General features: G+C 39.4%; 2 protein-coding genes across 3 annotated transcripts; both read left to right on the forward strand.

The window, feature by feature from the left end:
• Positions 1-27,876: 27,876 nt before the first annotated feature.
• PROM1 (prominin 1) lies at positions 27,877-87,603 on the forward strand. 2 transcript variants are annotated; one of them, XM_056490657.1, is made up of 27 exons: positions 27,877-28,028; positions 33,518-33,931; positions 49,700-49,758; positions 52,630-52,656; positions 54,154-54,359; positions 60,680-60,800; positions 63,431-63,494; positions 65,791-65,880; positions 67,140-67,357; positions 67,654-67,728; positions 67,849-67,912; positions 69,668-69,827; positions 71,770-71,922; positions 72,773-72,896; positions 73,315-73,418; positions 73,753-73,837; positions 75,041-75,187; positions 75,429-75,500; positions 77,863-77,955; positions 79,020-79,073; positions 80,486-80,566; positions 80,655-80,723; positions 81,260-81,352; positions 82,541-82,656; positions 83,749-83,817; positions 85,862-85,902; positions 86,130-87,603. In XM_056490657.1, exons 2-26 carry the CDS (start codon positions 33,712-33,714, stop codon positions 85,878-85,880), a joined length of 2,583 nt encoding a protein of 860 aa, XP_056346632.1. In that variant the 5' UTR covers positions 27,877-28,028; positions 33,518-33,711; the 3' UTR covers positions 85,881-85,902; positions 86,130-87,603. The 2 variants fall into 2 exon arrangements, with proteins under 2 accessions (XP_056346632.1, XP_056346633.1); XM_056490658.1 differs by lacking the exon at positions 83,749-83,817.
• Positions 87,604-90,059: 2,456 nt separating this feature from the next.
• FGFBP2 (fibroblast growth factor binding protein 2) lies at positions 90,060-90,660 on the forward strand. Its single transcript, XM_056490318.1, has one exon. The coding sequence runs from the start codon at positions 90,070-90,072 to the stop codon at positions 90,658-90,660; it is 591 nt and encodes a 196-aa protein (XP_056346293.1). The 5' UTR covers positions 90,060-90,069.
• Positions 90,661-103,529: the final 12,869 nt, after the last annotated feature.

Raw genomic sequence — 103,529 nt, forward strand, 5'->3', positions numbered from 1 at the left:
AGCTCTGATTGTTCTCACCTCTTTGTTCATGATTTATAGGGATTCCTTGGATATCTAGCAGTGTATCTTTAGGGAAAAGTCACAGCTGCTTCTCTGGCCTTGGGTGGTCCCCTCAGAACTCCAGAGGTGGCTGAGGGGGAACAAACCACTAAACAAGAAAAAACATCAACACTAAGTTTCTCATCCATAGACACAGCTGTTCATCTGGGTTTTCTTGAAAAGCTCCTATTTTAAAGTGATACATATAAGAACGTGAGAGGTTAAGTAGGGAATAAATTAAGTTCTTGAATTGATAAATCACTCCAAAAATAAAATCTAGGCAAGCAGTGATATTTCAGCTAAAGTCACAGTTGCCAAATTAATTCCAAAAGCACACATTGAGTACAGTGTATATTTATAATTAGTATTATTCATTATGGGAGCATTAAGAAACAACTGGTTTTGACAGGATTATTTAATTAATCTTTTGAAGCCTTTCTGATGTTCATCAGCCAAGCAGAATTTCCCCTCAAGCATAGTAGTTTTACAATCATAAGCACACTGTTAATTTACTCTCCTCTTAATTTAAAGTGAGTTTGTGGAAATGTTTCAACTTTGTCTTAATTGTTTGTGGTGCAAAATTTTGTGTAGTCTAATAATTTGTTCTGAAGTGTGTTTCTGTGACTCAGCATAATTGATGAGGTCACTGTTGTTGTTAAAGCCAGTATTTGCCCAGTTGTGGCTGCTGTGGCAGCTCAGCTGTTGGGCTGGAGATGTGAATGTTCTCGGTGGTGGTGAGCAAGGATGGATACAACTTAATTATAGCACAAATGTAATCAGACTCTGTGAAGCTCCTGAAACACTACAACTTTTAGTATTATAAAGTGGGCTCCTCCATTGTGAGTAAACTAGGAGTTTACCAATTCAGTCTTGGGGAGTTATAGCTTTAGAATGCTCTTCACAATTTGCTAAACAAAATTTGCTTTTGAAACTTCTTCAAAGTGCTCTTTCTTGTAAATTTGGACTGTCTTATTTTGCTGACTGCAGGGAACAAATAGCTTTGTGTAAATACTGAGCTGTCAGGGAGAGCTGCAGTTGGGACCACCTTTATCTCGGAAGTTTTTCTGTATAGCATGGTATAAAATGTTTAGACTGTAAAGGCTGTCAGAAAACATTTGATGTATCATTTCTGTAAGTCTTTTTCATAGTAACTTTCATCAACCATACCTATCAAACCTGAGTCTAGTTAGGCTTTTTTTAGGACTTCAGTATACCCTGATTTAGAAAAACACTGCCAGCAGAGTTGTAAAAGATCATAAATATGTAGAGAATATTTATTAGTAAGCTCACAGTTATAATAACAGAAAAATCCAAAATGGAAATAGATTTTTTAAAAAATTCTCAATTTTGACCAAAACACTTATCATATTTGTGATGAAATAAACTCAGATTTTAAAATGTGCCCTTGTAACTCTGCTGCCCACCTGTGCCTCACAGCTGCAGCTTTAGGCTGTGTAGGCTGTCATTGCTTCCATCCATCACCACTGCCTAGGAGAGTGATGCTATCAAGCAGAGCTGAGGTTCATTCTCAGCTGGAGGCAGTTCTGTCTGACAGATGAACTGTGAGGAAGTATTGAGCACCGGGGGGAGAGGGAGAGAGAGGATTCAATTTTTGTGTGTATGAAGATGTGGGTTGCAGCAGCACTCCCTGGGCTTCTAATTTTTTTAGGCTGACTTGTGCAGTTCTAATACAAGCTTTGCTGCATAAATCCTGTATTGCATAGGCAAACATGTTGCAAGCATTATATGTTGTGTTTACTGCTTCCACATTTTCATATCAGAAGTTACTAATCTTGGATTGGTGGTATGAGAGCTATGTTACAAGACTATATATTTTTAATAGGGCTATTTTTGGTGTTCAAGGAAGTCTCAGGTTTTGTGTTGTTTTTTCTTCCCATCCATGTTCAGTTTGTTGGATAAGAGCAGTAAAATCTTTATTGACTTTTCAGTATCAGGAGTATGTCTCTGTGATGCCCAGTCCTGACAGGTACTTAGATCACAGAGTCATTGAATGGTTTGGGTTGGAAGGGACCTTAAATTTCATCTAATTCCAACCCCACTGCCATGGGCAGGGACACCTTTCACTAGACCAGATTGCTCAGAACCACATCCAACCTGGCCTTGAACTGCCAGGGATGGGGCAGCCACAGCTCATGACATCCTGTTCCAGTGTCCCACCAGCCTCACAGTAAAGAATTTCTTCCTAATGTCTAATCTGAACTTACTTCCAGTTTGAAGCCATTCCCCCTTGTCTATTACTACATGCCCTTGTAAAAAGTTTCTCCATTTTTAGGTTCCCTGTCTGCTGTCCCTGAAAATACATTAAGTATCAAGGTAGCTCTGTAATCACTTGTTTGATGCTGACAGTTTAAAATAAGTGGAATTGTGGATTCTTAGGAAGTGATGCATTTGATGTACTGAGAAGTGTGAAATGAAACTTAAAATCCAGCATTGGACAGCGTATTCTTAGGATTGATACACTAAATCATCACAAGAAGGTGCGTGAGTTGATGCTTCCAAGTACAATCCTGGTGACAGCTCTGACTGTCAGACCAAAATTTTCCTGCAGTTTTGATTTGAACTTGACACTGCTGTTAAAGGCATCAATACAGCCACCAGCCAAGGCAGCAGGAGCTGTGATAAGTGAGTCTTTTCTGGGAACAATTCCTGAAGTATCACATGTATCTAACCTGGAAGCTATGGGTCATTTTTTTCAGATTGATCCTTTCTGCCCTTGGGACTCTCTCAAGGGGTAGGTGCAATGAAAATGAAGCTGCGGTGAAGCTCAGCACTAACCACTGATGGGAGACAATGTCCCTAATGCAATAGCGGAGGACCCACCTGTTGGGCTGATCAAAAGATCTGTGTGTCTTTAGTCCTTTAAAATTACTTTGACACTGGAGCAGAGTGAATCCTGCTGCATCTGAGGTAATGCTTTATGGTGCCTGTTCAGCCATTCACTGACCACGATCTATTTGGCTTCCATGTGGGAATGAATAAATTCTCCAGCCAGTTTTTGTGCTAGACTCTCATTTCTCAAAAGCAAGGACCAAAGCCCCAGTAGTGATTCTTTGCATAGATATTCTGCTAATGGCATTGGAGTAACTTTGTGGAATTGATTTACCTGCCTTGTAGAAGGCAAAGGAGGCATTGGAATCATCCTAGATCAGCTCCAGCCCTTCCACTGCTAGGCCTTTCTACACTTGGGCCAGTCACAGCTTGTAAAGCATCAGGGAGACAGTCCAGTGCACTAGGCTAGAGCAACTGGAGTGTTATGGAAAGCCAGTGTCAAAATTTGGATCTTTCTGGTTCTATTCTGCTGCTATTCCCCCTTGTTGAGTTGGTGCTTGTCACATAGTCCAGCAGCAGTGGCTGGGTTCCCTGTCACGAGAGCAGCTTGGTGCCAGAGCTGTTTGTCCTCTGCACTGTTCAGCTGGTGTCTGCTTGCTTTGTCCCAGTGCTTGCTGCTGCACTCACTTCCTTTTCCTGTTTTTTTAATCTTGTTAATCAATCCTGTTTCACAGTATCAGAAGCTGGATAGAGCTACTGATTCTAGCTCAGGTTCTGTCCAATGCAGTGTCCAATCCTGGTGTTAACATCTTTCTCAGTCACAAGTGATAGATTCCACAATCTTCTTTAATAGTAAATATGTACACTGCAAATGCTGGTATTACCTTCTTTCTATCGGTTTTAAGTCTTCCTTACTGAAATTTAATCCTTTCTACTTTTTGTGATCTGTGTCATGGAGAATAGATTTCGCCTCTCCCTCTGTTTTCTTCTTACATCCTTGCCAGCTGAGACTTTTGTGTTTCCCTTCAGGCTCCTGCTAAACCCCCACAATGAGTTTAGCTTCTGTTTGTGTGGAGAGTGTGTCCCATGCTCATTCTGAGCACAGAGCTCCAGCTGACACCTTCCAACCCAGCTGAGCTGAACCTGAGGATTACATCAGCTTTTAGCTGCCATATCCTGGTATGGAATTTACCTCTTAAAAACAGGATGCCACTTCTGACCCAGGAGAGTTCAAATATGCTGCAGAAACTATATGCTTCCAATGGAACTGCCTGATTATTCCCAAACCTGCACTTGTACTGTAGTACACTGCTGCCAAAATATAAAATCCTGTATTAGAACTGCTTTGGTTCCATTTTTTTGCCATCTGTTTCTGTGGTTAGTCAAGTTTGTTTTGAACTCCTGTTGTGTAGTGTATCCACAGCCTGCACTTCACCTTTCTCTGGCATCTGCCCAATATTACATCAAAAACACTGATGGCAATGGACTATGAAGAGACCCCTGCAAAATCTAACTGCTGTGTGAGGATGAAATAGTGATAAACATTTCCCAAGCAGGATTTCCCAAGAAGCTTTGTCAACTGCTCCAAGCAATTTTAATCTCTACTATCTTTCTTTAGTTCGGGAATATCACATGAAAAAGTAACAAAAGCCTCATAAATTCAACATATGTGATTATCTGCTGCTTCTCACCTTATGGTGTGCTGTGTTTTTGAAGGGAAATGCACTGGTTTGAAATGATCTGACAAATTTATGCTGGCTTTCATTCATCATCACATTACTCTTCAAATGCTGAAGATCTGATTATGTGCCCAGAAAAACTGTGGAAGACTGCAGTTGGTTTGATTCATCATTTCCTTTTTCCCTTTTCCAGAGATTGCTCTTTTAAATCACAAGAAATCTGCTAGCGACTTTGTTAGCCACTTTTCAGAGTTTTCTGGTTTGGTGCCAAGGATAAGACCTAAGCTGAGTGAAAAATCCCACATACCTCCATACTGACATGTCAGGATCTCCAGGAGTTTGCTGGTGGCATATTTGGTAGGGAGAGTGGTGGGTTTGTACTGCTGTGTTTTGTCTTAGTGTGATGTGTCTTTGAAGAAGGGTGATGTGAATAAAGTAAGAAGCTCTCATGATGTGCAAAGCCCTACTCATGTGCCTTCAATCACCTCTAGGGGTAAAAGGTGAAAAGTGCTAAGCTGTCACCACAATTGATGTTTACCAAAGGCCCTTTAGCAGGAATAGAGAAGATATGAGATAAATCTCTGAAGCATTTTGTTATGTCCTAGGCACCCAGTGATGAGAAACAAGAAAGCAAAGTCCTGTCAAAGTCAGCCACCATGACCCTCAAACACAGGGTGAGGGCTCTGGCTCTCTCTGTCCTGGTCCTTTCCTGTCTCAGGGAGATGGAGTGGTGTACAGCCCAGGCAGTATCCACCTGAAATATTCAGTGGAGGCATATTCCTACCTGTCCTTCCCTCAGATTTACAGTAACTACCTGATTTTTTCTGGTCCTTAGGCTTTAGTTGAGATTGAGAGCTGTTACTGCTTACCAATGGGCTCCTGTTTTTCTTTTCCTCCCAAATTTGACTTAAAGCCTCCCCATCCTGGAAAGCTGACAGACAAAGAAGCTTCCCTTGTCAAGAGGGTTCCCATCTTCCTCAGCAGCTCATGCAATGCTATCCCATGGCTGAGGGTGACAAAGCCACCTTGGAAACATCACCTGCCTGCTTCCCTCCAGAAAGCTTTTGGCTCCACCTGACCCTAGAGCAGAAGGCTTAGGATTCACAAGTCTAGAACATCATCTCTACTATTGTCTCCTGATCTTTCTAATTACCCTAGTGGATTGGCCAGGGTCCCTTTCTGTGTGACTCTTGGCTTTCTTTGTGCTGCTTGCATCCAGAGAACACATCTCCTGGGCAGGAGCCCTTCCATCTACCAGTTCCTGCTGCTTTTTCATTGCAGTGATGACTGTAATTTGGTTTTTTGGCAAGACATTTGTTCTTTTCTACAACAAAGAATGAATCCTTACTTGCTGGCAGGACACTGGAGCACCATAATAAACCATCTTTATTCTGGTGCTACCTGCTAAGAGGAGAAGCAGAGGAAGCCTGTGATACATTCATTTCCTTTTTCTTTACCCTAGCAGGTAGAGTAAGTAACAAATCACCTTCTTCTTAAATATATTTTTAGTGGAAGACTCTTATCATAATTCTTCTTGATTACCTCTTTTCCTAGGCTAAAGTAGCTTAGGGTTCTCCTTCTAGACTATCCCTAATTTTTCTGCATTGGTCCCAAGACTGGAGGCCATCCTTCTGTCAAGGCTTCATAAAAACCTTCTGTTGGAACAAAACCAACAGTGTGATTCTTCCTTTCCATGTTATGCTCCTATTGAAGTACCTTATAGTTGATAAAGCAAATCTGTCATTAAGTTGTCTCTTTCAGCATAAAGTTGGATGTTTCTCATGTAGCAGCAGGGCCAAATTGCACCAAGGCTGAGCTGGACTTTAAAAAGATATAGATTTTAATTAATTTTATTTAAGCACCTGAATACTTTTATGAAACTGATTTCTTGCATATTCTGTTGAGATTGGCACTTCTCATTATTAATAGCCATAAATATGGATTAATGGTTTGGCTTTGGGACCCTGACACCTTGATTACAGAAAATCAAACCACTTTATTTCAAGACCTGAAGCAGGCAATTGAGATGCAATATCAGCTCCACTTAGAATGTCACTAACATGAAATCCTCAGTGTAGTGTTGTGAAAGGGAGATGAAAGCTGCAAGCTTTGCCCAGTTTCCTTTGCACTTCAATAATCTTTACATTTACACTTCCAGCGAGGTGTCAAAGATTTGGATGTTATATTTTTGGATGAGAATTGAAATAACATACTTGAGGCAGTTAAGTCCTTGAGTGTGAATTCTCAGTGCAATACCAGCAGACCACAAAGAATCAGAGACATACTTCACCCTGACACGTTTTCTGTGCAATTAATGTATTTTTATACAGTGCTAATTTAGTATAAAGATCCCAATCTTGTCTTTAAAATCTAACAGCAAAAAACCTAAAGACAAATACTTGTTTAAAAAATAAACAAACTCCACAAAAACAAAAAACCAAGGAAATTAAAACAAGCAAACAAAACCCCACAAACAGCAAAAGCCAAAACAAACCCAAAACCTCACAAAACCCCACAAAATCCATCCCACACTATTGCTATCAGGCAAATGGAAACAATTTCCAAGGCACTGCAGCTTATAGAAATCTTCAAAATTATGTGGGGCAGCTCCTCAATTGCAGCTGATTTTTCCTAATTAAAACAAATTCAATTAGTAATTTCTAGGCTGTAACCTGAAAGCACCACTGTAGCTCTCCCTTCAATGCAGTAACATTTAAATATACCTTCAATTTTAAGTAATTAATTAGGGAATACACTATAGATCATCCTGGGGCACTCCTCTAGCAAACAACTGGCACTACTTAAAAGTTTGTGTCTGCTTGAAAGTGATACACTTATAAAAACCTACACCCCAAATTCTACAGTAGCTTTCACCTAAGCCACAGTCCTTTCTGCTTTTTGCAATGTGAAATAAATCCCTGTGCAAATGTAATATCATGCTTCCACATTGCAGTCAATAATCTCAAAACCAACAAATCTCAATTAAGCCTCACAGCACACGTTCTCTCACAGTGGGACACAGAAGACTATTTCTGCTGAAGAAATCCATGAAATGAAGCACAGGGAGCCTAGCTCACTGACCCAAAATCTGTCTCAGGGTGAGGAACAAGGCCAGAAGGACCTGTAGTGCTGTCCATCTAAAGAACAGCACTTGCCTGAAGCAAAGAAACTCTTTTACTTACTTTAGATTTACTCATTGTCTTGGGCTTCACCAAGGGAATGTGCAAGGCAATTTCAAGACCCGGTTTCAGGATTATCCATTCTCTGAGATAAAATTCAGGGCAGGTGCACCCCGGTCTGAGGCACCATGACTGATACATACTGTGAGATTTGAGTAACAAAAAGCTTTGAGTGCCACTTTCTTTTCTTGGACCTCCAGGACATCTTTTTTATTAGTGGTAATTGCTTGGAGGCTTTTGTTTGTAACCCTGAGAACTGGAGACTTTTTCTCTAAAATAAATACATAAATTGCAGGTTGCTGTACAATCAGATGACCCCAGGAGCTGCAGCCTTAGGTAATACAGCAAGCAAAAGTGAGAGACTGCAGTGCAAAAACTCTGATTGCCACCTAAACTAAACACTTTCTCCCAGGGTGAAATGCTCCTTTAGTGCCGAGAACACACAGAAGAAATTTTGCATCATATTATCATATAATTATATGGGCTTATTAAGAGCAATCATGGTAAGAGCTGGACAAGTCTGAATTCCCATGTCTGTAATGAGCACATCACTGAGTTGCCTTGGCTGTGCACAGCTTTCTTTCAAGGCAGCAATTAGAGCAGACCTGATTGTAGCAGGGTGAGCTGACACACGGCTTGCAGAACAATTTACTTTGACTGAACTGCTGTCACAAGTTGTTGAGTTTACAGACACATGCAATTCTCTAGAGCTAATAACAATCTGATAACACAGAGAACATTTTTTCTCTTTCCTTCTTTAATGCATATCTGAGAATTCAGAAAGCTAAGTTTATAGAATAATCCTCCTCTGTCCTGATCTTATGATTTCTCTGTGTCTTTGAATGGTACAAGTAGAAGTGAGAAGTCAGGTCTGCTCCAGGTCTGATGTACAATTAGACCAAATTTAGTATGGCAATATTAAAATGATTGTACCATTTTGGTGAGGTAAAATACACATTAATCATACCTACCAGTTAAGTTCTGACTGGCAGCTCCTCTGTCCATCTGCTGGGTGTCATTGGCTGTAGTAGAAAGCAAACAGTAAAATTCAGGTTGGGTAACTACAGAAGAGCATCTTTTCCTCTATTTTCATCTCATCTGAGCAACATTCTCCAAAACACATCAATGTGTATTTCTGTGACATCCTAGAAAAGGTTCTTTAAAATGAATGAAATTCAGCACTGGTCACTTGGGGATGAGTGCTGAAGGCATTTCCCTCTCCTGCAGGAGCATTTGTTATCTGGTGACTGCAACTGTTCTGAGTTTAGGCCAGCCACTACAGTGCTGCAGTTTCAGGGCAGCTGCTGTTGGGAATGGCCATAGCTGTGTGAACACTTGAGGACAGTAAATGATGATCTGAAAACTTGACTTGGGTGAGTACCATTTGCTTCTAGCAGTATTCACCTGCAGAAGTTGAATGGGAGCATGAAAACATAACAGCACAGCAATTCTCTTGTGCTAAAGAAGGCAGCTTTTATCTGTTCAGATATTTTGATAGACCAATTCTCTTCAATAAACTCTGAATAAGTTGTAGTTCAAATTTATTTGTTTTCAAGAAAATCACAAAATGCAAATCAAATGCTTCTGTCTCAAAATCCAAACATAACACATTTCTAGCTGATCAAAGATGTACTAACACTGTTTGAAACAAATGCTGGTTTTCACATATTCCTCAATGCAAACATTAAACATTCCCTTAATTTCAGAGAGCTTTATTAGGAGGCTTTCTTAGAAGAGTCAGAAAGAAATACAATGCTCATTTTTATTTTCTTGTTCATGGTAATGCAAAGACAAGCTCTAAAGCAACACAGATTGTTGTGCAGATTGTTGTAACTCTAGGAATTTCTTAACATCTTCACAGGCTTCCCTCTGGATTGCTGCACAACTGATCCAAGACAGAGAAGGATCAGAAAGGTGTTTCACACTGTTTTAACTGCAGGAGGATGGAATATGGATACATCTTTAACAGGATGCTGGCAAAGACTGGCACTGTTTAGCAGAGCCTGAAAAGGACCAAACATCCTTTCTAACATCTATCTCCTCAGCCCTACAGCCAGCACTGAGTCCTGTCTTTAAAGACTTCCTTAAGGGTTCTGCCATGTGTGCTTCTGCAGCTGTACCCATGGCAGACCCCACTGGCCCCCTCTGAATTCTCCTTTCTTTTCTTGTGCTCATACCTGCACTACTCAAGCAATACCCAAGTGAGCTTTGTGGCTGAGCCTTGTACTTAATAAGATCCAAAGCTTTCCTCCTGAAAACACGAAGTGGTGGGTTAGGAGCAGCACTCCCTGGGTGAGTGACCTCCCTTTCCACTGAGAATCTCCCAGGGCAGATGGTGCTGCCCTTCCCCCTCACCTGGTGGGAGACAGAAGGCAGAGATTACAGGGCAGGATAAGAACAATTTACTGGAAAGGACAATGAGGGAAGGAAACGAAAGTAACAGCAACAGTATTAATTAAGTATAACAGGTATAAGATAAAGAAACGATTTGCACAGGAAAACCATGGCAAAGGATGAACCAGCTCTTCCCACCACACCATTTTCCCTGCCCTGAAGGGGTGAGTTCATCCCTCACTCTGCACCTTTCAGAGATGTGAGATGGCACCAAATCAGCCACTGTAAAAAATGAACCCTGCCCTGGCCAAAACAGGGCCACACATCCACTGCACCACAGCAGTCCTCTTCCCTTGCTGGGCATGGTTTCAGTGAGGAGTGTCCTGGCAGCTGATGGGAAGGGATGAGTTTGAGTTGGACTGCCACCACTAGCTGTGGGGATTCACACACATTCTCCTCCCTAAACTCTGACCCTCTTTTTAACATCCAGCCCCTCCTCCCAGTTTGTTTATTTCCTTCTACAAGGCTCTTCTAACACCTGAATAATCTCATTTAACCTAAGTGTCCTATTTAACCTGCTGGTTCCCACTGAGGTTAACAGAAGAACCATGTGGAAGAGTGAGGTCATCAGAGACCAGGACAGTGCCCTGGCACACCAAACAGCAGCTGCTTTCCCAAAACGACCCTGTTTCACTAGCAGCAGTGAAAACATGGAGATAAATGCACTTTGGATTAGTGTACAAACTGGGTTTTCAACAATTTCTCATTTCAAAAGTCAGGACCACTTTTTCCAGAACATCTGGCATTGATACTAATCAGTTCTCTATCTTTGATCCAAATTTTTTTACTGCTTTACTACTATCTCTTGCACAATTAATGCAAGTTGTTTGTGCCCTTTATGGCCACCATATGTTGGCAGCTGAGCTCTGGAGGCAGACCCAGAGCTGCACAAGCTGCTGCAGTGTTTGAGGGGAGCTGCTGAGCTCTGCCAGGGGAGGTTCCTCTGCACCCACCCTGCTGCACTTGCAGCTGTCTGTTTCCCAGATTCAGTAACAGTCCTGAAAGCTCCAATGATCAGGGAAGACACTTGCACAAACACAAGCAAGAGATTTCCTATAATCCCCACGGATTGTCAACAATGAGAGACTGAGCTGGAATTTGATATCTGTAAAAGACTCCAGTGAGAAATTTTCCAGGTTTATGTGCTGCTCTGTTCAGCAGTTGTTTGATGCCCAACTCAGAAATAAAAAACACTATTGTCACCAGAAATTCTCTTGATGAATATCTGAAAAATACTTCTAGTAGGATCACAATTTCCTCTGATGTCTCTATTAAAAAATAAATAAAATAAGGCAAGTTGCTTAGAAAACAAATTGAACTTTTTCTATACTTTTTGACAAGAAGCCCAGTCAATTCCCAATGTTTATGTAAGTATTCTATCCTGAAAGAAACAGTCTTTGCATCTGGGATATATAATTTCCTGTCAGGTAACTTGTTTTCAAGCTGCAGTTACAGGTGTTTTCAGTGCAGGTGACTTCTGTCCAGGTGATTTCAGTGTAACTCTGCACAGCCACAAGTGTCTGAATCAGAGTCTTGGATCCCTTCATGTAACAGGGACTGTAGTTCTACACAAATGAAGGCAGCACTAGCTCTGGCTGTCTAAGATGCTTGACAATGCTTGGAGCATTTGGCTTGCATTTTTTGGATATCACACATCCCTTCTTCCTTTGGATCTTCTTAATGACAAACACTGGCAAATAAAGGGCAGCCCCTGCTTCATTCTTTTATAGAGGTGTCCATACTTCTGCTTGGGCTATTAGCATCAGTAATTGGGAGTTCTTGTCTCATTGTATGAAAAAAAACCCCAAAAACATGATGTAGAACATAATTGTGTGAATATAAATGGTTGAACAAAAATATCTCTGCTTTTTTGCAACTAGAAATTGAAAGAACTGTTTGATGGGTTTGGGATTTTTTTAATGAGTTCAGAGTGTCTGTTACTCCAAAACAGAGGAGGGAGAGTGTCTGCCTTTAAGCTTCCTGTCCTGATGGTGAGCACGATGAACACTGAAAAACAAGACAATTGCAGCATGAACCAGTTGTCAGCTTGAGGATGGGCTTTTCCTTTTTTCAATCTTTCTCCAAACAGATAATGGGAGAAGTTTCAGCATTGTCATTTCTTGGGGAAGAAGCAGTTCTTCCTGCTCAGGAAAAAATCTAAGGAATTGCATGAGTGACACTTATTCTCGTTTTTGTTTGGTTTTTTTCCTCTTTTAAGCATTGTTATTTCTGTGTCTTTAAGCAGCTTTGCACTGTGGATCACATCAATTTTGAAACCTAGAGACTGAGTTTTGTATGAATACCAGTTAGAGAACCTTATCAGCAAGATTCAAATCCCCTTAGTATTACATTTTGCATAAAGTATTCAGAATGAATTACATATATTTGTATGGCAAAGGAGGTATAAATTGGTAAATAGGAAAAAAGATATATGGGAAAGCATAGCCTGAAGTGTGTATCTGAGATTTGGGAAGTTATGCATAATGAATAGGTAAGGATGCTGTTGAATTTGGATAGTTTCTGTAGGTGGGTGATGGAAATTGCACAGCACTGATGTGTAAATAATGCACAATCACTTAGTAACCCTGATCTGTTACTTATGAAACCGAGGAGAATGTGCCAGGAAGAGCCTGACAATGATGCTCAAAATCAGCATGAACATGTGCAGCTCCCAGCAGCCCTTACAAAGGCAAATGACAATTTGGGAATGGTGTTTTGATGATTCCTTCACCTCTCCTGCCCTCACTCACCACAAAGGGCTTTTTGCAACTCTGTGAATGAGGGCTTCCATTGCAGGATGTTCAAATACTGAACTTTTCAGTTGCTGGAGGGAAAATTCACCTAAAATGTGTGTCCTCTCTATGTGCAACTGAAAACAAGTATACGCACAATATAATTTATTTATAAAATCTCAGAAATGGGCATGTGCTGCTGCAGATGAATCTAAAAGAACAGCTGGCTCAAGTTAGATGCAGTGGATTGAAATACTAATTAATGTTTTTCTAAAGGCTGCATCTCAAACTGCAATTCACCCCAGGACTAGGGAAAGAAAAGATATTCACAGCAAGAGGCTGAGAATTGCCAGTGTTTATATGCTATTGAAACTTCACTCAAGAGCAGCACAAATTTACCCTGAGCTCTTCCTCTGCTCCCACACCCCTAAATGGCTCTTTGCAATAGACCACAGTGTTTGTATTTGGAGCAAAACAATTGTAAATACAGAAGCCAGTAAGCAACTAGTGTTTTCTATATCCTGACATTTTATCTACTGCCTCTCTGCTCTGGCAATTGCCATGGTGCTGGCAGTGGAGGCACCCCCAGGAAACTGCACAGCAGGGGCATTAAAAATTGTGTTGTCCCCAAAATGGGCCAGGTGCTGGGGAGTCCTTCAGACCCTCTTGTTTTGGTAAGTAAAAGTAACCAGATCTTTTGAAATCTGGAGAAAATAAATCCTCTACATATTTTTCCAATTACAGAGGACAAGAAATCCCCTTCACCTTCTCTTTGCTTTCCCCAGATTAACTGGAGAGGACTAAGTTGAAGGTCTGGGTCTTTCTCCAGTTGGCAGCAGTGTTTTGGTCTTTATTTCAGCCCCCAACCTCTGAGGCACCAGGACTCCTGCTGTTCTGGCAAGTCGCTCCAAAATAAATTCATGCTGCTGCTTTGGTAGCTGCCCATTGGGTTTTTATTGCTTCACTGGTGAAATGTTCCTTCTTGCTTGGGAATGGAGCTTCAACAGTCTCTCTCCTAGTTTGTTAGCAAGACCAAAGGAAGGTCTTTCCACAGTACAGAATTCAGAGCTTTGTCCCTGTCTGACATGCTGTCTAGAAAAATCAATAAAGGAATCAAATCTTCCAGGAAACATCTTAAATATTTGTGATATTTCTGCTTGAAGGTGGAGTATGTTTGTCTCAGAATATGGAAAACTAACTCCTGTCCAGTGCATTCAGAATGGATAAATAAGTTTTCATGCATAATTTTAATGGCAAAAATACCTTTCCATGAGTGACAGAATGAAGATAAATGCATTTAATATGAAATCCTTGTTTATATATGGACTTATAGGCTATATTTCTCATACACTGTGGTGTGATTTCCAAAGCATTTTTAAGGGTTTAATAGCTCCAGTTCTGCTCAAAAGAGAATTCACCAGACCATGTGGAAACCCTCCCCTTCCTTTAAGTGGTTTAATACATGAGCAAAAGAAGCAGCTGCTGAAGGCAGGAGCCTGATAGGGACAGCAAAAACCCCACAAGAGGCATTCACTGCCTCCTTTGCCTACAAGAAGAGTACTTGCTGCTGGCAGTGAGGGCTTTGGCTGCCATCCTCCAGTGGAGCTGTATCAGGAGATGTGCACTGCAAGAAAACACAAGTTCAGCTCTTTCTGCTCCATCAAGAAGAGCTGCTCCAGTCTTGTCCTGTCCTGACCCATGTAACATTGAACCTCTGAGGAGGATGAGTCTGTGTTTATAACAGGACACTCTGATCTCAGCTGAGCTTCTCTGGTGTGGTGGGGAAAGAAAATAAAAGCATGAAAAAGGGGCTAAAATACATTTGGAGTCTTCTGCCCTGATGTCAGTCACAGTTGCCATGCTGAAGGCAGCCTTTTTCTCAATCAAAACACAACAAAAGGGAACAATTCTCAATGTTGGCACTGTAATTTCATTTCTAATGGGTATTCTACTCTCTGAAGCAAAAGCCCAGCACTGCCAGAGGGCTCTTGAATGGTTTTGACTAATATAAACAAGTATTCAGATGTGATTCTTCCTTTGCAAGCTGATCCCATAGTGTGTTTACTTTAGCCATTCTCTTCTGGGGGTAGCTGGATGACACACTTCCAGCATAAGAATCACTAAACTAGATTTAGTCATGCATACTTGAGTCAGTCTTGTGTTACTTAATTTAGCACAGGCCATTAAATATTTTTACCTCTGTATTAGGGTCAGGATAGGAGAACTAATCAAGAGAGATTCACAGAGGCTTTATGTGTCATACAAAGTACTCAGGCTAATCTGCCACACTCAAACTTACTCCTCACCACACGTGAGTGAGGGAAAAACACACATAGGTCACACATTTCATGTACTCACATGTGAGTTTGCTAAGATGTGTGCACATGTGCAAGGGAAACATCAAACATTAAAACCATCCTCATTTCAAAGCAAAGCTTTTCAAGGTGAGGATAAAGATGCTCACAGTGGCAGCCAGAGCAGAGGCACAAAATCCCCAGCCTGGTCTGACCTGAAGATGTTTTGTTGATGCACCATGGAAGTGGCACAAAATACTGCTTAGTTCAGCATTGCTACCTTGGAGCAGGAAATGCTTGTTGGGGTTTCAAAGCACATGGTTTATTAATGTATTAAGAGACAGTTACATTGGTGCAAACATCCTCACTACACAGAGGCCCTAAGTAAAAAGACACATTTGGCACAATCATTTTGGAAATCTTAATCTATTTATCCTCTTTAGTATTCATCTTGTTAAACATGTACAGCACTAGATAAATTGGTGCTACTTAAATATTTATCAAATGTCTCCCTGCATGTTTAAATAGCAAGCAGGCAGCCAGTCATAAACACCAACTTTTTATCATTCCTCCAGGATCATCTGCATTTCTCCTGTGCCCCTGAAAGGCTCAGCATCCCAGTCAGCCCAGTGCAGACAGGGAGAAGCTGGGCAGGGTCTGGCAGGCTGTGCCAGGGGTGTGGGAGCAGAGCCCAGAGCCCAGAGCCCCAGTGCTGGCACAGCAGAGCAATCCCTGCTGGGGTGCAGGGCTGCAGCTGTCCCAGCCTCCTGCCTGGTTACCCAGGGCTGTGGGGGCACCAGGCAGGCATCTCAACAACAAGGTTTGTTTACCCCCAGGATCCCAAATCTCACTCTGGCTTCAAGCTGTTGTATTATCTCAACTTTTTCCTGCAAATAAGCTTTAAAAATCTAGTTTGCATCACTATCAGGGAGCTTAAAAGCAGAATGGAAAGAAGAGAACTATTTTAATATAAATTACAAAATCATAGCAACAACTGTGATCACAATCTCCTGGCACCCTATTTTACTAGTGACTGGTACATTTCAGCAGTGCTGATGTTTGTGCCAGATGCACACAAGGAATTGCAACTAGAATTTGCTTCCAGCCACGTTTCACACAGTGCCAGCCAAGCACAAACATGCATCCCACTGCTGGGTGCTAGAAGGAGAAATGGAAGCAAAGGGTCCTGAGCAGACCTGGCTTCTGACACCAACACTGGCATCCTACAGGCTCACTGGGCTCAGCACAGTTTGTTTGTTTTTGCATCAGTGATGGCAGGGCCAGGGCACAGCCATGGACATCCTGCAATAGCATCTTCCCCTGAGGAGCCATGCTCTTCACAACCATCTTTGCTTCACCTTTTACAGACAAGGAAATCAGGGCTATAATAACTTTCTGCCATTTGTATTAAAAGTTGGGGACAAATGAACCAACAAAATCAGACTTCTCTGACTCCTAGTTTTGTGCTATTCTCACAAAACCATGTTTAACCCTGCTCCACGTGCAACCAAGAATACTGATGGTGCATTATTCTTTTAGGATGCTCAGTATCAATAGTGACAATATTTGAAGTTGTTTCAAGTAGTTTTTGGGGGCCCAATTCTGTGCTTTCCAAAACTTTTCTTAATGATAAAGCAGTGAAGAATGTCCTTATAAAATATGTAACTGATGCGAATTTGAGAGACAACAGCAAGCATTTTGGAATCAGAATTATTCAAAATAAGTCTTTAGAAACTGGGAAAGTTCTAAATCAAAGGTATGAAATTAAATAAAGCAAAATGAAAAGGAGGAAAAAAAAATCAAACACACACCCCAAAACCCCTAACCCTGAAAATAGATGCCTTATCAGCAGTACTGCATAAGAGATTCTGTATATTGCAGGAACCAACACACACACTGAGTATGTGCCTACAAGAAGACAGATTCATCAGTGCATGGAGAAAAGGCTTATTATGATGTGGGATGTTGTTAGTTCTTAGGAAAGGAGAACTCAGCTGGAGTAGCATGCTTAAACAGGGGAACTATATGTTTTAAAGGACACATGAAAATTGGAGAGAGGTCACAAGACAGAAATGACAATTTGACTCTAAGGATAGCTTTGGAAAACTGGGCTTTGATCCAGAAACCAGAAGACCAGGGAAAGGACAGGATAACATGTTCCAGTGTATGTTTCAGTATTCCAAACACTGTTACAAAAACGACAATCAATTATTCCCCATGTCCACTGAGGGAAGGATGAGAAGAAATTAACCTCATTTTCAGGTTTAATATAAAGAATATTTAGGTAAAATATTAGGAAAATCTTCTTAATAAGAGCATAATTAAGTGTTGGACCAGACTGCCTGAGGGACAGGGTCTGAGGCACTGCCTTCAAGGGAGGTGCTAGAGCACAAGTTGGACAAGTGACTCAGGATGTTCTGGGGAGACTTTGCAGCTGGGAGGGGGAACTGGGGACCCTTCCCACTCTGTCTCTCTACACATGTGATATATCTCTGTGAGATCCACTGACCCAATGAAATGTAATATTCTTGACACTACTATCTCTCTTAATAGTCATCTGGTCTTCATAGCAGCTTCTGGAGCAAAAGAGAGAGGCTATAAATTTGCTCCAACTGATTAAACAACTCAGTTGATAAGACTGAATAAAAGTACTCCAGAGAAATTATTTTGGTCACAAATAAGTTCAAAATTACTTCACACTATGATCAAAGCACTGCTAAATCTGTGCTAAACCTCTTCCTGCCCACCATGAAGAACTGACACTCTGCAGATTTGAAATACAGCAACTGAGGCAGCCTGGATACAAAGGTTAACCTAGACAGATTAATATGAGCTTGTATAAAGCTCTTAATGCTATTCCAAATGCTAATAGTGACTGACATTATAGGGTTTCCTGGAACTGATTTAGAAAGACAAGAATTGTTTGCAGTAAAAGTCTGTTTATCTAACAAGAAGAGCAGGAATTTCTTAATTTTTTAATCCAGCAATTTAACCAATTATTATCTCATTTAACAGAAAAATAATTTCTAAACATGGCATTTATCTGCTGATTTCCCAAGACACTGTACTGTACCACACACTGCTCTTCAAACAGGGCTCCAGAAGCACTGCTGAAATATCTGTTGGCAGAAAGCTGTGAAAAAAGACAAGTTTTATTTTAACTGTTTTGCCAGTCACTAGAGTGAACTGCAGCAAGTGCAGTGTTTTCCTCAAGGTGAGAAGGAGTGGGACAGACAGATTCCTAGTGAGGGGCTGTACATCCTCAATGTCCATCCCATGTCTGCTGCTCCAAGCCCTGGGATGGACAGCTCCTGGTTAAGCAGTAAATGATCCTCAGTGCTCTTCAGCACACAGGTGCTCTATGCAGTTGCTTTTGAAGCCTTTTAGCCATGCACATTTCTCCTTTTTATTTCAGCCAAACACATAATTTTCCCGTTTTTTTTTTTTTTTTTTTTTTTTTTTTTTTTTTTTTTTTTTTTCTTTTTAGTGAAATAACAAATGTGAGGCTATTGTGAATTTGGCAGAGGCATAAGAGGAATTTTGAGAACCTCAGGGAGCTGAGCCATTTCACTGAGAGTAATCTTAGCTCACAAATAGAACAGCAGTCCCTGGTAGTATTGCAAATCCTGCTTCAGCAGCAAAAATATCATAGATTTTTTTTCCCCTCTTAAAGAAAAAGACTAAATAATATAGCTTGAAGGAGACAAAATAATATACTTTAAATCTTTAAGTGCCCCTGCCAAGAACTTTAGACCAGATGATCCTTGAGGTTCTTTCCAATCTGGTATTCTAGGATTCTGTGATTTAAGCTTCTAGTTATAAAATACTATCTCCCCTCCTCCATCACAGTAGAACCTCAATGTTAAAAAAGAAATTGAGCTTCTCAGTAAAAATCAAAAGACAAGAGACTTACAGAAAATAAATATCAAAATGGCTATAATATAAACTAACTTAGGCTGGAAATTCAACTGGAAGAATTTTTCAAGTGTATGTAGTATTCTGTGTCATTAAGTACAAACTAATAACGTTTGATATATACCAGAATTCAAATCTGGCCAACAGCTAAACACACATTTATCTCCTCTTGTTGAGTGCAGTATAAACTGTATTCATTCCCATCCAAGGGAATGTTTCTCAATATTTCTGGGAATTTTCATAGATTCATATAGGCAGGAAATGTTTTTGATGTAATCTCTCTGCTTTTTCTTTGGCAACCCCTGGGCAGAATTACTATGCAGACTTTTTATAACATTTTTCTGGGTTTGCTCTGTGTATTGAGATATTCTGCAATCTACTTAAATCCAATTACAAAACCACTGCACTGTGCATGTTTCATAATATGAAACAGCTGCTAAGGAAAGCTCAAAATACATCTCATGTGCACTTTTTAATTATATGCCTTTACTGTACCAACTCTCAGCTCATACAGAATATATAAACTAATATATTTTACTGCAGTGAATTGTGGATTACTTTTTATAGGATGATTGCTTCTACAACTACAGCACAAATTGGGAATTTATTTATTTCCATACTACAAATAGCAGAGGGTAAAAACTACAAAGCTGAAAAAGCAAATATTCAAGCCTGTACAGAGGCAAATGCTAGGATGAGCAAGCTGCAACAGAAACAGAGAAAGCTCAGCCAAAACATGGTGAAAATTACTATTATTTGGACTGTGCCTCTAATTCCCTTGTAAGGCCTTTCTGTGGCTGCCTCATCAAATGGGCAGAATGAAATGCAGAGGAATTTAATGAAGTGTCCTTTTAGCAAGAGAAATGGGAACAGGAGTTTGCAATCTAAGCTCTAAGCTATTAGACCTCAGATCTTCAAATATCTGTAATTCAATGTCCAGGGAATTAAGGAGCAGAAAGACTGCCACAGTATGAATGAGTGTCAGATTTATAGATAAAGCATTAGAATAATAAATAATGGCTTCCAGTTTTGTCAAAAGGTCTTTTCTACCTCAGCAGCTATGGAGGATTTGCAGGCTTCATATGCTGAAGGGAATACTGCTACTTTCTAGTTGGAATTGGCACCAAGATCCCAATCTTTTATCTGTCATGTCCACCTTGGACCACTGCCTGTTCCAAGAACAAACTCTCTTTTCAAAAATTTGTTTAATTATTTAATATTTTTTTTTTCCTTAATCTATTATTAAGAAAAAAGAAGAGAAAAGCGTAGAAGTTCTACCTGGCAAGATTCAAGAATAGTGCTACACGATCATAATATCTTCAGTTTGTCAAAGGAAATAAAATAATAAAATAAAATAGTCTCATAAAGGTCAAATGGCACCAAAGAGTGTTGGACCAAGATGCAGAGGTCAGACTTGAAGACTTACTATCACCCCTGAGTGGTACCACACCCAGTTCTCTGGTATTGCTTGGCACTGTGGACCCATTACACTGGTCACCACTATTGTGAGGCTCTTCAAAGGAGAGAAAAAGAAACTGGAAATTTTAACTAGTCTGCTGGGGTGAAGGCTAAAATTTTAGTCTTTAATGATGACAGAAGATGTCCATTCAGACATTTTACACTACACCAAAGTCTGCTCTCATGCCAGGTACCCAGGTACCTCTTCCCAGGAGTGTGCCATACCTGCTAGCTTAATATTGAAACTAGTATAAGTCTTCCTGGATTTGTGTATGTTGTGCATATGAATCACATGAACAGTAATCAGAACTGGCCTCTCTGGCTAAAATATATATATATATATATATATAAATCAAAGAGTTTATGAAACAACACCAGACCTTTCCTTTCTTCACAGGATGCAGTACAGACCAAAGAGTGCAGGACTTGCTACAGTCCCTTTCATGAAAGCAGGTGATGAACAAACCTGATGAAAGTTAGTCTTTGCTTTGCTCAGATCATGTGTGCAATGTCTCTGTTTTCTACTCCCAGACCAGAGGGTGCAGACTACAGGGTGAGCTCACGTGAGTGACCTGCACCCCAGACTTCACTATTCCTTGAACTGTACCAGTCTGGAGACCCATGTGGGCTCATGGAGCCAGAGACTGGCCACTTGAGGAAGATGAACCAAGCACAAGAGGGTGGATGCACCTGCTGCACCCACAGCTCGACTGTGAGCTCCAGCAGGAGGGGAGCTGCAGCCTGCAGCAGGGCAGAGCAAGAGGCATTCTGTGGCTCCTGCAGCAGGGGCTGTGCTACCTCAACTCAGGCTACGTTTTAAGATAACAGATTAAAGCAGCAAACCTCAGGTGTCCTCCAACATACATGTTCTCTGTTCTCAAAGGCTTAACGTTGCCATGAAATACTTACAAAATGAAAATAATTTGATACTCTGACATGCAAGAAGACAAAGAAACAGGAATAAAGGTCAGCTTTTCTTTTTTATATATTGAATGCTTCAACAGTAGAAATACTTCACAATTTCTTGCTCTCTTATAGCTTAGCAGCAGGAAGGTAAAATACAGGAAATTATAAATTAATGAGAATATTAGATAAATAAAGAGCCAATCTTCACAAAATTCTGAAAATACTTTCTTTGGGAAAAAAAATCATTACATTACAGGAAAAAAAAGTCATTTTTCTTGGATCATGTTATCATCAGGGCTGCAGCCTTTTGCTCAGCCATAATGAATGGTTTTATATCAAACTTAGGAAGTCTGAGGAGGGAGCTGGAGCTGTGAGGTGGCAAAGGGGAGAGGCTGCACTCCTGTTTTGTGTGATAACAGCTTGTGGGTAGTAGGCTGCTATCCCAACTGCTCAGTGGAGACTGGGAGCTTGGGAGGCAGACAGAAATGTTGGGGAATTTTTAAATGTGAAGCTGAATACACGGAGAGGGAGGGAAAAGTTCATCACCCAGACCATAAAACCTGGACAATGCTAAAAATTGCTGTCTACTCACACTGTAAGAACCTTAGAGATCAGGTGTTCAGCTCAACTCTGTGAAGGGCTTATAGCACCCAGGCCTTTACTACCCTGCTAAAAAACTTACAGCTGAGCTCTGGTCTGTATTAGATAAATTGTTATACCTCATATAGTTCATTTGAGGAGACTTGCACGAGGTGTAAAGTTAATAATAGAAACTGGAGCGAAGGGGCCCTGTCAGGTTAATCCTGCACGTGTGTTGTTTATGAGCTCCCTACAAGATGTTTTAGGGGGTGGTGCCATTCTCCCTGAAAACAAAATGAACAGATGACTTCCTTTCCTGTGTTTTGTCGTGCTACAGATTATTTAATACTGATATTAAAAATAACCTTCTTCCAATCTTCTTTACTCATGTCAGACAGCATTTACTACAGAGCAAGCAGACAAAAGAAGGTCACTGCAGCAGCTAAGCTCCTGAGGTAGGATTACATTTTGTGGAAAGCATGGGATAGCCACCCTGTGCTAAGGGGGCTTCTGCTTGTCAGAGAGTCACAAACAGAGATGAAAACCAATCTTCTTTTTTCCTGAAAAGTGACTATCCAGATCAATGACTTTGCTTCTGTGATAGTGCTCACGTATGTACGTGGTTTGGCTGATTACATATTTTTGTAGTGTTCTGTTCTTACTGACATACAGTTACTTTTATTGGATTCATAGTTTGTGTAAACTGTGTATTACAGCCTTGCCTCTGCCCAAGCCGTCCATCATAGGTCCTAGCTTTCAGAAGAAATCTATAAATGCATTCATTAAAAAAACCCAAAATAAGTTATCCACAAGAGAGAAGAAGAATCTATCAGTTCTAATCTCCAGGTGTCCATGACAGTAGCCTGAGGTGAGGCCACTGTCTAGGCTAGTGCTGTCCCACATGCAGCTGCTGGCCACTTGCCTCATCTGCATAGATGAATTCATTAGCCAGGACTGAACTTTGTGCCTGTGGGACCCAGCCCAGCTGAAGCCTGTATGTCCCCCACAAAATATCAGTATGTCACAAGAAGGAACTATACTGGTAGCCAGTGCTTAACTGGTCACAAGCAAGGAATTATCAGTATTGAGAACAGACAGTCCCATGTCCCATGGCAGTACCCTGATTTCTGAAGAGGAAGGCACCAAACTGTGTGTTCAAGTTTAGTAAACAGGAGCATCCTTATTTAAAATCTCTTTATCAGCTGAAATTACCCATGTGGAGGAGGTTTCCAGGACTTCATCTGAAAGTGTTCACTCAAAGCCATAAGTTGCTTTTCAACAAACTGAAATGCCCGTGCTGATAAGGCCATGTCCTTATCAAACAACTCATTACATCCAGTTCCTACAGAAAGAACCTTGGAGATGCTGACTGGGACTCTTTTGTCACTTGAGAAGTGCTGGAGATGGAACCAAAATCTGGAGTGGTAGTTGGACATTGCACCCCAACCTGTTATCAAACAGCATCAGAACCAAGTCAGGAACTTGAAAATAATCTGAAAATGCAGAGGAGAAGAGCATGGAATAAAGCTGCAGAAAATCTTGACTTGTTAGAGCCAAAGACATTTTGATTTTCTTTTGGGTTACTAATTTTGTTCTAGTGTCAAAATTTTTGTTTCATTTTTGTTTCAAGCATTCCTGACTTTGTAGTTTATCAGAATGCCAAGAGTCAAAGCTTGCAAGCAGAAAGAAAACATAGAAATGATGGAAAAACAGAGTGAGTAGGGGGTGGGGGGGGGGGCTCACAAAAGAAGATACAAGCTCCTACTACATGCATCATGTAATCCCTGTCATTTTGTATCTTTGTTTAGCTGTGAAATTGGTTATAGCAACTACTACTGGTTTGTTTCCTCAGATGAAAAACAACGAATGTCATTTTTAAGTTCCCTGACGAGTTGACATGCAGATTTATCAGTCTCAAGAAAGGGGCACAACAGAGTGTAATGGCAAGACATATAGCTGACAAAACATCAACTCTCTGAAGGCATCCCAAAGTGATATAAATCTTCCATTCAAATGAAGGCAATCCTTACTGAAATCATACCCTAAACTGGCATGAATCAAAGGTCTACAATGCAATGTCACATTGTTTTCTAAGCTTGAAAATTAATGTGAGTAGAATTGTCCATTTAATTCTTTTATTTTTCCTTGGGAGTAAGAAATTAGAACAAATACATGTTAGAGGATAGCAAACAGCAATTGTACTGTTTCCCACCATTTTTATGGATTCCAATAATTCTTTCAAATTTTGCATGTTTTGTGTCAAATACAGCAACATGCTCCTCCTGCTTGCTCTAACTCCAGTTCTCTACTCTCACAGAGCCTGCAGAGCCTGGGTTAGCCTGGCTCCAGCCTCAAAGAGTTCACAGCTTTGAGTTGGGTTGTGAACTCATACAGCCTGTAATCCTTTAAGCCTTGCATCCCACAGAAGAATTAAGGATGAGGAAGGCTGCAGCTGTGGATGTCAGAGAGGGGAGAAAGGGTGATGATGGGGAGCTGAGCAGAAGGAGGGCATGGGCTTTGCAGGTAGCTGGTGAGTGCTGCTGGGCAGAATTGGCTGCCTGGGAGGGCTGGCAGAACCCAAAGGGTTAAGCCATGCTTGAAGGGAAGGGTGGTATTGAGTGGCAGGAGAAAGGGCAGAGCTAGGCAGGGTGCACAGGGCAGAGGACAGGGAAGGACTCAGGGGCTGTAACTCACAGAAAGCAGAGCAAAGGGGGCAGGCATAGGGCTAAAGGGTAGAGCTGGCAAGAGGGATAAGTAGACTGGTTTGATTTTGGGATGCTGGCAGAATGCTGGATACTGTCACTCTGACATGTTATTGGCAAAAGGTGTACGTAAATCACTCTTCTCCACAGCCCTGGTGCAGGGAAGGCATGCTGCTCCTCTCCCACACTTCCATGCACCCTTCTCTCCCTAAACAAATATCCAGAGAAAGACTAAACATAGCACAAGAGGTTTTCTACCTTGTCCTTTTCCTTTTTGGGAGGTGGAAAGTTTGGAGTTATGATTTTTAGTCTCTTCAGGGAATACTTTTACCTAGCTTGACTCCAACTAATGAAAAAGGCTATTTATCTAATAGACCTTTAATCACAAGCTCTACTTAAACATCAATTACATGATACAACCATTATAGTTAAGCTCTAAATCTCATGTATCTTCCTGTTATCTGAGGATTTTCCTCTGAGACAACAGAGATGATTGATATGCAGCCAGATTTTCAAATGCTCACCACAGAGTATGGGTCAGGTTTTTTTGTCCAGCTGTTACCATTTTGGATGCTTATACAGCAGATTTTGGGATGCCTTATCACCTACTGTGCTGTGGTTTGAAAGAATGCTTCCTCATTTATGTGAGCAATTAGGGTTCAGCTGCCTTGGGAACCTGACCACAGCTCTGAGTGCTGACATAATTTAAAAATGTTGGCCATAAAGAACAGAGCTAGAAGGCATCCTGATTAAATTTAGCCCGATTGCCCTAATAAGGCACAAAGGACCACAAATAGAAGATGATGCATTCCCTCAAAGACAGGTTTTCTTGATATCTCTGGGCTTGCTACGACTCCAGGCTGTTTTTACACATTGTGCCTCTACTGTGACTGCTCCACATGCAGGCACACCACAGACCAGCACGTCCTTCGCCGTGCCCACAGGAGTGTGCAGCTCAGCCAGCCCAGGCATGGCTGTGATTTGGATGGCAGGGACACAAGGGGGAAAGGGCTGCAAACTGCTGCAGTATTTCCCACTACACAGTTGTCTGCATCTACCTGACATGCAGTTAGCAGGGAAGAAACATCAAGGAAAGGTCACCAGCTGCTCAGAGCAGTTTCAGGTCACACACATGCTCGGGGGTGCCAGCAGTGTAACGGGAGGCAGCTGAAGCAGTCATGCTTCCATTTACCATCTCACAGTGACAAGCTCTGACACCTTAACTAGGTGCTACTCAGACAACACATTTTCAGTACCCAATACATTATAAATTATCTTAACTCAGTCACTTCCAGACACCTTTAGGCAAGTCCTTTATTTCAGGCTAGATCCAAACAGTACAGAGAAACTCAGATATGACTGGAAAGCTTTCTTATATTGATAGGAACATCCATGAAAATAAACAGGAGATCTGTCATACATGGATAATACTAATCATAAAATAGGTGTTGGCTTAGTCTGCTAAAGAAATGTCTCAATTAGTAGTGTTGATCTTGATTCACGTTCAGTTTTTGTCTGAAAGCTAATATCTTTTTCCTGTTACTCTAGGTTCATGTCCTTGTTATGCAAACTACAAACATTTCTAATCCAGAAGTACTGTGGTAGCCCACCATAAATAGGCTAGAAAATAAGGTAGAAAACCTATAACTTGTATAAATTAGTAACCCAAGAGAAAATCTAAATGTCTTTGCCTCCAGCAAGTCAAGATTTTCTGCAGCCTCACTCCATGTTCTTCTCTGCATTCTCACATTCTCTTTGAGTTCCTACAGACTATTCCATCCTTGCAGATATCTATCACTGTAGCCATATGTCTTCACTCTGCATTTTAAAATCAGTCAGTGCATCACTGAGGTCAGAAGGACTTGGCCTTTCTGAATTCTTCCCTGAATGGAAGTAAGGGAATCAAACTCACCATATTGTCTCAATAACAGTGTTGGGCACTCACAACCCATTATCTGGAAGGAATATTTTCTTGTATTTAGAAAAACTTCCATCCAAAGCTTAAGACAGGAACTGTAATTCTCTTTGTCATATTATCCGACTAATTTAACACATTTGTCAGTCTGTCAAGGTGTTCTGTTTTCCCCAAGGCTACTCTGTTGTTCCTCTGACACCTGCTTAGGGTGCCTATGACAACTGTAACAAGAACTTGGACAAGAGGCTTTCTCTGTGCTCTGTACAATCCATTTTCGGTTGTGCCTTTATATATCCTCCTGCTGAACAAGCTAAGATTAGCTCTGGTCAGGATAATTGTTCCATGAGCAGGCAGTGTAGCAACTTGTTCTTTGATGTACATTGCTGGCAAATGCCCTGAGCTGAAATACAGGTAGATTTCAGCAGCACCAAACACCACTTATGGGAAAACTATTCGATGTTTAGCCTGGCTTAAATTGGCAATGCAGGGTTGTGCCATAGCTGTGGCCTTGATTTGTTTATGCCTGCAAAAAGGCAAAACCCAGAAACTGCCTTCTCCAACAGTTTTTTTTACTGATTTCCAAGGAACCAACATAACCTTGGATGTCCAGCATAAATTCTTGCTTTGTCTTGCAATGCATTTGTGATGCTGAATAACAGAAGGTGTAGTAACAGAGGCAAGAATCATGCTCATATTTTATTACTGCAAGAGAGGAACCACATTAATACACCGAAATTGCAAATAAAAATCAAAAGCACAAAAAAATCTGCACAAGGCAGAGGAAAGCACAACACCCTTTGAAAGTGTATTTGCAACCTGTAAGAAAAACACTTCTCATTTTACCAGTAATCACTGGCCTTCGGGAACAGAGAACACTTAAGAACACAGATAACAGCCCCAAAGGAAATGCTAAACCCATCAGGAAATAAGGACACCTCTCGAGAGGAGTAAAACAAGATTTTTTTTCGAAAGCTAATGGGTAAGTCATCTTGATGTGAAAAGCAAACAGCAAACCCGCCTGGCCTCGAAGCAACGCGCAGAGGCAATGGCCAAGGGGGATGGCAGGGCCGTGTCCGGGGTGTTCCCGGCTCTGCCCCGCGCCGGCCGCGGTGCAACAGGTCACGGATGGCTGCTGAGAGGGATGCGGGGTCCGCCCGACCCGCCCGGCTGCGTTAGACCGCCGTGGCTCCCAGCCTAGCTCCAGCGCCGCTCGCCCAGCGCGGCCCGCCGGGGTTAAACCCCTCACGCTCCTCCTCTTCCTCCGCTCACCATCCCGGCCCGGCGGGGTGGTCCTGCAGCCCCGGCCCGGGGCAGAGCCCGCCCTCCATAATCCGTGCGCGGGCGGCACCGCCGCCACGGCTGCTGCGGCGCTCTGAGGCGGAGCGGAGCGGGCTGTGCTGTGCTGGCCGTGCCCCGCCGCCTCCGGCTCGCTGCCCCGCTCGACCGGTGAGTGCTGCGGGCGGGGCTGCGTGAGGAGGGTCCCGGGCAGCCCCGGCGGGGCCGTGAGGGGCAGCAGGCGGGGAAGAGGCTCCTCCGCCTTCTCCCGCTGCGGGCGGGAGGTGCTGGCCGGGAGAGCGCGGCCCCTTCCCTGGCGGGAGGAGAGCGTCGGCGGGCGGGGGAGCTCCGTGGGAAGCCGGGTGAGAGCGGGCGGGGGAATGGCCGTCGAGGGAGGCGGCTGCCCGCGGGAATAGGATCCCAGGGGGCTCGGCTGGGAGAGCGACCTGTGGGAGCGGCGGGATGGAGGCGCCCCGAGAGGAGAGCTCGGGGTGAGGCGGGGGCAGGGGAGCGGGATGGCGGGCGGGTCGGTGCTGCGGGGGCAGGGGAGCGGGATGGCGGGTCGGTGCTGCGGGGGCAGGGGAGCGGGATGGCGGGAGAGACGGGCTGCGGAGACAGGGGAGCGGGATGGCGGGAGAGACGGGCTGCGGAGACAGGGGAGCGGGATAGCGGGCGGGTCGGTGCTGCGGGGACAGGGGAGCAGGATGGCGGGAGAGACGGGCTGCGGGCGCTGGGGAGCGGGATGGCGGGAGAGACGGGCTGCGGCACGGCGGCGGGATGCGGCCGGTCCGCGGGGAGCCAGGGCGGGTCCGCCCGCCGAGCAGAGCGGGGCGGCGGGCGCGGGGTGCGCGTTCCCTCCCCGGGGGTCGTGTGTGGCGGCGGTGGCGGCGGAGGGATCGGGGACAGCTGTGAGCAGATGAACAGAGAGGAGCGGCGGGAGCAGGGCGGGCAGAGCCCCGGAGATCTCCGGGTAGAGGGGAAGGCGCTCCACGGGGAGGAGGAGGAAGAGGGCGGCCGCTGAGGGCACCTGCCCGGGGCGGGGAGGCGGGCGGTGGGGCTGCTCGGAGCCGTCTCGGGAGCCGGACGGGGACGGGGCTGTGCTGTCCTCGAAATCGGCTCGTCAGGGGCAGGGAGGGGCGGCAGGGCGGCGACCCGCAGGCTGGGCTGTGCGCTGGGTGTGAGCGCGGAGAGGCCCGTGCGCTGCCGCGGGCTCCGGCTCCACGGCAGCGCTGCGGCGGTGCCGCCGCCCCGCAGGAGCTCCTGAGGCGGTGCTGCCCGCGCCGGCTGCTCGCTGCGCACCTGGGCAGAGCGCGCCAGCCCGCCCCGCTGGCCAGACGCTTCCCGCAGCAGAGGTGAGCTCTGCGCCGAGCCGGGGACATCATCCGAGAGCTGCGGAGAAGGGGCAGTTGTGGTAGTAAACATGGGCTGTGTCTTCCGCACACAGATGCGGAGGAGCCGCTGGAGAAACTAGCACATCGGTCGGTATTGCAGCAGAGGCAGAGCTGCGGTACCCGCGCTCCTCTGCAGCTTGCGGATGAGGACTAGGCAGCCTGTTAGAGGAGGAGGTCTCTACAGTTAAGTACTTGCAAAGAAGGTGAAGGAAAGGCTGCTAGTGGAAAACATGTGCATCGTGTTGTGGTACCTTGGTGTTGGGACGTGTACACAGCGCTTATCAGTCCACATTTGCCAAAAACTGCCTGTTTATGGGCTGGACTTACTGTGTTTTACAGTGTTCTATGTGATGCTGAAAAGTAATTTAATAAAGAATGCACTTTGAATACTGGGGTAAATGCACCACTTAGGATCAAGTTAAATAAATTATTTTGTTCGGTTAGTAAAAATGTGCTTTAAGTATTTAGGCAATCAGCTGAAAATCAGACCTGCTTATACTTGAGGGAAGGTATCTCACCTGGAATTTTTACAGGTGTGCTTCTGCTTGCAAATGGCTGTGACTTCTAAAACAGAAGAATTTTTTAATGTTGCTTTTTTTTTTTTTTTTTTTAGTTAATTAATTTTGAAATTAATAAGAAGCTGCTCAAAGCAAATTGGATTCTGAATATTCAGTTTTTCCTGCCCTGAGCACTTACTCAATTTGAACATACAGCAGACAAGTCAGATGGGTACCAAAGCTGCCTTTTGTGGAAGATGCTATTTGTTTAGTTTTTCTCAGTGCTGCCAAGCTCTGTTCTGCAGTCCCTAGTGTTTATTAGGTTTATCTGCTTCTTAATCCTCCTATGGCAACAGGTTGTAATTGTTGGTAGTCCTAGGCAGATTTTGCCTGCCAGAATCTAACTTGGCTTGCTGTGTTGGGTCTCCTGAATGGGAAGGTGGTGGTTTAGGTTTGGTTTGTTAGGGTTTTTTTTTATGCATGCTTAGGAGTTTCAGTCTGCCTTGTTACTGTGTTTTGTGGCTGTTTTAATTTCACTTCTGGTGGCTGCTGGTGTGGATTTTGGCACCGGGATTTTGGCCTTGGATTTTCAAATGTGCAATTGAAAAAATGTAACAAATGTACTCAGAACCTTTGTGTGGGCTTTCTATGGAGTAGCACATCTACCATCATCCCATCCCATGCTGGTTCACTGCCAGCAGACAGCACCCCCATTGAACTTCAGCAGTCTAGCCCCTAGTTGATTGAATTTCAGTTCACGGGGTTAATCGTGGTTGCATCACTGCACTGCAGTGTTGTATTTGCATGGATTGCAGTGTTAAACAGAAGGAGGCCAGTCCCATTGGAACAAAGAGCTGGACAGCATGCTGCCTCTGAGCTCTGTTATTCAGAGTTGATGTATCATGGAAGTTGCTGAACTAAAGCATCTAGCTTTGTCTCCTCTTCCCTTGTTAAACTCACAGCAGAGGTTGGTTTTGGAAAATATTTTTAATAACAGATAGGATAAGATATATCTGAGATGATAAAGCTGCTGCATATTTGGGTGATGCTGTTCTCCACAGGTAGTGTTTAAAAGCCCAGGAGTTATGCTTAGTGACTTGTACGTATAGAATATTAGTTTCAGCAGCAGAATAAAATGCAAAAGCTTGAGTCTTTTCCAAATGGACATTTGCAAACCATACATAATAATGAAAATCTTTAGTTTATTTTAACTTGTTAAGTACTTCATAGGGTATATAGTAATAGAATGGGTAGCTTATCTGATAATTGCTGTAAGCATTTCAGTGTTTCACACAGCTTCTTTTCATTCACTGTTTACTTGAACTTGGAGAGAGTTGTACTGGCAGTTCCTGTAACTCATTGACTGCAGTGATGCCACACTGTGTGTAAGGAAATGAGATGCCCACATGCTGCAGTGAAGATTAGCATAAACTGCTATTTAGTTCTCTTTATTTGTGTCGTTCCTGTGTCTGTCATTTTTGAAGTTCTCAGAATTACAGATTTCAGGGATAGATTTTTCCTCTTTAATGCTGTTTGTCTAGTGTATTTAACTACTAATAAGCTCCTAGCTAAGTTTCTTTTAGATGTCAAGAAAGGGAGAACTTCTGGGAGCTTTATACATCCGAGTTATTTTTAGGTAGGTTGAATACATATTAGGCACTCAGAGGCATCTCAAGTTACAGGCTTAATAGTATTTCTGCAAGTTCCTGATTATTATTAACGTAACCTTGAAAATATTAGTGTTTTATAGTAGTATAGAGAGGAACTGGTGTTGGTCTGGAGGAATTGCCCAGTATATATTGTACATACCATGTTTACTGTGATATACTTGCCAGCAAAGGAAGAGGAAAAGAGTAAGGTCATAATTCTGGAGATTTGTTGATTTGCAGGAAACTCACCCAAATTTTATAAAAGCTTGACTGAAAACTGTATAGAATTGGAGACTTACATTTTTCTGTTTAGCAAAATATTGTTAGTTTTCACGGTACAGGGAGTATAAAAAATTAAAGAAGGAAAATAAACTTTCGGATTTTGACTTTTTTTTTTTCTTTCATTAATCTTTAACAGACCATTATTTTCCAGGCAGGAAAATCCTCATATTATGTGTTCTAAATTACTGTGTGCTTGTGTTGAGCATGTTTCAGGGTGGTTGCTAACATAGTCTTTTTGAATAAGGGTTGGATAATTGTGCTAATCTTAGCATTATTACTGTTCATTCTTCTTGGTTTTCATAAGCCATGAGAAGGAAAGATAGGTTTGAGTGTTCCCTCTTAACTCATGGTAAACAAAACTGTCTCTTGGTCTTTAACCTGATCTTGTATTCCTTTATTCCGTGTTTTTCTTGATCTATCCTTTGGGTGCAGCACAGACTACTAAATGCAATGCATTTTTGACTTCTTGCAAAGTACTGGCTTCCAGAAAGGTAGCTGGTGCTTTACCAGAGACTGTAAAGCATGGGAGAGATTTAAGTCTCACCTTACTACAGGTTTTGAGTCTTCTGTCTTCAGCATCTCTGTGACCTGGAAGTACCTTGGAAATCAAGGTGTTGGTGCAGCATTGGGCTGACTGAAGCTGCCAGGTGTTTGTGTTGTTTTGCTGTCGATTCTGCCGGTGAATGGTCTGAGTCCCAAGGTGGAGACTGAAGGCATTTCTCCTGTGAAAGGAGCAGCAGAGGCCCAGCTGTGCTTGGGGAAGGCAGTTGGTGCTGGTGCTTTCCAGTTGGAAGTGATGTCCTGTCATGAGCAGTGTGCTCCCACACAGCCCTGCCAGCAGCACTCTGGGGTCTCCCCAAAGGCATCCCAAAGAGAAGCCAGCCTGATGGGTGGGAAAGTTACTCATCAAGTATGTGCAGCTTCCAGAATCAGAGAAGGGCAGCAGCTTCTCTCTTGCCTTTTATTTGGTTGGTTTTGGTCTGTTTCCTCAGAGACATGCTGAAGTGAAGGAGTCTTACCTGGCTTCTTGCAGGTCAAGACATGGTCAGTTGCTTTGTTGGAAACCCAGGAGTGTTTCTGCTTACATTTCTCAAGTAGTAGGAGATTAGACTGCTGTAATTTTGTAGATGCAGAATGTTCTTAAACATGTAAACCCATCCAAAGTCGTCTTAATGACACTCAGCTTTAGCAAGCTGTAAATAAAAATTGTTGACTTCTCCAATTCCTAAGGAGAGCCTTAAGATAGCTTGAATTAATAGAAAGTAATTGCTGACACCCATTGTCATCTGTCAAGAGGGTGATATTTGTTGGGTTTTTGTTGCTTTTTTTTTTTTTTTTTTTTTTTTTTTTGGTAATACGTAATATTTTTCCTCAATCTTGAAAGACAGTTAAGAGCATCTAGGATTGAAGGTTTTGTTAAAATGTGTGAATTAAAGAAGTACTGGATATGACTTGTAATAAGTGTTGTCAACTACAGAACCATCAGGTGGTAATTAACTGCATTATGTAATTGTGACATGACATATTGTACTTAGTTAGAAGCACAATTCATACAGTGCTCCTTTAGTTTTGTTTCCCTTGGAACTGTACCAATGTTCTGCTTTGTTTTTGAAAACTCACTGACCTGGAACTGTGCATAATGCTTTTTCCACCTCTTCGAGTACAGTGTATGGAGTATAACATATTATTCACAAACCTCAGTATTTTTTTCTTCGGTGTCCTATCAGGCTCACTTTTGCAACTGTTATGATATGTTCAATTTCCACAGAAGACTGAAGATTGTCTTGCACTTTCCTATTTGCTTGCATACACCTTAATGAGCTGTTTCTTCTTTTTGACAGAGATGGTGCGCTGAGTCATTTTCAAGAGAGGCTGCTGTACTACTCTGAAGTAAAAATACATTAAAGAATTGAAGGTGTGAGGGTGCACCAGCATTGTCCTGGCTAGAAAGCCACCCCTCAAGTGAATGTATTGAAGATTTCTAGACTTGGTCGGACAGATATCTCTACCTCCAGTTTTATGAATACTGCTCGCCATGGCTGTGGAACTCTGTTTGCTGCTGCTGCTGTTTTGTGGAAGTACTATTTCAGAGGTACAGCCTATATACAAACCACCTCCTGGAACTTTGGATTTTGGATTTGTACCAGCCAAGACGTATGATACAGGTGCATACCATGAACCTGGGGCAATAGGAATTTTGTTTAAAATAGTACATGCATTTCTGTACTTGGTGCAGCCAAATACTTTCCCTCAAGGTAAGCAGATAAGCTACTTTTGTTTAAAATACAGATTTGTTACTGATTTGTTCACCCTATGGTAGATACCAGGGCCATAATCAGAAAGTAAATATATGAGGGGCTTTTTAAGTAGCATGTGTTGTGGTTTGGAAATCTATAAAGTTCTGCATAAAAGAATACTTTTCTGCTAAGCACAATGGGGAGGAGGTTGTTAATGGAAATGAAATGCTGGTGACATTTCACTGAACTTTGCTTACATATCTCAGAGCTGTCACTGATAGATTTGAGGCTTGTTTTTTAACTGAAACAGTATGAGATAGAAGTAGAAGATAAGCTGCTTTGTATTTAACATGAAATCCATAAGAGACAGCTGAATTTTGCCTATTGTGATAAGTGGTCATAATGTGATGTGTCAGGTGGTTATAATATAAGATTTAGGCCTGAAAATTTGAAATAAATTTTATTTGTTTCCATATATGTGCATCCATGGTCCAGTTTTATGTAAGAGCAGTTCCATTATATAGCCATTTGTAGCTTCTCGTTCCTTTAAAAGCTGCCAGGTTAAAACTGCACTTGTTTTAATGAGACACTTTTTTTCCCATTTGTTTCCTACCCAGCTGTCCCTTCTAAAGGAAAACTTAAGATGTTGGAGACGTGTGTGCAATCTTATTGAGGTTGCATTGATTAAAACATGCTTTTGGAAATTGTGTTTTTGTGGATGTGGTAGTTTTATCAACTTTTCAACATGTTTTTTGTTTCATTTCTCTCTTAAAAGTGATAATGTGTTTGTATAATACTGGCATTTAAAATTATGTCAAAGTGAACCTTTAAGGCATTGGTTTGTAACTGATTCCTTCCAATTTATACATTTAAACTTTTAGTAATATAAAGCCATAAATTCTTTAGTGTAATTGGTCACATACATGTATGATATCTGTGAACTACTGTTTGCTTGGATTTTTGACGTTTCTTTATGGATCTCTGACATAACTGTAGAAGAGTGAGCTCAGCTGAACTTGAATGAATAAATTAAATGAAGGCAAGTATTCAGAGTCCCAGGGCTTAACCAACAGAATAATACCCTGGCCTGTTTTCCTGCAGGATGTGTCTTTTGAGCAGGTCTTACTCAAGGCGTAAGAAGGGCTGTTGCATGAAGGTGACAGTAATCTCACCTTTGGGAGGCACTGTTTCCAGATACCTCTGCTTCTTCTGCCTCTTTCCTTCTGTTAAATATGCAGGTGAACTATTTGTGTCTGTGTGAGACCTGATGGTGAGGAGTGCCATCTGCATTCAGCACCTAGAAACAGGCCTCCACTCTGCCTAAAGCCCTGCTTGAATATTTTGTTCTCTTATGATTGTGGAAACTTGATTTCACGGAGATGTTTACTGTGTTTTTGTGTTACCAAGAATTTGGTCTGTGATCTTGTATGTCAAAATTGATATCCTGCGTCCTAAGCATGTGAATAATTAGTGAGTATAGACAGTATGTCAAGATTATTGTCCAGTGGGGCTGCTCATAATAAGTTCTGCATTAAGTTGGTATTGTGAACTCCAGCATTAAAGAAGTAAAGAAGAATTTGTTCTTATCTTGTAAGCTTTGAACATCTCATACTTCCCCTTACTTTCTTGAAGATACTTTTTGCCAAATCAGTTATTTTCAGAGCTTTGCCTTTGTTATTTGCATTAAGTGAAGTCATGTTCCCATGGCCCCACATACTTCACTGCAAAACACGGATTTGATGGATCATGTCGGTTTGAGTCATACCATTTAATTGGCTAATCCCCATAATCTCTTTTGCCATATGCTGTTCTATTTTCACATTCAATTTATTAATGGTGCAGTTACATATTTAAAATTATTGTTTTGTTTTGTTTGGGTTTTTTAAATTCTGGCTTGAAATAGAGTTAATTCTGATTCAGGGATGAAAATAAATAAACACAATGACAAATGTGCAGAGAAGTCAAGCCTTTTGATGTTTCTGTTTCAGACTTCATCATTCTGATGGGACTGGTGCTTCAGAACAGTTAGCTCCAGGTTGATGCTCCAATATATTTTGTATAACCACAACATAGAGAAGTATCATTTGTGTGTAAGCCTTGACAGCAATCACTTAGAACTTTGATTTTAGCAGTCCTATATTTTTTCCTAATACTTGGAAGCACTCAATGTTCAGTTTTCCTATCTATTAGGAAATCTATTATCATTATATATTATTTTCTGGGAGGAAAAGTGATAGGAGTGTCTAATTGCATGTAGATACTCCTGCCTTTTCAAATCATCTTCTAATACTGCTCTAATGGGGCTGAATATTTTACAGGATAACATTCACACTCCTTCAGTCTGAAGTATGCCTTTATGCTTTTATGTGTTATACTATATAAATATATATTTTATATTTATACATATACTATATGCGTTTATGCTTTATACTGCTCTGATAAGATATGAAGTGCAAGAGAGTCATTAGGAAATGATTCATTAGGAAATTCTTAATTGCTGCTAAGACTCAACAGTTGAAATGGATCACTTAAAAAAATCAGTCAAGAAATATTTTGTGAGATGGTTTTCTTTTAAGTTACATCTAGATAAGTAATTATTTATTCCCTTCTAAATTTGTTCATGCCTTCAAGTTTGTGGAAGTACAACTTTTAAATTTAGATTTAATAAGTGAGGTATTAATCAGATTAAATATAGTTCTCATATAAAGTACAGTAACAGAACCATGGCAAGGAACTGTAACGCCTTTAAGATTTATTTAAATTGCTGAATCTTTAAGATCAGCACTGTGCTCTTTGGATACAGCAAGAAACTAACTCAAAAGAAGTGAATTAGGATATCTGATTGCAGTGCTTCAGTGAATCTAAATAGATTCTGCTTTCAACTCCACCAGTCAAATATTTTTGTGTGCTCATTACCAGATGATGTACTGCTGTAAACGGGAATGAGTTTATTTAACTGTAAGCTGTTATTAGGGAAGCAGCCTCCACTGTGAGTTAATGGTACACTGGAATGGGAAGGACTGGTCACTGGTTTGCTACCTGAGGCTCAGCAGGTCACTTTAATCTCAGCATGCCTTTGTTCCTCCGTGGTAATGATTGTGCTGCTATGCCTTGAAGGCTGTTTAGAATGGAGGTATCATTTTCCTTGTTGTTAATAACAGCATTTAAAATAAAGAGATGATAATAGGAAAATTACAAGTTGCTTCTATCACTTAGCTAAGAAAGAGGATGTCTAACAAAACGAATAATCAGTTTTTCTTACTTAAAATTTTTCATAACCTGTAGCATTGATTTATTGATAAAGTTGTCACTTCATGGTTGTGACATGGTGCATGTCATCTGTTGTGTTGGAAACCTTCAGATATGAACTTGGTATGGACAGGGCATGGTCAGTATGATGCTGTGGCTGCTATGAATTATCATAGTTTTGTCTTGGTTCCCATGGAAACAGTTGTTAGATGCAATAAGAGAATATTAATCTGAGATTCCAGTTGCCAGCAGGATGTTCCCAACAAATCTTTGGCTTCACAACTTGTGTCTTATTATTAAAATATGAAGCCTTCACAAAGGAAATAAGCTGGCAATAAAGCTCCTGCTCCTGTTTTTAGGTGAAATAAGGAAAAGACTTACAAGCCTGTTTACCTTATGCTACTGTAGCTGAACGTACTGCAGAACAATTCTACCAGTTAAGTTACAAGTGCTTTTCTTCAGCTTCTGGCTTTTACTCTAGATAAGCATTTCTGCTGAAGTGGGAGTACAACTAACATAAAAGTCAACTGTTGAATGCAGGTACTTTCTGGGCAAAAGATAGTGTGAAGAGTTATATGTATTGTTTGCTGTGGGGAACAAAAACAGGATGATTTTTAGACCTGGTCTACACCTCTCAGTTCTTTCTGACTGTGGAATCTTGCTTGCTGAACAGTTTAATCAGGAGGATCAGAATGTGAATATTTTAATGTCAGGTCCTGTGTCTGACCTCTGTTGGTCCTTTTTTCCTCATCTAGTCAGCTTTAAAGCAGCTGCAGATTGTGAAGTTCAGCAGGTTAGTCTTGTTATCTCAGTAATAAATCACAAGGGTATTCAGCAATTAAATTATTTCCAGATATTTTTTAAGAAGAAACTTGTAACTTGATGCAAAAATATACTGTAACTGTAGCTACTATAGCTGTAATAGAAAATGTATATGCAAAACCCTGTTGTTTTGGGTAGGTTTGATGAGCTCCTAGGATACTGACTTTTTTAATCTAGTGGTTGTGTTGAGGCTTTAAAGCAAGTAATCAAAACACTTCATCACCCCCTCACTTAAAATTAGTAAGGCAAAATTATCTGTGTGTGCAGCTAGCTTCTTTGCCTTTTGTAACTGATTCTTCAGTGTTCATTTTTACTTTAATTTTGCTTCCTGTTAGTAATAAGTCTTCCACAGCTCCCCTACAAGAACAAATGTATATGTCTGGATGTTGGAGCTAAGCTCAGTTGTGTGTAGTGCCCTTTTATTTTTAAACTTAAGATTTTCCCAGGAATGTTGAGCATATCTGCACAAGGTGAAAGGATTGTGCTCTGGCTCTGACTCTGCAGGTGCTACAGTCCAGCACTTATAAAATTTTGCCCAGACACCTATAGCCATTATGATGTTTCATAAAAACATAATTTAGAATAGCCTTTTTTTCCAGTTGTGTGGTGAAGTTTCAGTTTTAGTTTGAATGTGCTATACTCCTTTTTGGAGCTAGTGTTTGATGGCTATGCCCCTGTGCAGGTGGGTTAGTTTTCTCAAAGCTCACATCCTGGAGGGATGTTCCCTGGGAGGGAACTGAGAAGAGGGAAAGAACTATCTGCCCATTAGTAACTTAGCTGTTAGTTTGCCTTGTTAGGTTGGCTCAGTTCTGTTGTCAAGTGACAGTCAGTGCCTTCACTCCATCCCTGTGGTGTTTTTCCACAGCTGTGAGGAGAACTTTAGTGTGAATTTAGAACAGTGGTTTAAGTGTGTATATCAAAAATGCAAGTGTGACAGGTACACTGCCAAATCCAGTGACAGGTGTTGTATACAGTGGTGGTGGGGAACTGGGATAACAGTGCTCCTTTATTTGGAAATACAGTGTTTACATGGAAAGAAATTTCTTGTACATAATGTTGGAAATACTGGGGAAAATGGAGCAGAAGGAAGATATGAGATAATTTAGCCTCTTCTTTTTTCTGCCCACTTGTATACATTTAAGGAAATAGTGTTTAAAAAAATCACTGCTCATTTCGTGCTGGGAGGTTAAGAGCTGCTCTGTTTGGTTACATATAAACGAGGAGCAGTCTGAGAACATTTCTGAAGCAGATTTAAGGCTGGCTTTTTAGTTTTCTTAGGCATCAGAAGAGTAATTCTTTTCCCCCTGATTTGTTCAAAATGATAGACTAACAGATTGCTTGTCAAAAGGACTTTCTGTGGGCAGGGAGGAGACAGGGGTTTTAGGGAGGGTAGGCTTATATAGATAATCTACTGGAGGCTACCACAAAAAACTACAGTTGCAAATGTTAAGACTTCTCTGATGCCTTCCTGCCTGCTTCTTTTGGATTATATAAACAAAGACTCTTTTGCAGACAGGCATTTTATGGAAAACATGGAAGTAATTTTTTAATCATTATAGCATAGCTGATAATCTGAAATTCTTGCTCCTTATGCCCAGCTGGGATCCTTTCTCTAGGGTATCGGTAAAATCCTGCCTGCCAGCTGTGCCTAGGAGGAAAAGCATGCTTTGACAGCAATTGGAAAACATTTCAACTTTACAATTTCAAAGTTGCACTTAGGACAGAAGGGAGAAACTAAAGAAAACAAAGCTCAGGTAGAGCTTCAGGGCATTGGGTTACTTTCCATGGGAAGGGTACTCTAAAAAGTGGCATTAGCACAGATGGCTGTGGTAATTCCTGCAGAGTACCTCAAACAGCCATGCCTCTTGGTGTTTAATAATAATCATAAATTAAAGAGCCTTTCAGTTGGGCAAATATTCAGACAGCTCATATTTTCCCAATCTAAACTGCCTTCTCCCCATTCCAAATGGCACAGCTGCATGCTTTGTGTCTGGAGGAACGTCTCTGGCCAGTGGGTTCAGCATGTTCTCTGTGGAGTACTGAGGAACTCAAGAAACCTGCTGACAGTTACAGCATGGAAAGTCCTTAAAACTGTCCTGACCCTGTTCTGTTTGTCTGTGGATGTTAGTGGGAGACACAAGGTATAGCCAGAGAGCTGACCAGCAGCATTCCCTGCTTCAGTGTACAGGGTTAAGTTCTGGTTGCAACTAAATCCGGGGATGCTGACTACAAGGAAGGGAAGGGTGTGAGTACAGGATGGTATTGTGAGTGAACATGACCTTCTTGTTTGTTTGTCATGCCAAGTAGAGTCTTCATTGGTAGGGTTTGCCTATTTTTAAAGAAAAAAGCAAAAATACCATGCTCTAGAAATGCATGTATTTAGATAATTAGCAGTATTGTACTTTTAGTACCACTAAAAGCATGATATACACAAGTCTCATTGTTTGAGACTTGCAGAGCATACCTGCAGTATCTCCTATAGTGAGAAGTGGCACAGAAATGGTTTTGGATCAGCCACATTCTGGCACCGTGGATGATAACCTCTTTGAAAATTACCAGCAATTGCACACATCTTTTGGGTTTTCAGGCAATTCTGCTGAGGCACCATGGTTTTCCCATCTTACCAGTGGCTACTACTGTGCTGTCCATCTGCCCCTTCATTTACAGGCTTATCTGTCTACATAGTGCTGAATCTCATTCTCATTTCTAGCTTGTAGCTCTGAAACCAGTGGGGAGAGAGAGGAGGGGGAATATCACTGAACTTCCTGGAATTATGTTTGCACAAGCTTCTAAGGGACTTCTCAGTTCTTTCATCATCTTGGCTGTTATGAAGCATTTTGAGTTAATCATGTGAAATACTGTATGAAGACTGCCTGTTACTGGATAAGCAGTCATTTGAGCCTCTCTCTTCTTTGTAACAGACCATCATAATACGATAGCACAGCCTAGTCCTATTATATTTGTCTGGTAATTTGCTTAGGTGATTGTTCACAGAACAATAAACTCCTGAGTCTTGCTCAGTGATGGCTTTTTCTTGAATTATGTCAGCTGAAGGAAGGACAGCTTGATAGAACTTTGCAACAAATCTTTCCACAGTCCTGCTACTTAACGTTTCATTACATTGAAAATGACAATCAGTATTTTTTCCTCTCCCTTTTTCTCACTATTGTTTTTGCTTCTCAAGATGGTCTAACTTTCAAATCTTAACCTAAGTGGTGCCTTTTCCAAGTACATAATATTCAAAAGTTGTTGGAGCAAAATAAATATTAATTGTAATGGGTTTTGTAATCCTTTTAACAGCATTAAAATTTTCCATATATGTATTAAAGCTTTTGAGTATACTTCTTCCTTTTTCCAAAAGTGAGTTGTCTTCATGTTAGAAGAGAAATCACAAATGTCAGTGTAATTTAAGCTGATTAATCTGTCAGTATATACAATTTAGTGTAAGTCCGCCAGTTATAAAAAAGACCCACAAACTTACTTCAATACCTTTTTCAATAAGCACATAAATTTCTCACCTAAAACCACTTGTGTGATCAAATTATGACTTGTTTTGCATCGTAACCTAGTCAGGATCTGTCTTTTGACAGAAAAGATACAAAATTATTTTACTTTGGTGAATTTTAAAATGTGATTACACTTGTGAATGTAAATATTGCTACTACTATTAAGTATTGCTTTGGCTGTTTAACTCAGCTGAAAGATGCCTGTACCTGTACCAAATAAATCCAAGCATCAGGCCTAAGTAGCTCTTTTCAGAGTAGCAATCTTTACTTTTGCTTTGATTTTTGAGTGAAGTAGTGGTCTCTGTAGTACTTTGAACCAATATGTATGCCCCAGTTATCAAACAAGAGTGCAAAGCTGTGGCTCTTGCAAAAGTGGGGAAGCAGAGAAAGGGAATTTTGAGGAGTCTCAGGGAAGCTACCACAATGCCAGTCACTGAGATAATCTGGTCAGCAGGGCTCCAGCATGTCATTCTCAATTAATTATCTGTGTTCATATTTCCAATAATCCAAGTTATGCAAGAGAAGACTTTTCTGTGCTTTCCTCAGGTTACAGCAATTCCTGAGGAGATAAAGGAAGAGAAAAAATTGTTGTTCATACAGTCCATATATTTACTACTTTGATCAATGCTACAAGTCCAGTATGTCTGCACAACCCAACCTGTCAAGAAGTTGCTCAGCCTGTGCAGCATGCTAAACCAGACAAACACACAGTGCACCAAGTTAAGTCTTTGCCTGTAATCTGTTGTAAATCCTTACCAGATGGTGGCCTAGGGAGAACTTGAGGTAGCTACTGCTAACAAAGCAAAAAATAGCTGTCGTGGCAACAACAGTATGCTACAGAAGTTTTGTTGCCTTCAGAAAAAGAGAGAATGTAGTTTCTATGTGGAATACTTCAAAGCTTTCAACTTCATTTTGTGTCTGCGTGATGCATGCAAATTCATTGCAGCCTCCTAAGGAAGGATTTTTCTAAAGACTTCTCTCTCTTTTTTCTTTTTCCAAAACTTCAACAAGAACAGAACTTTCTTTGTAGCAAGGAACAACTATAAAGCCCCTGCAAAGGTTATTTTCAAAGGAGAAATCTTTTATTCCATGCGTCCTGTAACGGTCGATATTGTGGCTATTTCTTTTTTCTTCAAGCCTTTTCCTTGGCCAGGCTCTTTAATGTTGTCTGTGCATGTCAGTGGAAAGCAGAATGTGCCTAAAAGAAAATGTGACTGCACTAGAGAGTAACCTCGTTTGGGGCAGCTGTATGGTGTGAGGATTTCCTGTGGAAGACTTAAATTACTTGTTTGGTCTTCCTGACTAATAACCTCAATTTTTGGGAAATGAGGAACTTTTTTTTGTGTGTGAACAAAGTTCATTGACTTTATCTGATCCACTGCTGTACAATTTATTTCTTCAGTAGAGTAGTGTTCTTTTCTGTTAGGAAGGGTGTAAAGGAAGTCTCCTTAATTTCACATTCCAGTTACCTTGGAAGCTGTTGCTGCAATTCCTTGTCTTCAGCAGTTCTAAAGCTCTCCCTGTTAGGTCACTCCTACAGTTTCAGCCCTGCTTATAGCTGTTCATCTCCTCATTACCTACTTCATATTGCATCTCTGTTCTCTGCTGTCTCTCTCATGTTGCCTCACACTTCATGCAATATAAGCTAAGGTGCACTTCTAGGTGGTCTGGTACCTTGTCCTTTCTGTTGTGGATAATGCAGCATATGCTTTACAAGTCTGCCAAGGCTTTAAAAATGTATTTTTTGTGGTTTTGCTTGTGTCATATTGTGTGTTGTTGAATTTTGTGACAGCCAGAGTGCTGTAAGATAGCTATATGTAATTAAAGAATGCAGAGTGGACAGTGATCATGTTGAGGAAACTGCATGCTGAAGGCAGAAGAGGATGACAAGACAGATTGCCACAGCAGATGGGAGGTTAAAATATTTAAGCAATTTAGTATGCATTTGTTGAGTTTTTACCTCTATTCAAACCAGTTGTTCTGGGCATTGTGTAATAACAGGTTCTAGGGCTTTATTTTGCACATTAGTGGTGAAGTACAGCAGCAAAGTTTCTTTCTTACTTGCCTTTTTCTCTTGTCCAAAAGGCAGGGTGATTTTTTGCTCATTAATTCTTTAATGCATGTGACTATGTGGTTGAAGGGAAAATTTCCTTTCACCACCTTTGTAATGGAAATGGATGATGTTGTCTGTGGTCTACTGAAGCAAGTGAAGATCCATGTGTTGTTCAGAAGTTGTGCTCAAAGGGGGAGGGTCAGAGTTGCCTCTTACGAGGAACAAGAGGGTGGAAGCTGAATCAGTCTGATGTTTCCAGTAATTCAAGGGTAAGATAAAAAGTGAATTGTGGAGAGAGACTTTGCCTAAAAAGAGGGGGGAGAAATTATCTAAGGAGGCTAAGACAAGGGCAATGTCCCAGGTCTGTCTGAGGAAAGTATTGTGAAGAGGGGAGTGAAGCTTTTCAATCTGAAATTGGAAAAGAATAGTGTAGACTGTATGAAGAAATGCCTGGATTGGATTTCTTACCTGTGCACCAGTGATCTCTTACTGTGTGGGAATTGGGAAGATCTTGTCTGTGAGAATTCCCACTTGTCCTAGAGAGTGAGTTTTCCTGCTGCTCTGCAGGAAGAGAGGACAGAGCGCACGGGTGAGCAATGTGAGTGTCAGGGCCCTCCCTCTGCAGTCACTGCCGTGCATGATGGATTCTTCACAGCCATCAGCATTCCTGGGCTCTCACCTTGCTCTGCAGTGGAACAGAGGGAAGTGATGCTGTGGGATCAGGGAGAGCAGAGCCCTCATGGGAGGCAGGGACAGTAAAGGGGAGCAAAGGTAGCCTTGGGTTACCTGAAGGAGAAGTCTTCAGGGGCAGCTGAGTCTGACCATGGTAGAGGCTCTTGGCTTGAGGCTTTGGGGAAGCAACCAAAGCCCCACTCAGTCAAAGCAAGTATTTTAAAATGTCAGTAAACTGAACTTGCTGTAAAACTTGCTTTAAGATACCTGGAAGTTTTTTGTCTCTGATAAATCTGAAAGGCTTTCCTGGTTTTTTTGGTTTTGCAGGAGGTATTCATTAGTGTGATTTATAATTAGGAAAAAAAAAGACAAGTTTGAAGTACTTCTAATTCCTTAATGTCAGACTAATTGACCTATGTTCAGAGAGGTTGTGAACTCTTCAATGTGTATGTAGTCCATTGACTATTATAGATGAACAGGAATAGACTGAAATACTGTTTTATACATGAGAATGAGGTAGCAATAAAGTAGTTACTAATTGATCATTTGTATTATCTATGTAATTCTCCTGTTGTTTGGAAAAAAATCTTTTAGTGCAATATGAATGCTTCAGTCATGGCTCTTACTGGCTTGCTTGAAGATGAATATATTATGCATAATTCCCGAATATATTATATTTATGCATAAAAAGACATTAATTTCTGGCATAATTTGATTAAGGCTGGAGTTACACTACAGCTGAACTGGCTCAATGGAATTTTTTGAGCGAAGTGGAAGCATAGCATTCCCAAAGGTTTTATTCCAGCTATTTTCCTGTCACGTAAATTTGAAAAGCTTCCTTGGCAGAAAAATTTGTAATTAATTTATGTTGGTACTTAATAGCCAGACAGCTTATTTTTAAATCTCTATTATTTCTGCTATCCCTTTCTGTGGAGCAGTTCTAAGAAGCACACTTAGTGATAACCTCATTTTCCTGACAGAGTAATGAGATATTGAATCTATATACACAGTACTCTTGCAATGCAGGAGTTAGTGATTATGTTTTCTTAACTGGAGACCCTCAGAGGTGCTTAATATTTCTTCACAAATTGCATTGGTAAATTAAGAGTTCATCTGGCTATTTAGATTTACTAGGGCAGATGGCATTTCGCATGTGTGATGAGAGCAGGAAGGGTTCAGCAAAGCAATAATGTAATTAGCTGTGTAAATGAGCCTCACAAGGTAAATCTCTTTAACCCCAATGATAAAATGTGTTTTGTGCTAAAGCTGTGGATTACTGGTCCTGTGAAACAATGTGTCAAGCCAAGATTTCAGGAGTAATCCGGTTAATTTGAAAATGAAGGACACCATTTTTTATTACACCTTCCTAAGACTTTTATGTTTGAAACAGAAATTGGCCTCAAGATACTTGGCAATAATACAAGAGAGAGTTGTGTGGAGTTACCTGAGTTCAGTTGTAAATAAAAGCTTATTTGAATGCTAGAGATGAGATGTTCTATCTAGGGAGGAAAAATGTTTCATAAAAGCAGACCAAAATCCCAGGCTGAATAAAATGTGAGCTGAGCTGTCTTTTCATTGTGCTACAGTGAGCAGTGTAGCCATATGTAGCTCCTGTTTACACAGTACCTGGCACAGGATGTTCCCCCATTTAACCCTTAAGCCCAGCAGTAGTAACTGTGATTATCATCAGTGTGCAATAAAACCTGTAGAATCACAGTGGTTTTAGTTGCAAGGGATCTTTAAGGCTCATCTGAGCAGGGAGGATTTTGGTGCTGCAAATTCACCGAGGCCTGTTTGTGCCTACAGATATGTAACTGCAGGTAGTCTAGCATTCAGATCTAGCCAAGTATTTTTAATGGGAATATATACAACTTCCACATTTCATTTGAAATTAATCAACTGAGGATATGTCTAACCATGTTGATATTGAAAGTTGTTGAAATAATAAATTCATGGTAAAGACTAGTCAATCACTGTGTGCTGACTGGTTAGAAAAACACCCTGGAGCATTGTGTTACTTCTGAAAAATCATTGCAAAGTAATCTAAGTAGTGAATTTTTATTCAGCGGGGCAGTCTCACATTTTGTAAAATTAAGTAGAAAAAATTGGCTGTGTAGCAGCCCTTTGTGTTGTGCATGAAACCTCTAGTGTTCTCACTATTAAATTTACTCAATCCATGTGGGAATCTTTGGTAGCAATTTTCAGGCTTATTATTAAACCTAAAGATGTTTTACTTTCTGATGAACAAGATTTAGTCTCTCAATTTCAAAAAGAGGTATGAAGTGCTATTTTCTGCAGAAGTTTGTCATAGTGTATTCAGGCTGACTTCTGTCCTTTTTTTTACTCACAGGTTATAAAATACAGAAATAGTATAAATAAAACTATGGATCAGGGACACTCTGAGCAGTTTAGGCATTTCACAAGAAATTAGAGCAAGTTTTGGGTTGTTTTGGGCTGTTGTTTTTTTTTTAATGTATTGTATCTTCTACTGGAGATACTCAAAACCTGACTGGATGTGGCCCTGAATAACCTATAGGGGTGTCACTCTGGCCTGAGCTGGGAGTTTGGACTGGATGATCTTGAGGGGTCCCTTCTGATCTCAGCTATTCTGTTTCTCTTGAGTGGTACTTTCATATGCATAATGTATGCCTACCGAGGTCCATAAATCTGTGTGAGTGTGGTTATGGGTGTGTGTTTCTACAAGTATGTAACACTTAATGTAACATATTTGAGGGTTTGTTTTGTTTGGTTTTTTTTTTTTAATGTTTAACTTAGACATTCTCATTTATTATGGGGACAGACACTCAACTAGAAGAATGAGTAAATGCCTTAATTTTTTAAACAGGAAAAGCCAATGCTTCTAAGATTTTCTTTAACCAATTCTCAAAAGTAGGAAATGTATCAAAGGACATTTTTGTCAATAATAAAATCTTGCTTTCTTACATGCTTACTGGCAGTGTTTTCACTACTGTGCTAAATAACTTAGTCATTATGATTAGAATAACTGTGGAATAATTCACATTGGAAGGGGCCTTCAGACATCTTCAAATCAAGCTGTTTTCCAAAGCAGGATGAACTTTGAAGTTAGGAGAAGTCTGGAAATGAGAGCAGGTTTCTGGGGGCTCTTTTGGTTGCCTTCAGAGCAGCATCAAGGAGAGTGATGCCACAGAATCTTGGGCAGTTGGCTCCTGCATCCGATCACGTGCACACAGTCTGTGCTGCTTCATGCACTTAGGATCACAAAAGCTTTTCCTTTTTATTCTTTCTATCACATTCTGATTGAAGCTGGTCAGTTTCTCATCAGTGGCTGTCAAACAGTGCTAAATAGTTGAATCAATATGTAAACAAGAAAGTTACTTTACCTGTTTTCTTGTATGCTGAAAGCCATCTAGCTGTAAAAAAAGATTATTGCATTTATTATTTCATGTGGCCATATTTCTTAAATTTATTTGCATGGCATAGAAATGAGCAGGAAGAAAGAAATGCTACTTCTGCTGAAGAATAAAAAATTCACACAATTAATGTGAATCACATCTTTGGGGTTGGTGCAGTTTTGCCTCACTTAGATTTGTATCTCCTTGTTACTAAAACTTTCATAGAAACACAGATGCTGCCTGTGATGGTCCCGATGCAGGGAGGACTCTGTTGGTCCCAGTGTGTGAGATGTTTCAGAGTTGCAGTGGATCAGTTGGGTATTGCCCTTACAGTTGTGTGTGCCCTTTCTTTCAGCAGTCTTATGACTCCCAAGTTGCAGACTGTGAAAGGAATTGCAGGGTTCATAACTCTTTTGTGCTTCCCAGGTGCTTATTCCGTGTGTGTTTTGGTTTTATTTCTCTTATTGTGGGATTCAGCCTTATCTTGTACTTTTTGTGTAGTCTTGAGGTTGCCTCAAAATAGATTCCCTGCTTATGTCCCCCAGCACTCTCTGAGTGTTTTGTAATGCACTCCCTGTGCAGGGAATGGTTTGTGGCTTGGCACTTCACTGATGCATTAACAGATCTTTATTTTTTAATTGGCAGTCTTGCTGGCTGCAGCTCCCTTGCAGGGACCTGCCTTAAACCAGCAGTCGGTGCTTTGCTGTTTCCTGCTGTTCCCTTCAGCAGTTTTCTGTGAGGCAGTCTTCAGGATCTCTTCAATCAGTCAAGTCCATGTTCCCACTGCGGGAGGTTGAGGGAGGAGAACTGCTTGCTTAGGAATTTGTTTTCCTGAGCCCTGTGTGGGGTGAGAGAGGAGCAAGATCACAGCCCCTGTGAACTCCCTGAATATACTTCACAAGTGCTGAGAGGCCTTGTATTTTTGGGAGGTGAACAGTCGAGTTTTACACTTTCAGCTCCTTTATGGATCTCCAGGTTAGGAAATTTACTGGGGATTGTTTATTAACTATGTTAATTTGCACATGGGGAGACTAGAAACAAGCCAATAGTAGGATGAAGTCCATCTCTGTATGAGCATAGGGGGTAGAGTGTTTCCTTGAGCTGTTTGAGGTGTAGTGTGCTTCCTCCTCAGCAGAGGAGACCAGAAGTTGATCAATTATTTCTCCCAAACATCCAAACACTGTTGCTTTTACAGTGCCTAGCATGGAGCACACCCATGGCCTCGGTGCTTCTCTGAGGCAGAGGGGCTGCAGAGCTGGCGTGCTCCTCTCCTTCAGGTGCCGGGTGTCACAGAAGTGACTGGGAGCCACAATTCCCAACTTAGTTTCCATAGGGTTGTCAAAACCTTGATAATGGTTGGCCAGTGATGCCCCAAAAAGGGGATCCATTTGTAGCAGCTGCCAGGGTTTACTGAAAGTGGCATTAGTTGTGTTTAATTCCTACTTGTTCTTTTGTGATTGCTGTATTTTTTTATATTGGAATGAATTAGAGTGAGTGTTGGATCAATGCACAGTAAATAGAAACAGCACAGTAAGTAGTAACGTGTTAGGCTTTCTGATTTGTTTTGGTGGTGTTACATACTCACTGTTGATCCAGAGAGCAAAAAAGAAAATCCAAAAATAAAAAGGGAGAAAAGAATTGGGATAATGCTGGCAAGATAAGGTTTTTCTTTGTACCCTTCAGTCAAAAAGTTATTAGCATGTTTGTTTTGCACATTATGTATCTAATGCTGTATGTATGTATATGTATGCATGTTGGCATAAGCATGAGGCCAAGCTGATACCCAAAAGATTGTCCAAGTGATTGATACATATGTGATGAACTTCCAATGATTTTATGGTACAGAGGGAAAACCTTTATTGTATTTCAGTAGCAACTGGTTTACTGATAGACAACCTGGCTATATTCCTGTGAGCTTGTAAAACACACAATTAATTAGAAATGTTGTTTCTAGACAGATTTGTGGGGACACTTACATGCTTGTTTATGCTGTTGATTGCTGTTCTTAATTTCATCTTGCCAGCCTAACAAAGAATTCATACTGTTCTCTTTCCTCTGCTTTTATCAATTATGTTGTTTAAAACTGTGGAATATTCTTGCTTATTTTCAGATCTCATCAGAAAACTAGCACAGCAGCAGTTTGGAAATACACAGGGCGATTATCAAAAGGTAAATTGTCTATGTGTATCTGCATAAAATAATGAAAATAATGACTTTGAAATTCAGGTTTTTTTCTAAACAAGTAATTAATATTTTAAAACTTCATGAGCAGAATACAAATATTAATGTTTTTAATAGTAAGTGTGATGTTTTCATGAAAAATGTGAGCCCAGTTATAAAGAAGATTCCGCAAGCCACTGTAAAGAAACTGATCATAGTTAAGCATGACTTACAAACTCCAACTGTAATGGGATTGTTGCACAAAGATTGATAGCTCTTTGTATTAAAAATACTGGTTTTATTTCAAAAACCTTAGAACCATTACTGCTTAACTGTCATGTAAGCTTCATTTATTTTCAAAAAGCTGAATTTATATTATAAATATATTATTTACATATTAGCAAGAAGATGGAATGGAATGTGCATCTGAGTTTTAGGCTGTTCTGGAGCACAGTGTTCCACACTCAAATCAGGAGCTGAGCAGTAGGAATTGAACTGTGCCCAGGCAAAGGACAAGTTACTTCATATGAGCTACTTGCTTCTGGTCCCCACAGTGTGGTTGTACTCATCAGGAGAATGAGTGTGGTGCTTGCACACAGACACTGAGCTATTGCTATGACCAGGATGGCCTTACTGGTGCTTCTGTGTCTTCCCAACAACAACCCTGTTTCTCCAGTAGCTTCATAAGCTCTGCATGACATCCTGGTGTGTGGGTTTTGTTGTTACACTGCCACAAGCGACTCGTGCTGATCCCATCTGCTTGCTTGGTGGAGCTCTATGGAGAGTGGTGCCTCACAGATTGTTCCTGCACACCCAGGGAGGAGTGTAAGAGTAGGGCTTGCATGAGAGAGTCTCAGGACAAAACTGTTAGACCTTGGATGGTATCCCTGACCACAAGCAGAGTATTTAGTAACTAGTATGTAAGTCATGAGGAATCTGAGGCTAGTCCTGTGTAGGAGATACAGTGTGGCAGTTAAAATATTAGGATGCTTAAGAGGCTGAACAGATACAGGGCACTCATCAGTCCAAATTCTGACCTGAATACAGTGCAAAACCTTGAAACAAATTTGGGAACTGAAAATAGATCAAGACAAGTAGAGTGTGCTTCAGAAGCGAGAAGCATCAGTGAGTCAGCTGTGAATCAGCCAGCATGGCTGAAGATGTGCCCCTGGAAGAATTTCCAATGGAGACAGGGAAGTGTGAATGTTGCTGAAGGGTGTGAATAAGTAGTTAGAAATGTTTGCCTGTGGTTTTGATCACTCAAATTCAAGGAGAATGATTTCAGACTAGGATGAGTTCAGAAAGTGCCCATTATGGTGATCTGGGAAACCTGTGGATCTTCAGACAAAACTGGAAGAGCTTGCTTAGCTTAGGAAAAGATTGATCAGGGGTGTGGTTACTCTTTTAAAATACATATGGAGAGGAAGCACTAGGAAGAAGGTTCTCTTGGGCAAAATATAGTTCTAGCACAGAAGCATGGGGGCTAAAATGGACATGTGAGAAGACTTGCTCACCAAGAACTGAGAACAGTCCTTCAGTAGCAGGAACAGGACATCTGCTTCTCCTATTTATCCTGTTAAATTTCTGCTGTCGTTCCTCTGTATCATTTTTAAACCTATTTATAGAATGTATTAGAGACCCAGGAGGCCCTTCCCACTTCTGTACTGTGTGTCCTAGTGTTCCCAGTTGGACTGTAACCATGAACATCTCCCCCTGTCCTGCCAGAGCAGCAGTCTGCCAGCTCAGCCCAGCAGCTGAGCCGTGCCTGCTCAGGGGAGCCAGCTCGCTGCTGCTGCCGTTGCTTTGCTTCTGCTGGGAGGCTGATGAAATGTGCTTGAAATGTTCAAAATCATACTTGGTACCAGATTAATAAGGGAGGCGAAGTGTTAGTCATCCTTCCTTTGATACGGGAGAAAATATGTTACTATGTACAAAATATGACTTTGAACATTTTAAGTAGTACTGTATAGTAAAAGTTTCAAAAGGATGTGTGAGATGCTGATAAATAAATCGCTAAAACTTGAGCCATTCTGATTCTCACACATCAGATTTTTGGCTGAGGGGTCTTGCCATCTTTAGCTTGCCTGCTTTTCTTCCACTTAGGAGGAAGGGGAAAGCACTGTCAGCTGGGAATTTGGCAGGCAGATATGAAGAGAATACAATAAATTAATTTTCCATTGTGGAAACAAAGGGGAAATTGGGTTCTTCTAAAATTCTGTCATTGAATATTTAATTTTCAGTGTTTTTCTGGTTTTACAGATTAGAAAATAGGTAAGCACTGTTAAAGAGATTTCTTCAGTCTCTCTTGAGTGCCTTCTCTTTTTTTCTTTTGAATAATTTAAATTGAACCTCTGTATGGTTAAAAGTGAGGGTGAATTTTGTGTATAATGTGTTAAGATCCCAAAACTGCTACTGGAGCTACTAAAATAAAATAAGCACTGAGAAAAAAAAGTTAGTCAAGAATATAATATCAGTTATGACAGGTGGAATTCATGAAGAAATTACCAAACTACAAAATAATGCAATCTCTGGCCTTCTGCGAGATATATTGGGAATTACATGAAATAGATGGTCAGTTAGAAGTAGCTGGTCTGTCATTGTTTTAAGATGGAAGTATTTGTTGGACAAATCCTAGATTCCTTTCATGCACCAAGGAAACCAGAAAATAGCCGCTATGTATTTTATTGTAAATATTTTTCCATAATTATTTAATGGTGCTTCTGTGCATTATTTTACTTTAGTGTTTGTTGTGTTATTGTTTCTGTGTTGTGAATTGTTATGGTCTAGTCATGGTTAATAATTCATTATTCACGGGATTTGTTTTTTTGTGCATGCTGCCTGTGTATTATACACATTCTCCATTTGTTTTGACTTCCACAGCCAGAAAATGTTGTCCTGACTCTTCAGGTAACGTGTTATGGTAGATACAGAGCTTTAAAAAGAAACTAACCATGTCTGCACTGCTCCTGTTAAAATATCTGTAACCATTTTTAATGTTACTTTAGATACTGTTTTTCCATCTAACATATCTTAAAATAATATGTGCTCTCATATACTTTATGAAGCGTTCAGCTATATAGAAATCAGTGATTCTTTTGCAAAATCCAGCCAAATTCTTTTAAGTATGTCGTTCGTATTCTTCAGAAGGAAGCACAGGTTTTAACAAGCAGTTAATAATAATTAAAAGAGTAGTTTTCATCCTAGAATTGGTAATTAGGGCAGAAATTTGCAACTCTGCTAATGGTGGTAGTTGCTGTATTTGGCTCAGCTGGTAATTAGGTATTGTGAGGAAGGGCATCAGCAAGGCTGGAACTAGAGCATGATTGATACCTTGTGAGAAATTGTAACTTATTTTACAGGATAGTTAAGCAGCCTCAATTTCATCCTTTTCCTGCCAAGCTGCCCTTGTGCTGATGGATCTGTAAAACAGAAAAGGACTCAAAGTACTAGTGTGAGAATTAGTTCTCCTAAGATGGGGATAGGAAAGGAGAAGAGATTTATCAGGGAAGGACTCCTGGGGTGTGCCCACACTGTGCTGTCTTTGTGCACAGACGCCTCCCTGGTCCGGTTTTGGCTGGGTTGTGTTTTCAGCAGAGGAAAACAGCATGGCCAGCTCACAACAGTCCCCTGGGAGCCACATTGCCTCGTGTAGGGCCCTGCCAGGGCTGCCTGGCCCAGCTCCTTGGCCCCAGGGCTCTTGCAGTGTGAAGGCAAGTCAGGGTATTGCATTGCACCATCCCCTTTCACTCCTGCCAGCATCTTTTTGTTGCTGCTGCTTTGCAGTTTGGCAGCAGAATAAATGTCTTTACCTGAGAGATCCTAAAATCTGTCTGCTTCTTGATGTTTTCCAGTCCCTAAGCACTTTTAAATTCAGCTCTTAGGAGTAACCCTAGCCATTGTAATCGATCATCCAGTGAAATACTTCCCTTTGGGGTTCAGATGAATTTTTATACTCTTAACTGAATAAAAAGGAGAAAAAACGAAGTCTCCATTTCCCCCTGATGAGGTGTTTCTCTAGTTAGCCTTGCTGACATTTGTGGAGCCTTTTTGGAAACAGATGTGTGAAACAGTAAATTTGTGGTCTGGGAATTCAGATGTGTTCATTTTTAACCTGTTTCCATTGCATTGATTCACATTTATTTCTTGTGAGCCTACTTCTCTCTTCACTCTTGTAGTTTGCCTAGCTGATACTCTAGTGAAATAATTATTAGCTATCAGTATGTAGAATGTTATGTATCTTTTTGTTAGAAAAGTTGTCAATTATTGGCAAAATATACCAAGTCCATAACCTCAGTAACTTAGTAGATGGTTTAGTATGTAGTTTGATTTTTAATTATTTGCTCTATATTGATTGCAGTTACTGTGTGCTATCTTCTATTACCACTATTTTTGTCTGAATTACAGGCCATCTACTATGAAATCGGTTTTATAGTCTCCGCAGCCTTGGGATTGCTATTTATTTTGTTACTGCCTCTTGTGGGACTTTGCTTCTGTATGTGTCGTTGCTGTGACAACTGTGGTGGGGAAATGCATCAAAGACAGAAGAAAAATGCTGACTGTCAGAGGAGCTGTTTTGCAACATTTCTTTTTGTTGCATCTTTAATAATAAGGCAAGTGTGATAAAGAGAACAATAACCTTGGTATAGCACTTACTTTGCAGTGTCATATGACAAATAATATTACTGTATTAGCCTACAGGTGCAGAAATTATTTCATTAGACTAAGTACTATTATTGCTTATTAAAGAAAATGTAACTGCATTATAAAAAATGCTGCCACTGTTGCTATCCACAGGTCGTTATGTACTTACCTAAGCTGAACGTAGGTGTGAAACAAACAAAATAATTATGTTTGTGTTGGGCAAATGACATTTTTGCCAGTCTCAGAACAGCAGTTGCAGAATGTTACATTACACTTGTGAACACAAGAGACTGTGTCCTGTGTTGAGTCTATCCCATAGAGAACCTGAGATATCTCATACTGCTTTGTTCTTGGTAGTGTTGTAGTGATGAAAAAAAGCAAGTGACTTCCTTCAGTATTTGCTGTACTCCAGATATTTAGACTAGTTCAAAACAGTGGGTTTTCTTCTGGGTCCTGTGTTGTTTAAGCCATGCATGCACTCCCTGTAAATCCTGAAGTTTGGAGACATTTTTGCACTGTTGGTGCTAGGAGTATACTCCTGTGCTGGGTGTGTAATGGGTGGTGAGGAACTACAATCAAGACTTCTTCCCACTTTCAAAATATTTTATTTGCTTTCAGGCTTTCTGTTTTCCTTTAACTTCTTTATGTTTTCACCTGTCTACTATCCTTATTTTGTGATTCTATTAAAGAAGAAAAAAATGTTTTGATCAATACAGTGTGACTGTTCAGTCATATGGAATGTACTTTGTCACTTCACTGTAATCTAATTAATTTTCTTTTTTATTGTTATGATAAATGGTGACCCTACTTATGCTCAAATAGAGGATGGGCTGATATCAGATATGTGAACATGCTTTTTTCTTCCAGACATCACTAACAAACATGAGCCTCAAGAATTTGAATTCTTGAAAACCAAATGGTATAGGGTGGTAGGTGCATCCCTGCCGTGATGACAGCAATAAGTTCCTTATGGTCAGGTGTGCCTTGAAGACAGTAAGTTATTAAGTTACCTTTTTGCATGTCAGAACTGGAGGTAGATCACAGAGCTTGCCAGCTGTCTTTCCACCACATTGCAGGATGCTGCTTTCTGGCTATTATGGCTGGAGAGTGTTGCCTCTTAGTAGAGAAAGTAAGGTTGTCCCTCTTGTTGGTCTCTAATTTGTGCATTTGCTGCCAGCTATCCTTGTGGGATTAAGCATACCCAGCCGAGGAAGATGCTTCTTCCCAGGTCATGACTGGCAGATCAGTGATCCCTAGTAATATGTTTTCCAGAACTAAGGAAACTGCCTCTTTAATTCCTCCTTTCCCCACCTCTCCTCCGTTTTTTCTGAGACATCATGATGTATCAGATGCTTACCCGAAGTGTGAGGTGTTGCCTGAAATCATTCTGCAGGTTGAGTGGAGATAATCTCGTATGAGGACTCCCTGGTTTAGTCTCTAATGCTGTGAGTGATGTGCAAGGCAAGATAGAACTTTACAAGGCTGATATTACAGATCCCAGACTGACTGAGTCTCCAGTATACCACTGTACAAAGAGAGATTCTCCTGCCCTTCTTGAATCTTCTTAACCAAGGGATGAGAAGATGCCATGCCTGGAGCTATTTAAGCCCATGTCAGGTTGCTCACTGTTGTGCTGTAACACAAAAGCACAATCTTACTGGTAGCCATTGCCCCAACAAAAAATACCAGAGGAACCTGAGGTTTACTTAAAACTGTTCCTATGTGTCTTGTACTGTACTCAAAAAGTATCCTTGTGGTGATTGATTAGTGGAAACTTTATTATCTGCTGTCCCCCAAAGTTCCTATGCAGTTTCAGCTCAGATGGAAGGTTTACCTGCAGGTTTTCCCTGGAATCACTCTTCTCAAGGACTGTGCCAGAGCTGAATATGTAAGCTGTGTCACTAACCAGAAGAGTTTAGTCCTGTGGGAATAAAATGCTTATGGCTACTTGCAGACAGAGCCAGAAGAGTGAAAACTTGAGTGATCTCCACCAGTACAGGGTTACATTGAGATGAGCAGTGAATTTACTAAGGCAGGTCATGGTTTGGCTATAATTTCAAGTTCATGCAGCATGGGAGGCCTTCTTTGGGAGTAGGTGTCCCAAACCCCTGCCAAATGACTGGAATGCCACAGACTCCTTCACCCTGAGCTGTGCTGCTTCAGGAGATTCATTTAGTAAGGCTGGGGCATCCCTCAGAGTACCCACACCTCAGCCAGTGGAGCTTTGCTCTCCTGTAGGCACTCCTGTAGAATGTAAGTGTAGACAGCTGGTGGAGGGCCTGGGAAGGATTTCTAAGAGGTGGACTTCTTCAGGATTCCCATCTAACCATCTTTCCCTCTCTCTTGCAGTGACAGACATTCTGGGATTCTCTCATTCAACCATTTTTTTTTCCTTTTTTTTTCCCCAGTCCTTGATATGGAAAAATAGTTTCAAACTGTCTTTCCTTGGCACAGTGGAGAGTATTGGTAGTGGAAAGACTCTGTGGATCTTGCAATGAACTGTGTATGTAGGCAACAGCTCTAGAGAACTCTAATAACATGGGGATGGGTTTTATTGTATGTCAGGATGCAAGTTGGCACTGACATATATGCTGTTCATGCGGATTTTGGAATATTTCAGCCAGTAGTTTTTAATCATGAACATTTCACTTTTCCACTGATGTAGTGCTCTGGTAATTAGAATGAGGTTTTTGTCTTAGCTTACTGGAGTGATGTGTAAAGGAAATAGAATTTTGGGATTCTTTGCTTTCAATTTAAAATAAGGCTCCAACTAGATCTGCTTTCTGCAGGTGTGGCTTAAGGTGAGAAGTACACTTTCCTCGAGGAGGAATATAAGAAAAATCAGAAAATCTGTGATTACATATGCAATTTTTTATCTTTGTAGGCCTTCAGGGTGTCATTTTTCATTACATACACTTTCTGTTTGAAATATTTCTTTATAGATTGAGTCAAAAATACATGCAGTGTTTTTGGTAGTTCACAGCTTTTATATGTGAATGTTCCCTTTCCAAGTAGGATTCTATTGCTAAAGAGCAGAGGATGTAGAAATAATCTATCAAAGACATAGCTAGGTAGATTTGATATTCCAGACTTACCATGAAAACAATTACATGTTTTCTTCAAATGTAAACTGAAAGTTCAGGGACAGAGACGTGGTATTATATCTTACTTGCTAGTCATCTGCAAGCTTAGGCAAACGTGCTTTCTCTGGGAAAGAATTGTAATTTCATTAGTTCTTGTACATTACAAAGGCAAGGGAGGAACGTTGCATATATTGCAATACCAAATTTGCTGGTGATAAAAGGTGTCCTGATCATTGCATGGAAAACCACATAGTCAGTTTTCTGTGCCTCCAAGAGAGCTTGTGTTATAACCTTCTTTTTGAAGTAATAGATGTTAGGGGAAGCCAAGTCTGGAGGAACTAAATGGTGTTTGGCATCTTGGCAAGTACCTCATCAGGCTTCACATTTCTTCTCTTGGCTTTGTAGGAGTGGTAATACATGTTGTTCAGAAATCAATAGTATCTGAAAGAATTGATGGAAAAGTTGATGCAGAAATTTCTATCCTATTATATTCTTAAATTCTTTATCTTGTAGCAAGTAAGGGGCTATTCTACCAATATGTAATTGAGCTCAGGTTTTCTATTTTGTCACCTGAAATTTTTTGCAAGCTCAGTTAAAGGAAAAGCTTGGGTTCCCCCCTGCAGCTGGTTTAGTAACATTTATATGCATTTGTGAAACCTGACAAGAAACTTGAGTGTGGAATATTGGACTCCTGAAGAATTGTCAAAACAATTTGGTTAACCTTTACAGAAGTGGCATGTCTTTTTCATTCCTGCTTTATGACTTTCTCCTCGTAGCTGCTTATTGAATGTTGACTCAAGGCTCAGTTACATAATAAATAGATTTTTCCTCTCATGTTGCGTGTTTGTTTACTTACATTCAGAGTATAGTTACACTTGTTCTGAGTACCTTGGCTGCTTGAAGTATCTCCACTATCTTGTTTCCTCCCACTCCTTCCATTCAGGAAGCTGAAGAGAAAGATGATTGTGATGAGATCTTACAAAATACTGTTTTGTTAGCTTCCAGTTGACCTTTCAGATCTCTGAGCATAGAATTGAAAGGACATAAAAATGCTTTCTGTCTAAAGGATGTGATTATAAGCTCTGGGCCTCAGAGCAATATACATGTTTGCTTTACCTGGTAGCTTGAGATAGTTTGTCTTCTGATTAACAAAGAAAAGCTGAAAATGTTTGGATAGCAATTGCCATCACAGTAGAGTGAAAAGAAATACTGTGTTGCCTATATCCAAAACAAAGCTGTTTACTATGCTTGTCATAGAATTATAGAATGGTTTGAAATGAAAGGTACTCAGTTCCTTGGTATTTAGGCATTCTGAGTTCTCATTCCTTGAGTGGTAGCTCATGATAGTGTCTGCTTGAGTGTTGGTCATAGTGGCAATAAAACTATGCCATTTACTGCAGGTTAAGTAGGAGGATAAATGTGTGTGTCCCTTTGTTCCTTAGTGACTTCAGGGAGGTTAGGTGACAGCCAGTTTTAAAGACACAGCTGTGCACATTTGGGTAAAGAAGCAACTTCTTTGTGTCCATCTGGGTCATCCTGTCATGAATATTTTTGAATATTGAGAAAAATGTTAGTGAATGAATCATAATAGATCTGACCTGTAACAAATAGTCCTGCCGTTTCTCCCTGTGACTTTCTTTGAAATTAAAATTTTCCTTCAGAGAGTATTTTTCAGAGCAAGAAGTTCTTGCACATGTTATCAGTTTTATGAGGAGAACAAGCCTTTACATTGTCTGGGAAAGCAAAATAAAGTTGAAGTTTTGGTATTGATTCACTGAAGGAGATGAGCATCATAAATCAGGGTGTTTGTTCCTGTCTTGTCAGGATACACAGATAGTGTTATTTTAGGTACCTGTTAGCTCTCCATCATTTCATTTATGTGTCTGTATTATGGCTCCCTTCCCATGCATGTTATTTGGAGCAAGAATTATGCTTACCATGTATCTTTTTCCCCATAGAGAGCCTGGATTAGGTTTTCTGTAAGTCTGATTTAAAAATACTATTATTTAGATCCTCTTGACACCCCAGCTTAGAAGGTTGACAGTTGGGCAGGAGTCCAGTACCATTTGTGTTAGTGATTCCCTTCTCCTGTGTTTAGGTGTCCAGAATGGCCTTTCAGGGTACTGCCTCTCTAGAATTGAGCTATTGAATTGCAATACAGAGTAAGAGACCTAAAAAACATGCCAACCAGGAATGGTCTGTAACACATGCCTGACTGCAGCCTCCAGGCAGTGCCTGTCCTTTGAGGAAATATCCTGCCTGTGGTGAGGGCATCTCAGCTTTCTACTGGTGAAATCTCAGTTAGTGCTTAGCCCATCAAATGGGTTTGTAGTCAGCCTGGTGTTGAGGCTATTATCACTCTGGTGGTTACTCTTGACTTCTCTGGTACTTGTCTGCAAGGTTAGCTGTTGTGAATGTGAGATATTTAAAAGTCATCCTTTAAGTCTGTTTTACACCTAAGCTAAACAAAAAACTGAGGTTCATGTATGATAAGAGATCTTTCATAAGTCTCTCATGGACCTTTAATTGCCCATTAACATACTGTTTGTGTAGATCTGCCATGCCACAATGAGAACTTTACAGTGAGGAGTGATCATATAGAAAATAATCATCAGCAGTGCTGGCAAGAAGTCTAGCTCACTTTCTACCTTTTGTTTCAGTATCAGAAAATGCATATTATTTTAGCATTAATAGGGACTATTTGTATTCTTTTGAATGATCCACGCAATGATGTAAATAAATTCTGTTGTGAATAAATCTTGCTGAAGTTAGCAGATGAAAAATACTGCTTTTCACGCTTAACTGGCAAACTTTTGCTTGTAGCTGTGTCAAGGTTAATGATTCTTATGAAAGAGCCTAATGTTTCTAAGTCTCATACAATTTACTTAGGTTATATACATTTTCTGACCCATGCAAATGGATTAGTAGTTGTACATTAATAACTTCAGAAGACTTTGGAGTAACATTGCTTTTCCTGTTTGGTTTTTTTTTTTTTTTTTTTTTTTTTTTTAATTATTAGTACAATATTGGCCCTTTTGGCTTAGTCTTATAGTCTGCCCATGGTGTATTTGAGAACTTGTAGTAATTTATGGAGACCTTTCTTTCTTTTGATAATATTCACCTTCTTTTGACTATAATTTTTTGATTGTCTTATGTTAGAATGTGCACTTACATTAACAAATACCTGTTACCTCTATTTTTTGTAGTGTTGGAGTGCTCTGTGCATATGCTGCCAACCAGCATTTAACTAATCAAGTCCGAGGAGCAAGGAAACTGGTTAACAGTAATTTTAAAGATCTGAAAATTTTCCTTAACGACACTCCAGCGGTAAAGAATTTATTTTTTATGGGGGATGAGGGTGGGAGGGAGGAGGTATAAATAAGAAATATTGCAGAAAATAATTTTTTCTTTCTGTACACCTGCAGTATTTTGTTTATTCTTTGTATGTCAGGCTCACTAAGTAGAATAAATGGTGCAAGGTAAGGTATTTTCACACAGCACTAAGTGCTTGGGAGTTGTCCTGATGGATCAGCATTCCTTGAACAACATCTGAGCTGTACTTCAGGAGTATTGGGCTTGTAGGTCCTTGTCCTCCTACTGAGATAGTGTAGATCACAAGCAGAAGAGAAATAATTTGGGAAAAAAGGTTTTAAAAGGAAAACTATAAAAAATAAGTATGATATGAAAACTTGGAAACCTTGTTGCTCTTTTCTGTTTCCTGATATTTTGGGCAGACTTCTGTGGGCTCTGGGACAGAGCCACAATAATTTCTTCTCCAGGATTATTTTGGTTTTCTGTAAACCAGAGTCACACTGTACCATAGTGAACAGGAAAGATTCTTTTCTTTCAAATTTTTCATAGAGTTCCATAAGCACTACTCTGCATATCTTATTTTGTGTTGGAATAAAAAAAAAAGCGAGTTAGGAAGACTTGTAGACTGTGCATTTCAATTCTTTGTGAATTTGTAGGGGTGAAAAAGTCTGACACTTCTATTAATGTTGGCTTTCATTAGATTTAATTATTTGAATTCAGGTTTATTAATCTTTTTACTTTCACTGATAAATTAGAAATAGGTGGAATTCATGCAGTTATGTGGAATCCACAAGTGTGGTAGCATCTCAGTCACAGTAATTCTGGGGTGCTTTTCTGCTGACCAGGGCTGTGTGAGAGCAGGAAGCATCTTGGTGAATGCCTCAAATGTTTTCCTGTCTAGAGTTTTTCCCCAAACTTGTTTGCATGTGGTGTTGTGGCAGGTGGGTGGTGGAGGTATGTGGCAAGAATGGAGGTCATGCCAATAATCCCTCTTGAAACAGAGTGCTTTTGGTCAGTCTGGAGCTGGTGCTGGGCATAGAAGGATCAATCCAGTCACATCAGAAACCACCAGAGTCCCTTTGACAGTGTGCTGACAATTGGGAACTTCAGAGGAGAAAATCTGTTATGAAGTAACTACTTTAATAGAGAAAAAAATAAGACACTAGCTAAAATGTTAATAAAAACACTTGCTTATTAAAAGTGTCAGGACTTGAGTACTTCTGGCAGAGGTTAGTCAAAGTCTCAGTAGTTTTTTAGTTTCAGTGTGGGATTATTACCTTTTCTTTTTTAGATTTGGTGTTAATGCAGTCATCAGATGTATTTCCTGTATTTTGTCAGACAAGGTGCCAAGAGTATCATGTATACACATGCATTTGTAATAATTTCTTGAGGAAAGGAGAAGAGCTACAGTTTTCTGAAAAAAAAAGTTCTAGTATCCAGCTAGTTGTCTATAAAGCTCTGAAATTCAAACTGGTGTCCTTGACTCATCAGTATGAGGTGTGTACAGCATATAAGAGGATTTGAAAAAGAAGTCCTGTGTTAAGAGTTCATGTCACAGGAGATTTGCAGACTGTGAGTATTGAGCAATAACATTATTAGTTATACAGAATCACCTTTTGTCTGGGACATTGCTGGACACAATGCAAAACCTGTAGTCCTGCAAAATTTTAGTCCTTTGGTTAACCTAGGTAGACCAAAACAATAAATAAGCAAAAATATGCCTACAGCCTTCTTAGTAAGAAGCCCTCAATTGTTTTTTTTTCTCCTATTTTAGAAAAAGGAGGTCCACTTCCTGCTTTGTCATTTGATTCACTGATCAATAGGTTGTTTCAAGGGTGAATTTTTTTGTCTTTCTTTATTTCACAGAAAGTTTGAGACTGCAAGCCAGATACACTTTGGTACACATTTGAATCATGCTTAAAATTGGAAATCCTTTGTCAAGTGTGTTAACCTTTACACGACTTTAGCTCAGTTGGGGTACAATTCATAGTGCATTATTTCAAACATGCAGAAACCAATTAATGTCTTTTCAAAATTAGTGTAAGTTTTCCACTTGGGATGGTTCTTTATTAGCCTTTTTTCCAAATCCAGGATCTGGTGGTAACTGAGTTGCTGGTTTATATTGTTACTGTGCCTTGGTAGAGCTCAAGTTGAGTCTGGGCCAAATCCACTTGGGGGTAAGAAAAATTATTTGTATTAAGACAGAGCAGCCGACTCCTTTCCACAAGAGAATCTCTGAGAGGCTGCCCAAATGCAAATCTGTTCGTTTGGTGAGTTGTTTCAAAATTGCCACCACATCTATGCCATGCCTTGCCATGAAGGAGGTACTAGTGCCGCCAGAAAATCAAATAACAAAGTTGAAGAACAAGGAGACCAATTGGCCTGACTGACTTGAAGCCTCCATAAGGCCACCGTTCCTGCTACTTAATATTTTTGAGCTGAATCATTGACCACAGAGATGTTCCAATTAAACACTTTTTAAATGTGCAGTTCTGTTAAGCAAATAAAATAGTTGAAAGCCGTAGAAGGCCAGTGTTTGGAGGGGCTGCACAAATACTTTGACTGTTTCAGTGGCTGTTTGAGACATTCAAAAGTGTTACTTTTTTCCATTCTTTTAATAATTTTTAAAATAATTTTCTTCTCAGCAAATTGATTACTTGGTGAACCAGTACAACACAACCAAGGATAAAGCACTCTCTGACCTAAATAGTAAGTACTGTTATTTAAAGGGGGTTAGCAATGTATAATGTAATTAGCCCATGGTGCAAAGTGAAATTTCATTTATGAGAATATGGTTTTCAAATAGAAGTGCTGTTCTTAATGGTAAATGAGACTAAAATCCTTTCACATAAAATGTCTCAGCTGGTATAATGCATAGTATTTCCCAAAATAAAAGTATTTTATTGAATTATTATCCAATAAGTCAGGCTAATATTTTATTTTCCTTTTCAGTTTTGGAATATTTGGAATATTTTGGAATATTTGTCCTCAGTTTTTAAACTGGAGCCAAATATCAACGAACAGAGCTACTAGCAGTTGTGGTAGTTCCAATGAGAGATCTCTGTTTATTTTTCTTGTTCTACCTTTGTCCTCTGTTTAGCTGGAGGTATAAGCTTATCTTCTTTCTAAAGCTGCTTAATGTATTTGCCATTTCAGAGCAAGCAGTTGAAGAGCAGGAGATAAAACTTGAAGTAGAAATGCTGCACTTTCCCCTTTAGCATAGTTACAGTATGAGGCATCACTTTTAAAGCTCTCAGTAAACAAAAACTATCAGGAGACTAACCTTTTTTTTTGTTTGTTTGTTTGTTTTGGGTTTTTTTTTGTTTTTGTAATTTAAGATCCACTTTCCAAAATTCCCAATAGAAAGGGCTGACCATAATCAGTGCACATAATGATTCAAGGTACATTGTTACCAGGTGTTAATAAATGCATCCAGGTTTGCATTGTTGGATTGAGGGATTGTTGCTGGGATCAAACTGTGCAGCTGGGACATTGTGTGACTTACCATAAATTAATTCTCATGCCTAGAATCTCTGCTTCTGTGTAGGTTTAAAACGTATATTAAAGTTGTTTTCAGTTCAGCCAACTTGGCATACCCTGAGGTCAATGTGTCTTGTCTGTATAAGGCTTTATTGCACATTGAATATGCCTGTGAAAGTAGTACTAGCAGTAGTTAAGTAGTCTTCCTACCTACTTAAGTCTCAGCAGGAACACTCTGGTCTAAAAAATAGATGTAATCTCTAAGTCTGTGATAATAATAAAAAATTGATATTTGTATTTTGAGTATTAGCTTGAAGCTTCCCAGCCACTCCAAACTGAAACTTCAAATTAAATGTTTGTTTGTTTGTTCTCAAGGCAATTTATAATGTTAGCTAACAGAAGCTAACAGGTCTGTGATGAGAGCTATCATCAGATAAAGATGATCAGATAAAGGTACAGAAGGATTTTTTCCTAAGGGAATCAACAGTAGAAGAAATCTCTAGAGAGCTGTAGATGAGTTCAGTTTGCCCACCCTAAGGAAATGCTGCAAAGTGTTTTCTACTTGGTAGAAATTCTCATCCCAAGCCTACATGATAGTGCTGACAGTAAGGGATGCTTCTGTACCATGCATCATTCCCATCTCATCAAAAGGAAAGCAACTGAAAAATCAGTTTACTGTGGTCTGAAAATGGAGAGGACCTGGTGATTACCTAAAGAATGGGTCACATTAAAATGCTTCACCCAACTCTGCTCAGTGTATCTCTGTCCCTTTGCTGAGCCAAGGCTATTTCTGTTTGTGGGCAGTGAGGCTGGAGTGTTTGGAGGTGGGGGTAGCTGGGGCTGTGAGTGTCCATGCTGGATGTACTGCAGGAGGGTGCAGGGGCTTAATGTGCTTAAGGGATTTCAGAGCTGACTGCCAGGTCTGACTTGTGGGTGACCTTGATGTTGCTGGATACATGGGGAGCAGGAGAAAGGAAAGGAATCCACATTTTAGTTTTTCTTGCACTATGAAAAGTGTGTAGTGAAAGAATATGCTGCAGAATTCCTCTCCAGGTGCAGGACTTCTTTAAGACAAATTGTAGAAAAAAATCTGTTCCCAGAATAGTAATAAATGCAGTGAGGTACATACTGTGGGGTTTGTTGAAACTCTAGTTTGTCTTTACCCATGTAGTCAAGTGTTAATGAATAAATGAAAAATAGGAATATTTTCCACCATATTTTGATTTGCTTCTTTTATTTATAGGCCTATAGGCAGCTAAACCACAACTGTGTCCCTGCATTATCTTCTGTCACTTAAGTTCTGACTGTCAGGACTTAGAAAAAATTCAGTAATATACATATATTTATTCATATGTATATGTATGTATAAATGAAATTGTATATATAATATGTATATATGTAAGCATGCAATATACACAGTACATGTATTTGTTAACTAGAGAGTATGACAACAGGTAGTTTAAGAGACAGTTTAAATTTGAGGTAGTGTATAATTTGTAGGATTTTTTATCTCTCCATACTACAGATGTTGGACCTGTGCTTGGAATCAGAGTTCAGGAACAGCTGGGAAAAGAAGTACGTCCTGCACTCGATGCAGCTCTGGCAATGGCAGGAGGTAAAGATGTGCATGTTGTTGTATAATGTTCTGTTGCCATGGTAAAACAGGCACAGCATGGGATACCTTTGTGCAATACCATGAGTCAACTTACCATTTTTCTACATGCCTGGATATTTCATTCAAACAGAGGATTTCAGACATTTTAAGATTTATAAATGCATTTAGAAGGTAAATCACAATTTATGGGCTATTGTTGATACTTAGTTTTAGCAGTCGTTGAATAGAGAAGAAATCTGAATTTCCTGCTTCAGGTTCCTGTCCCTTTCTGTTGAATGTAAGGGAGACTAGGAAAGCTGTCCTTTTAGAGTTGCATAATTACTATAGCCATAACTATTTGCAGATTAGACTTTAGCAGGTATGGAATTCTGTGCACTGCCAAGATTATTGTGAGAGTGCTAACCAGCATTTCTTCATTATATCTTTGAGTTTGGCATTGCTCATTCTTTAGAGAAAATTCGCTTTAGAGAAAATACTTCTTTATTATTTTTCCATTTAAGGCTTCTTTTTTCAGGAATCAGATACAGCTTACAGAGCAAAGGGAAGGCATCCATGAACTTGAGTCACTTTGGGTTTGGGTTTCTTTTTACCCATAAATTCTTTCTCATTCACTTGTCATCGTTCTCCTTTTTTTTGCTTTATTTCTCTTATTTGTCTTGAAGTCAAAGTGGAAAGGGCTATCAAAGGTAAAACCCACATGTATTGTGTATTCTTAGTTGTGTTTGTGTGGTTCTTTGTGGACTAAATACCTGTTCAGTGTTTGGGGTCCTTTTCATTTTTTTTGTTTGGTGTGTTTGGGATGGAATCTAAAGCCAGACAGTGTTGAACACTCAATAATGCTTGGCTGATGCAACATGATCTCCTCACATGATTTGTGAGTTGGATTATAAGGAAAATACTGAAAATACAACTTGGTGATATGGGCTTTTAGTTTCTAATGACCAGGTGTTACAGCTCTTTGCTGAAACCACTGAGGAAGGAAAGATAGGGAAAGGTTAGAAAAGTGGAAAGTGGATGAAATCTCATTAAAAGTAACCTGAGCACATCAATTACTTTGTAGGAAAGCATAAGTAGTATATTTTTATATGCAGTAAGTACATATTCTGTGCTAGAGGGTTTTTGTGAGAGAGAGGCAGTAATTAAATCAGTATCATTAAGAAGTTCATATGATTTATGCATATACACTTTCTCTTCTTGTCTGTATCTATAGGCTGCTTTCTAACAAAAGTGTTTTTTTAAAATATTTCCCATCTTTGCAGCTATCAGAGAAACGAAGGAAGCACTGGAAAATGTGAGTGTCTCTGTAGAGGTTTTGCAAGAGGGAACAGAGAGACTTCATGCCAACTTGACAGAAGTTAAAATGCACCTCAGCAACACTCTCAATGACTCTGCGTGCAATGCAGCTCAGGCTGCCTCAACTTGCAATATTATCAAGAATTCATTAGGGCAACTGAGCATCAATGCCAATTTTAGTGGGGTAAGATCTTCTAATATTATTTTTCAGACTCTTAGTGTGATTGCTTTGAATAAGCCCCAGTAGTATTTCTGCAGCTCAGTGGCTTGGTGTGTGCTGGGGGTAGTGAAATAATCTGCCCTCCCAAAAATGCTGAGGGTTAAGCTTCGCTTTTATACAGCAGAGTTTTCAGGAGTGTTTAGGAAGATTCTCCTGAAGATCACTTTAGTTTCTTTACCCTCTCTCTTAACTTTGAAATATTTACTGAATTAGCAAAACTGCTACTTCGATGTGACTCAGGCATGTTTTTTCCTTCCCAGTTGCCAGGTGTGAGCTCGCAGCTTGCAAAGGTCAATGATGTCCTTAAAATAGACCTTTCTAGTCTGGTTCAAAAGGTATGTTTCTTGACTACATTTTAGTATGTGTGTACTTTTGATCTTTGAATAAAAGGAAGACAACTGCAAGTAATTTGACAATGAGAAATATGCCATAATTTTTTCACCTCTTTTTCTTAGGGTTATGCAGCATTTAATGATACTCCAGACTTGGTGGTGAATCAAACCAGGAACATTTTATCAGGTGAGGACAAACTAACTTTTCACTTTCTTTAATGTTTTTGTTTTCTTTTATTGGTAATATATTTTCTTGGCTAAATATCATTAAAAATGGAAATGTGAAACTTTTTTAAAAAATATGATGCCAGAGGACAAAAATGTAGAAAGCAACTGTGTTCTTGATGAGGACTCTAAATTAAATCTAAAAATAGACCATGTGGTATTTTATGGAGGAGTTTTATCTGTTAGGCTTTTTACTGCTCAAGTAATGAGAAATCTTGTGATCCTCACTTCACACTGATGCTTTATTTGGTTGAAAAGCTAATTTTCCTTGACCAATCTGTTTGTGAGTGACTTATTTAGGAGTGTAATGTAGAAAAGCTGACCCTGCCTGCTGCTGTATTAAAATGTGCTGGATGGCGAAGTGAAAGTGGAAATATGCCTTAAGGATAACTTAAATGGCTGTCTCAGTTGTTTTGTTGCTTAGGCTTTACACTTTTTGCTCTTTGACTGTACCTGTATGGCAGTATAGCATATGTATACTAATCTGTTTCAATTTTTGTTCTTGCATTGTGGACCTGTTCTGCATTATATATAAGCAGCTGTTCCTTGTAAGTTTTTCTGGTTTTTTTTTTTTTTTTTCTTCCTCTCCTGGGCAAAATAAAGCACAGTATAGATATAAGCAGAGTGTACTGTGTGAATTTGCCTGTAATGAGCCAGTTTTCTAAAACTGATATTATGCTTTTCATTAGGAAATCTAGAGCAGATTTACAAATTTTTCATATCTGAGATGTGTAAACACAGACAAAACATCTTAATTTATCTATTTATAAATTGCTGGGGCTTTGTTTGTGTAAAAACCGAGTTTGAGTTACAAAAGCAAATAAAATAAGTAGGCTTACTAGAAAAAAAGATGCACTTATCTGTAATTTCCTAAAACAACTGTGATTTGTTACCTGGATGGATATGAGGAGTAATCATCAAAAAAAAACAAAGGCTCGTCCAGTTGGTTTTTAAGAAAGAAGTGTTTCCTACCACAAAATTACAGCCTATAGTTACACCTTGTGCTTTTTCAAGTATGTTTCCAGTTGAAGGAAGGGAAGAGTATAGAGAAACTGCATTTTACACATAGATGATATGTATAGTAAGTGAATTAATCATGTCTTTGTGGATTGGAATAGTGGCTCTGTAAGCTGTAGGTAGAAGGTAGCATGTTTGGTCATAATCTGAGGGGAAGATGGCTTAATGGATTGTTACCTCAGGAGTGTTGCTAACTAATTGGAATGAGTTCATTTAAGTAATCTCTTTTAATAAGATTGAAAATAACTAGTATAGGTTCTCAGTACAGGCAGTCCAATTTCTTTCACAGTATTGTATTCCCAAGACATGGAGTTGAAATAGATTTTGTTCTTTGTAAACTTGGTGGCTAATTGTCTTGCTTAGTGTTGCCATTTGCAATATTGCATGAAAAGCAAGATTTAGGTTGGCTAGATAAAAATTGACACATTCATTATAATAAGAGGAAAGAGGAAGAACTTTGGCTCCACGTCTGCATCTTGAATCATTAAACTGAATGCTAAAAACAGAGTGTGCATTTTGAAATGCTGTTGTGCTACTTTGAAGCTTGATGCTTTTGTTGCCTGCTTGTGTCTTCCTCACACTTGTCTTCATGGCCTGCTTGTTACATGTGGCAAATGGCTTAATAGCATTTTATAATGCATACGTGGAATGTAAATTTCCTCTGTGGATCTGTAACAGTGAAATATGTTTGTTCTTTTAGATATCAAAAGTGTGCTGGAATCCATTGGTTCAAACATTACTACCTTCACAAGAGCACTCCCTGTTCAGAAGATTTTGGCAGATTTGATGGTGCATCTTACACAGACTGAGGCATACGTTCAAGATTATTTTCCAGTAGTGGAGCAGTATGATTTCTACAGGTATGTACCAGAAAGAAGGCAGGACTGAAGTGCTACCTGTTGTTAATACTTTGTAATATTTTAATAGTCTGTAAAGGCAAGTAAACTGTTAATTATGAACACAGTGAAGGAAAGATGTGTAGAGCAGTTGTTTGGTACTGGCATTTTGGTAAAAGTGAAAAACACAGCTAATCACTAACTGGCTGCTGTTTCACCACAGAGCAAGAGCTAGTTTCTACTCTGTAGACCTTCAGGTCTTTTTCAGGAAGGATAGATGCGGGTATAACAATACATGCAGACATAATGTCCAAAGGAACTGATTATTTCATAATGCCAGGATGACTTTTTATCTGCTTGTTGGTAAATTGAGGGCAGAGGACCAGTGAGGCCTTGAAGCCAATCCATTGTGACATCACCTTTTGTACTGCAGAGCAGGAGTAGCAGGGATTCTGTTGTGCACCTTTGTGCACTCATGCTTGCCCCTTCTAGTGTAGTACTGGTCTTTTTGGTTGATTTTTGTTGATTTGAGAAAAATACACTTTTTAAGACTTCTGTGTCTCTTATTGTCGAGTAACCTCATATTTTGACGTGTAAAGCTTTTCATTTCAATACCATCTGTCTTTATCCAGATTTAGTAACTTCTGTCCACAAACCTATCAGATTCTCCCTACATTTTGTTTGATACTTCAGTTGATTTTATGATCAATATTTGCTTCTGTGTTTGTGTCATAATCAGTCTCACTGCTACAGAATGTGTATTGCTGGCTTTAATGCAGTGATAAATAAAAGTGAACAGAAGACTGAACTTTTAGGTTTTGTTTATCTGACAATTTTTGTGCTGAACCTTAATTTGACAAATTTATTGATATTTTCATTGAAGCTCATATAGCATTTAATCAAATAAATATATTGTTTTATTCTGCTACAGGAGAATACATCTCATCTATACAGCACTTAAATACTTGGTTTTGTCAAACCTAGCCTAACAATATTTCAAGTACAAATGAAACCAATAAGCCTGTAGTTGTCCAAATTACTTTCTAACTATTCCTTTCTTAATTGCAGGTGCATTATTTGTAGTTCTTAATAAGTGTCCTTTTATAAATATGCCTGTCAGCATTCACGTTTTTCTTTTTATTGGCTGTAATGAACATGCAGTATTTCTTTTGCAGATTTTTCTTTACAAAAGTGCAGGGAAGAAAAAAGGGAACTTCTAAAATAAAAGCTGAATAAGTGACAACAGAAGGGAAAAAGAAGTGCAGAGGGCATTGGGAGAGGATGAAAGGATAGATGTGTTATGTGTGAATAAATGGATATGCCTCAAATATCTGGACAGATAGAACTGTTACATGATGTAATCAATAAAAATGAAAGTTCATTTCCTATCCATGATTTTTCTCCTGATCAAGTTCCATTAACTGTTCCATATGTTGAAATCAGTCCAGCACAGACACATAAAGCCTTGGTTTTTACAGTCTTAAATATAATTATTTACAATTACAAACCTAACTCAGTGTGCAAAATGTTAGTAAGCCTCACAGTAAGAGCAACTATGCACTTCAGGACCAATGGCCAGTCCACATTCCTAAATTTCTTCATTTATTCTTGAATAAATTGCTGTTTGAACATCTGCTTCCTCTAAGTAATTCTTTGCTCCACTTGGAGCACTTTGATGCCTCAGCACAGCTCACCTGCATTAACTGGGGAACACCTTTTTCCTGTGGTGTTTGTTCCCCAGTCCTTCATTAGCAGCTGACTGCAATCCAGCAGTGATTGTGTGCTGGCCCAAAATACATGCTAATGTAAGCAAATAAGTTTATCTTTGCTGACACTGGTTGCTCAAACAGAACCACAAGTGTGCCTCTGCTATATTTGGGAATATAGTATTGCATGATGTCTCCTGAGGTTCCCCAGTGTGTTTTTCTTGTGAAAATTACCAAGAACTTTTTCTTTTATTCCTTAGGTGGCTGGGTTGTCTCATTCTGTGCTGCATGTTGGTCCTGATTCTGGTCTTTTACTACCTTGGATTGCTGTGTGGCACCTGTGGGTTTGATAAACATGCTTCTCCAACAACCAGAGGCTGTATTTCCAACACTGGAGGAAACTTTCTTATGGCGTAAGTTTCACTTACCAGGGAAAAGTAAAATAAAGGTAGAAAGTCGGTTTGGTTGAGTTTTTGAAGAACATAGATATGAAAATAATTTGATTTGTTACCTAGGTATATCTGCTGAGAAAAAATAGAAATATTGATTTCACACACTTACATTGAGGGACCTGGGGATTTGAGATTGTTCTTTCATTGAGAATCACTGCTGAAGGATAAAAACTCTGAATTTACCATTAGAAGGCGAGTGCTGTGGCTAATGATTTTCTGTGCAAGCCCCTTTGGAAACTGCAAAATCTGGGGACAGATTGTAGAATGTATTAGGGGAAATTCATAACTTTCTAGTAGACTTGGAACATTTGTTCAAAGTTCCAAAAAAAGCCATTAAAGGGGACAAGAAACACTTGACCTGAAAGTGTTTCTGGATGTTTGGGGTTGAAAAGTGCCTAGGAGTGGATTAATGTCATTTCTTCTGGGTACAGGAGAAGATTGCATCTGAAAGTCTAAAACTTTTTTGAGAGCTCAAGGCTAGAGTTGAATTTTAAAAAGAAAATTGTATGGTTTTGTGTCTCTTAAGTGTAATTCTTAAAACAGTTTGCATTCACAATGCTAATGTGAGGTTTCAAATGCATTTTAGCTGAAGACTTTACAGGGCTGAAACATTTAAGGTGTTTCAGAGAGCAAGAACATATTTGGAAAACAGAACTATTTCAACCATCAATCAGTTTTCATATTTCTGTTATAACTGCTAGCTGTTGGCTTCACTGTTGCCCCAAGTATGTATGTGTGTGTGTGTATATATATGTATATGTATATGCAATGTGTTCTCATAAAGCAAAAACTTACTCAACTTCTTTTTCAGTGGTGTTGGATTCAGTTTTCTTTTCTCCTGGGTGCTGATGATTGTAGTGGTGCTCACTTTTGTCACAGGTGGAAATGTAGAAAAATTGGTCTGTGAGCCCTTTGAAGATAAAAATTTATTCAAGGTGAGGTTATTCACATTTTTAAACAATTAATAGAATCCTCGTGAGTCCAAATGGTCTTGTCTGCTCTGTATGGCATATCATTTTTATAGGATACTTCGAGTGAATTTGGATCTGGTTTTACTTCCTACTTACAAACCAAATAGAGACATTCATCCTTTCTTGGTTTAATTTGCTTTGCAATATTAATGCTGCATGCCTGTCTTCCTTTGGAGACAGACTTTTCTTATTCAGTTGTTCTTTGGTAATGGGGAGCATTAATATTCACTTTCTGCACCAGAGAGTTTGAATTTGCTGTTTTGCTTGTATTTTTGTTAGTGGGTGATGAGCTTAGATGTGGTTATGTGTCAAAAGGTCACATAGGAATAAATACATAAAGAAACTTGAAACTATAGTAACATTACTGAATTTTGTCTTCTAGGTTTTGGATACACCTTACCTACTAAATAAGCACTGGAAAAACTATCTTGCTGGCATCATCTTCAAAAATCCAAATGTTAATTTGACTTTTGAAAAGGTGTACAGGTATTAGAGTTATGATTAAGATTTAATTCAGTTCATATTTATTTCATTCAGTTTATACATACTGTTTTTGTGGTATCTTCTATGCTTCATATTTTAAGTACATCTAAAAATTGCACATGTTCCAGAAGACATTCTGATTATAGTGATTCACAAGCAAAACCAATTGATTCCTATATATGAGTTATTAGAGATAGCTTGACTAGTATTGTCATACAGTAGTCTGCTAACTAAAATACTTTGCATCTTCTTAGAATAAGAAAACATTTTAATGATTCTGTTAATACTGGTCCTCAAGGTGGTTTTTAGGCTGATCTGTGTATTTGTATTCTTTCAGCGATTGCAAGGAAAACAAAGGAATTTATACTTCCCTTCACCTAGAACATCTGTTTAATATCAATGAGCTTTTAAATATTACTATGGTAAGTAAAGAAACTGAGTGAGTGTGTAGTTCTGAAGGATGTTGGCTCTTGAAACACCATGTAGCATGTCTGAGTTCTATGGTATTTCAGTTTTTGTGCACAAAACGTCCTACAGGGAGGCAAGAGCTGACCAAGCTAATCTGAAAGAAATAATTTGATTTACAAATAAGGTATTTTTTTTTTTGTCAGGGAAGTGGGCCAGGGAGGGTTTTCTGATGTGCTTTTTTTAATGTGCTGATAATGTTTGTTTTAACTTTGAAACTGTGTGGAAGGTTGAAGTATATCTTCCAAGACTGTTTATGGTGTTCAGTGACAGTTTTCTTTTTATATAAACATCTGTCTGAGTGTGTTCTCTCATTCCAGTCAGATTTATGTTGATCCAGGATATGATATATCTTGGTTCTAAGAATTATTCTAATTTTGGTTAGAAGTGGTTGGGGTAAAATAGATTTTTCAGTTAAGCTGTAATGATGTATCACTACACTGTCATTACAGGACTGTACTAATTTTGGGGTTGCTGTAATACCTGTCTTCATTACAGAAACCCCTTGAGGATTGCTCCATTTTGCCAGGCACTGTACCCACCTGATAGATACAGTCCCTGCCCCAGATAATAGACAATGAAAATGAACTAGGCAGGTTCACTAAGAGGGAAAGTTACTTTGAGTTTCCACAGTGGATTAATGGAGGAGGCTGCAAAGGAAGTCAGGTTTTCAGATTCCTCAACTGTTGATAGCTCTGCAGCCCCTGCAGGTAACATAGCTTGGGTGCAGTGCAGAAAGATTCAGGTAACAATAACCAATCACCTTAGTCACCACTGAAGGTATTTAGAAGACTCTCATCCAGTCCTGTGGCAAAGAGTGTCCTGGCCACCACTGAGATACTGACTTCTCTAGATTCCTTACTTAGGGCCAGGGGTAGAACTTAACATTCTTAAAGGATAACATTTCCTGGAGGGATGTTAGTTAAAACACAGTGGAAGGCAAGTAATCCATTGGTATGAAAGAGGAAAAGGCAGGTTAGAACATGGCCTGGTGGATTCTGTTCAACTTAATTGAATTAAACTAATGTGAGCAAAAAATCAGTGTGTTCTTCTTCATGGAAATGAGGAGTCAGCAGAAGCAGGATGCTTTGGCAGGGGCTATAGCTTGAGTATGTGCTGGTTGCAAGCTACTTTTATACTTCCTTTTGTTTCTCTCTCAGTATACAGAAGATGTAGCACTTAAAATTGAACACATTCAGATAAACCTCAGCAAAATCATTCTGCTGGATGAAATTGGGAAGGAGAATCTTCTGAATTTCAGCTCTTCAGGAATAGATGGGATAGATTTTTCAGCATATTTGACAGAGGTGAGACTGTACAACTACAGACATGACTGGAACAAAACATAAAATAAATGTTTGTTTACCAACAGGCAAAACACCAACAAAACACCGTGTTTTGGGGGTTCATACAAGTTGAGAAAGAAGCACTTAAGAAGTTAAAGTTAATAAATAAAAAAATAAAGAGTAGACATTATAATTAAGTGCAAACTGTCTGTAAATAAAATAACAATATACTTCTTTTCTTACTGCTCACATCTTGTTTCAGATCAATAAAAGTGTTACGAAGGTTGATCTTCTCTCATTTGCTAATGATTTAGAAGCAAGAGCAGACCAGCTGGTAAGTTCAATTCAGCAATATAATAATAGATAAAATATTTTTATACCATATAAATATAAATACATAGCAAGGTGGACTTTATATGGGAGAATTTATGTACTTCAAACATTTATATACCTGGTGCATGTAAGGAAAAACATTGAAGAATACATGAGCTATATTTTAAATGTTGCTAATTATTGGTTTTTGTATACTCTTGTACATTTTCTGCTTTGAAAATGAATTTTCTTGAATTCCACTCTTTACTTATGCAATTAGAGGAATAGTCCATTTCAGTATTTCCTATTATGGTCTTTACATTTTAGGGTCCCAGTTGGAAGAAAAAATGGTTAGATCATGATGGAAAAAATATTTGAATTATTTTTTTCAGTTAGTAAGCAGGAGATTTTTTAATTAGCAACAAAATTAATACTATGGCAGCCTGTAAGGACTGTAATGAGAACTGAAGGTCTGCTGTGGAGGGAGAATGCACAAAAAGCCCCTGTCTTCTCTGAAGGGCTTTTTGAAAGCAGAACAATGGTCAGAGGGTATTGCTACAACATTGCCCACAAATGAATCTGCAAGTGGCACAGATCTGCGTTAACAGACAGTGACTGTTCAGTTGATCTGTTTGTTATGCATGTCCAGGTCAGGTCATACCCACTTTTCAGAATGAAGGTCATGGTTTGGATGCTGGCCCAAGACAGATTCTTGCACTGTGATGCACACTGCAGCATAACAGAAAAGTTACATTGCACATGTGCTACGATTTCTTGGATCACTGAGGGACATAGCAGAGGGAGACCACCTTGTTGGGAATGTATCAGATATCCATCCCCCCTCAGGTGGAGGAGGGCACTAGGGGAGGCTCCTGGTGTGTTCCCTCCACCTCTTGCATCATTAATCATACTTGTTGTTGGGTTAAGGGTTTTTCCTGCCACGCGTGCACTCATGTCAAGGTTAGACAGCTCTGGGTTTAACTGAGAGCTGGGGTTTTTCAAACATAGTTCCATAAAGGAAGGTGTATTGTGCTGGTAGTTTACTTTCACTATTTTTTGTAGAAGACTCTTAAGGAGGCATCAGAATTGAGAATAAATCAGGCGTATAAAAAGGAATAATTGTGTAAATAAGTGAATGTGTTCACTGTTACAGTGCATGTTTTTATTTCTTCCCTTAGATGCTATTTAGTGTAATCTATGAAATGTCTTTAAAAAAGAGGCCAAAACCCCAATAATATAATGTATTATAAAATTCAGGTTGTCAAAAAAAATTGTACTGGTTTCCAAGGTAATTTTATAATCTCACTTTGTTAGTGACAGCTCTTAGAACCAAGTAAAAAATAAACTAAAAACTTACAGAATTAATTAATTTTGGGTGTCTAGTTTGCATCTTTTGGCACCTTACACAAAATTGAACGTAGCTTTTTAGACTGGAAGGAGCAAATGGAATAAAACTTGGATCAAACAAAGGGGTCAGGGTATGGAGGAAGGAGCAATACCACCAACATGTGGTGTTAGGTAAATGAATTCACTTTGTCAGTACAAGAGAGGAAGCATCTTGAAACTGCTCAGTGACCAGCTGAGTGAACACTTCATAGGAAACAAGCACATCTCTGGGCACTGAGGGCTGCCATTATTATTATTACACCTCCAGAATGGAGTTAGAAGTGTGAATTCCATGTGTATGCAGGGAACCAAATGGTTTTGCCTTCAAAAGTAAATGGAAAACAAATTTATATCTGAGAGTAAAACCTAATATTATAGAATTTGGCAATTGGTGTGAGCTCCAGACAGGCATTTGGGCTTGAAAATCCCAACAGAAACTCACATCTTCTGACTGAAAGGGGGGAGCCACAAAAATAGGAAATACCCTTCACAGGTGTCTTTTTCAAGTGACTGTCTAAAAATACTTAAAATTCTGTGCCCCTAAGAAAGAAGAGGGTGCCTCAGGGTGATGTCCACATTTCCAAAACAAAAGCAAGTACCCATGACTGTGTGATGCTTGTCCCAGCTGGGGTGCAGTGCTGCAGGGTGCTTGCAGTCAAGTTTGGCTTGTGGCAAGTGCCAGGGAGATGTGCTCACTCTCCTGTATTTAAAATTACTTAGTGCATCATGTGAAAATTCCCTTCAGTTAAATCTGTCCTGATAGTGTTATAGCCAGAAAAGCAAGGTAGTGTATCTGGTTTGATTGCTGAGGTTTGAATTATTAATTCAGTGATATTTTTTTTTTTTTTTTTTCCCTTCTTGTGTTGAGGAATTCATTTTGCCATACCCCATTTTTAGCATGAGCTGTTCTGGAGTGGATGTGTAACTTTCATTGTTTTTTGTTTGTTGGAAAGCTTTGAAGTTACTGAACAATACTGCACAATTGCATCTTTTTGCAGCCAAAAGGAGCACTGGAAAATGCCTTAAAAGGACATGCAAACAACATTCGAATGATTCATAACCAGCAAGTAGTTCCACTGGAGCAAGCCATGGTAAAATATTAAAGCAGTACTGAAACATACTTGTAGAAAATACAAATCTCTAAATCTCTTTAAAGAGGTTAGAAAGCTGGACTTCTATAAGCACAGATTGTGTCAATGAAGAGTAATCTGGCTAAAGTATGTTTATTATATAGTTTTCTTAGTTAAAATACTACCATTTTATAATGCTGTCTAAAATAATTGCCTTTTTCTTCCCCATTTTTTTCTATAGCTGTTTGTGATTATATATGAAATAGAAGAATCAGCAGGGGAGAACTTTTTAAAACTCTTAACTCTAAAACCCCCTAAATCACTCATTTTCTTTTTTGCTTGTCAGTGGTCTTCACTAATAAAAGCCATTATCACTTTGACTCTTTATTTCTTGGAGTTAGCAGTCAGCTAATAGTGTTGGAATTGGAAGCTCCTGGGAGTAGTATGTAGAGCCAAAGTCTTTTTTGTTGATGCTATGAAAGATGCAAAAGAGCTGCTTCTGCCTGATTTTGACACAGACTTGTATAGTGTCAAGCTGTGAATCTCCTGCATGTTAGGTGTTGCTTTTTCTTCTACATAACATGAAGACTTTTAGTTTATCCTAGAATCTGATCTTGTGTGTCTGTACCACTTACAGAAAAATACTAGGTCTTCTGGTCCACTCTGATTCTATGCTGTTCTTTCCCAATTAACTCCTAATTATTCTCATCTCTTTTTTCTTTTACAAAACTGACTGTCAAGAAATATGTTAAAGCTAGGGTAAGTGCTTTTTCCTTTCAGAAATTGCACAATATAGAATTCTCTCAACATTGGGGTCTGAGTTTAACTGTTCCATTTTCCCTCCAATCTTACTTTATTGCATCTAACTTGAATTAAATCAGTGCTGTTGATGGACTACTGATTCAGTTATTAAACCCACAATGTATTGATTTTAATGCAGTTGTTGCTATTGTATACAATGTGATATGTATTATTAATAACAAAATAATCTATAGAAGATCAAAGCATGAATATAAGCCTAAAACAGGTGGGCTCTTACCTGTAGTAGTGACTTGAAGCTTTTTTTCTCCCCTCCTTTCCAATAGAGCACACTAAATCAGAGCATTAGGATACTGAAGAGGACATCATCTGAACTTATGGTAAGCTGTTCTTTCTGGCAACAGGAGCATTTTTGTGTTTATATGCATATGCAGGGCATATATTTTCAATACAGTTTTCTTCTATTTCTAGCTGTTCCATTATTGCAAGAGATTGTAATGCATTGAGGAAGTAATCAGGATTTAGATCTCTCTTCTACTTAAAATGAAAAATTAAAAAAAAGAACATTTGGGATGGTTTTGAGAGTATGAATTGTAAACTGAACTGTCAGGTGATAAAATAGGCTTCAGTACCAGTCAGTATAGTGTGTTACTCATTTTCCTCAGAATGTAGGGACTTCTTTTCTAGAATCCTTGAAAGCAAAACCTAGGGGAGCAACCACAAAACACAAGGCAAAAGTACAACTTACAAAGGAGATCTTTGTGATTCACATCCTTAACCATTTTTTGTTCCATGCCCAGCTCCCACTGGGGTCTGTTTTTTTAGGTTGTACTTGTTACCTCCTGCTTCTGCACCATCAGCCTTGCTCTGGGATCCTGGATCTGTGTAGAGGCTTTTCCAGGGCAGCCCACGTTTCCCCTCTAAGTAGTACCTGCACCACAGTGAGACCAGCTGGCTTCAGTCTGGCAGAGAGTGAGCAATAGGCTGATTGCTTTCCTGGAAGGAAAGCTTTCAGCCACCAGCCTGACCTGGCTCTGGTAGCAAGAATCCAGCCACACTAGTGGCATTGTCATAGTCTCAACAGCTTTATCAGAATTTCCTATCTTTAGTGCTTCTCATTACAGTTTTCACCCATCCACAGCAGCAGAGCAGATAGATATCTGTTAGAATCTGTGATTTGAAACTGGGTGCTATTGGAAGCCATGACATGAGGTGTTTATAAGGAACAGGTGATATTTGACTCTAATGTATATTTGAGAAACATCTCTACAGTTTTAGGCTCTGTGTACACTGTCGTCCTTTGTGTGTGTTCTGTGAGAGAATTTATGGGGTTGTGCATACATTGAAAAAACATCTCAGTCCTTCAGGTAATTGACTAGGGGCTTATTCTGGCTGTACAGAATCCTACTTCAGTCATCAAGAGTTGTTGCAGTGGTGTATGGCCCACTGTTTTCTTCCTGTGCACTTTGTGTGTCTGTAGTGTATACGCAGACATTGATTTAACGAAAGAGTGTGGAAGATAAAAATAATCCTAGTATATAAATTAGTTATGTAGGTTCCAGGAAAAGATACCATGCCACAATCACTGACTCATCACTTTTCAGAACGAGACAATATTGAGATGATCACGAGTCCTTCGGCAGCTCGTGCTCTTTCTGGAATTTGTTTTTAGGTTTTGACAAGACAATGATGCTGGTTTATCAAGAGAATAGGTATCTGGCAGTGGCTGTAGAGCCATTGCAACAGCCTGGAGGGGTTTTGTTTATATTAAACATCATCTCTTTCTGTCCAGGTTAAGGTGAAAAATGTCATTAGTGCTGTTAATGCTGCCCAGAATCTCATAAATAACAACGCTTCTCAAGTTATTGTGCAGGTAAGCTCTATTTGATCAAAGTACATTAATTTATGATGTTATAGAGATAGAGGTTAACTCGCTTTTGTTGTCTTTGATCTGGTCCTAGGAGACAAAAAAGTATGTGGATACCATAATTGGCTACTTTGAGCAGTACACTGAGTGGGTCAAAGAGTCGGTAAGGTGCATTTACTGTATTGAGAAAAGCTTTGTTTAAAAATAAGAAATTTGAACAGTATTAGTAATAAAATCAATAATAATAATGTTACTTTGACAGCGTGTTTTATAGTTTCAGGTTTTAATACATTAGTACTTACTGTGAGTGGGTAAATCAGTTTCCTGTAGTTATGTTGCATTTGCAAAATGAAAATGAAGAATTGTATTGGTTGGAATGTAGTGCAAATTTAACAGTATTATTTTCAGGGCTAGCCTCAAATCTACCATTTGTGTTAGTACTGCACTGAACCTGACCCTGCATAGTTCAAATTGATGTAATTAGCATCTTGTTTTATTTTTCTCTCTTCAGCTACAGCCTTTGAGAAAGTAAGATGATGTTTAAAAGACTTTCAGTTGATAGCATATCTTACTGTTATTTATTTTGAATTTGGATAGGGTAAGACATAACAATTTAATAAACTATAACAGTAAGCAAGTTTAGAGATTCTTTTTGTATTAGATACTTAAAACTGTAATTTTTTAATCTTTTTTTTTCAGATTTCCATGGAAGTAGCAGCATGCAAGCCTATTGCCAATGTGATAGATACAGCAGTAGATATTTTTTTATGCAGCTATATAGCTGATTCTGTGGTAAGAAACATTTGTTACTCAGAATTGGGGCATCAAGGGAAAAATTCCTTGAACATACATCTGTGTTTAATTATTCTGGCTAGACTATTCTGAAATAAAATAAAAAGTATCACATACAAAGTTATGCAAGGAAAATTTCTGATCTGGATCAAGTCCAAAGACAAACCAGTGCTGGACTTTCTAGATTTTCAGTAAACTTAAACTTCTATTAGCAAAAGTTCTGTAAAATTAACTGATTCTGCACCACCTTGAAACAGAAAATAGAAAAACATAAAGGTCTGAAGCTTCATCTGTAACTGTTCATAGTCTTTAGGAGTGAGATGTGGGCCGGAAGCGAGTGAAAAATACTAAGGAAAAGCTTTTTCAGGTATCTTTCCTGAAATCTAGAAAACCTGAATGAGTTTTTATCACTAGACTTGTATCAGACAGATCTTGATTAATTTCTGTATTTTGGAGACATTGAGCATGACTTGTAGCAGGATTAGAATGGCAATATTGACTTTTTCATCTTGCCAAAAGAACTTGGAAAAAGGACAGCATGCATTAAAAGTAAAGTAAGACACCATGTGCCTGCAAAGTACCTAAAATGCCTCCTAACCTACTTAACTTTATGGCACTTTTAGTCAGATCCTAATCACACTACCAATAATACATGTAATCAGTCAAAACCAAAACACTCTGGCCTTGATAATGCTTAACCATGAAATGTTTAATCTGTGTAATGCTTAACCATGAAAACCTCGTAATCTGTGTTGTACTCATTGATTAGCTCATACATTTCAGAGCTTCTGTTCTCCTTTGTGAGGCCATTACCCATCTGGTGAGAGATGGACCATGATTTTCCTGATGATAGAACTTACCTGAGTCACTTGGAAGTCAAAATGCCTCCAGCCAAAAAAATCAAATCTCAAAAATCATCATTTTAGCACCAGGTGATAACTCAGTTCAGCTGTATAATAATGAAATTAGTTACACAAAAAGGGCTGCAGGTTATAGTTTGCAAGTTATAAAGTGCCTTGAGAAAGTGCTGGAAACTCATATTTTGACAAGAGCTGCAAGAACTAATTTCTGCTGTGTTTTTTGGTAATAATGGTTAGAATATCAAACAAGGGCTCAGTACTTCACTTATTTTTAATTAGTTTTCTCCATGAACTTTTTTCCTTGATTTTTCTATTGCTTTTGTTTCAGAATACCTTCTGGTTTGGTTTGGGAGGCTCTTCAATGTTTCTAATTCCTGCCATAATTTTTGCTGTAAAACTCTCTAAGTACTATCGTAGGATGGATACAGAGGATGTTTATGATGAGTAAGTATATATTCCAAAATAAGTTAAATGGCAAATAGATTAAAATGTTTTTTTTAGTGTTTCAGTGAAGGCTCTCTAATTATTAAACCTGTCCTGCCAGATTAGAACTGCATGTTCATGTGTAATGGTGCAGATTTGGGTCAGTGCCTGCAAAGTGCTCCATGCAGGTGGCCTTTGCTAGCCTTGACTTGCCATGAATGCAGATAGTGCTGGCTCTGACTTAGAGAATCTTATGTCAGAATGAGTTCTTCAGAGCTTTGTGAGCAGCATTTATATAAGTCAGTTCCAAATGTGCAAGTCATTAGCTTTGCTAAGTAACCTGTTAAAGTGAATTGTGCCTGATTTTCAGTCTCCTTGAATTAATTATTTGCTTTCTTGCTGTCTTAGTTATTCCTAACCAGTCTTTCCTTTTTCAATTGCAGTTCCTCTGTCTCAGGGACTTGGCATTTTACTTTATGATAACTATTCTTACGTATTTTCCTATCAGTTTTTTTACTGTTTTCTTTTCTGTTCCTTGTTTTTTGCTCATTGTTCAGTTAGCCTGTGCACTGCATTTCTCCCATTCCACAGTGATTGTTTTTCATTGTACATTCACAAGTCAGTAGAGTGGAAACAGGCATGTACAGCTGAAATTACTCACTTATTAGTGTCTAGTTAACTATTCCTCCTTTTCTGTGTTTTTTAGTTTTGAAAATATACCCATGAAAACGTAAGACGTTTTTGCTGATATTTAATAAAATTATTTTGTTAATGTGGGAGGGTTTAAATTTTTAATGTAACTTGTTACTTCAAAAGAGGTAACATGTTCTGTTTCTCCAGACTTGATGGATTATATTAGAGTCTCCAACCCAACAAAATATAAAAATAATTTATTGATTTTTGAAGGATATAAAAATACTATAAAATATAAGATTATAATTATGCCATAACTCTTGAATGTTACAAAGGAAAAGTTATATTCTATTGTACAGACACAATTTAACTTTTCATATAATACCATCATCCATGTACATACATGTCTTAGAAGCCATATTGTACATAGTGCATCTGATAGTTAACATGGTCTTTCTTGGTGTATTTATTTTATTACAGTACGGAAAATGGTAATAATGGTTATCATAAAGAGCATTTATATGGTATACACAATCCTGTTTTTACAAGGTAAACCAAGTCTGAAACTGCATGCCTTCATGTATCCTTACTTCAGCTTCTCTTTTAATCACATTTCCAATTTTCTTCATGCTTTAAAGTGAATCTCTTAATTCTCTGGGATTTTTTTTTTTTTTTTGCATGATTATTCACTATACCAAATGCTGTAGGATGTTTATTTCTCAAATATTCTTTACATAACAGCAGATATAGAAGTAATTTCCTGCAACTTAAAGTAATTGGTAATCTTAAATCTTAAAAACCGTGTAATCAGTAATTTAGTCAGCACAGTGGGTGGTCTTAAATTGACAAACCTATTAAAATGCTCTTATAGCAGATGAAAGTGATAGGATGGAAATGTATTTTTACTCCTAAGTAGGATTTTTTTTAAAGTGGTGAGGTCTCCTGTGTTCTGCAGGTATGCAGAAAGCATGATCGTAGAAAATGGGTGTTTGTGCATGGGTAGGACTAGAATGTAGCATCACAAAGCAAGAAGCTCAAGTTACATTTAAAAAAAGGAGGGCATTGGGGTTACATTTTCTGCCTTTACAGCTTCTGTGCTGTAAAGCATTAGCTAGTTGCAAGACTCCATTTCCAGGAGGATAATATTCATTATCCCACAACTTCATTATTTGGTTTTGCAAAATTTGCAAGTTGCTTAAGAAAGGATTAAATTTATGATTGAAATGTGTAGCTCACTGTGCCTTACTTTGCAACTTCATGACTGAATGAATAGGTTGAGTATAGAGAAGATACCACTATGCTTTAAATAACAGGTGAATAGAGAGAGCTCAAAGTTTGGGTCTTGCCAGAGTTTGTGGTTACATCTGATGATGATTACAATGATGAGGATAGTTATTATTATCTAGAACTGTATTTTACAATAATTAATTGCTGAACAAATCTTCATTCCATATTTCCTTCTGAAGGAAGTCTTTATATAACAATATTTTTAGTGATATTTACAATCACAGTTGTTGTGGGCTGTTGTGCAGCTTAAGGGTGCTTACTCCAGGGAGTTTAAGTAAAAAAAGCTCTCCACTGGCATATCTAAGGACTCTCAGTTTTAAGGACTTTCAATATTTTACATAAGAGAAAATTAATAATTTCCCAAGCCTTAGAATTCCTTTTTTGGTCTTTGAATCTTTAATATGACTGTTAATATTCTTGAGGTTCATAGCATGTTTATTGCAGTCACTGATAAATAGTTCAATTCAGCATTGCTGAACAACCTAAAAATAACTAGCATAAAATAATGTTTTACACAAGATCCACTGGTCCTGTCCTGGCTTATTTTGATAAAATGATAAAATTTAAAGATTCAGTTTGATGCAGTGATGTCTTCTGATGTGCTAATGGAGGTAATTTGCAAAACTGCTAATTATGGCATACATGCTTTGAATTTCTCAGTATGGAATTCCCACATGAATAAAATCTTGATTTTAATTTTCATTTCAGCATACTCTTTGCTTTTATGCTATCCTTGATTTTTCTCATGTCCTACAAATTACTTTAGGAAATACTTTGAGAGATATGACTTTGAATAGACCTCTGTACACCTATACTTTTGCCAGGTGTAAAGAATCCTGTAGGTTTGGGGGTTTTTTATCCTTCAAAATCAGCTGGACAATTTTGCTGAAAAAAGATGCAAATATTTTTATAACACTAGGATATGTAAGTACAAGTAAGAGCTGCATGTCTCACACAGGTATTTTTATACACATGTCAAAGATACAAATAACCTCAAATGCAGCCACCATTTTTGTGAGACCAAAACATGAGGCTGGATTAAATTCACAAAAGAGGGGTATTGAATAGGCAGTCCAAGTATTTATTTCTATCATGAAACGAAGATAACCTGAAAGATTGGTGGAGAAAACCATGAATCCATTTCCTCTTGTTTGAAAAGTCCTTGATTAAATTAAGTAAAACATTGAGAATATCTTAGGCCAACTGATCTTGTCTTATCTAAGTTAGATGCAGTATTTCTGCGTAGACACAGTTCCATTTGTGGGCTAAAGAAAATGATGTGTTTATTTTTTTTTCCCTTATGTAGCTCTGTGGAACAGTGGTAACACATACTGGAAATGTTAAGGGGTAAGTAATAAGCTTAAATCAGTTCTACATCTATTACTACTTTACTATTTTAGGAAGGGCTGCTCTGATTGCTGCAATGTGAGTGGGCTGTAAGGTCTAAAACCAAAAAAAGTTATTCAGTCATACTGATGTTCATAATAAAATCTGTCCCTTTGTTCTGTTTAAATTACATTAAAATTCAGTCTTTATAAATTTTTTCCTGAATTGTTTTTTGTTGTTATTTCCAGGCTATAGATGAGGCTCAAGACTCTTCTGTGGGAGCACATCATTATTCTTCCAAGCATATTGGCTTTTCCATTCATCTGACAGATCCTGAGCCACTTGTTTTATGTCAGCTGTACTGTAAATCCCAAATGTACTATTGAATGTTCTGCCATAAACTACTGTACAGAATATTTTGTGATCAGGGCACTGCCTCTCAAATACCACTGTTCAAGGCTTGAATTAAAATGTTCTTTTAGTTTTTTACTTTTTTACACTGGGCTTTCTACCTTATACATCACAGTATATAAATTAAGTAGATTAACAGCCTTTGCCTAGTAATTCTCTTAAAATTGTTCAAGTTCTTATCTTAAATTGTTGATTTGTGTTAAATACAGTACATACACGTTTACATAAAAATACATTTTGTATACAGAGACTTTTGTATATACATTTTTCTTAAAACTTCTAAGTGTTTAGTTAAGATTTTAATATTGTATAATACTCTTCACAAATGAATTTACCAGCATGATCAGTGTTGCTATTTGGTGCTCTTGAATGACTACATTGAACTAAATTTGGATTGTAAAGGGGTCCATAGTGTCTCTGTGTGTCTGAGAAGCTCAGTTGCAGTTTTGTTGTCTCCCTCTTTGTTTTTTTTTTTTTTCTTTTCTTAATTATTTAATATTTAGTGGGTTTTGCTGTATAGACCTGAAAGGGACTTTTTGCAGAAGTTTGTTTTTAAACTTTGGGTGGGAGGGTCAGAAGTATGTGGGATGCATAATGTAGTGAAAAAGCTAAGCTTTCTAGAGTTCAGTAGTACTCAAAAAGAGCATGAGGGATGTCCTATGTTGACAATTTTTAGAATGCTTTACATTCTCTATCTTCCTTTTCTTCTTTCAGACCCACTTCTGTAATGTCCTTAATAGTATCACTGTGGCTCTTTTGGAGGCAGTGATAGTATTTTTGCTACATAATATTAAACTGTGATTTACAATATTGAAATTCAAATCTGTTTAGCAATTGGAGTTAACATTTGTACTGTTAAGAGTTATTCCTTGAATTTAGGCATATGGTTGAACTGATGAATTAGTTAACAGCAGACTTTATGAACAAGGCCAAAACTATGTTACCATATTTTACTATGTAAAACCTTCTGGCAAGTGAAGTAGTCAATATATTGATCTAAAATAGTATCTCTTCATCTGTCAGTGTTGTTAACTTTGTTTCAAACAGGGTTCATTGTCTTGAAGTAGAGATAATCCTGTACATCGTTATTATAATTTTAAAGAAATGCTGAAAAGTGATACTAGTCTTTAATCCAGACTAACCTTAAATTTTTCATTTTTATTTCATAAATGGAAACATTTCTAATTGACAGGATGTAGCATATGTGTATATGTAATGTTCAGAACTTCAGATTTTTAAAAGTTTCTATTTTTAATTTGAGAAAATGTTCCCAGCTCATTTAAATAAAAAAGATCTTGCTTAACTACCTTATGTTTGGTTCTCCCTTGTTTTGTTGCACAGACGTCTCTCAGAAGTGAGTTGCACAGAGTTAAAATACTATAAGAGTGAATTTTTTTACCCTGATTAAAAATTTTTGCTTTATTTGGCTTTTACTTTTGCAGCAGGAAGGACTGAAAGAACTTTGACTCTGGGTGAGGGAGCTTCCAACTTCCACCAAGAAAATGAATTATGGAAAGATGGTAGGATTCAAGCTAATTCAAGCTTCCATATAACCTGTTTCTGTATAGCACTGACAGCAGAATTAAACATTTGCAAGTTCTTCAGCTCCCATGGTTCACTGCTGGCATCCTAACTTACCTTGTAAAAGGACAATTGTTTTCCACTAAAATGAGAGACCACAAACTATTTAATCTGAAGCACAGGCAGACAGGGCTGAAATGTCAGATTTTAGAATGAGACTTGGTGGGAACATGGTACCTGTAACATATAAATATATTTGAGTCCAAGCTTGGACATTTCTCCTAATCCTTGTAGTTTATTTGTTCTTATGATCAGACTTGAAAAACTTTGAGAACAAGAGATCTGAAACTGGTATAAATTAACTTTTGAATTCTTTTGGACTCTTCAGCAAATCTAAAAATTCTCAGTGCTGTTGTGCATAACAAAGTGTAAATAATACATTTGTTTGTCAAATATTTGGAGGTATTCAAGTGCTTGCAGTAGGGGTTTGAAATCCTCGAAATTGAGTGTGAGGTGGGTAACAAGGTTCTTCTGGCTTGCTGGCTGAAGGGTGAAAAGACTCCCCAGAAAACAATGGAAGAGTGAATGGTAAGTCTTAATGGTAGGCTTATGCCATTGTTGTCCTAAGACTTGGCCAGAGCCACGTCACTGTGCCTTGAAAGAGAAAGGAGGAACTAATAGGAAGAAGGTAGAGATGAGGACTCTGCTCAAAATGCTATTAAAATAGCCGCGGAGAGGGAACAAAAAGAAAACAGGGTTGTTCTCTCTGTCAAATGGTGTTTAGTCATGGGAACTTGATGGAATGTTGACTGGAAGAACAAGGTTAGAATAGCCAGAATAGCTGTTCAGGTGGCTGCATCTTCAAGCAGGCAGCTTTGGGATTTTCTGGGCTGCCACAGCAGCACGGTACTCTTGTCCCTCTTTTATTAACGAAGCTTTTATTGTTGTTGATGTTGTTCTGCTTTGCCATCTGTGTTAAAAGGTATGGTTTTGCCTTGGTATTTTGTTTAGCACTACCTAGTGAGTGACTACACAAAATACTGTTCTGATTCATTATGTATGGCCAGTCTTAAACCCCGAGTTTCTAGCACCCCACAGTTACTGAAGCATACCTAAGCAATCCAGTAGCCTTTCCCAGGAGCTGGTCAGGACAGGCTGGCTGTAGCATTTATGTCTTTGGAAAAAGTGCCTAGTGGGGGTCTTACCAGCCAGAATAGTACTGTGGATTGCCACAGCAGGGGAGGGATTTTTCTCATGACCTTCTGAATGCTAGGGGTGTTAAAATTATTTTTCCTTAGCTCTGTTTTTAGTTACTGCAACAGAAACTGCTAGGACAGGATTCTGCACTACAATATTTCTCTTCTTTTCCCTTTGTTTTACAGCATTTTTACAGCTCATTTGTTAGAAACAGGAAAATATCTATTTTTAAAAAGTGATGAGGCACAAATATCTGTCTGAAATGCTCTGTAATCTGTTCCCTGCTTCTGAGAACTGTGACAAGTTAGTTCTGCTGTCTTGCTCTGTTGGCTGAAAATGAATTGTGATGTGAAAATGATGATAAAACTTCCAAATGTTTGGGTATTTTTAGACCTGTATTACCTTATTTTGCTCAAGCTTTATTTTTTTTCTTGCATACGTATTTCTTCTGTAGCTTAAAGAATGTGCAGTTGATCCTTCCATGCATCCCCACCGCATGTCAGGTGTGGACAAAAAGAAGAGCTAAAGTTGCATCCTTACTGTGAAAATCCACAGAAAGCCCATTCCACAAACCAGCTTTTTTACACTTTCACTATCAGGACACTTACAATCATTCAGATGCAGAGATTGCTTTGGCACTTCTTTTACTTTGATATGTTCTTACAAGCTTTAGCATGAAGATAGCTATAAAGCAGCTGGAGAATGGAAAATACCTGTTGAAAATCAAATACGACATGTTCATCCTGGGTAGGAATGTGCTTTTCAGTTATACAACTATCCTTCTGTATTTAACTGCATTTACAAGACTTGTCTTGTTACCTTCTTGGGAGTTCACACTCCTAAGGTTATTTGACACTCCCTTAGGCTATAAATTATGGGTACTTGCCTACTGAAGTGTGATTTATTATTTTGATAAAAGTGCCCAACCCTTACATCCCGCGTTTTGCTGGAGAGAGGCTTCTTTGTGCACCGAGACTTTAAATTGTGAGCAGCCATTTACTTACTGCTGTCACTTCTTTGGATCGTGTTGTTCAAGGACCTCAGTTCACTCCTCTCACCATGAAGAGTTTTGCTCTCCTTTGCTTAGTTGTGATCTGTGGCATGGGAGGATTGGGACAGAAGCTGAAGCCAAAGAAAAGAAGCAATGGAGAAGAAATCAAGTTTCGGACTAAAACCAAAGATGTTTGCACAATCACCATGAGTGGCGATGACGAGGAGATGCAACTTAGAATTGAATGTAAAAGCCAAGGCATGTCCTACTGGTGTGAATTCACTGGCAAGCCATCAGTCTGTCGTGCTTTTAGAAATAATCCAAAAATTTACTGGAATCAGATCGCTGCGGAACTCAGGAAGGTCCCGCATGCTTGTGAATCCATGGAAGTGTTGAAGATCACCATGTGCCAAAAGGCTCCCCCAGAAGCTCTCATGAGGCAAATAGCTGCTGGTGTGGAGCCAGAAGATCTAGAAGACCAGGAAAAATCAGTTCAGAAAGCTTCCATCCCTATGAGAGAAGCAGAACAAAACTCTGACCCAACCCAGCATGGTCAAGGGTCTGAAAATGAAACAGAAGCAATGAAACTGGCACGGGAGCATTGCTGGGAATCTCTGCATGGAGTCTGCTCCTACATCATTGGCATCCTTAGGGGTTAAGGATTTTCTTCAGGTAAAACTGATCTGGAAGCACAGTAGAATATACCTAAGAGTAATTCTATTGTACTTTGATTTGGGGGGGGGACAGGGAGATGCTAAGCTTGCTTGCTAAAATTTAACATTGCATGGCCTGTTTTGTGGCTTTTGAGGGCTGGGCAGCTTGAATTTACAGAGATCCATATTGGTTCAGGACTCCCCTACAGCCTACTGTGAGGTGATCTGTGTACTGAGATGTTTGCCCTATCTGCCCTATAATGTTAATCCTATGGTGTTTCAGTTCAGTTTGAATTGGGCTAATTTTTGCCTTCTGTCGCTCTTTCTCTCTTATGTTGACTTCTGGATTTACACCAGAGAAGTAAGATAAATAACAAATGTATCAGATCCAGCCAAATGCATCAGTTAGAATACACTACATTCAGAGACTGAGGGAATAAAGCTTATTCATCAAAACTGCTGGTTAATAATGAAATATTTAAATTTAAAAAAAAATTAGTTCATAAACACCTTGCAGAAATGAGTAAACCCAAGTGGACTGTCTTGGTTTGCAAGTCTGTTACTGTAGAGGCAATAGGGGATCACATACAAGCACTTGTTTGATAAGTCTCAGGTTTTTAGCCAGTATTAAAAAAGGTAAAGCCCCTTATTGCAGAAATTATTGGTTTGATACCCACTTCTGTTCCAGCTCAGAGAGAAAGCCAGGATCTGGTGAGTGGACCTGGCAAACTTGAAAGAAATGGGAATAAATGCAGTGTGAGCTGGCTGCTGAGGCTGGTAATGATAATTTCTGCCTAATACAGAAAATGACTAATTCTTTTATCTTTTTTTTTTTATTTGTTTTGCAGAGCAATGATATTACAGCTGAAGAAGGGTCCTTGCTGCATTGTAATAATTTAGACATAAGAATTTTGGTTAGAAATCAGTAATTTCTATAAATCTTTTACCTGTTTCCTTTTTAAAGAAAAAAAAATGAAACTTTTTAAGAGCTCTGAAAAATTCACAAAACTAGAGTGACTGTGCTTAAAGTGTTAGGATGAACTAACTGCCCCTAGGCTTGTTAAACACCAAGGTGTACTGCATTTATGTAACCAAGGATCTGTTTGACCTTGCATAGATTTTGGTGTGTACTGACTTGCTTCAGTTTGCTAGAGATGAAAGCTGTTGATGATGATACAGTTAGTGCAAACAATAAAAATCAGATTTTTGAAAAGGTACTTGGTGTGCTTTCTTGAAATTTTAACTGGTGCTGTTTGTATAAAGTCACAGTATTTGACATGTTTCTTGAGAGATTGTTGGTAGAATGTGTAAGAGAAGTTACAGGTCTGAGTCATTGCTTTCCCACTGTGAACAAGTTTGCATGAATATTAATATTTTCAGTGTTATGAGGTTTATATTACAATAGTGGGTTTCAGCCAGCAGGAAAAATAAATCATAGAAATAAGAGAGTAATGTAATAATACATTTCTGAACACAGCAGATGGAAAGTGTTCACCAGTGATGCATCTGCAGAGTTCAGTGTTACCAGGAACTGTTGGTGGTACTATTAATGTTTGGTTTCAGTAGATATTCTGAAAAGTAGCTTACTTGGAACTAAAGGACTTGCCTAAATCTCAAAACACAAAACAAGACCTAATGGCCAGTTGTCATATTACAACTCAATCATGTTCAGATTATTTTTTATAAATGATTCCTTTCATTCCCAGATAAGTTTCACAGCAGGAATGCAACTGGAATTACTTCATACTGTAGAATTTAGTAGTGCTCTGTGTTTGCCTTGCAAAGTTTCTGCAGGGTATTGTTCACTGAAGTACTTCTCCAGCTTTACTTACAGATTTGTAATTCTCACTACACTCTTCCAGATCTTGATTGTTCAATCATTAAACTTTATGCCTTGTAACAAAAATCTTGAAATAATTTTCTTTCTCCTAAGCTCTTGATATATATGGAAAAGAATTGCAAGTCATGAACGCAGGATCAGAGCAGAAGGTTGTATGTACAAGGCAGAAATACAATTTGAATGCAGATAAAATGTGTAATGTAAGCTGTATTTTTTTTTTGCCATGAATCCAATGCCATTAATTTTCACTTGTGATCTCAATTACCATTGCCAGGCTCTTGTGCTGTGAGTAAAAAATGTAGTAGTACCCCTACTCACCTAATTCTGTCATAGAAATTAATATAATTGTCTGATTTGCAAACGCACAATGCATCATAGTGATATTAGGGAACTGCTTGCAATGATAAGGGGAGGTTGAGGGTTTTCTTGAGGTGTGCTTTTAAATATTTTAAAGCTCCTGTTTACATATGATGCAAGAATCCACTCTGCAGAGTGAGTATTTTGCAATAGTATCCACAACAGTGATGTCCTCAGAAATGAGACAGTGACTTGCATTGGGAGAATTTTGGGACAATTGGTTAGTGGGAGAAAAGAGGAGGTTTCATCAGGTCACCAAAAGAACATTTTCCCCTTTATGCTGTCTTCTCTTTGTGTACAGTGTGAGCTCAGGAGGCAGCAGAGTTGTCTGTCACTTTGTAGAACTCTTGATACAGTCTAAAATTAATGGCACCACTAATTCTGCTCAGCAGAGGACAAATGCCATGTGCCAGCACACTGATTTCCCAGGGAGCTTGTGTCTCATTTCAGTAGAGCAGGGCTCTGCTTCAATGGGCTCCCTGTACTGTGCTGCCTGGGATGACCATCTGAAGTTTCACTGTGGGAAGCAGAGATCAAAGCCTTGCACTAAAGGCCCCCCTTTAACAAAATCATTTTTGTAACATACTCAGGACCATAGTTAAGCACCACATTTCAGAAAGAGGTGAAGGTGATGCATGCCATGGATTGCTTTTTATTAGGAAACACTATGCACCCTCAGCAAGTCAGTAAAATAAAATGGTCTTGCTTTCAAAATGCTTAAAAATTAGATGTTAACTGAAATACTCCAATGTAACAACATTGTGATTGTATTGGCTACATTGCCATTTAATTGTGCTTAACAGCAGAAACCTACAGTCATTTCAGTTTCCTTCTGAGTATGAAAGTGCTATTCAATAATGAAAGGATGAATTGAGAAGTGTTTGTGGTGAGTTTAGTGCAATCTTTGGGTACCTCATGAATGAATGGAACCTGCTGTTTCATTACTTTTAGGTGGACTAGTTATTCCTCTATATGTAAGTACTTCAGGAAATCCCTCCAAGTGGAGGTGGAATTTGTCTTTATTTTCCTGATTTACAGAGGGCAAAAAAGTTTGTCTGGGTTCCTGCAGACAGGGAGACATTGATACCCAGGCTGATACTTCTGCTGATAATTCAGTCCACCTACCTCAGAATCCTCATGTTTACATTTCCATAGAAGCATCACAAGTACTTGCTACTTTGATAATGGAAGCCTCAAAAAAAAAAAAAAAAAAAAAAAAAAAAAAAAAAAAAAATGAAGCATTTGAAGAACCTGTGTATGCTGTTCAGCCTGGAGACTTGGGGAGGGAACCTAATATCTGACCCTCAATCCACATGAGAAAGCTACAGAGAATAGAGAACCAGGCTCTTAACTCGTGTGTGATGAGATCCTGGTCAAAAATTGATAGAGGTGAGGTTCTGATGAGTGAAAGGGAAAACATTAAAGAGAATAAACACAGGAATGGATTCCTCAGAGCAGCTCTGGAATCTCCATCCATGGAGCTTTTCAAAACCAACTGGACAAAGTTTAAAGCAACATATTCTGAATTGATGACAGCTATGCAGTAGTGCACTCTGCTGTTTTCTGAGGGAATTGTTTAGGTGTGTTCTCTGGTCATTCTTGCATTGTATGCAGCATTATGTTTTGCATTCTTGATTTTTCAGTAGATGTCATAGTCAATATGACATGGATTTTAGGGACAGATATCTCTCACAAAAGGACAAAGGAAAAATTAAAATTTCCCCAAAGTTCCCCATTGCTGTTCCTACTTCTGTGGAAGCATTATGGTTGTCATTTCCTTCTTTTGTTTCTCTTGCTATTGTTTTGCTACTGTTGAAAATTTTTCTTCACAGAAATATTTTTCACAGATTATTTTACAGTGACAAAAAGTATGTGGTAGATACATAGAGGTGGCATATACAGGAAGAGGAGTAAGAACTCAAAGCAGAGGAGGTGCAGTCAGTAGATGACAGGACATTGATGTTATCTCATGGACATGTTGTTCACTTTCCCATCTTGAATACAAATTAAACTGCTGAATGACAGGCAGGAGGCCAGGTCTGGATTTCCAGAGTAGCTGTGCCACTGTATGTACAGACAAGAATAAAACTAAGCAGCTGTCTGATTTGGAGCAGAAGTTTGTGCTGCCCTCCTCAGCAGGTTATAAAACTGTTTTTGTGACCCACTGCTCGCCGTGGTGGCTCCTGCTGCCTGGGGGCTCACAGTGGTTGTAGTCAGGAAGGGAAACAGAGGTGTCCTTTAGATTCTGCTGGCTGCAGATGAAAAAGCCCTGCATTGCTCTGTCACTACTGCTGTGTAAAAATTAGTGTGCTGGTGGTGACATTGGTTGCCCCTTTATTTGTCTTACTGGTGTAACATGAGGGCAGTCCAACAAATGCAGCTGCAATAAAGTGAAGAATGTGCCTGGGGGCTGGCTGGAAGGAAATGGTGAGCACAACTCAGGCTCTGAATTTCCTCTGTTTCCTCTCCAAACAGCCCAGCAGGAGGCAGGGTCTGTCCCCATCCTCCCCTGCCCCTGCTGGGGCTGGGCTGGGGCTCTGGGGTGCTGAGTGGGGCTGAGGATGGGGTTTGCTGCCAGGGGCTGGGCTCTGGCTGTTCTGCAGGGACTGCTCGGGGCAGGGGGGCTGCAGGACCCTGCAGGAGGGTGGAGGCCACAGCACGAGAGACACCAAAGTCTTTCAGGTCACATTGGTAAACTTGGGCCGTGGGCAGGTGGGTTTGCCCCAAAGGTGGTGCATGTGGTTTTTCAGAACAAGATATCTGTCTTTCCCCAAGACCTTCCCCAAATACTGCTGTCCCCATGACCCATCCCATGCCACTTCCTCTCATCAGAGAGATGCTCCAAGACTTGTGGTTAAAGCCCCTCTGCACAAATCCCCACGGTGTCTGCCACTAAGGGAAGCTATTCCAGGATGACAGGAGGTATTTCACACAACATACAGACCAGGAGATGTAAGAGCCATTAAATGACAGAACATCACCTGCAGTCACAACTTCGCCTGCCTTCTTGGGCCTGAAATCTTTTGCATAGTTGAAACCAGCTCAGTATCCTTTGGTTTTACTTCACACTAATCACATGGTATCTGGACATCTCAGCTCAGAGTAAATCAGCAACTGAAAGAAATCAGAAACACCATTTCTCTTCACCTTAGGGAGCTATAAAACTTTTTATAGAACTCTACATATTTCCCCTCAGCAGCAGCAGTGTTCTTTGGCAGGAACATACTTCATTGAAGCACAATAGACACAATCATAAGAATTTGAAGGGAAAAGCAATATTAGCAATATTTTTTTCCTCACTATTATCTTTTTAATTGTGCCATAATACTTTTTGTCTTTAGCACCAGAAAAAATTATTATTCTGGGTATGTCATGACCCTTTTAAAGAATCTACATTTTAGTTTAACTCAAATAGCAAAGAATAGCATATGACTACTTTGCAGCTACAGTGTAATTTACATAAGCAAAGAAAACCAAACTGCCTTGGACTAGAAATCTGTGTAGAAAATTGACCAACTTTAGCATTTGTGAGAAGAAAGGCACATTGTAAATATCTGAGAGACAGAAATAAATTCACCTGAAAAAGACATCCTCAGGTTTTCATGCTGTGTTTCTTCTGCCATATATAAAATTTATCTTAAAAATAATTCTTGCCATATAAAGACATATAGTATTTTAATTTCTAGTGTGCTTTCTGCAACAGCTTTGTGTGAGTGCATCATTTGTCAGCCCATAGACCTGGAAAGGAAAACTGAATGCAGCAGAATACTGTTCTCAGCTACACATTTCTCAGTGGTAGGTATCATTTAAAACTCTAATACATTTTATTTCCACATTCCCTCCTATTTGTATATTTCAGGACGCTTAAAGAAAAAAAAGAAATATGAACATGACTTCTTGAATCTATGTGACATAGACATGTATCATTACCTGTCTTTAAAAGATTAGGGAAGAGAGATGTGTAAGGCAGCCTCTGACAGCAGATGTGTCAATAGAAATTAGGATTTTAAAGAGTTCTAAAGGTGTGTTTAAGCAGAAGCAAAAATTTAACACACAGTTCTGTCATTCTGCTAGATGAGTTCATAGATGGGAACATGGGAATGTGCAGTGGGGGCTCCCAGGCAGAGCCAGCCTGTCCCACTGTCTGTCTGTCTGTCTGTCCTCAGGGGCTGGTGCACCTGGATACAACACTGCCCTGCAAACCACCCCTTCCTCAGCCCTTGCTGCTTGTGGTTCTATCTGCCTGCATATCTTCTCTTCCAAACACACACCTGTCATGCTGCAAAGTGCAGATTAATATATATACTGTGCAATTAATATATGTGTTGAGCCCAGTGAATACAGTCCTGCCTATATGTGCCAGCACAGGGTTTAATATAAATCTCCCATCTGAATGCAGCAGTGTTCCTCTGGTTTAGTTATGTTTATACTTAATTAAAACCATTACTCTTCACTTCTTTCCATTCATCACCTTAAATACAATGATTTGGAGAAGGGAGAAAAAGCTGATAAGGAGAGGAACAAAGATAATATTTGAAAACCCAATCTTTTGGTTTTATATTTGATAAAAGCTTTCTGCAAATACTAGGCAGCTAGTCTGGAGCAGCTGGACCAACAGAGAACATGTTGATGGGTTAACAGGAAAGGACCTCTGATGATGCCAAGGTTTCACTGATTATTCCAAAACTAAAATTTACAAGTGTCTATATGGCAAGAAGACAGCAATGAATAAAGTGGCTTTTGCACTTTGTAATAATTCCATTTTATGTAATGCTTTAATAAATTATGGTTTAAATTATTTTGTGAGATCATTTCATTTAATTTTGTTGACCTTCAAAAATCTCTTTTTGTCCTTTCAGAAGCTGAAATGTTGCAATTTTTCTTCTTGGTCCTGTCTGGTGCAGCCCATCTGACCCCTACCACAGCAGTGGGTCAGCCACTGAGCCCCTTTCTGGTGTACACCACATTATACAGAACACTTCAGTCAGCAGCTGGTCCTGGTTCTGAGCAGTTTTAGACTTTCAGTGGTGCTGAAATCAGGCAGGTCAAAGGGTACTGTGCTGTGCTCAACTATATTGTAAAATACTGTCATCAAAAGGAACTGTTTTCAGATCTGAGGTCAAATCCTGACCTAGCACCAGTGCTCACACTAAACCATACCCCAAGTGTCACATCCAGATGGCTTTTGAACACCTCCAGGGATGGTGATTCCACCACTTCTCTGGCAGTCTGTACCAATACCTGAGCAACCTTTCAGCAAAGGAATTTTTCCAATATCCAATCTAAACCTCTGGCAGAACTTGTGGCTATGGCCTCCTGTTCTGTCACTTGTTTCCTGGAGGCAGAGACCACCCCCAGCTGGCTACCACCTCCTCTCAGGCAGCTCTAAAGGGTGATAAGTCTGCCCTGAGCCTCCTTTCCTCCAGACTGAGCATCCCCACCTTCCTCAGCTGGGAATTTCTGCTCCAGACCCTTCCCCAGCTCCACTGCTCATCTCTGGACATGCTCCAGCCCCTCAATGTCTTTTTTGCAGTGAGGGGCCAGAGCTGAACACAGGATTTGAGCTGTGGCCTCACCAGTGCCCAGGACAGGGGGACAATCCCTGCCCTGGTCCTGTGGCCACACCATTGGTGACACATCCAGCTGCCTTTGGCCACCTGGGCACAGCTGGCTCATGTTCAGTCACTGTCACCAGCACCCCAGGTCCTTTTCCACTGGGCAGATTTCCTGTAGCACTGCCTGGGGTTGTTGTGACCCAAGGGCAGGACCTGGCACTTGGCCTTGTTGAACCTCATAAAATTGGGCTTGGCCCCCTGATCCAGCCTGTCCAGGTCCCTCTGCAGAGCCTGAAGTCATTCAGACTGTGCCATCAATAATGCACATACAATACTCACTATCTAGCAATTAAAGATTGTGTTAAATGGTCTAGGACTCAGTTTCTGAAGGCTGTGGATGGGCAAAGTGGGAAGTTATGGGAAGGCTGTTCTTTAACAGACACAGCTTTCTGCCCTGTTCCCAAACTGCAGGTTTGCTAACAAGGACTTAGGTCCTCCTTATCCACGTACAGGAGAAAAATCCCTGAATTCGCTGATGGCATGAGGTAGGACATAGATGTGAGCTTCCTCTACAGGCACAGAAGAGAAAATAGAATTAAAAATTAGCAAAAGGTTACTTGGTTCAATTCATGTGATATCAGAGAGGAAAGCAGTAATTTAAACTAGAATTTAAACTAGTGCTGCACCTTCAGTGGTGACATACTGATGCACTGCTTTTCACCCATTTTCAGAAAAATAGTGGTTGAAGAGGGCTGAAATATTAAAAAAAAATGCCCTAAATATTTAGAATATTGCTAGTGCTCTTCAAAACCATTAAAATGTATTAATGCCTAATGTTTAGGATTATTAATTTCTTGTCTGTTGATGGTCTCCACATGGAGGAGCTGTAGAGTTAGAAATGATCCAAGGAAAAACACTTCAGAGATGTCATATCTCCTCTAGGTTAACTGAGCAACCCCCAAATCTATCATAAATGTTGAGGTATATGCATCCTTTAACCTTTGGTAACCATAACAACTTGCACTAGAACTTGGAAAGATGGATCAGAAAACTTTTTTTACTTTTTTACTTTGGCTTCTATTCAGTACATACCTGAACCTGCTGAGATGACTAAAATTAAAATGGCAAATAAGATTTGTCCATTCCCTATCCCTGTGCCTTCTGGGGCTTGTGTCAGGTGTGGGAGTGCTGAAGCTGCCACCTCACACAGCAGAACTGTGAAATGCAGACCTCTGTGGCCATTCTTCTGACTTGCTGAGCTTCCAGCAGGAGTTTTCAGAGCCCCTTCCAGGTGTGAGCTCCAGAGCCTTACAGCTGTTTCAAGGATAACCCAAGGATCATGGAGGATAAACTTTATGGCTAATCCTGTCACACTTTGAGGCTGGCATGTCTTGTGGAGGCATAGCTTGTGTTAGCCCAGGACCATTTTTACTGTGTAACTGAAATAGCTTCTTCAAAAGAAGAAGTAATAATCTAACTCAGTCAAATATTTGTCACAACTGTGACTGCACCTTCTTCTTGTCTTTGCTGGGACAACTGCTGTGGTTTAGGAGCCAAGGCAGTGTCAATGCAGCTTGGACATCAGTCCTTTTAGTGACAGAAAAGAACCCTGTGTTGGTTCCTTTTCATCTGGAAATGAAATAAAAATGCCTGTTAGTTATTTGCAGGATTTAGCTGTCTGTGATGGATGACCCCAGGCACCAGTGGAGCCTCCCACAGCCATTTGCTCTCTCCTGTGGGATGGAGGAGAGAACTGGGAGAGAAATAGAGAGGAAAGAATGTGGGTAGAGATCAATACATTACAATAAGTGAAGAGAAAAGGGGAGAAACAGCAGCAAGTGATGCAAAGACATTTACTTTACACCTCCCCAAGCAGGCTGGTGCCCCCTGAGTCTCTGGGCTGGGGTTACTCTAGAAGGACACCCTCAGTTTTACTGCTGTGTGCAATGTCCTGCAGCTTGGAATAGCCCTGTGGTCAGCTGGGCCAGCTGTCCTGGCCCTGCTCCTTCCCTTCTCTGGCACACCCCAGCCTCCTGGCTGGACAGGGGGCACACTGGGGAACAGAGAAGGCATTTGTGCTGTTCAGGGACAGCTAAAACATGGGCATGGTATTAGCACTGCTCTAGTCACAAATTTAAACACAGCACCATATGGGCTGCTATAAAAAGCTAAATCCATCCCAGCCAGACCCAGCACTGTCTCCTGCACCATGAAGTCCCTGGTTTTCCATTCCTCTTTCCTGGTTTCCTCTTCCTGGAACAATTTCTTGGTTCCTATTTCCATTTTCCCACTGTAGTTAAAAAGTGTGCATGAAATGAGTGTTTATTCCATAGCAAGTGCTAGAAGCATCTGCTGTGCTTGGAACCAGTGCTAAGCTTCACAAAATTATCATGAGAGTTTATGCAGTATAGTTTCTTAGTCAAGGTAGAAGCATCCACTCTTCTCTCTCCACACAGAATATGCACCAGTCTTTTCAACAAATATACAAACAAAACCACTAGTATTAGTGACCATAAGAGAAAGAAATTATTTGATGTCTATTCTATTCTATTCTATTCTATTCTATTCTATTCTATTCTATTCTATTCTATTCTATTCTATTCTATTCTATTCTATTCTATTCTATTCTATTCTATTCTATTCTATTCTATTCTATTCTATTCCATTCCATTCCATTCCATTCCATTCTGTATATATATGCACATGTATGTTTATGGATATAACTTAATTCATTTACAGACTTAAGCTTTATGGAAAGGGTCATGAGAGTAGATGAAGACCAGAGTTATCACTGATATAATTATCAGACATTTGAAAGTCCATATATTCTTATCAGGACTGCATTGAAGAAAAAATAGAAAGGAAATCCAAGTGTCTTTGATTTCTGAAAGTAAAAGGTTCAGATCAGATTCTGTGGTTTACAGAAGCCCAGACAGAGCCTCAAAAGAAGTTGTCAGCATCTAGGGATGAATCTCTGTCCAATATATCACATCTTGGCCTGTACACACTCTGTCTCCAACTCCATTTGTGTTGATCTGTGTCATGCTGCAACACCATCACAGTGTGGAAGAATTTCACCACTGATCTACTCAGAATTTGAAATGTTCCATACTATAACCCTTTGCTGGTCTTGGTTCACTTCACCTAGGCAGGATCAGTTAGTATTTCTGCTGTGCCTACACAAAGTAATTTAGTACTGACCAGTACATACATCAGAAAAAAACCCAAAACAAATACCTAAGTAATTTAAAATTCCCACTAAGAAAAATAAATTTCACCTTTATGAGAAAGTGGATTATAACTAGAAGAGTTCTCATTTCTTACCTTCACCCTCCTGAACTAACTCTACAAGTGTTGCCTTAATGCAAAAATGTTTTTTCTGCCCTTCAGCTGGAAGAATATGGGTTCTTTTTTGCTGTAGTTCTTTTGAGAGTGCTCAGGCACACATGACAGCTGAAAGAGGTTTGAGCATCAGGCTCAGAGCTTATGGCAAGCAGGACAATCCCTTGTGTTTTAGTGCTACTGTCTGATGATTTCATGTACTGTGCCCATTTCTGCCTTCTCATGAATGCATGAATTGCAATCACCCTGTGTGACTAAAGGCAGTCAGTAATTTACAATGGCATCTTTTTGTTATTTTACTCATTTTAGCTCTCTATAAGACACCCATCCTTTGTCTGACTGTATTTCTGAAGCTTTTCTGGTCAGACAGAGAGGCTCTTGCATTGCTCTAAGCTATGAAAGTCTTAGCAGACTAAGGCTGCAATTAGTCAATAGTTTTTTCCCCTGGCTGCCAAACCTGAATATCCTAAATCTATGCTAATAAATCTAGCAGCCTGCTCAAATAAAACCACAGGACTTTGAAATGACTGTTCTTGGGGAATCTTTAGATGTGCTTAAGGTAGAGAAATTACTAACTTGTATTAGAGCCAAAAGTAAATGAAAATACACAAATTCATGTTTTGAGGATAAATTCTTACTGATACTGGAAAGATAATTATGAAACACATTTCAGTCTAGTATCCCTTTTAAAATTTATTTTTATTCTGAGACTTTATTTTCTTTTTATATAAAATGTATCCCCTGTATTCTGTGAAAAACAATTCCTACAGGAGAAGATAAAACATTTGAGGGTTTTTATCTATCAGATACCACCCCTTATTTGGTGACCCTGTAGCATTATCAGAAGCAATCAAAATCTTAGGGTCTGCTTAGATGTGGATATGTTTACTGCCAACTCTTGTCTTTTATACTAACATTCATTTTTATCATGGCATCAGCATTTAACATCCTGCATAGAAGATGGTAATCATGTTTATTTAATGGCAAATATTTATACTTCTCTGAATTGTTTCAAAGTCAAGGCAAACTTTCTTAAGGTTGGTCTGACATACTTTCACAATAAAATGAAGGGAGAGGAGACATCTCAAATGCCCCTTGTTTGAATTCAGAAGGCCTCCTCCTGCCAAGGTAAAACAATTTTGTAAACTCCATTTAGCATCAAAACTTTGGGTCTTCTGTGTATTATGTGGGGCTTTTGTCTCTGTATTATCCCATTAAACAGAAGGAATTTTCTCATTATTTCAGAAACATTCCTAACAGCCATGCTCCATCATGGACTTGGACCTGCTCAATTTAGTCAAAACCTCTTGTATTTTTGTGAACACACTGCTGTCCTTGCCTAGAGAGATAAAGCAGTGCTCTGCAGGTCTGAAAGCAAGCTCTGCCTTTTCCATGGCAGTGCTCAGTGACAGATTGACAGCTGCTGACTGCCACACACGAGCTGGGAGCCAGGGGGCTGAACAGAGCCTTGGCACTAATGATGGCAGAATTTTTTAATCAGGATATTCCCAACACAATGCATTGCCTAAATAAAGAAACACTACAAGTAAAAGCTACTGACTTCATAGATGAAGAAGGTAAACAGCAATACTAGACTTACAAATGGTGGATAAAATGATTAAGCTGTTAGTTTCACTCAGAGATAATCACTGTATGAAGCAGAGTGTTCACTCAATTTACTAATGTTTCAGGAATTTAGTTATTAAATGCAAGTATGAACTTCTGCATGAAGTGGAATTTGCTATAAAATAACCTTACTATTTAATCTTGTAAAATGCTCT

This window comes from Oenanthe melanoleuca, chromosome 4, assembly GCF_029582105.1.
Source record: "Oenanthe melanoleuca isolate GR-GAL-2019-014 chromosome 4, OMel1.0, whole genome shotgun sequence".
NCBI lineage: Eukaryota > Metazoa > Chordata > Aves > Passeriformes > Muscicapidae > Oenanthe > Oenanthe melanoleuca.

Excerpts from the sequence above, each read along its gene's own strand:
- PROM1 (XM_056490657.1), top strand. The coding sequence starts at position 33,712 with ATGGCTGTGGAACTCTGTTTGCTGCTGCTGCTGTTTTGTGGAAGTACT. Across the intron at positions 67,358-67,653 it reads TCAATGCCAATTTTAGTGGG|TTGCCAGGTGTGAGCTCGCA; the intron begins GTAAGATCTTCT and ends TTTCCTTCCCAG. Across the intron at positions 77,956-79,019 it reads TTCCACTGGAGCAAGCCATG|AGCACACTAAATCAGAGCAT; the intron begins GTAAAATATTAA and ends CCTTTCCAATAG.
- FGFBP2 (XM_056490318.1), top strand. The coding sequence starts at position 90,070 with ATGAAGAGTTTTGCTCTCCTTTGCTTAGTTGTGATCTGTGGCATGGGA.